The following is a 144179-nucleotide window of genomic DNA, read 5'->3' as shown; positions in this document are numbered from 1 at the left end:
TTAGAGAATGGCTATTGAAGTCCCCTGTGTGTTTTCTTAAAATTTTAATTCCAATATAGTTAACATACAATGTTGTATTAGTTTCAGGTGTACAGTATAGTGATTCAACAATTACATACATCATTCAGTGCTCATCATGATAAGTGTACGTTAATTCCTTCACCTAGTTCACCCCTCACACCCCCCTCCCTGTCGGTTGTCTATAGATAAAAATGTTCTTTGGTTTATCTCTTTTTCTTCTCTGTTCACCTATTTTGTTTCTTAATTTCCACATATGAGTGAAATCAGATGGTGTTTGTATTTCTGACTTGTTTCACTTAGCATTATACCCTCTAGATCCTTTCATGTTGGTGTGAATGTCAAGATTTTAATTTTTTATGGCCGAGTAAGACTTCATTGTATAAAGATACCCTATCTTTTATCCATTTCGTCTTTATCAGTGGACACTTAGGATGCTTCCATATCTTGACTACTAGAAATAATTCTGCAGCAAACATCCAGGTGTGTGTATCTCTACAAATTTGTATTCTTTGGGTAAATACCCAATAGTGAAATTACTGTATCATTTGTTAATTCTGTTAATTAACTTTTTGAGGAACTGCCATACTATTCTCCAGAGCGGCTGCACCCGCTGGCGTCCCCAGGAACAGTGCAGGAGTGCTCCCCTTCCCCCACACCCTCACTAACACTTGTTTCTTGTTTCAGCTTTAGCCATTCTGACGAGTGTGAGGTCTCATTGTAGTTTTGTTTTGCATTTCTCTGATGATCAGTGATGTTGAGCATCTTTTCAGGTTTCTGTTGGCCATCTGGACGTCTTCTGTGGAGAGATGTTTGTTCATGTCTTTTGCCCATTTTTTAGTTGGGTTATTTGTTTTGGGGGTGTTAAGTTGTATCAGCTTTTTATATTTTGGATACTAACCGTTTATTGGATACGTCATTTGCACATATCTTCTCTCATTTTGCAAGTTGTCTTTTAGTTTCGCTGATTGTTTCCTTTGCTGTGCGAAGTTTTTCTCTCCTCTCCTCCCCTTCCCTCCCCTCCTGTCCTTGATGAAGTCCCAGTAGTGTATTGTTTCCCTTGCCTCAGGAGGCGTATCTAGAAAAGTGTTGCTATGACTGATGGCAGAGAAATGACTGCCTGTGCTCTTTTCAAGGATTTTTATGGTTTCAGCTCAGACATCTAAATCTTTAATCCATTTTTAGTTTATTTTTGTGTATGGTGTGAGAAAGTGGTTGAACTTTAATTCTTTTGCATGTTGCTGTCCAGTTTCCCCAACACCATTTGTTGAAAAGACTCTTTTCCCATTGTATATTCTTTCTTCCTTTATTGAAAATTAATTGTGGGTTTATTTCTGGGCTCTCTATTCTGTTCCATTGATCTGTGTGTCTTTTATTTTTTTTGTGCCCATACCATACTGTTTTGATTACTACACCTTTGTAGTGTATTTTTAAATCTGGGATTGTGATAATTCTGGTTTTTTGGTTTTTTTTTTTCTCTCAAGACTGTTTTGGCTATTTGGGATCTTTTGTGGTTCCATATAAATTTTAAGATTCTTTTAGTTTTGTGAAAAATGCTGTTGGTCTTTTGATAGGGATGACGTTATTATCTGTAGATTGTTTTGGGTAGTATGGCATTTTAACAATATTTGTGCTTCCAACTCATGAGCATGGAATATCCTTCCATTTGTTTGTATCCTCTTCATCTCTTTCCTCAACGTTTTGTAGTTTCCTGAATATTGGTCTTGTGCCTCCTTGGTTAAGTTTTTTCCTAGGTATTTTGTTATTTTGGTGCAGTTGTAAATGGGATTGTTTTCTTGATTTCTCTTTCTGCTGTTTCATTATTAGTGTCTAGAAATGCAATGGGTTTCTGTATCTTGATTTTGTATTCTATGACCTTACTGAATTCATTGATCAGTACTAGTAGTTGTGTGTGTGTGTGTGTGTGTGTGTGTGTGTAGAGTCTTGGGTTTTCTGTATATAGTATCATGTCATCTGCAAATAGTGAAAGTTTTACTTCTTCCTTACCAATTTGAATGCCTTTTTTTTCCTTTTTGTTATCGGATTGCTATGACTAGGACTTCCAGTACTATGTTAAATAAAAGTGGTGAGAGCGGACATCCCTATCTTGTTCCTGACCTTAGTGGAAGAGCTCTCAGTTTTTCACCATTGAAAATGATGTTAGGTGTGGGTCCTCTAAACCCACTTTGTTGAGGGTTTCTGTCATGAATCGTTGTTATACTTTGTCAAATGCTTTTTCTGAATCTACTGAAATGATCATATGTTTTTTATCATTTCTCTTGTTAATATGGCATATCACATTGATTGGTTTGCAAATATTGAACCACACTTGCATCCCAGGAATAAATCCCACTTGATTGTGGCGAATGATTTTTTTTTTTTTTTTTTTTTTAAAGATTTTATTTATTTATTTGTAAGAGAGAGAGAGTGAGAGCGAGCACAGGCAGACAGAGTGGAAGGCAGAGGCAGAGGGAGAAGCAGGCTCCCTGCGGAGCAAGGAGCCCGATGTGGGACTCGATCCCAGGACGCTGGGATCATGACCCGAGCCGAAGGCAGCTGCTTAACCAACTGAGCCACCCAGGCGTATTGTTGGATATATTTGGCTAATACTTTGTTGTTCAGTATTCATCAGAGATACTGGCCTATAGTTCTCTTTTTTTGGTAGTGTCTTTATCTGGTATCAGGGTAATGCTGGCCTCATGCAATGAATTTGGAAACTTTCTGGCCTCACTTTTTTTTTTCCTTTCTTAATTTTTTTTTTTGCATTGTTTGAGAAAAGTAGATATTAATTTTCTAACCTTTGGTAGAATTTACCTGTGCATCTACCTTATCCTATACTTTTGTTTGTTGAGGTTTTTTTTTTTTATTACTGATTCAATTTTATTGTTAGTAATTGGTCTGTTCAAATTTTCAGTTTCTTCCTGATTCAGTTTTGAGAGGTTATATGTATCTAGATATTTATATATTTCTTTTAGGTTGTTTAATTTTTCAAAATACTCTTTTGTAATCCTTCCTATTTCTGTGGTGTTATTTGTTATTTCTCCTCTTTCTTTTTTTATATTATTTACTTGAGTCCTCTCTCTCTCTTTCTTCCCTCCCTTCTTCCCTCTTAGATGAGTCTGTCTAAAGGTTTATCAGTTTTGATCTTTTGAAAGTACAGGATGCTGATTTCACTGATCTGTGCTACTATTTTGTTTGTTTTTAATTTTTTAAATTTCCTGGTTGAGTCATTCATATTTTAATAAATTGTTATTTAACTTCCATGAATTTGTCATCTTTCCAGATTTTTTTCTTGTGGTTGACTTCTAGTTTCATAGCATTTTGGTCAGAGAATGTACATGGTATGACTTTGAAATTCTTGAATTTGTTGAGACTTGTGCCCTAATATATGATCTGTTCTGGAGAATGACCCATGTGCATTTGAAAAGAATGTGTATTCTGCTCTGTTAGGATGGAACGTTCTAAACATGTTTGTTAAATCCACCTGGTCCAGTGGATCATTCAAAGCCACTGTTTCCTTGTTGATTTTCTGTTTGGATGGTCTGTCCATTGATGTAAGTGGAGTGTTAAGGTGCCCTACTATTATTATATTACTACTGATTAATTTCTTTATATTTATCATTAGCTTCTTTATGTGTTTGGGTGCTCCTATGTTAGGGGCATAAATATTTATAATTGTTATTTCTTCTTGTTGGATTGTTCCTCTTTCTCTCTTACTACAAGTCTGTTTGTTTTTAAAGTCTATTTTTTCTGATTTAAGTATTCCCTCTCTGGCTTTCTTTTGACATTCATCTGCATTATAAATGTTTCTCCATTTTCTCACTTTCAATCTGTCTTTATATGTCTTTAGGTCTGAACTGAGTGTCTTGGAGGACAGCATATAGATGGGTCTTGTTTTTTTAATCCTATCACCTCGTGTCTTTTTTTTCCCCCTCTTTTCTTTTTTTTTTAATCCCTTTAAAATTATTATTTTTTTAAAAGATTTTATTTATTTACTTGAGAGAGAGACAGTGAGAGAGAGCATGAATGAGGAGAAGGTCAGAGAGAGAAGCAGACTCCCCATGGAGCTGGGAGTCCGATGCGGGACTCGATCCCGGGACTCCAGGATCATGACCTGAGCCGAAGGCAGTCGTCCAACCAACTGAGCCACCCAGGCGTCCCCCTTTAAAATTATTTTTATTAATGTATTAACCTCATGTCTTTTTATTGGAGTGTTTAGTCCATTTACATTCAAAGTAATATATTTTCCAAAAATTCCAGTATAGTTAGTGTACAGTGTTATATTAATTTTAAAATGCTGAATGGGAAAAATCTACAGCAAAATCATTATTGATAGGTATGTACTTATTGCTATTTTCTTAATCATTATGGTTGTTTTATAGTTCTTCTCTGTTCCTTTCTTTTCACTCTCTTTATTCTTTTCATATATATTCCTGGTTACCATTAGGTTTATATGTAACATCCCTGCATATAGCAGTCTATATTAAGGTTGATGATCATTTAAGTGTGAACCCATTATTTACTCATCTCCTCACCCCTTTTTAGGTATATGATGTCATACCCTACATTGTTTTATTTTGTGAATCCCTTGACTGATTTTCACAGAGATACTTATTTTTACTGCTTTGGTACCCTCTACTTTTCTTACTCCTACTTGCAGTTTTTCTTTTCCACTCATTCTCCTTGAACATTTTGTACGGCTGGCTTAGTGATCATTGATTCCTTTAACTTTTGTTCATGGGGGGAAGCTCTTTGTCTTCTATTGTGAATGACAGCCTTGCTGGATAGATTATTCTTGGTTGCATTTTTTTTCCTTCAATCTTTTGAATATATCATGCCACTCTATTCTGGCCTGCAAAGTCCTGCTGAAAAATCAGCTGATACCCTAATGCTGTTTCCCTTGTATGCAAATGTTTTCTCTCTTACTGCTTTTAAAATCCTCTCTTTATCACCACTTTTTTTGACACTTTAATCCCCACATGTCTGGATGTGGAATTTCTTGGATTGATTTTGTTGGGGACTCTCTGTGCTCCTGAATATCTTGTTTCCTTCCCCAGATTTGGGAAGTTTTCACCTATTATTTTTACCTTCCTTTTTTTTTTTTTTTAAATTAACATATAATGTATTATTTGCCCTAGGGGTACAGGTCTGTGAATCATCAGGCTTACACATTTCCTAACACTCACCATAGCACACCTTCCCCAGTGTCCATAATCCAGCCACCCTATCCCTATCCCCTACCCCCAGCAACCCCCAGTTTGTTTCATGAGATTAAGAGTCTCTTAATGGTTTGTCTCCCTCCCAATCCCATCTTGTTTCATTTTTTCCCTCCCTACCCCCCACGAACCCCACCCTGCCTCTCAAATTCCTCATATCAGAGAGATCATATGATCCTTGTCTTTCTCTGATTGATGTATTTCACATAGCATCATTACCCTCTAGTTCCATCCATGTTGTTGCAAATTCAAGATTTTGTTTCTTTTGATGGCTGTATAGTATTCCATTGCGTATATACGCCACATCTTTATCCATTCAACTGTTGTTGGACATCTAGGTTCTATCCATAGTTTGGCTATTATGGACATTGCTGCTATAAACATTCGGATGCACGTGCCCCTTCGGATCACTACATTTGTATCTTTAGGGTAAATACTCAGTAGTGCAATTGTGGGATCATAGGGTAGCTCTATTTTCAACTTTTTGAGGAACCTCCATGCTCTTTTCCAGAGTGGTTGCACCAGCTTGCATTCCCACCAACAGTGTAAGAGGGTTCCCCTTTCTCTGCATCCTTGCCAGCATCTGTCGTTTCCTGACTTGTTAATTTTAGCCATTCTGACTGGTGTGAAGTGATATCTCATTGTGGTTTTGATTGGTATTTCCCCACTGCCGAGTGATGTGGAGCACTTTTTCATGTGTCTGTTGGCCATCTGGATGTCTTCTTTGCAGAAGTGTTTGTTCATGTCCTCTGCCCATTTCTTGATTGGATTATTTGTTCTTTGGGTGTTGAGTTTGCTAAGTTCTTTATAGATTTTGGATACTACCTCTTTATTTGATATGTCATTTGCAAATATCTTCTTCCATTCTGTCAGTTGTCTTTGGTTTTGTTTACTGTTTCCTTTGCTGTGCGAAAGTTTTTGATCTTGATGAAGTCCCACTAGTTAATTTTTGCCCTTGCTTCCCTTGCCTTTGGTGATGTTTCTAGGAAGAAGTTGCTGTGGCTGAGGTCAGAGAGGTTGCTGCCTGTTCTCCTCAAGGATTTTGATGGATTCCTGCCTCACATTGAGGTCTTTCATCCATTTTGAATCTATTTTTGTTTGTGGTGTAAGAAAATGGTCCAGTTTCATTTTTCTGCATGCGGCTGTCCCAATTTTCCCAACACCATTTGTTGAAGAGATTTTTTCCCACTGGATATTCTTTCTTGCTTTGTCAAAGATTAGTTGACCATAGAGTTGAGGGTATATTTCTGGGCTCTCTAAGAATAGAGATTGATCCATTGATCTATGTGTCTGGTGGTTTGCCTTTTTTGTTGTTGTTGTTGTTGTTTTTCCCAGTACTATACTGTCTTGATGATGACAGCTTTGTAATAGAGCTTGAAGTCTGGAATTGTGATGCAACGAACTTTGGCTTTCTTTTTCAACATTCCTCTGGCCATTCAAGGTCTTTTCTGGTTCCATACAAATTTGAGGATTCTTTTTCCATTCCTTTGGGGAAAAAAAAAAAAAAAAAAACTTTTTGGCATTTTGATAGGCATTGCATTGAACATGTAGATTACTCTAGGTAGCATAGACATTTTCACAATATTTGTTCTTCCAATCCATGAGCATGGAACATTTTTCCATTTCTTTGTGTCTTCCTCAGTTTATTTCATGAGTACTTTATAGTTTTCTGAGTACAGATTCTTTGGCCTCTTTGGTTAGGTTAATTCCTAGGTATCTTATGGTTTTGGCTATAATTGTAAATGGGACTGGCTCCTTAATTTTTCTTTCTCCTGTCTTTTTGTTGGTGTAAAGAAATGCCACTGATTTCTGTGCATTGATTTTATATCCTGAACTTTACTGAATTGCTGTACAAGTTCTAGCAGATTTGGAGTGGAGTCTGTTGGGTTTTCCACATAAAGTATATCATCTGCAAAGAGTGATAGTTTGACTTCTTCTTTGCCAATTTGGATGCCTTTAATTTCTTTTTGTTGTCTGATTGCTAAAGCTAGGACTTCTAGTACTATGTTGAATAGCAGTGGTGATAGTAGACATCCTTGCTGTGTTCCTGACCTTAGCAGAAAAGCTCTGTTTTTTACCATTGAGAATGGTATTCGCTCTGGGTTTTTCATAGATGGCTTTGATGATATTGAGGTATGTATGCTCTGTCCCTACACTTTTTAAAGAGTTTGATCAAGAAAGGATGCTGTACTTTGTTATATGCTTTTTCAGCATCTATTGAGGGTATCATATGGTTCTTGTTCTGTCTTTTATTAAGTATTGTATCACATTGATTGATTTGCAGATGTAAACCAACCTTGCAGCCCTGGAATAAATCCCACTTGGTTGTGGTGAATAATCCTTTTTAATGTACTGTTGGATCCTGTTGGCTAGTATTTTGGTGAGAATTTTCACCTTTGTGCTCATCAAGGATATTGGTCTGTAATTCTCTTTTTTGATGGGGTCTTTGGTTTTGGGTTCAAGGTGATGCTGGCCTCAAAAAAATGAGTTTGGAAGTTTTCCTTCCATTTCTGTTTTTTGGAACAGTTTCAGGAGTGTAGGAATTAATTCTTCTTTAAATGTTTGGCAGAATTCCCCTGGGAAGCCGTCTGGCCCGGGGCTCTTGTTTGTTGGGAGATTTTTGATGACTGTTTCAATCTCCTTACTGGTTAGTCTTTCCAGGTTTTCTGTTTCTTCCTCATTCAGTTTTGGTAGTTTATACATCTTTAGGAATGCATCCATTTCTTCCAGATTGTCAAATTTGCTGGTATAGACTTATCCACAGAGATGTGGCAGGCCAGAAAGAACTGGCATGATATATTCAGAGCTCTAAATGAGAAAAATGTGCAGCCAAGAATACTATATCCAGCTAGACTTTCATTGAAAATAGATGGAGAGCTAAAAAGCTTCCAGAAAAAACAAAAACTAAAAGAATTTGTAAACACCAAACCATCCCTACAGGAAATATTGAAAGGGGTCCTCTAAGCAAAGAGAGAGCCTAAAAGTAGTAGACCAGAATGGAACAGAGTCAATATACAGTAACAGTCATCTTATAGGCAATACAATGGCACTAAATTACTATCTTTCAATAGTTACCCTGAATGTAAATGGGTTAAATGCCCCAATCAGAAGACACAGGGTATCAGAATGGATAAAAAAAAAAAAATCCATCAATATGCAGTCTACAAGAAACTCATTTTAGACCTGAAGACACCTCCAGATTTAAAGTGAAGAGGTGGAAAACAATTTACCATGCTAATGGACATCCAAAGAAAGCTGGGATAGCAATCCTTACACCACATAAGTTAGATTTTAAGCCAAAGACTACAATAAGAGTTGAAGAAGGACACTATATCATACTCAAAGGGTCTGTCCAACAGGAAGATCTAACAATTTTAAATATCTATGCCCCTAACAGGGAGCAGCCAACTATATAAACCAATTAATAACAAAATCAAAGAAAAAGTGGAGAGAATTTGCTCAGGCTGGAGACTAGAACAAAGCCCTGGGCTAGATTTAAGGTATATTTTGATCTATTAGAAGAAATTGTATCCCAAAATTTTTTAGGAAAAAAAAAACCCCTATATGTATACAAAAAATAAAGTTAGGTACAATGAAGGAAAAAATATGACTATAATAATGAAGGTTTAAAATGATTATTTTTAAGAAACGTATTGTTAAGATAAACTACTTAAAAAACTTTAAAAGAGGAAAAGTTTAAAAAATTAGAATAAGAAAAAAATAAAATTAAAAGTTTAATTAACTTTGCAAGATTAATGAATCATAGGGATAAAGCCATGAACTCCATGCTTTGCTTTCCCCTCCTCTGGAATTCCACCGTTCTTGATCAGTGAGCTTGGTCTTGGCTGCATGTTCTTGCTGATCTTCTCGAGGAAGGGCCTGTTGTAGTGATTCTCAAATGTCTTTGCCTGAGGCAGAATTGCACCGCCCCTGCCAGGCTTGGGCTAAGTAATCTGCTTGGGTTCACGCTTTTGTTCCCTGAACACTTTCTGGAGAGCTCTGGAGGACGGGAATGAAAATGGCAGCCTCCCAGGAGCTTGGGCCCCACTCCTCAGTGTGTCCTTGGAGAAGAGGGGTCAATCCCTCCTGTCTCCCTGGTCTCTGGCCGCACTCCGAGCTCACCTGGCCTGCGACCAAGTGTTTCTGTCTCTGGCACATGACCCCATTTGGAGTCTCCAAACCCAGCAGATTCCTGCCACACTGCTCTTCCGGTGGAGAAGTGTGGATCTCCCCGGATCTGCCACTTGTGGGGTCCCTGCTCAAAGAGCAGTGGCCCAGCTGTGCTGGGGATCACAGTTTAAAGTAACCCCGAGCTGAGAGCTCACTCCTCAGCTCTGTCTCTGCAGCTGGCTTCCCCGCTCTAATACCTGCGAGCTCTGCTGCACTCAGACACCCCAAACCTTCTGTGACCCCGCGGGACCTGAGGCCACGCATGTCCCCTGCAAGGGCTCCAGCCCCGCTTCACCTCTGGAGTGATGCCCCCCTGGAGCAGACTTCTAAAAGTTCAGATTTTGTGCTCCGCTGCTCTGCTGCTTGTCAGGATCCGGCCCTTCCCCCGCGGTCTGTCTGCCCATCGCTTCAGACTCGCTTCTCCTACGTCCTACCTTCCAGAAAGTGGTCGATGTTCTGTCCCTGGAATTGCTGCTCTTCACTTCGTTCTCATCGCTCTTCCTGACCTTGGCTTTCAAGCTTTTCGTGTAGCCCATTCAGCTCTACCAAGCTCTAGAGATTTTCCAACACCCCATCTAGGTGGAGGCTCCGGGTACCCTCGGCTGCGCCATTCCACCTGCTGCTTCCCCAGAAAAAACGCGGCTGCTGGGCTCACGTCCTGTTACTTCTTCAAGTAACGTCCTGCGCCGTTTTCTCTCTCCTCCCTCTCAGATCCCTGTAGTTCAAATGTTACTACTCTTGCTGGTGTCATTATGTTTTCTAAGTCTGTTTTCACTTACTATTACTATTTTTCTCTCTCTTATTGAGCTTGATTGCTTTCCATTACTCTGTCCTGCAGGTCAGTGATCTGTCCTTCTGTTTCTTCTAGTCTGCTGTTTATCCCTCTGGTGTATTTTTAATTTCAGTTTTTCAGTTCTTCATTTCTGATTTGTTTTTTTTATGTTTTCTCTTTCTTGAGGGTCTCACTGAGGTCCTCCACTCCTTGAAAGTCCAGTGAGTATCTTTATGACTGTTACTTTAAATTCTCTATCAAGCCTATCTATCACTTATCACTGTTTTATTTAGCTCTCTTGCTGTGATTTTGTTCTCTTCTTTCATTTGGGACATATTCCTGTGTCTCCTTATTTAGTCTAATCCTCTATGTCTGTTTCTATGTGTTAGGAAAGGCAGCTGTATTTCCTGCTTTTGAAAGTGCTGGTCCTACGAAGAAGAGGTCCTGTAGTGCCTTGCAGTGCAGTGTCCCCTGCTCACTGAACCTGGTGTTTCAGAAGCTTCGTCTCTGTGTGTTGCGCAAGCCCTACTGTTACGGTTGAGCTAGGTTTGTCTTCAGACCAGTCATCTGCAATGGCTCTCTTTGCCATTGTTGAGGGTAGGGTTTGGTCCTTTGTTGTTACTGGGTCAAACCGGGACTGCCTTGGGCTTGAACTGAGTCAGACCAGGCCGTTGCCAGAGATTCTATAGCACAGAACTGCAGGGCACTCTCCTTGCGTTGCCTCAGAGAAGCTTTTGTTGGTGGGCGGGGCCTGTAGTCAGATCTGGTGTCTGCTCCTAGTCTACTGCTGGGGCCTCAGTTGGACTGCTAAGGATAGTTTTCTTCCCCTCTCTGGGGCAGGAGTCCCTTTGGAGTGGTTCTGGCCCCATTAGGGCTCTTTGCACACTGCCATGCTTGTGGCACCACTCTGGATGGGCTTGGCCAAGGGTGTATTTAAGAAGATAGGTGCACAGGAGGACATGGGGGTAGGACACAGTGCCAGCAAGGTCGATTGGTCTGCTGTGGGAGGATACCTGGAACCAAGGCCTGGCTCTAAGGGGCAGATCCACAGGAGAATATAGGGCAGGGCATGCAGTGTTAGCAAAGTTTGTGCTGGTCTGCTGTGAAGTGAGGCCAGCTGGAAGGGGCTGTGTCCACCAGCGATCACAGGGGTGGGGCACACTGTTAGCAGGTCAGGTAGAGCATGTTGGTGCTGCACTAGTTGTCAGAGGTATCTATGTGTCAAGGCTGGGCAGGGGGTGGTGTAAAATGGTGTTTGCCAGTTCTTCTGTCTTGGAGAAGTATCCCAATGATCTGTGCCCCTATAGCACATGCTCTAAGATGAGTAAACAAATGTCCCCCCTGTAGACCCCAGACATTTTTCAAACTGCTGCTTTTTGCTGTATCTCCACAGGGCTGTTGGTTGTGCTGTCTTTTTAAGGCCAGGGACTCCCATTTTCTGCCACCCTCTAGCTCTTCCAGAGCTGAGCCTGTAATTTTTAAAGTCCCCTAGTGTTAAGCACCACAGATTTTTAAAACTCAGGAAATACAGCCCCTCTGAAGGAAGTTCAGCCCCTCTGAAGTCAAATGTTATGGGATTCAACTTACTCCTGTGCCCAGGTACTTTGTGTGAGGGTCTGTTTCTCTCCTTTCTCTGTACTCATGCCATCTCTTCCTCCTGAGGACAGTCCTGTGCATCTGCCCTTCCCACCTCTTCTTGTGGCCTCTTCTCTACATTTAGTGGTGGAAATTCTGCTCTGCCAGTTTTCAGGTCATTTTCTGAGTTATTTACTCATGTGGGTGTTATCTACTTCTAACTATGGAGCAAGGTGAGCTTAGAGGCCTCCTACTCTGCCATCTTCCCCAGACATCTCCTCTGCCCATTTTTTAATCAGAATATTTTGCAATTGATTTCCTTATATATTTTGGATATTGGCCCCTTATCAGATAGATGGTTTGTAAATATTTTCTCCCATTCTGTGGGTCTCCTTTTAATTTTTGTTGATTTTCTTTTGCTGTGCAGAAATTTTTAATTTGTTGTGGTCCCACTTGTTGATTCTTGCTTTTGTTACTTGTGCTTTCAATGTCATCCAAAAAAGCACTGCCAAGACTGATGTCAAGTATTACTAAAATTTGTATGGAACTACCAAAGACTGTGAATAACAACCAAAGCAATCTTGAGAAAGAAGAACAAAGCTAGAGATATCACAATCCCAGGTTTCAAGATATACTACAAAGGTGTAATAGTCAAAATAATATGGTACCAGCACAAAAGGGCACATAGATCAATGGAACAGAATAGAGAGCCCAGGAATAAACCCATACTTATGCAGTCAATTAATCCATGACAAAGGAGGTAAAAATATACAATTGGGAAAAGGCAGTCTCTTCAGCAAATTGTTCTGGGAAAACCGAACAGCTACAGGCAAAAGAATGAAACTGGACCATTTTCTTACACCACGCACAAAAATAAACTCAAAATGGATCAAAGACCTAAATGTCCTTTCATCTGTTGAAGGGCATCTTGGTTCTTTCCACAGTGTGACAATTGTGGACATTGCTGCTATGAACGTTGGGATGCGTGTGGCCCTTCTTTTGACTCCATCTGTATCTTTGGGGTAAATAAATACCCAGTAGTGCAATGGACTCTGAGAAACAAACTGAGGGTTTTAGAGATTAGCCCAGTGATGGATATTTAGAAGGGCACATATAGCATGGAGCACTGGGGTGTTAAAAGCAAACAGTGATCGTGGAGCACTACTTCAAAAACTAATAATGTACTGTATGGTGACTAACATAACATAATTAAAAAAAAAAAAAAAAAAAGAAAAACCCCTAAATGTGATACCTGAAACCATGAAACTCCTAAAAGAAAACTATAGGCAGTCACTTCTTAGACATCAGCCTTAACAACGTTTTTCTAGATAGTTTTCCTGAGGCAAGAGAAACAAAAGCAAAAGTAAACGTGGGACTACATCAAAATCAAAATAAATAAGAAGGGTTTGCTCAGTTTGCTCAGGAAACAGAGAACAAAAAGGGAACCTACTGGGGCGCCTGGGTGGCTCAGTGGGTTAAGCCGCTGCCTTCGACTCAGGTCATGATCTCAGGGTCCTGGGATCGAGCCCCGCATCGGGCTCTCTGCTCAGCAGGGAACCTGCTTCCTCCTCTCTCTCTCTGCTGCCTCTCTGCCTGCTTATGATCTCTGTCTGTCAAATAAATAAATAAAATCTTAAAAAAAGGGGGGGGAACCTACTGAATGGGCAAAGATATTTGCAAGTGATATACCCTTGTAAGGGGTTGATATAAAAATATATAAAGCACTTACATGACTGAACACCAAAAACAACAACAAATAATGTAGTTCAAATGGGCAGAAGACCTAAACACACATTTTTCCAAAGAAGACATACAGATGGCCACAAACACATGAAAAGATGCTCAACATTACTGATCATCATCAGGGAACTATAAAAACTGCAATGAGATATGATCTCACACCTGTCAGAAAGACTAAAGTAAAAAAGACAAGAAAAAAGAATTGGCGAGGATGTAGAGAAAAGGAACCCTTGTGAACTACTGATGGGAATGTAAGTTGGTACATCCACTGTGGGAGACAGTATGGAGTTTTTCCAAAATTAAAATTAGAACTACCACATGACCCAGTAATTCCATTACTGGGTATTTACCCAAGGAAAACAAAAGCACTATTTTGAAAAGATATACGCACGTCGTGTTTATTGCAGCATTATTAACAATAGATAAGACATGGAAGTAACCCATGTGTCCGTGGACAAATGAATAGATAAAAAGATGTGGTATATATCCATAATGGGATATATGCGGCCATAAAAAATGATGAATTTTGCTGTGTGTGACAATGTGGATGCTAAGTAAATAAGTCAGACTGAGTAAGATAAATACTATATGATTTTACTTGTGTGAAGAACCTGAGAAACAAATGAATAAACAAACAAAGATCAGAAACAGATCCATAAATACAGAGCAAACTGGTGGTTGCCAGAGCAGAGGAGGGGGAGGGCTGAGCAAAATGGGTAAATGGGAGTAGGAGGCTCAGGCTTCCAGTTGCAGAATGAGTGATCACAGGGATGAAAGGTACAGTGTAGGGAATATAGTCAGTGGCACTGTAGTAGTGTATGGTGACAGAGGGCATCTATACTTGAGGTGAGCATATTGTGACGTTTGGAGTTGTCAGATCACTACATTGTACACTTGAAACTAGCATAACATTGTGTGTCAACAGTGGTAAAAATAAAATGACTCTTGGCAATGATTGTATCCCTCTGTTTGCTCTAAGAGTTTCATGGGGACAGGTCTAGTGTCCTTTCATTTCAACTTGAAGAACTTTGAACATTTCTTGTGGGCAGATCTAGTAGTAATGACTTCTCTCAGTTTGCTTGGGACTTCTGAATTTCTTAGTTTTAAAGAACGGTTTTGCCAGATATAAAATTCTCGGTTGGCATTTTTTCTCCTTTTCCTTCTCTTCCTCTTTTCTTCTTTTAAAAATATATATAATCACATTGCCTTGGGTCCTGCAGTTTCTTCTGAGAAATCTGCTAATAACCCTACTTGTGATTCCTTGTATGTGCTGAATAGCTCCGCTGTTGCAGCTTTTGAGATTCTCTTTTTGTGTTTGGCTCTTCACAATACAGCTATAATGTGTCTTGGTGTGTGTCTCTGGGTTTATCCTACTCGAGCTTGCTGAACTCCTTGAATTTGTAGAGCTTTGGTTTTTTCCTCAAATTTCAGAAATTTTCTTCAAATAATCTCTCTGCCCCTTTCTCTCTCTCTTCTTCTGGGATTCCTATAGTGATATATTGATCTTCTTGATGGTGTCTGCTAAGTCCCTTATATTCTAGTCACTTTTCTCCTCCTGCTGCTGCTGCTTCTTCCTTTTTTTTTTTTTTTTTTTGCTCCTCAGCGTCAGTAATTTCAAATGACTGCCTTCAACTTTACTGATTCTTCTGTCTGCTCACGTCTGCAGATGAACCTGTCCAGTAAATTTTTCACTTCATTGTATTTTTCATCTCCAGAATTACTTTTTGGCTCCCTTCTACTATCCATCCCTTTGTTTAGTAGTATTTTGTTCCTATGTTATTTTCCTGATTTCCTTTAGCCTTTATCCAAGTTTCCCTTTATTCCTGAGCATATTTCAGACACTTGTTTTAAAGACATTGTCTAGTAAGTCCAGAACCTGTGTTTCTTCAAGGACAGTTTTTTGAGATTTATTTTGCAGTTTTGAATGTGCCCTTAGTTTCTGTGTATGTTTTGTGATCTTTTGTTGAAAATTGGGCGTAGGGGAAAACAGCTACCTTTCCTCGTCTTTGGCAGACAAACATGAAGGACCTTCAGCAATTAGCAGGGCATGTCCTTAGCCTTGAGATTGGTCTTGCATGAAACTAGCACCTTCTCAAGTTCTTTTTGGACATGCATCTTGCTTCAGCCATATGTATGCAATTTTTCCTTCTAGCTTTTCCAGAATAAATATTAACTTCCCAAAGAATCTCACCAAAGCTTCCTAGGGCCCTAGATGTTCTCTTGTGTTCCTTTGCCTGTAATTCTTGCTCCAGGTGTCCATGGGTCTGCGTTTTTCATGTGCTGTTGTATCCTCCACTGCCCTCAGCGACTTGTGCCAATCTGAGTTCTGAGCTAGGCTGTTCCCTCTCTGAGCTTTGGGTTGGGCAAGACAGAAACCAGTCCTTCAGGTAGCCCACAGATGAGTCCTTCCAACCTGAGGGAGGGAATGGGGAATTGGGTTACCTCCTGTCAACCATACTGTGCACCTGGGAAAAGGTGGGGTGAAGATGAATTTAAAATGCCACATTTCCTACCATTTCAATGTGGCCTTTTCTTCATTGGGCAATTGCTTGGTTGCTATAGAGTTTGGTTTCCAGAACTCCTATAAAATTATATTACTCAGTCTCTAATTGTATTTTTAATGTTTCCTTGGAAGAATGAGGGCCTGGAGCTTCCTGGTCTGCCATCTTGCTAAAACTTCTTTATTTTAGTGATTCTAACTGGTGTATAGTTATCTTTTCTTGTGATTTTAATTTGCATTTCTGTAAAGATTAAAATAATGTTGAACATGTTTTCATATGCTTATGTGCCATAATTATTTCCTGTTGGATGAAATGTCTATTCATATATTTTGCCCATTTTCTGGTTGGCTTGTTTTTCTAATGTTGAGCTTCCAGGATTTTAAATATATTGTAGATAGGAATCTTTTATTGAGTAAATCGTTAGCAAATATATTCTCCCAGCCTGTAGCTTGTCTTCTCTTCCTTTAACAGGGTCTTCCTTTAATGTAGATTTTTTTATTTTGATAAATTCCAATTTATCATTTTTATTCTATTTATTTTTAGCAATGTATCTAAGAATTCTTTGCCTAGTTAGTCCTAGATCCCAAAGATTTTATTCTATATTTTTGGTAATGTTTCATAGTTCTATATTTTACATTTCAATCCATGATCCACTTTGAGTTAATTTTTGTGGAAAGTTTGAGGTTTGGGTTGATTTTTTTTTGTACCTATGAATATCCAGTTAGTCCAGCACCATTTGATGAAAAGACCATCTTTTCTCCATTGAATTGCTTTTTCCCCTTTGCGAAATGTCAGGTTTGTATGTATGGGTCTATTTATGGATTTATTATTCTGTCTCATTGAACTATGTGTGTATCTCTCTGCTAGTGCTGTCCTGTGTTAATTATGTTAGCTGTATAGAAAATTTTTGTTTTATTGTATTATGGTTGTCAGCACACAGTACCATTAGTTTTCGATGTAGTGTTCCATGATTCATTGTTTGCTTATAATTTTTTAATTATAGAGAGTGGTTTCTAACTGTTCTTTTTTTGTTTCAAAATTATTTTAGCTATTGTCATCCCTTTGCCTTTCTACATAGTCAATAAGAAGTTTATCTATGTCTTCAAAATATGTAGCTGGGATTTTAATAGGAATTGTGTAGATCATTCTGGAGAGAACTGATATCTTCACTATGTTGGGCAACCAGAACATTAAAAAAATCTTAATTTATTTCATGAGCATTTTGTAATTAAAAGGATATAGGTGCTTCATGAATTTTGTTACATTTATAATTAAGTATACATTTTAAATTGTATTGTGTTTTAACATTCAATTACAGTTTATTGCTAGGTGGTAGAAATGCAATTGCTTTTCATGTGTTGATCTTATATCCTGTGACATTACTGAATTCATACTAGTTTTAGGAGATTTGGGCCTGGGTTTTGTGTGTGTGTGTGTGTGTGTGTGTGTGTGTGTGTGTCTTTTTAGATTCTTTGTAATTTTCTACATAGGGAATCATCTTCAAATAAAGATACTTTTGTTCTTTTGCAATATCAATGTCTTCTGTTGACTTTTCTTTTTAACTGAGATGAAATTCACATAATGTATAATTAGCAATTTTAAAGTTAATTCTGTGGCATTTAGTACATTCATAATTGTTTTTAACTTCCTGAGGAACCTCCATACTGTTTCCCAGAGTGGCTGCACCAGCTTGCATCCCCACCAACAGTGTAAGAGGGTCCCTTTTCTCCACATCCTCACCAACATTTGCTGTTTCCTGACTTGTTAATTTCAGCCATTCTGACTGGTGTGAGGTGGGATCTCACTGTGGTTTTGTTTGTATTTCCCTCATGCCAACGGATGTGGAACATTTTTTCATGTGTCTGTTGCCCATTTGGATGTATTCTTTGCAGAAATGTCTCGTTATGTCTTTTGCCCATTTCTTGACTGGGTTGTTTTTTGGGTGTTGAGTTTGATAGGTTCTTTATAGATCTTAGATACTAGCCCTTTATCTGAGGGACCTTCTGTCCCTCTCTCTCTCTTTCCTTCTGCTGTGACCCCATTAATTCTAATATTGTTTGGTTTTATGGTATCACTGATTCCTTGAAGTCTCCCCTCACGATCCATTAGATGTTTTCCTCTCTTGTTCTCAGCTTCCTTGCTTTCCATCATTTTGTCTTCTATATCACTCACTCTCTCTTCTGCCTCATTTATCCTAGCCTTTAGAGAATCAATTTTAGACTTCATCCCAGTTAAAGCATTTTTAATTTCAGCCTGATTAGATTTTAGTTCTTTTTTTTTTTTTTTTTTAAGATTTTATTTATTTATTTATTTGACAGAGAGAGAGATCACAAGTAGGCAGAGAGGCAGGCAGAGAGAAAGGGGAAGCAGGCTCCCTGCCGAGCAGAGAGCCTGATGCGGGGCTGGATCCCAGGACCCTGAGATCGTGACCTGAGCCAAAGGCAGAGACTCAACCCACTGAGCCACTCAAGCGCCCCTAGTTCTTTTATTTCTGCACTAAGGGATTTTCTAGTGTCTTTTATGCTTACAAGCCCTGCTAGTGTCTTTATAATCATTTTTCTGAACTCTAGGCCTGACATTTTGCTTATATCCATATTGATTAAATCTGTGGTAATGAGTATTACCTCCAGTCCATCCTTCCTTCCTTCCTTCCTCTCCTCCCTCTAGTCATTTTGTCCAGAGAAGAATAGATAAACAAGAGAACAAAATTAAAAATATCAACCATGACCCCAGCAAAATACAGACTAGACAAATCCAAAAAGACCCAAAACCAAAAAAGAAAAGAGGAAAAAAAAAAAAAAGGAAAAAAAAGAGAGAATATAATCTCACCAGTGAACAAAACAGTATGATACACTTGGTCCTGGGTGTATTTTGGTCTGTCTGTTAGAAGACACTAAATCCCAAAATTGTAAAGAAAGAAAAACTTGGGGACCCCTGGGTGGCTCGGTTGGTTGGACGACTGCCTTCAGCTCAGGTCATGATCCCGGAGTCCCGGGATCAAGTCCCGCATCGGGCTCTCAGCAACATGGGGAGTGTACTTTCTCCTTGCTCATGAAAATAAATAAACTTGAAAGAAAAACTTGTATATATACAAAAATAAAATTGAACACAGTGAAAGGAAACCAAAAATGAAGAATATATCTATAGAATCTAAATGTAAAAATGAAAATTAAATAAGACTTAAAGAGTAGATAAAATAAGAAACTAGTTGAGAAGGAAAAAAAATTTTTGAACTGAAAGACTCACGACCAATGAGAAAGAAACCCTCAAATTCTATATTCTGTTTTCCTCTAGTGCAGGAGTTTTTCAGTTTTGTGTGATCCATACACTTGGTATTAGCCTGATGTTCCTGCTGGTCTTCTTGGGGAAGGGTCTGTTGTACTGATTCTCAGGTATCTGTACCTGGGCGGAGTTGCACTGCCACTTGCCAGGGGGCTGAGCTGAATGTAAGCTGTTTGGGGTTGCTCTATGTGGCTTCTTTTCTTTGAAGGCTTTCCATGTGGCTTTAGAGGATGGGAAAAAAGAATTAAAATGGCCTTGCCCCGATTTCCAGCTTGGGAGCTGAAGGATCATAGCCCTGACTCCTCAGTTCACCCTCAGGGGAAAGCAATCAATCACATTCGTATGTGCCAAACTCTGCAAAACCTTGCAGTGTGCAACCCTGCCCATCTTTCCTGGGGAAGGAGGAGGGTTGCTACAGTTTTGCTTCTTGTTGGGCGCCTGCTTGGAGAGTGGTTGCCCAATCCTGAGTTTGGGAGACCGCTCCCAGGCTTGCTGATTATAACTTGCTTCCCTGCTCCAGTGCTGGGGGGCTCTGCTGCACTCAGGCACCCTAGTTCTTTCTGTGACCCCAGGGATCCTGAGACCACACTGTCCCATCTAAGGTTCTGCCCTGCTTTACCACCTGAGCACCTTTCAGGCAGGACATCCCTCCCTTGAGCAGACTTGTAAAAGTTCCGATTTTGCACTCTGCCGCTGTATCATTATTCGGTAGCCAGCTGACAGAGGCTCCCCCCTCCCCACCCCATGGTTTATCTTCCTCTGTGTCTTCTCAGAGTCACGTTTCTGCACCTCCTACCTTGCAAAAAGTGGTCATTTTTCTATTTGTAGAATTACAGTAACTATTTTCTTAGATCTCAGGTCGAATTCACAGGTGTTCAGGATGATTTGATAGATACCTAGCTGAATTCAAGGGACCAGATGAAACAGGGTCCCTTATTCTTCCTCTATCTTCCCTCTCCTCACAAAGCATCTAATGCCTTTTTTTTTTTTTTTTTAAGTACAGACGTTTTAGAGAATGTGAAGTGGTACCTCATTGTAGATTTGATTTGCATTTCCCTTAATGACTTGTGATGTTGAGGATCTTTTCATACATTTGTTGCCTATTAATAGACCTTTAGAGAAATATCTCTATAAGTCCTTTGGCATTTAAAAATTTTGTTTGTCTTTTGTTGTAAGAGTTCTTTAAATATTCTGGATATTAGTTCCTTATTAGAGATACACATTGCAAGTATTTTCTCCCATTCTGTAGATTGTCTTTTTACTTTCCAGAAAATGTTATTTGATACACAAAAGTTTTAGTTTTGATAAAATTTAAAATTTAGCTCATGCAAGAATCCATTGCCAAATCCAAAGTGAAGAAGATTTACCAATACATTTTAAGAGTTGTATAATTTTAGATCTTATATCAGGTAATTGATCCATTTTTAGGTAATTTTTGTATATGGTATGAGATAGGGGTCTGACTTCATGCTTTAATTATGTGGCTATCCAGTTGTCTCATCATGTGTTAAAGAAACTATTTTTCCTTCCATTGAATGGTTTTGGTCCCTTATCACAAATCAATTGGCCATAGATGTGTTGTTTTATTTCTAGATTTTCAGTTGTATTTCACTGGTCTAAATATCTATTTTTGTGCCAGTACCATGGTATTTTGACTACTCTAACTTTACAGTAGGTTTTGAAATAGGGAATGTAAGTCCTCTAAGTTTGACCAATCTTTCTACCTCCCCCCGCCCAACCTCAAGGCTCAAATTTCATAAGAATTTGAGAATTGGCTTTTCCATTTCTGTGAAATAGGGCATTCAAAACATTTTTAGATTTTTATTTAGTTCCAGTTAACATACAGTGTAATATTCCAAATGTACAGTATAGTGGTTCAGTACTTCCATAGAACACCCTGTGCTTATCACAACACCTGCCCTCCTTAATCCCCATCACCTATTTAACCTAATCCCCCACCGACCTCCCCTCCGGTAACCATCAGTGTGTTCTTCAGAGTTAAGAGCCTGTCTCCTTGTTTGTGTCTTGTCCCCCTACTTTGCTCGTTTGCTTTGTTTCTTAAATTCCACGTATGAGTGAAATCATATGGTATTTGTCTTTCTCTGACTTATTTCACTTAGCATAATATTCTCTAGCGCCATCCATGACATTGCACATGGCAAGATTTCATTCTTTTCCATTGTGTATATATACCACATCTTCTTTATCCATTCGTCAGTCAGTGGACACTTGGACTGTTTCCATAATTTGGCTACTATAGATAATGTTGCTATGAACATTAATGTGCATGTATCCCTTTGAGTTCATATTTTTGTATCCTTTGGATAAATACCTAATAGTGCAGTTACAGGATTTTGGGGGTAGTTCTATTTTAATTTTTGAGGAACCCCTCCATACTGTTTTCCAGAGTGGTTGCACCAGTTTGCATTCCCACCAACACTGCAAGAGGTTTCCTTTTTCTCCTCATCTTTGCCAACACGTATTGCTTCTTGTATTGTTGACTTTAGCCATTCTGACATTCTACATTTCATTGTTGTTTTGATTTGTATTTCCCTGATGATGAGTGATATTGAGTATCTTTTCATGTGTCTGTTGGCATCTGGATATCTTCTTTCTTTTTTTTTTTAAGATTTTATTTTATTGAGAGAGAGAGAGTAGGGAGGTACAGAGGGAGAGAGAGAATGCTAAGCAGGCTCCACACTCAGCACAGAGTCTGATGCAGGGTTCAATCTCATGACCGTGCAATCATGACCTGAGCCAAAATCAAGTATGAGACACTTAACTGACTGAGCCACCCAAGCATCCCATCTGGATATCTTCTATGGAGAAATGTCTGTTCATGTCTTCTGCCCATTTTTAATTAGATTATTTGTTTTTTAGGTATTGATTTTTATAAGCTCCTTACATATTTTGGATACTAAACCTTTATTACATATGTCACTTGCCTATATATATTCCCATTCAGTAGGTTGCCTTTTAGTTTTGTTGATGGTTTCCTTTACTGTGCAGAAGATTTTTTTTTAAAGATTTTTATTTATTTATTTGACAGAGAGAGAGATCACAAGTAGGCAGAGAGGCAGGCAGAGAGAGAGAGAGAGAGAGGGAAGCAGGCTCCCCGCTGAGCAGAGAGCCCGACATGGGACTCGATCCCAGGACCCTGAGATCATGACCTGAGCCGAAGGCAGCGGCTTAACCCACTGAGCCACCCAGGTGCCCCTGTGCAGAAGATTTTTATTTTGATGAAATCCCAGTAGTTTATTTTTGCTTTTATTTCCCTTGCCTTAGGAGACCTGTATAAAGAAGTTGCTACAGCTGGTGTCAAAGAAGTTACTGCCTGTGCTCTATTCTAGGATTTTTATGGTTTCAGGCCTCACATTTTGGTCTTTAATCCATTTTGAGGTTCTTTTTGTGTATGGTATAAGAAAGTGGTCCAGTTTAGTTCTTTTGTCTGTTGCTGTCCAGTTTTGCCAACACCATTTGTTGAAGAGACTATCTTTTTTCCATTGGATGTATTGGATGGTCTTTCCTGCTTTGTCAAAGATTAGTTGATCATATAGTTGTGGGTCCGTTTCTGGGTTTTCTCTTCTGTTCTGTTGATCTATGTGTCTATTTTTTGTGCCATTACTGTCTTTAAAAAAAAAGATTTATTTATTTATTTAGTCATTCATTCATTCTAGAGTGGGATAGAGAGAGTGTGAGTGGGGGAAGGACAGAGGGAGAGAAAGACTCCCTAAGCAGATTCCACACGGAATGCAGAGCCTGACATGGGGCTTGAGCCCATGACCTGAGATCATGACCTGTGCTGAAATCAGGAGTCAGATGCTTGGGGCACCTCGGTGGCTCAGAGGGTTAAGCCTCTGCCTTCAGCTAAGGTCATGGTCTCGGGGTTCTAGGTTCGAGCCCCGCATAGGGCTCTCTGCTCAGCAGCGAGCATGCTTCCTGCTCTTTCTCTGTGCCTGCCTCTTTGCCTACTTGTGATCTCTCTATGTGTTAAATAAATAAAATCTTAAAAAGAAAAGAAAAGAAGAGTCAGATGCTTAACAGACTGAGGTACTCAGGCATCTCAGTACCATACTGTATTGATCATTACCGCTTTGTAATATAACTTGAAATGCAGAATTGTGATACCTCCAAGTTTGCTTTTCTTTTTCAAGGTTGCTTTGGCTATTTGGGGTCTTTTATGATTCCATACAAAATACAGGATTATTTGTTTTAATTCTGTGAAAAATGCTTTTGGTTTTTGGTAGGGATTTCATTAAATCTGTAGATTGCTTTGGGTAGTATAGATATTTTAACAATTTTTTTCTTTCAATCCATGAGCATGGAATTTTTTTAAGGATTTGTTTATTTACTGTAGATATAGAAAGATCATGTGAGTGGGGGATGGAGGGGCAGAGGGAGAGGATGAGAGAGAATCTCAGGAAGACTCCCTGCCTGAGCCTGACAAGGGGCTCCATCTCACAACCCTGCGATCATTACCTGAGCCAAAATCCAGAGTTGGATGCTTAACTGACTGGGTCACCCAGGCGCCTCTGGAATGGCTTTCCATTTCTTCACGTCTTTTTCAATTTCTTTCATCAGCATTTTATAGTTTTCAAAGCTCAGGTCTTTCATTTATTTGGATAGGTGTATTCCCAGATATCTTTTGTGTGTGTATGTGTGTGTGAGTCCTGTTTTGTGTCCTAATATGTGATCTGTCCTGGAGAATATCCCATGTACATTTTAAAATAATATGTATTCTGGAGGCACCTGGGTGGCTCAGTCAGTTAAGCATCTGCCTTCAGCTCAGGTCATGATCCCAGAGTCCCAGGACTGAGTCCCGCATCAGGGCTCCCTGCTCAGCGGGGCGTCTGCTTCTCCCTCTGAGGCTCCTTCATCTCATGCTCTCTCTCTCTCACTCTCTCCCTCTCAAATAAAAAAAAAATCTTTTGAAAAAGAGTGAAACAAAGGATATCTCTACATACTCTGAAGCCACCAAAAGAATATCCATCTATAAATCTCACAACGTAGATGAAATGAACTGCTTCCTTGAAAAACAAACTGCCCAGACCCACCCAGTGTGGAGTAATATAAACAGTTTTGTAACTATTAAGGAAGTCTAATTTGCAATCTAAAAATTCCTTCAGAAGAACTCTATGTTATCTTTACTTTTCCTTTCTTCTGTGATGGGTAGATTTCAGGGATGTAGAACCCTCAGCTGACACACGTCCTCCCACTGTCTCTGATTTCTGTTGTTTCTGATGAGAAGTCAGCTAGTAATTATATTGCTCTCTATGTCATAAGTCCTTTTCCCTTGCTGGTTTCAAGATTTTCCCTGTGCCTTTGGATTTCAACAGTTTAATATGGTGTTATAGGTGTGAGCCATTATGCTTCTTAGGTATGTAAAATAACAATTTTCATTAAATTTGGCAAGGTTTTGGCCATGGTTTCTTCAAATATATACTTGATAATGAAACTGCCAAATATCTGTTTCTTCTCCTAGAGCTCCATTGCATACATTTTGGTGCACTTGGTGTTGTTTCACACTTCTCTGTGGCACTCTTCACTTTTAAAAAAGATTTTATTTATTTTAGAGAGAGAGAGAGAGAGAACACAGCACGGGGAGGGGCAGGTGGAGAGAGAGATGGAGGCTCCCCACTGAGCAGGGAGCCCAGCTCATACCTGGAACCCAGGACCCTGGCATGATGACCTGAGCCAAAGGCTGCCACCCAGGTGCCCTGGCACTGTTCATTAAAAAAAAAAAAATCATTTTCTTTCTGCCTGTTTTATTGGAAGGTTTCCTTTGAGCTGTCTTCAAGTTTATTTATTCTTTCTTTCACCATCACAAATCTTTTCTTTTTTTTTATTTTTAAAAATTATGTATTTTTCAGAGTTCATATCTATTGAAAAGAATGTTTTCTTAATTACAGATACCTTTTCCCCCCAACTATTACAAACAAAATTAAGTATCTTCATTAAATATAAATAAATACGTTTAAAAAATCCATTTTACAAGTAACCTAAAGTTTATGTTTTCCTATCCTGAACAAATTTCTTGGAAGAGTTAGCTTGAAAACTACATGGCAAAGACTGCAGTATACACAACATTCACTTTTAAAGTTTTAGCATTGTTTTAGTTTTCACTACAGGGTTTACTGTAAAGCAAAACAAAACGATTATGAAACTGCCAAATATCAAATGCCGTGTGTCCACTGGTAATCAGTTTTCTATCTGTTGAGTGTGCTAGATCACAGAAAGTTGTTACACGTAGGTGTCAACCAAGAGCCCATACTGGGATACACACTTTACAGTGGGGATGAAAAACTGTGTGACTATCTTACCTAACTCTCTATGTGAAGAGAAAACGCATTACTTGCCCCACTTCTCAAACCTTTCACAACATGCCCTCAATAAATGGCACTGGTGCTTGGGTCTTTATGAAACGACCTGAGAAGAGGGCGAGCGCCACATTTCTCATCAGAGGAATAAGGACAAGTCCGTCCTTGAGAGCTACGGCCCTTTCAGCCCGCGGCAGCCCTGGGCTAGTGCCATGACTCAGATTCACAACTCTCGACCTCCAAACCTGTACCTGCTCCAGCCGCCAGACCACATGTAACCGACCGTTCCCTCACCTTGTTTCTCGAATTGAGCCAAGAGGCAGAATTTCCAAGGGATGACCTGACACTACCTCTGATGGACTGTAACCGGCAATTGCTGCCCTACTCCTGAGCGGTACAGCTCAGCTTGCCTTTTAATGTTCAAACATCTAAAGTGATGGCACAAATATGAGGAGGCCGGTGCGTATGAACGTTTTTTACATCACCATGTAATGTTATCACCTGTCCTCATTCCTTTAGAATAATTCTGACCTCAGTCTTTAACTTTGCTTTGTTAAACAAAATCACATGCGGCGCCTGGGTGGCTCAGTGGGTTACGTCTCTGCCTTCGGCTCAGGTCATGATCTCAGGGTCCGGGGATCGAGCCCCGTGTTGGGCTCCCCACTCAGCGGGGAGCCTGCTTCCCCCTCTCTCTCTGCCTGCCTCTCTGCCTACTTGTGATCTCTCTCTCTCTGTCAAATAAATAAATAAAATCTTTAAAAAAGCAACAACAACAGAATCACAGATTTCAAATCCACCTGGAAAATAAATCAAATATACATAGCAAAAAGTAGGATTGAGCTTCAATTAATGGAGCTTTAACAGAAACCTGGTCAGAGGAATCACTGCCTATAAAAGAACAAACAAGTCATGACAACTACTTATTGAACTCAACTATCAGATCAGTCCCTTTCCCTATTTCATAAAGTATAATTATCAAATACAACACAGCCTTCTTCAGACTTGCTGGTAAAATTTTCATTTCAATTATTGTAATTTTTCATCTCAGAATTTCCACTGTGTTTTTTAAAAATAATTTTTTTCTTAATGATATTCTCTACTTGAATACTGTCATTATTTATTCCTTTAATAATTTAGTTGTCGTTTCCTTTATTTCTTTGAAATATATATATTTAAAATAGTTTTCTTAAAAAATAAAATAGTTTTCTTGTATATCTTTGCCAATTCCGTTGTCTGAGATTAGTCAGAAATAGTTCGATTGACTGCTTTATTTCCTAAGTATGAGTCATACTATTTCTTTACATGTCTCATAATTTTTTTGCATGAAAGTTTACCTTTTAGACAACTGCAGGAACTCTGAATTTTTGTTCTTTCCCGACAATGTATGGCTACTGGTGTCTAGCTCCCACCCCCACTTTTTTTTTTTTTTTTTTTTTTTTTGGTAAGCCTGGATTTCCAGAAGTTGCTTCTGCTTCAGCATATCTTAGTTGTCAGCCAAAGATTAGTCAGAGGTTCTGTTCAAACACCTTGAACCATTAAGGTTCCCACTCATTGGGGATATATCTGTGCATAGTTTGGGGGAATGTATTCAAAGTTCAGGCCATTTGCAAGTCTCCTTTAACTTTTATTTCTCTTGGGCCATCTCACGTCTCCACATGGATGGACACTCTTACGGTCATCCAAGAATGTACAGATGGCTTGAATCCCCTCTGGTGTGAGTCATTATGCATCTTAGGTGCCGGCACATGTTGCAGGCTTCCAGTAAGCCTGGGACATGTGGAGAGCTTATTAAAGTTCTCCTTTTGTATCCTTGTTAAATTTCTGGCTAGTCTTCTGGCCCTTTGCTTTCCTTGGCCAGGACTGAAACTCTCGAGTAGTTGGTTCACTGGTATTCCTCTCCTGCCCCACCTTTTTTTGCCTCCTAGATGCTCGATGCTACTCTTCCTGATAACGTTGTTGGTTGTAGGGGTGTTTGTTCTTGCATTCTGCTCCAAAGAAAGTAAGTCTCCCCTCCCAGTGAACCTTTTGGTTTTCAGGGTTTGGCCCATTATAAAACTGAAACTGACCCAGCTGGGTGAGGGAGTAGGAGCAGTTCCAGTAATAATGCCATATATTTTTCATTCAGTAGTTTTTCATGACTAAATTATTTTTTAAATGATTTTACTTATTTATTTGACAGAGAGAGTGAGAGTGAGCACAAGTAGGCAGAACAGTAGAGTGAGAGGGCTCCATCCCAGGACACTGGGATCATGACCTAAGCCGAAGGCAGTTGCTTAACCAACTGAGCCACCCGGGTGCCCCTTCATGGTTAAATTATAAGTTTGTTGTCTTTTTGTCAACTTTCAGAGTCCTGAAATCATTTTTTGGACAGTTTTTATCCAGCTTTATTGTTTTATTTTTGGAGAAGAAAATCGACTGAGCTCCTAACTTTCCCGTTTGGAATCCCCATATTCTTAAGAACCTCAGTTCTTATTTTTTTTTTAATCATTTTTATTTATTTATTTGACATAGAGAGAGAGATCAGAAGTAGGCGGGGGGGGGGAGGGAAGCAGGCTCCCTGCCAATCAGAGAGCCTGATGTGGGGCTCCATCCCAGGACCCTGAGACCATGACCCCAGCCGAAGGCAGAGGCTTAACCTACACTGAGCCACCCAGGTGCCCCAAGAACCTCCATTCTTAGCACTGTGAAAGATGGTCTTTTGGAGAAAAAATGTTTAAATTCAAACTAGCGTTGTACCAGTCAGTTCTGGAAACATGCTCGAGGGTGGCTCTATGTCGGCTCCAAATAGCTGTCTTGATTAACTGAACATTTTTGTCTTGAAAATGCCAGTTTCCTTTTACATGGATCTGCTGAAATACGCCAGGCCTTTCTCTCATCAACATCGTAAATAAGTCCTTTCCCTTCTCCACACTGTTGAGATGTTAGTTTCACTTGTCCAACATTTTACTAGTCACAAAGTCGTTCCCTCAGTTCCCTCCTTTTACAGGCAGCACCATAGCCCTAGCAAGGCCATTATGAACACTGCTCCTCTGTTTTGGATGCAGAAGATACAGCTCAAACCTCAGGCTTTGGAAGAGCCTGGATGGAATTCAGTTTAAATTCAGAGCCAGCGACTAAGAACTTTGTGATCTCAGGTGAGCTACTTTGCCTTCCTAACATCCAGCATCATGATGACAATATGCTCCTCAAATGCGGTCATGTAGATGATGGAAAATTATGCATGTAACACTCTTAGCATTTTGTTCAATAAGTGGTAGGCATCATTACAGATGAAGAATCAGTCCCAGAGGGATGAGATGATTTATATGAGGTCATATAACAGTTAGAGGCAGAGATTTGTGTGCTTTACACACAAATATTTTGGGCTGGGCAGGTAATCCATTTTACAGAAGAGGTAAAGTGAGGCATGAAGAAGCCACTTGTTCTTTCTATCCTGTAATTCTGGAATGTACCATAACCTCTTGAGACTGAAACTCTGCTGTTTTGCATCCATGTGCACATTTGAAGAATGGTGCCCAAGGAAGAAGCAATGATACGGAAGTGATTTTTTTTAAAAGATTTTATTTATTTATTTGACAGACAGAGATCACAAGTAGGCAGAGAGGCAGGCAGAGAGAGAGAGAGGAGGAAGCAGGCTCCCGACTGAGCAGAGAACCCGATTCAGGGCTCGAACCCAGGCCCCTGGGATCATGACCTGAGCCAAAGGCAGAGGCTTTAACCTACTGATCCACCCAGGCACCCCAATATGGAAGTGATCTTACAAATAAAACCAAGAGTGCATTTTGACCTTGTCACAGATTAGGTGAATTCCCAAGAAAGCCAACTCTGAGGTGGAGACTAGTTTGCGGAACACTTATACTATGCTCTCAAGATCAACATTTTAGAAGAGGGGAAGGAAGCAGGCAGGACTGGGCAGAGACATTCAGTAGGAAGCTTAACAGTAACTACAGCCAGCCACATACATTAGGGTCTGTGGAACTCAGATGGCCTTTCAGTGTTGTCCTGACTTGGGATAGGAGAGTCTGGTTCTAGACTCATATGCTGATAAGTTATTGGACACTGGTGATACACCTAGTGTGAACCAACTCTCTGCAGCCAAGGCCATCTCCTTGGCTGGGACTGAGGGTTGCCTGCCAATTGTGCCTCCAGCAGCTGGGATAATGATTCTTCATTTCTGAAGAGGGATCTAGGTGGCACATTCTCGCATCCACCCCAGACCTGAAGTCAAGAAGAGCAGAGGAAGGTTATGTGTGGGTAGAGACCATGTGCACAGGGTGATCATCCAGTGGCTGTTAAGGTGGCCAGCAGGGCGTCCGAGATGGAATGGCAGCTTTGACCTGATCTCAGGAGATTCACGTGTACCCTGGCCTTTCATTGTATGAGTTGTTCATGAACCGTGGCTAGGAAAGATGATGAATTGGAAGCACCAAGCACCACGAGAGATGGGCGAGCAATGAGGAAGGATTGTTTAAATCCGAACACAGTGTAGTCCAGTCCAGGGTTTCTTTATTCCAGCCACGCAGACAGGTGAGATTTCCAGGGGTGTCTTCTATGGAGAAATTGAAACAGAGAAGTCTGGCTTCCAGGTATGAGGTAGGAGTAATATGCTGGAGTGTTGGGTGAGAATTTGAACATTGAACATGAAATCCTTTATTTTCACAGAACTCCTGTTGCTGGCGAATTCTCAACCCATTCCTATTCCTTAGAGGCAGGGGATTGTAGAAAACACCTGTCCCAGAGAAAAAGATCTCCAAATACTGACATTTGGGTGAACCATAACTAAGAAGATGGCACATTACCTGATCACTTGACAAACGGCAGTTTTCAAAGCATGGTCCATGGACCTCCAAGGGGGCCCCAAGATTCTTTAGAGGCTCCAAAGATTAAGTGATTTTTATATTTTATTATTTTTATAGCATATTTCAGATGCTGTTTGCCTTTATAAATGTGTTAACCTTCACACAGATGGTACAAAGCAATAAATAAAACTATTGGTCCTTTTAGCATGAATTAAGGTAATGGCACTAAACTATACTAGTAGTCATTCTTCACTGCCACACACTGAAAGGTTTTTTTTTTCTAAAAACCCAAGATTTTCCTCAATGAAGTAAACTTATTAATTCTATTAAAGTCTTTTTTTCTAAATGAATTCTATTCAAATATTCTTTTTTTCTAAATTAATTCTATTCAAATCTTTTCCCCCTAAAAACCTAAGATTTCCCTCGATAAAGTAAATTTATTAATTCTATTCAAATCTTGACCCTTGAACACATGACTTTTTAATACTCTATGTGACAAAATGGGAAGTAGCAGAAAGCATTTTTGAGCAGTTATTTCTGTTTGTGACTGATTTTTTTCCCCATGGGAATATTATTTCTTCCTTGAAAGAACTACTGACAGATAAAATATGAATATGCAGATATGGGTATTTGGCAGAAATTTTCTCAAAAATGAATAAGATGAGCCTGTCATTTCTGATGCTATCTGTTGCTAATGATAAAATTTGAGCTTTCAAGTGAAATTTAGAATTACAGAAATTAAATAAGAGAATTGTGGAAGTTTGTATAAGTGTGAGAGTTTAGCACTTTCCCAATATTTAGATATGTTTCTTACTAGATCATTGGGATATTAATGATATTTTTGATATTATGTAATGAAATGTGTTAACATTTGAAAGCCTTGCAAATCTCAGTAAATCAGTATTTTCCAAATAACCAATGAGTGATGTAACAAAATCATGTATGAGTAAAATATCTATTCAGTGTGCAAAAAAAGCTAATGGATTTTTAAATTATTATTGAAGTATAATCGACAAACAGTATTGTATTAGTTTCAGGTGTAAAGCATACTGACTTGACAATTTATATGTTACTCAATCCTTACCATGATCGATGTAGTCACCATTGGTCACCTTACAAGGGTATTACAGCATTATTGTCTATGTTCTCTTTGGTGTACTTTTAATCTCTGTGACTTTTCATCTCTTTATTTTATAATTAGAAATATTATCTCTCAATCCCCTTCATCTATTTGACTTTCCCTGCCCTCCTCTCTTGCAAACACCAGTTTCTTCTCTGCATTTACAAGTTTGTGTATTTGTTCATTTGTTTTGGTTTTTAGATTTCACGTATTAGTGAAATCCTATGGTATTTGTCTTTTTCTGTCTGATTTATTTCACTTAGCATAATACCCTCTAGGTCCATCCATGTTATTGCAAATGGCAACATCTCATTCTTTTTTATGGCTGGGTAATAATCCATTGTACATATGTCACATTTTCTTTACCAATTCACCTACCAATGGACACTGGGTTGCTTCTTTTTCTTGGCTATTGTAAATGAGGTTGCAATAAACATACAGATGCATATATTTTTCAGATCAGTCTCTTCATTTTCTTCAGTAAATACACAGTGGTGGAATTACTAGGTTGTATGACATTTCTATTTTTAATTTTTTGAGAAATTTACATACTGTTTTCCACAGTGGCTGCCTCAGTTTGCATTCCCATCAATAGTACATGTAGGTTCCTTTTCCTCCACATCCTTACCAACACTTGCTGTTTTTTTGTCTTTTTTTATTTTAGCCATTATGACAAGTGTGAGGTGACAGCTCATTGCAGTTTTAGTTTGCATTTCCCTGATGGTGAGTGATGTTGAGCATCTTATCCTGTGTCTGTTGGCCTTCTGTATGTCTTCTCTGGAGAAATGTCACTTTAGATCTTCTGCCCATTTTAAGATTGGATTATTTATGGGTTTTGTTTGTTTGTTTTTGTTGTTGAGTTATATGAACCCCAAAATGCATTTTAGGTATTAACCCCTTTTAGATATATCATTTGCAAATATCTTCTTCTGTTTAGTAGATTGTCTTTTTGATTTGTTGATAGTTTCCTTTTCTGAGCAAAAATGTTTTATTTTGGTGTATTCTCAATAGTTAATTTTGGTTTTGTTTCCCTTGCCTGAGGAGACATATCTGTAAATACGTTGCTAAGGCTGATGTTCAAGAGATTACCATCTATATTTCTATGTCTTGAGTTTCTCCCTGGTATCCTTTCTTTTTTACCCTAAAGGGCTTTTCACATTTTGTATAGGTCTGATGTACTAGAGACAAAATCTTTAAGCCTTTGTCTGATAGCATCTTGTTTTGCCTTCATTTTTATCTTTATTTCTATTTTTTAATATTTTATTTATTCATTTGAGAGAGAGACAAGCGGGCGGTGGGGGACAAAGGGAGAGGGAGAACCAGGCTCCCTGATGAGCTGGGAGCCCAACATGGGGCCCGATCCCAGGTCCTGGAGATCGTGACCTGAGCTGAAGGGAGGTACTTAACCAACTGAGCTACCCAGGAGCCCTTTGCCTTCATTTTTAAAAAAATATTTTCACTGGATATGGAATCATAAGCTGACAGACTCTGTCTTTCATTTTTTTAAAGGTGTGCTTCCATTGTCTTCTGGCTGTCATTGGTTCTGATGAGATGTCAGTCATCTTTCTCCTCACTGTTCCTATACATGCATTGTCTTCTCCCGCCAACCACCCCCCACCTCTGGCTGCTTTCACAATTTTGTTACCTTTTATTTTAGGAGTTTTTTTGTTTTCGGGTCTCATGTCTATGTCTTTAATCCATTTTGAGTTCATTTTTGTGTGTTATGTAAGAAAGTAGTCCAGTTTCATTCTTTGGTGTGCAGCTGTCCAGTTTTCCCAGCACCATTTGTTGAAGAGACTGTCTTTTTTCCTATTGCATATTCTAACCTCTTTTGTCTAGACTAATTGACCATGTAAGTGTGAGTTTATTTCTGGGTTTTCTATTCTATTCCATTGATTTATGTGTCCATTTTTGTGCCAGTAGCACACTGTTTTGATTACTATTAGGTTAATGGATTTTAATGTAAACAATATGAGAATTTATTTGTAGGTATTTAGATTCCACATTGCATTCCTTTAAGAAACTACCAGTTGTTGAATTTCAGCATATTATCAAAGTAGAATACCCATAATTATCTTTAAAAACTATTAAAACAACTCCCACATTCCAACTATATATTGGTATGAGGCTAGATTTTGATCATATAGTTCAACAAAAAAAGTGCTAGTACCACCAACTGAAGAAGTAGATATGAGAATGAACTTGCCTTCTATTAAGTCAGACATTAAAGAGAGATTTGCAAATGTAAAATAATGCCAGTCTTTCACCATTTTTTTGGTTTTGAAAAATAGTTATTTTCCATAAAATTTAATTTAACATGTAATGTGCTTATTACTTTAAATAAGTATTTTAAAATTTTCTTAGTCTTAATTTTTAAATGTGTAAATACTGATAAACTTAACCCATTTAAACAGAAATTCTTTCGTGTCTTTGATAATTTTTAAGTGTCTAAAGGATTCCTGAAACTAAAAAATTTGGACCCATTGCTCTGAAGATTACCATATACATATGTAACTTGTCACTGTCTATCATTAAAATATAATATGTTGCTTCATGGGTGATATAAGAGCTTTATACAGGGTATGTCCAATTGTCACCTTCACATATGCTGTGCTTTTGTTGTCATATATGTTACTTCACTATAGACTAAAATTCCCATGTTATGCTGCTATTTTCACTTGACACAGTTTAGGAATCCATAGACTAGGTGTGCTGCTCAGATCTGCCTTTAAGAAAACACTCCCTGTTCAACTGTGAGAAGTGCAGTTGCTTGAGAGCCTCCGATTACAGATCCTCCAGGACCTGCCTCAGCTTTAGAACTGAGGTCATGGTTCATTAGACAGCCTGCAGCTAATGAATTAGCATGGGGGGCTGGCCAGGACCTCGCCATTCCTGCACAGTACATAGCTTCTCCAGTTCATTTGCTTTGCTGTGGCACTCCCTATGATAGTGGCTAAAGTTTCAAGAGATCCTCCTACCAAATCCTGCTCTCTCTCCTTTCCTTTCTCAGGTGTTGAATTTACATTGTGGTCTGAAGGCTTCCCCTGCCACATTCTGACCCCTCTTCTTATCTTTCAAAGACATCATCCTCAATAAAACTCCTGCATTCCAAACTCTATCTTGTCATTTGCTTTCTGGAAGATCCAACCGACACAATGGTATGTCTTTCAAAAAGGTATTACTCTGGTGTTTTATTTCTCTCTGTAGAATTGGATTTTTCCCTGGTATCCATTCTCTTTAACCCTAAAGGACTTTTCACATTTTTTATAGGTCTGGTGTACTAGAGACAAAATCTTTCAGTCTTTGTCTGATAGTATCTTTATTTTGCCTTCATTTTAGAAGACTATTTTCACTGTATATGGAATTGTAAACTGAAGTCTTTGTCTTTCATCTCTTTAAAGATGTATTTCCATTGTCTTCTGACTGTCATTGCTTCTGGTGAGGTGTGTTAGTCATTCTTCTTCTCACTGTTCCTCTACATATATTGTCTTTTTTTTTTTCTGACTGCTTTCACAATTTTGTTATTGTTTGTTTTTAGCAGTTTGACCTAAATGTGACCATATGTGGACTTCTTTGCATTCATCTTCTTGTGGTTCATAGATCATGTTGGACTTGTGGGTGGCTATATTTTATTAATTTTGTTACATCTTGGCCATGGTATCTTCAAATACTTCATCTGTCCCATTCTTTTTGTTGTACTCCAATAAAATATAGGTTAGAATGATATTGTGTCACATGCTTCAAAGGCTTTATTCCATTCTTAAAAAACAGCTTTATTGAAAAATAATTGACATGTACTAAATGACACATATTTTAAATTTTTATTTAAATTCAATTTAATTAACATATAATGTATTATTAGTTTCAGAGGTAGAATTTAGTGATTCAGCAGTGGATTACAACACCCAGTGCTCATTACATCAAGTGTCTTTCTTTCTTTCTTTTTTTCAAAGATTTCACCCATTTATTTGACAGAGAGAGATCACAAGTAGGCACAGAGGCAGGCAGAGAGAGTGAGAGAGGAGGAAGCAGGCTCCCTGCTGAGCAGAGTGCCCGATGCGGGACTCGATCCCAGGACCCTGAGATCACGACCTGAGCCGAAGGCAGCAGCTTAACCCACTGAGCCACCCAGGGGCCCCATCAAGTGTCTTCTTAATGCCCATCACCCAGTTGCTCCATCACCCACCCCCAGCCACAACCCTTCCAGCAACCTTCAGTTTGTTTCCTAGAGTTAAGAATCTCTTATGGTTGTCTCCCTCTCTGTTTTCATCTTATTTTTCCTTCCCTTCCCCATGTTCATCTGTTTTGTTTCTTAAATTCTCCATGAGTGAAATCATATGATATTTGTCTTTCTCTGACTGGCTTTTTTCACTTAGCATAAATGACACATATTTAAAAAGTACATTTAACATTTGATAAAGTATACATTAAAATTTGATATAAAATTTAAAATTTAGTAAGTTTTGACATATATATGCATACATAAAACCATCACTTCATCATCTCCAAACGTTTCCTCAGCCCCTTTAATTTTAGCCATTCCAGTAGGTGTTTGGTGGTATTTTATTATGGTTTTCATTTGTATTTCCCTAATGACTAATGATGTTGAGCTTCTGATTCATGTACTTATTTGCTATCTGTATATCTTTAGTAGAATTTCTGCTCACACTTTTGCGCATTTCAAGAAATGAGTCATGTGAGACTTTGTTAATTGAGTTTTGAGTGCTCTTTATACATTTGGATATGATTTCTTTTTCAGATATTTGATTTGAAAGTACATTTCTTTTCAAGCCTGTGGTTTCTTTCCCATTCTTCTTAACAAGCTCTTTCAAAGATTTGAAATTTTTAATTTTGATGAAGACATTTTTTATTTTGATGAAGATCAGTTTATTAATTGGTTTTCTTATGGATCATGCTTTTGATGTTGTATCTAAGAAATCTTTGCCTAACCTAAATAACCTTTGTTGAACCTAAAGTCATAAAGATTTTCTCTTGTTTAGTTATAAGGTGTTGTTGTTGTTGTTCCTTAACGTTTTGTTTTGAGATAATTATAGTTGCACATGCAACTAAAAAAATAACACAGAGGAGGGCTGCTTGGGTGGCTCAGTGGGTTAAAGCCTCTGCCTTCAGCTCAGGTCATGATCCCAGGGTCCTGGGATCCAGCCCCACAATGGGCTCTCTGTTTGGCAGGGAGCCTGCTTCCCCCTCTCTCTCTTCTACTTGCCTCTCTGCATACTTGTGATCTCTGTCTTTCAAATAAATAACTAAAAAATCTTAAAAAAAATATAAAGAAATAATACAGATTAGTACAGAGGAATGACATATACTCTTTACCCATTTCCCCCCATGGTAACATCTTACATAATTGCATTACAATGTCACAGCCAAGAAATTGACATCAGTACAACCCATCAGCTTTGTTTAAATTTCATGGTTATTGGGCCCTCATTTGTGTGTGTGTTTGTGCATGTGTGTGTAGTTTTATGTGATTTTATCACAGGTATAGATTCATGTGACTAGCACCACAATCAAAATACATAACAGGGACACCTGGGTAGCTCAGTGGGTTAAGCCTCTGCCTTCAGCTCAGGTCATGATCCCAGGGTCCAGGGATCGAGCCCCACATTGGGCTCTCTGCTCAGCAGGGAGCCTGCTTCCCACCCCGCCACCTGCCTCTCTGTCTACTTGTAATCTGTCAAATAAATAAATATAATCTTAAAAAAAACACAAAGCAGATTCATCATAAGGATCACTGTCCTTTTATAGCCACAGCTACTTTTCTTCTTCCTCCTTCCTCATCCCTGATAACCATTAATGTGATCTCCATTTCTCTAATTTTAACATTTCCACAATGTTATCGAAGTGAAAATTTTAAAATATTAAAAAAATAAATAAAATAATATATTTAATTACTTCAGAGAGAGAGAGAGAGAGAGAGAAAGCACAAGCAGGGGAAGGGGCAAAGGGAGAGAGAGAGGGGAAGCACAGTCCCCACTGAATGTGGAGCCCATCACAGGACTCAATCTCATTGAGACTGAGCTGAAACTGAGAGTTGGATGCTCAACTGACTGAGCTACATTGGTGCCCCTAAGTGAAATTATTTGTATGTTACCATTTGAGGTTGGCTTTTTTTCACTTAGCATAATTCCCTTGAATCCATTCAAGCTGCTGTGCTCCTGTTGATGGCTGAGCAACATTCACTCATTGTTCCTAGTTTTTGGCCATTAGGAATAAAGCTGCTATGAACATTTATGCACATGTTTTTGTGTGAGTGCAAGTTTTTGTTTTTCTGTGATAAATTCTACTGAGCATAATTTCTGGGACATATGGTAGAGACATACTTACCTTTATAAGAAACTGCCATATTCTTTTCCAGAGTAATTGTATCATTTTACATTCCCAATAGCAATGTGTGAGCAATCCAGTTTTTTCACATCCTCACCAGCATTTGGTATTAACACTGCTTTTATTTTGCTCATTTTGATAAGTGTGTAGTCATACCTCATTGTAGTTTGAATTTGTGTTTCCCTAATGGCTAATGATATTGACCATCTTTTCATGTGCTTATATGTCATCTGTATATATTCTCCAGTGAAAATTTTTTTTCATTTTTTTTGACCTTTCCAAAAATTGGGTTAAGTTTTCTACTTTTGAGTTTTGAGATATTCTAGATACAAGTCTTTTGTTGGATTTGTGGTTTGAAATTATTTTCTCCCACCTGATAGTTTGCCTTTTTGTTCTCTTTTACAGAGTGAAAGTTTAAAATTTGTGTTCAATTTATTAATGTTCCTTTTTATGAATCATGCTTTTTATGTCAAGGATAAGAATTCTCAGCCTAATTCTACTTGTCTTAGGTCTCAAAACCTTTTCTCCATTTTTTTTTTTTTTTTTTTTCAGATGTAGAATTTAATGACTCATCACCTACATACAACACCCAGTACTCTCACAAGTGCCCTCCTCAATACCTGTCACTCACCTAGCCCATCCCCCACCCAGCTTCCTTGATCAACCCCCTGTTTGTTCTCCACAGTCAAGAGTTTCCTATGGTTTCCTACCCCCCACCTTTCTCTTTCTCTCTCTCTCTCTCCCTCTTTTGGTAGAAGTTTTTTGCATTACATCTAAGAATGTGATCCATTTTGTGTTAGTTTTTATATAAGGTGTGGGGGTTAGTTTGAGATTCATTCCCTTCCCCCCCCCAGGAATGTCCAGTTGCTCCAGCGCTATTTGCCAAAAAAGCTAATCTTCTAGCGCAATACTTTTGCATCTTTGTCAAAAATCAGTTTGGTGGGCACCTGGGTGGCTCAGTGGGTTAAGCCTTTGCCTTTGGCTTGGGTCATGATCTCAGGGTCCTGGGATCGAGGCCCACTCGGGCTCTCTGCTCAGCAGGGAGCCTGCTTCCCCCTGTCTCTCTGCCTCTCTGCCTACTTGTGATCACTCTCTGTGTCAAATAAATAAAATCTTTAAAAAAATCAGTTGGGTATTGTAAATAGATCTATTTTGGGATCTCTATTCTATTATATGCATCTGACCTGCTGCCAGCATCACACTGTCTTGATTACTGTAACTGTATAGTAAGTTACCACTTTCTTATTCTTCTTTTTAATTATTTTAGCTGTTTAGGTCCTGTGCCTTTCCATTTAACTTTAGAATAAATTCACAAAAACTTGCTGGGGTTTTGGTAGGAATTGCATTGAACCTAACAATCAATTTAGGTAAAATTGACATTTTTATTGTGTTGTTTTCCAGTTCATGGTCACAGTGTATCTGTTCACTTAAAGGAGTGCTTTGATTTTTTATATCAGCATTTTATAATTTTCATCGTACAAATCCTATACCTGTTTAATCAGACTTATATTTAATTCAGTTTCTTTGGAAAAACTGTAAATGGTGTCGTGGTTTTAAATTTGGTTTCCAAATGTTTGTTGTTAGTATATAGAAATGCAATTCATTTTTGTATTTGATTTTGTATACTATTACTGTGCTGAATTCCTGCTGTACATTTTATAGTTTTGGGTTTTCTGATTAGGTCTGTAATCTATTCTGAATTAATATTCAATATGGTAGGAGTTATGGATTGAAGTTCCTTTTTTTTTGTTTTGCATCTAGGTAAATAATTATTCCAGCTCTATTTCTTGAAAAGATTATCCTTTATCCACTGAGTTGCCTTCATATCTTTGTCAAAACCCAGTTTTCTGTATATACGTGGATCTATTTCTGGACTCTCAGCTCTGCTCCATTTACTGTTTGTCTATCTTGTTGTCAACACCATACTGTCTTGATTGCTGTGGCTTTCTAGTAAGTAATGAAATTAGACTTTCTTAGTATTCAAATTACAACTTCGTTCTTTTTTTTTTAAAGTAGTTTAGATTCTTATAGATTTTTGCATTTTCATATGAATTTTAGAATCACCTTGTCAATTCCTAAAAAAAAAATCTTCTGGTATTTTGGTTGGAGTTTTAGTGAATCAGGAGATCAATTTAGGGAGAATTAACATCTTAATAACATTGCATTTTCCTATATGTGGACAAAATATTCTTAAGCCCTCTTAAAATGTCTTTTTTTATTATGTTATGTTAGTCACCATACAGTACATCATTATTTTTGATGTAGTGTTCCATGATTCATTGTTTGTGTATAACACCCAGTGCTTCATGTAGTACATGGAGTCCTTAATACCCATCACCAGGCTAACTCATTCCCCTATGCCCCTCCCCTCTAAAACCCTCAGCTGTTTCTCAGAGTTCATAGTCTCTCCTGGTTTGTCTCCCCCTCTGATTCCCCTGCTTCATTTTCCCCTTCCTTCTCCTAATGTCCTCCATGCTATTCCTTATGTTCCACAAATAAGTGAAACCATATGATAATTGACTTTTCTGATTGACTCATTTCACTCAGTATAATCTCCTCCAGTTTCATCCATATTGATGCAAAAGTTGGGTATTCATCCTTTCTGATGGCTGAGTATATTCCATTGCATATATGGACCACATCTTCTTCTTCTTCCTCTTCCTTCTCCTCCTCCTCCTCCTCTTCTTCTTCTTCTTCTTTAAGATTTTACTTATTTGACAGAGATCAGAAGTAGGTAGAGAGGCAGGCAGAGAGAGAGGAAGGGAAGCAGGCTCCCCACTGAGCAGAGAGCCCGATGCGGGGCTCAATCCCAGGACCCTGGGATCAGGACCTGAGCCGAAGTCAGAGGCTTTAACCCACTGAGACACCCAGGCACCCCTAGACCACATCTTCTTTATCCATTCATCTGTTGAAGGGCATCTCAGCTCTTTACACATTTTGGCTATTGTGGACATTGCTGCTATGAACATTGGGGTGCATGTGACCCTTCTTTTCACTACATCTGTACCTTTGGGATAAATCCCAGTAGTGTAGTTGCCAGGTCATAGGACAGCTCTATTTTTGACTTTTTTTTTCTTTTTTTCCTTTTTTTTATTTATTTGACAGAGAGAAATCACAAGTAGATGGAGAGGCAGGCAGAGAGAGAGAGAGGGAAGCAGGCTCCCTGCCGAGCAGAGAGCCCGATGTGGGACTCGATCCCAGGACCCTGAGATCATGACCTGAGCCGAAGGCAGCGACTTAACCCACTGAGCCACCCAGGTGCCCTATTTTTGACTTTTTGAGGAACCTCCACACTGTTTTCCAAAGTGGCTGTATCAATTTGCATTCCCACTAACAGTGTAAGAGGGTTCCCCTTTCTCCACATCCTCTCCAACATTTGTTGTTTCCTGTCTTGTCAGTTCTTGCCACTCTAACTGGTATAAGGTGATATCTCAATGTGGTTTTGATTTGAATTTCCCTGATGGCCAAAAAAATAAATAAAATATCTTTCTTTTTAGAGAGGGAGGTGGGGGGAGAGGCAAAGGGAGAGGAAGAGAGAATCTTAAGGAGACTGCATGCCCAACACAGGGCTTGATCTCACAACCAAGATCATGACATAGAGCTGAAATCAAGATTGGATGCTTAACTGACTGAGCAACCCAGGTGCCCCTTAAAACGTCTTTTAAAAGCAATGTTTTAGATCTTTCAAATATTTTGTCATATTTATCTATCAGCATTTTGTTTTTGATTATAAATATTGTAATAAAATTTTAATTTCTGGTTATTCTTTATAAAAACGTTCATTAAGGAAACACATTTTTTAAAATCTTTTTTGTAGTTGCTGAACTCGTTAGTTTCCTTGGAACTCTCATTGACTTGTCTACATGGATGGTCATGCCGTTTGTGAACAAAGACATTTTTACTCTTTCCTTTCCATTTTGGGTGCCTTTTATTTATTGTTTTGCACTTATTCCACTGCCCTCCAACTCAGTGTTGAATAGAAGTGGTGAGAATGGACATCCTAGACATCCTAGACATCCTTTTAGGATGTTTTAGGAGACAAAGGTTTTATTCAGTATGAGATCAAATATAGGTTTCATAGGTTGAGAAAGTTTCCTTCTGTTCATAGTTTGCTGACAGCTTTCACACATTATGAATGGATTGGATTTTGTCAGTTAATGTTTCTGTGTCTGTTTAAATGATGTTTTTTCTCTTTCAGCTTATTAAAATATTAATATTTTCCATTGAGTTTCAAATGTTAAGTGAACCGCATTTCTGGGATAAACCACTCGTTTTTGATATATTATTCATTAAAAAAATCTTAACACTGTTTTTTTCTTTTTTTTTTAACACTGTTTTTTTCAATCTTTACTTTTTGTGTTTCAATTTGAATACTTCCTGTTGACTTATCTTGAGTCTCTCTATTCTTTCCTCTGCTGTATCATGCTAGTAAGTCCATTGAAAGATTTTTTTTTTTTTCTTCTCTGATGTATCTTTTATTTCTAGCATTTCTTTTTGGAGAAAAAAAAAAGTTTAGAGCTGTATGTTAAAATTCCCTACTGTTCATGTTGTCCTCTTTCCACTAGATTCCTTAAAATAATCTTCATAGTTATTTGAGTTTTTGTTTGTTCCACTATTGGGGCCAATTCTGGGTCAAGAGTCTTTCCTGTGTTGAAGCTGACAGCTGTCGAGACCACTGCCTCCCATTTCTTAAAAGACCCTGAGTGTCTTAGAGTCCCTTCAGTTCCTCCCACTGTCCCTCAGAGTCCAGCAAACACTGCCTCCCCACTTGGCCGATTCTCTTGGTTCCCTGACCTGTCCCCATTCTGTGGACCACCACTGCCCCCTGCCCCATGTAATGGCCAGAGTTCCTGTGGAGTTCTGTTTTTCTTTCCTTTTTTGCCCCATTTTTCCCCCCAGCAGTCTATGAGTGTCTGTGCCTCAGAGGGAGTCTCTTTTAGCTCTATTCTTCTGTCCCCAGTCTTACCCGAAAGCACTCCGTGAAAGCCCGTGAAACAGCTGTATGGTGTCTGTACACGCCCTTTACTTCTGGGGCAACTGAAGATTCTAAATTGTCAAACTAGCCCCTGTTTGGCCTTCAGAAAGTCTTCCTACACGTATCTCTGGCACCCTCCTCCTCTTCCTGCGGCTCTTGCCGTGGTAGAATAACTGCGGTGCCTTTTCTTTCAAGAGGACTCTGTCACTTTCTGTATTTTAGCTTAGTAGGTTTTTTGGTGACCTCAGCTTTTTGATGGGCTAAACCATCATTTTGTTGTTGTCGTTTCAAATTTTTGTTTAAATTCTAGTTAGTTAACATATAGCATAATATTGGTTTCAGGAGTAGAATTTAGTGACTCATCACTTACATACAACACCCAGCACTCATCACAAGTGCCCTCCTTCATCTCTGTGGCCCTCTAGCCCCTCCCCCACCCACCTCCCTCCATCAAACCTCAGTTTACTCTCTATAATTAAGAGCCTCTATGGTTTGCTTCCCTCTCTCTCTCTCTTTCTTTCTTTTTTTCCCTTTCTATCAGTTTTTTAAACCTATGCTTTTGTAGAGTATCTGATTCTTGTTGTTGTTATTGATCTTAAAGGTAAGATAAATAGTTTCCTCATGACTTTATGTCCTAAACAGAAATGGAAGCTCTTGGTGTCTCCTTAGTCCCAGTCCCCGTTGATGCTGAGGTCCAGGGACATTGTCACCCCATCATCCTGCCATCCTTCCCTTTTGCTTAAGCTGAGGAGGGTCTGGTTGACCTCACTGCAACCCCGCAGGCCCTGACTAATAGCGGCAAGAAAGGCACTGTGGAATGTTGTGGAGGAGTGGCACTGCCCTCTGCCAGAAATGCCTCTGCTTCTCTTCTTGCAAAGTAGGGAATTTAAGTTCTGCTCACAAATCTCTCGGGAAATTCTTCTGGAATAATGGATGTGAATGAGATCTGTAACATGTACATACATATATTACTGCTAATGATAAAGTGCTTTTCCCCTGAAGCTTCAATATCTGTGGCATCCCAGTCTTCTCGCCATTGGTACTTCCATGTTTTGGTTCAGGGCCATCACTTGAAGTTTAGTATCTGATAGGTGTCCTGGATGAACACTTTAGGCATCTGTGCCTAGGCTCCTCCTCCTCCTCCTCCTTCTCCTTCTTCTTCCTCTTCTTTTTTTAAGATTTTATTTATTTATTTGACAGACAGAGATCACAAGTAGGCAGAGAGGCAGGCAGGCAGAGAGGAGGAAGCAGGCTCCCTGCCGAGCAGAGAGCCCGATGCGGGGCTTGATCCCAGGACCCTGGGATCATGACCTGAGTCGAAGGCAGAGGCTTTAACCCACTGAGCCACCCAGGCGCCCCTGCCTAGGCTATTCTTATTACAGATGTGGTCTATGGATTCCTGCTACAACTCTTACCAGCTGTGTGGTGTTCGAGAAATAGTATAACATCCAAAAGCCCCAGTTTCTTTATTTGTAAGAGATAAAAATAGCACATAATTCCAGAGTAATTGTAAGAATTAAATATCATGTTTGTGATGTGTGTTTGTCTCACCAGAACTGACCTGCCCAAGACCGTGTGGTTGGTTTGCATCAGGTCTTGGCTGGAACCCTGTCAGGGATACCTACGGCATTGTTTGGAGTCACTGAGTTCTGTGGTCTCTGAATAGCTTCCCTGGGCTCTCTGCCTTGCCTTGCCCTCATATTCCAAAAGATCATGCTTTTAAGGTCTCTCCCCTGCACCCAGACCTTTGCGTATTCTTTTATGTTTAGCTCACGCCTTCTCTGGCTGTGCCTTGAGCAGTGGGCAAGCTAAGGACAGGCAAAGACAGAGACGGCTGTTGCAGGTTGTGTGGGAGAGAGCATTTCTGGTCGGAAAATAATGGGAGCAGAGGCCATGGGACAGGTAAGCAGGGTAGTGTGTATATGAAGCAGGGCACAGGCTGCTGGGGTGCATGAAAGATGTATATTGTGGAAGGTGCTAGAGTATCATCTACAGCTGGACTGTTTGAACCATAAGCAGATCTAGGACCCCTGGCTCTCATTAGTAGCTGAAGAGGAGTCCACCAAAGTGGTTCGAAAGGAAAAGACATGAGCATCTGCATTTCCTGCTGGACGTCTTTCTCCTGGTTTGCTCCAACCATGTCAGAGGTCACTCAGTCGGAGTAGATTCTAATGTTTCCCTCCCTCTTCATTCCCATTGTGGGTTCTGCAAGACCCAGCCCCATCTACCATCAGAAAGATTATATCTGCACACTTACACTGCTGAGACTGAAGACCCAAGAAAGGCACAGACTGTGACCACAAGGTCTCAGCTTCTCCTGCTTGTCCACATAGATCTCTCTGTGCCTTAGTTTCCTCAACCGTGAATTGGGTTAACAGCACCTACTTTAGGGGGGGTCCTATGTGGATTAAAGGAGATAATGTAAGACAAGTGCATAGCACAGGGTCTGGCATGAAGCCAGCCTCCAGGAAAGACTTCTGCTCTGGGCCTCCCTTGGCCAGTCTTCCCTCTAGCATGTCCCACTCACAGACACTGTGGTCTCCCCTTGTTCAGTATATGGGCATCGCCCGAGAGGTAAGCTGCTCCATTTCTGCCTTCAGGAAATCACAGGTGACCCGTGAGCGGCACAGAACTGAAAAGACTGGCAGTCCAGGTTTCTGGCTCAATCAGGGGTGTGTGGAAGGACAGTCCCTTCCTTCCTCTGTGGCCGTGGTGGGTTTGCTAGGATAGCCATGTGATGCAGAGGTAGACACAGTCTGCATCTAGTGACATCTTGTGACAGCTCTGTGAGTCACTGCGGGAGAACTTGGGCAAACTTCTCCACGTCTCCCCTCCTGTGTCTTCACTGGAGTTGGGCTGAAGGGGGGGGGTGGTCAGAGAGAGAATATAGGAAAAGCACTGCACACTGGCTGGCCCTGCCTGTGCCCAGTGGGGATGGTCTTCTCGCACTTGGATTCCCCGTGAGACTTGACTGAGGGAAGGAACAGTCAGGACAGTCAGAGGCTCCCTGCTGATCTGGGGCCTTGCTGTGATCTGGACCTCTGTGATGGGGAAGGAGTTCTGTGACATCCCCATGCCATGTGTCTATCCATCTTGGGGCAGCTCCTTGGCTCTGTGTGAGAGAGGTTCTACACAGAGTCTAAACCCAGCACTTTCCAGTAGAAATATAATGTGAATCACATGTGTAAGTTCAGGTTTCCTAGTAGTCACATTAAAAAAAGTAAAAAGAAAAGAAGTGGAAATTTTAATGTATTTTATGTAAACCAGTATATCTAAAATATTGTTTCAGTATGTAACCAAGATAAAAGTATTATTAATGAGATACTTTATGTTCTTTTTTCATATACAGTCTTCAAAATCCCATGAGTATTTTCTTGTAAAACAATCTCCATTAGGATTAGCCACATTTCAAGTGCTCAAGAACCATTATGCAGCTAGTGGCTACCATATTGGACAGATTCAGCATCTAAGACCTGGCCTCCAGGAACAGAGCCATGCTGCCACCTGGTGGTTACACCGTCAAATGGCAGCCTGAGCACCCAACGTAGGCGAGGTCCTGCAGGGCACCCAAGAAAAGTTACTGCTTCCCACCCTGGGGTGCCCTCAACCTAGTGTGACAAAAAAGGCGGCAGAAAGAACCAAACTTCAGAGGCTACCCTGGGATTTTGAAAGCCTAAGGATGATATTCAGCCAAAGAGGAGAGAAGGTCCTAGAAACAAGGAGTCATTTCACAGATACGGAGATTAAAGGGAATGACCTGCTTAGGGTCATAAACAGGTTATAAATAAGCAGCTGCCCTGAGGGGAGGAAATCCTCACCAGGACACCAGCGCCTCTCACCTGGGCCAGGAAAATTGCTTTTAAAAATTCTCTTTCTTTCCTTCTTTTCTTTTCTCTAAAATTTTATTTTTCAGTGTTCCAAGATTCATTGTTTCATGCACCAAACCCAGTGTTCCATGCAATAAATGTCCTTCTTAATACCCACCACCAGGCTCACCCAACCCCGTACCAAAACCCTCCAAAACCCTCAATTTGTTTCTCAGAGTCCACAGTCTCTCATGGTTCTTCTCCCCCCTCCGATGTCCCCCAATTCACTTTTCCTCTCCTCCTCCCAGTGTCCTCCATGTTATTTCTTATCCTCCACAAGTAATTGAAACCATACGATAATTGACTTTCTCTGCTTGTTTCACTCAGCATAATCCCCTCCAGTCCCATCCATGTTGATACAAAAGCTGGGTATTCATCCTTCCTGATGGAGGCATAAAACTCCATTGTATATATGAACCACATCTTCCTTATCCATTTGTCTGTTGAAGGGCATCTTGGCTCTTTCCAACTGTGGCCATTGCTTTTATGAACATTGGGGGGCATGTGGCCCTTCTTTTCACTACATCTGTGTCTTTGGGGTAAATACCCAGTAGTGCAATTTGTGGGTCATAGGGAAGCTCTATTTTTAATTTCTTAAGGAATCTCCACACTCTTTTCCAAAGTGGTTGAACCAACTTACCTTCCCACCAACAGTGTAAGAGCGTTCTCCTTTCTTCACATCTTCTCTAACACTTGCTGTTTCTTGTCTTGGTTTGGCCGTTCTAACTGGTGTAAGGTGGTATCTCAATGTGGTTTTGATTTGAATCTCCCTGGTGGCTAATGATGATGAACACTTTTTCATGTGCCTATTAGCCATTTGTATGTCATCTTTGGAGAAGTATCTGCTCATGTCTTTGCCCATTTTTTACTTGATTATCTGTTTTGGGGGTGTTGAGTTTGAAGAGTTCTTTATAGATCTTGGATATCAGCCCTTTGTCTGTAGTGTCATTGGCGAATATCTTCTCCCATTCCATGGTTGCCTCTTTTTTAAAAAAATATTTTATTTATTCATTTGAGAGAGAGACAGTGAGAGAGAGCGCATGAGAGGAGAGAAGGTCAGAGGGAGAAGCAGACTCCCCGTGGAGCTGGGAGCCCGATGTGGGGCTCAATCCTGGGACTCAAGGATCATGACCTGAGCCAAAGGCAGTTGCTTAACCAACTGAGCCACCCAGGCGCCCATTTGCCTCTTTTTTTGCTGTTGTTGATTGTTTCCTTTGCTGTGCAGAAACTTTTTATCTTGATGAAGTCCCAATCTTTCATTTTCGTTTTTGTTTCCTTTGCCTTTGGAGACATGTCTTGGAAGAAGTTGCTGTGGCTGATGTTGAAGAGGTTACTGCCGATGTTCCCCTCTAGGATTTTGATAGATTCCTGCCTCATGTTGAGGTCTTTTATCCATTTCGAGTTTGTCACTGTGTATGGTGTAAGAGAATGGTCGAGTTTCATTCCTCTACATGTGGCTGTCCAATTTTCCCAGCACTATTTACTGAAGAAACTCTTTTTTCCATTGGATATTTTTTCCTGCTTTGTTAAAGTTTATTTGACCATACAGTTGAGGGTCCATATCTGGGCTCTCTACTCTGTTCCACTGGTGTATGTGTCTGTTTTTGTGCCTGTACCATGCTGTCTTGATGATCACAGCTTTGTAGTAAAGCTTGAAATCAAGCAACATGATGCCCCTAGTTTTGTTTTTCTTTTTCAACATTTTCTTAGCAATTCGGGGTCTTTTCTGGTTCCATACAAATTTTAGGATTTGAACTCTAGTTCTAATATCCTACTAATATCCATGTTGATTAGTTCCTGGAGGTCAGTATAGTCTCTTGTTCTTTTTTTTTTTTTTTTCATTTTGTCCAGAGAAGAATAGATGAATGAGAGAACAAAACACTAAAAGGGTAACAGCAACCTTAGAAAAACATACACTAAACAAATCAAAAGAGACCCAAAACTGAGGAGAAAAGAAGAAAAAAATGGAGAATATGATCAGGTTGGTGAAGAGAATACAGCCACACTCTAGATTTTGGGTGTATTTTGGTGTGTTAGAAGAAACTGCCTCCCAAAATTTTATTTTATTTATTTATTTTTATTTTTAAAAAAATTTTTATTTTTTATAAACATATAATATATTTTTATCCCCAGGGGTACAGGTCTGTGAATCGCCAGGTTTACACACTTCACAGCACTCACCAAAGCACATACCCTCCCCGATGTCCATAACCCCACCCCCTTCTCCCAGCCACCCTCCCCGCAACAACCCTCCATTTGTTTTGTGAGATTACGAGTCACTTATGGTTTGTCCCCCTCCCAATCCCATCTGGTTTCATTGATTCTTCTCCTACCCCCTTAATCCCCCTCCATGTTGCATCACCACTTCCTCATATCAGGGAGATCATATGATAGTTGTCTTTCTCTGATTGACTTATTTCGCTAAGCATGATACCCTCTAGTTCCATCCACGTTGTCGCAAATGGCAAGATTTCATTTCTTTTGATGGCTGCATAGTATTCCATTGTGTATATATACCACATCTTCTTGATCCATTCATCTGTGGATGAACATCTAGGTTCTTTCCAGAGTTTGGCTATTGTGGCCATTGCTGCTATAAACATTCAGGTGCACGTGCCCCTTCGGATCACTACGTTTGTATCTTTAGGGTAAATACCCAGTAGTTGCTGGGTCATAGGGTAGTTCTATTTTCAACTTTTTGAGGAACCTCCATGCTGTTTTCCAGAGTGGTTGCACCAGCTTGCGTTCTCACCAACAGTGTAGGAGGGTTCCCATTTCTCCACATCCTCGCCAGCATCTGTCATTTCCTGACTTGTTAATTTTAGCCATTCTGACTGGTGTGGCCTCCCAAAATTTTAAAGAAGGAAAAACATATATATACAAGAATGAGAGTAAATACAATGAAAGTAGTGAAAAGAAGGGACACGTGGACCCCAATGTTCGTAGCGGCAATGTCCACAATAGCCAAACTGTGGAAGGAGCTGGGATGTCCTTCAACAGACAAATGGATAAAGAAGATGTGGTCCACATATTCAATGGAAAATTACTCAGCCATCAGAAAGGATGAATACCCAACTTTAGCATCATCTTGGGTTGGACTGGAGGAGATTATGCTGAGTGAAATAAGTCAAGCACAGAAAGTCAGTTATCATATGGTTTCACTTATTTGTGGAACATAAGAAATAACATGGAGGACATTAAGAGAAGGGAAAAATGAAGGGGGAGAAATTGGAGTGGAAGATGAACCATGAAAGACAATGGACTCTGGAAAACAAACGGAGAGTTTTAGAAGGAAGAGGCTTGGGGGGATGGTTGATCCTGGTGATGGGTATTAAGGAGGGCTGGTATTTAATGGAGCACTAGGTGTTACATGCAAACAATGAATCATGAAACTCTATGTCAAAAACTAATGATTTGGAATGTCTGGAAAAGAGTGATTTCTTGGGGTGTCTTAGTAATGCCATGCCCTGTGATTAAAGTCCATGAAGAAGTACAACAATGCAATCTGGGCAGGACTGGCACGGGCTCAAACCCTTCAGGAATGAAGGTTTGGGTCACCCCATCAGGCAAAGAACCATGACCGGCTGAGATGTTTGCTAAGGGCGAAGGGACTATGGAATACATAGTGGCAAAGGTACTTATCAATGCCAGCTACAACCATGTGAGCAGTAACAGAAATGAGGACTGTAGTTGCCCTGAATGTTCTTTCCTTATTTTGTTATGAACATGTTAGTGTGCTGTGTGGATGCATGTGTGTATGTACACATAATATAGTATACTTTGTTTTTGGCACTTTCTTATCCCCTTACCATGTAATGTAAGATGCATTGACTTTTCATTATAGCATTTAAATATTGGTTTTACATTATGGTATTTAAGTTATAGGATATCAAGGAGAAGAGTGAACATTATTTAAGATCTTTGCATCATCTTCTGGAAAAAGGGTTAATGTCTTCATTTGTATGCAGGATAATTGTATACTGGCAGGAGGTATGACCATATTATTCCATATTTATGCATGACTGAGATAGAAATTTTCTAAATATTGTTATTTTGATAACCCAAAGCTGTTTTGCTACTTCTTGTCCTCTCCAAGTTATACAGTGAAGCCCATGGAACATAGGAAGAAACTCAGTATTGGTTCCTCCCTCATAATCCTCACTTCCTCCACTCCTTCCTGAACTGTAGTTTCCTTCACCACATGGTTCCCCTATCTGTGTTCCCGCTGCCACCAAAATGTCCACTCTCCCTTGGACCATAGTTATAAAATTGCTAGTTATATTCAAAGTCACTGTAATTTCCACTTGCATAATTTCTTCCTACGTCATTATCAAAACCACCTCTGTAGCCCCCACCCAGATCTCCACCATTATATCTTCATTCTTGTCCTTTATAAGCATGCTGCCTCCAAAAATGCCATCTCCAAATCCTCTTCCATGCCCATTATAGCCATCCCTAAATCCATGTCTTCCTTCATACCCATCAGAACCTCCTCTAATCTTGCCTCCTGATCTACTGCCTCTGCATCAATCCTTTGAGGCAAAATGCCTTCCACTGCAAGTCCTAGAACTTTGGATTCTCTGCATTTCTTGTCTGCACAAAGACTTTCTTACTTCTGACCACAGATGATGGTACAGTATTTCCACAGTACAGTTTTATCCACAGGATCATGATCATCAAGATAATAAAACCAATGCCTCTCTTCTTTCCAGACTGCGTATCAGTAATGATCTCAAATGGTATCACATTTTCCATATTACTTGCATAGTTTCTTAGGTGATGTTCCTTAGTATCTTCTTTAGTTCTACCACAAATAGCTTCTTCATGGCTACATGAGCACCAGGTCTTCCAAATTTCTCTTGTACATTTTGCACATTTTGTCTCAACCACTCTCCCATCAATTAAATGAGATCTTGCAGCAATGACAGCACCAAACCTCTGCCATGTATGAAAAAGTTACAAAACCCAATATTCTTGAGCTCTTGCTCAAAGGATTCCTTATTATCACAGTCTGTAAAATTTCCCCATGGCTTGCAGTAGTTCCTCAAACTTTCTTTTGTGGTTTCAAAACTTAAGCCACCTTTAAAGAAGTTCCAGAAATGTCCCTTCTCTTTCTCCATGGCCGACTCGGTCACTTCAGCTGGACTTCATCCAGAGAGATGAGAGAGACGTCTGCCTACGAGCATGAGCAGCTTGTGCTGGTGCTGCTGTCTTGAAGCCCCCTTTTCTTGTCTCTGCTTCGGTGTAATTCATACAAAAGCCTTCCATACCACAAGGTAGTTTTCAAAATCATTTATACATCATCATGTTATATCTTTGATTTCTTTTTACATTTGTTTTGTGAGCTAGCTTTAGCTTCCCACAAATAACTACTTTCTCAAGCAATTCAAACTGATTTGAAACCATTCTCTCCCACTTTTCCTCTCTCTCTTACTACTTCTCCCTCCCTGGTTGCTTTGCTGACTTTCCCTTTAGTTCCTTTCAGCTAAATTGTACCATTATCACACTGATTATTACAGTATTAGGTTAAAATGCTAATAATGCAGGAAATTTTCTCCTGGGTTTTGAGCTCTGCTCTCTTTGTGTTCCACTCTCCAGGAGTCATTCAGCACCTGTTTTAAGGCTTCGTTTTTTTCCAGGAGGACCCATTTAGCCTTCAGTCTGACTCCTTTTTTGGAATTGGACTCTTCTTACTGGAACTATGCTGGCCTTTGGTTTGATTCCTTCTGCAGCAAGGCTGTTCCTGTTGAAACTGTGTTGTTTTGGTATTTTTCTTTATGTTCTAGAGAAAAACCTCTAAGAAATGGGACCTCAGTCACCAAAATACTTTGAGGGTCCCCTGCTACATACATGCATTGGGACTCCAGCTGGTTTTATGTTTAAAAAGACTATAGTCCTTCCTTACGTGCACTGACTTAACCAAGAGTAGTTTATTTTTTTTATTTGAACATAGTTGACAGACTCTGTTATATCAGTTTTAGGTGTACAACATTGTGATTTTAAAAGGTTACACATTTATGCTATATTCACCACAATTGTAACTACCATCTGACACCATACATCACTATTACAATATTATTGACTATATTCCTTATGCTGTATCTTTTATTCCCATGATTTATTCATTCCATAATTGGAAGCCTGTATGTCCAACTCCCCTTCACCCCTTTTAGCAATCAGTTCACCCTCTGTCTCTCTGGAAACCATCAATTTCTTCTCTGTATTTATAATTCTGATTCTGCTTTTTGTTTATTCACTTTTTAAAGATTCCACATATGAGTGAGATCATATGATATTTGTCTTCCTCAGTCTGACTTATTTCTTTTAGCATAATACTCTTTAGGTCCATCCATGTTGTTGTGAACGGCACGATCTCATCTTTTTTATGACTGTGTAATATTCCACTAGTTGTCCGCATGTATGTATGTATACATACCACATCTTCCTCATCCATTTGTCTATTAGTGGACTCTTAGGTCGCTTCCATAACTTGGCTATTGTTGGTAATTCTGCAATAAACATAGAGATGAATATACCTTTTCAAGTTAGTGTTTTAATTTTTGAGGGTGAATAGCCAGTAGTGGAATTATTGGACCATGGAGTATTTCTATTTTTAATTTTTTTATGGAACCTCTATACTGTTTTTCATAGTGGCTATACCAGTATCTATTCCTGTCAATAGTGTATGAGGGTTCCTTTTTCTCCACATCCTTTCCAGTACTTGTTATTTCTTGTTTTTGATTTTAGCATTCTGACAGATGTGAGGTGATATCTCATTATGGTTTTGATTAGCATTTCCCTGATGATTAGGGATGTTGAGCATCTTTTTATGTGTCTTTTGGCCATTTATTTGTCTTCTTTGGAAAAATGTCTATTCAGGACATTTATTTGTTTATTATTTATTTAAGTGGATTGTTTGTTTTTTGGTGTTGGGTTATATAAGTTCTTTATATATTTTGGATATTAACCCATTGTCATATATATCATTTACAAAATATCTTTTCCCATTCACTAGGTTACCTTTTTGTTGGTGGTTTCCTTTGCTATGCAAAACCTTTTTATTTTTATATAGTACCAATAGGTTATTTTGGCTTTTGTTTTCCTTGCCTTGGGAGACATATCTAGAAAGTACAGATTTCCCAGAACTGAAGTAGACAACATCTGACCAGACAGCTTTTCCATAATGTCTGGACCGGGGTAGTACACCTTCTTCTTACTGTTGTTTCTTCTATCTTTTGTAGGAAGACAGTACCCCTTTCTGCTTTATCCAACTCTATCCAACTGAAAGTGGGGGGGGATATCTTCTTATTGTGTGTGTGTGTGTGTGTGTGTGTGTGTGTGTGTGTGTGTTTTTAGAAACAACATTATGATTATGATTATGATCCCAGGACAAGTAAATTTCACTTGTATTCTTCAAAGGGTTAGAAGTTTCAGAATCCACAAAAGTCTTCTTTCTTCTGAACTATTAACTGACTTTGGATCCTTATCCAAATTCATCATCTCTGAATTTACAGGCTTATAAGCCTATAAATAGCATATTTGGTCCCAAACAGTTCTATTTTTTTAAAGATTTTATTTATTTATTTGACAGAGATGACAAGCAGGCAGAGAGAGAGGGGGGAAGCAGGCTCCTTGCTGAGCAGAGAGCCCGATGTGGGGCTTGATCCCAGGACCCTGGGATCATTACCTGAGCCGAAGGCAGAGGCTTTAACCCACTGAGCCACCCAGGTGACCCCAAACAGTTCTTTTGAGATAATAACACTGTTAGAATGTGTTTGAAGTTGCGCTGTTTTTGCAAAAAGTTCAGCTGTTTCATATTTATATCTGCATGGTATCTTCCCAAATGTACTTGGTTAATTCTTTGAGTGCGCTCTTGCAGTATCCACTAAACAGCTTTTGTGGTTGCATTTTTTAAAAAGCTTTTATTTATTTATTTGAGAGAGAGAAAGAGAAAGCATAAGCAGGGACAGCTGCAGGAGAGGGAGAAGCAGACTCTCTGCTGAGTAAGGAGCCCAACGCAGGGTTCAATCCCAGGACCCTGGGATTGTGACCTGAGCAGAAGGCTGAGGCTTAACTGACTGATCCACCTAGGCATTCCACAGTGGTTGCTTTAAGCAGAAACTTCCAGAAGTATACATGATCCCATGTTTGTCTAGTGAAAACCATTCTCCCCTACAATGGAATAAAAGCCAACAGATATTTCCTTTGGCTACTTTCAGACCTTGATTCCTGGTTTAGGACCATTGTACAATTTGGAATTGTTGCGTTACTTCTGTAGTGTATAATTAGGTTTCATATTTTATTGCCTGGGGAAACTTAAAGAAAAACCTTTCATCTAACCAAAAAAGCAATGCTGGCTCAACCTTTCAAGATGATCTTCAACACTTGTGATCTTGAGAAGATACGGACTTCAGGTTAGAGTACCTGAGAGTTCTCCCTCTTCACCTTCCTTGTTACTCAAATGGGGCCGTAATTGTTTTCCACCTGCTATGCCTTTTCCCTCTGACGTAGGCCGTGACAACCAAGAAACATTTTTCCTGGCATCTAGGGACAAAACTACAAACATAAAAAACCTGCCACTTGATCAACAGTGCTTTTGAAGAAAAATCTTGATTGAAAGAGGGAAATGTGAAAATAAAAGAAAACCTCATTTAGAATGGAGCAAAAAAAAAAAGAATGGAGCCAAGAGGCAGGCAGGGGAGCTCTCAATTCCTATCTTTCAGGGACATTGCATACAGACTAGGAAAAGATCCTACTTTACTACATCAGCAGGAGTTAGGTAGTTTTCCTCCTGCTTCCCACACCCCTGCAGCAGCCAAGCCGATGAGAGAGATGGTCACAGCTCAGCCAATGAGAAGCCACTACACTTCCAACTGCTGGTTCTCTCCAATGGACTTTTAGGTTTTTGTTTTTGTTTTAAAGATTTTATTTATTTATTTGACGGACAAAGATCACAAGCAGGCAGAGAGGCAGGCAGAGAGAGAGAGGGGAGCAGGCTCCCCGCTGAGCAGAGAGCCCGACGCGGGGCTTGATTTCCCAAACCTTGAGATCATGACCTGAGCCGAAGGCAGAGTCTTAACCCACTGAGCCACCCAGGCGCCTCATGGACTTTGAGTTTTAGAACAGCCCCTGCCAAGGCCTCTTTTCTTCCTTAAAAGAGCTTCCTTTCATTTGTTCCTGGACTTGATGGTTTTGCTAAAACCTGCTAGTATGGGACTGCAATTCTTCATTTCTCGGTGAACCCGTTTTTGCTGTTAATATGACTGGCAGTGAGTGGTGTGATGTGATGTGATGTGATGTGATGTGGTGTGGTGTGGTGTGATGTGGTGTGGTGTGATGTGGTGTGATGTGATGTGGTGTGATGTGATGTGGTGTGATGTGATGTGATGTGGTGTGATGTGATGTGGTGTGATGTGATGTGATGTGGTGTGATGTGATGTGGTGTGATGTGATGTGGTGTGATGTGATGTGTTGTGTGTGATGTGATGTGGTGTGATGTGATGTGATGTGGTGTGATGTGATGTGGTGTGATGTGATGTGTTGTGATGTGATGTGGTGTGATGTGATGTGGTGTGATGTGATGTGGTGTGATGTGATGTGGTGTGATGTGATGTGTGTGTGTGTGTGTGTGATGTGGTGTGTGATGTGTGTGGTGTGTGATGTGATGTGTGTGTGTGATGTGATGTGTGTGTGATGTGTGATGTGTGATGTGTGTGATGTGTGTGTGATGTGTGTGATGTGTGTGTGATGTGGTGTGATGTGTGTGTGTGTGTGTGTGATGTGTGTGTGTGTGATGTGTGTGTGTGTGTGTGATGTGTGGTGTGTGTGTGATGTGAGTGTGTGATGGTGTGTGATGTGATGTGATGTGTGTGTGTGTGATGTGATGTGTTGTGTGTGTGATGTGATGTGTGTGTGATGTGTGTGTGATGTGATGTGTGTGTGATGTGATGTGTGTGATGTGATGTGATGTGATGTGATGTGTGTGGTGTGTGTGATGTGATGTGGTGTGATGTGTGTGTGTGTGATGTGTGTGTGATGTGATGTGTGTGTGGTGTGTGTGATGTGTGTGGTGTGATGTGATGTGTGTGTGTGATGTGATGTGGTGTGATGTGATGTGTGTGTGTGATGTGATGTGTGTGTGATGTGATGTGATGTGTGTGTGATGTGGTGATGTGTGTGTGATGTGGTGTGATGTGATGTGTTGTGATGTGATGTGGTGTGATGTGATGTGATGTGGTGTGTGATGTGGTGTGATGTGATGTGATGTGTGTGATGTGATGTGGTGTGATGTGATGTGGTGTGATGATATGATGTGGTGTGATGTGATGTGATGTGATGTGATGTGATGTGGTGTGGTGTGATGTGGTGTGGTGTGATGTGGTGTGATGTGATGTGATGTGGTGTGATGATATGTGGTGTGGTGTGATGACTAGGGGGCTCCGCCCGCAGCCTGCAGCCCCGCGCTGGGCTCGAACTCTCGGGCTGAGATCCAGACCTGAGCCGAACTCCAGAGTCCCACCCCTAACTGAGCCGCCCAAGCGCCCCTTGGCAGTTTTATTTCGAAAGTTAACAAGTTTTTCCTCTAATTATTATTTTTTTATGAACTTCAGTATCTTCTTAAAAAGAACAATGCCAGTACGTTTGGCATTGTTTATTTTTTAGGAAGTTCGTTCAGTCTGCAGTGATTTAAGGGTAAACGCGGCTCAATCTGCGGATGGAGGACAATCACACATCCAGGTCGGCATTTCTTTATTATTAAACAAGAAACACAAGGGCCCTATAAATTAAAAGGATGCTCTGCTCACCGACCACCCTTCTCTTGTACGGGAAGGTCTGTTTGATTTTACTGCCCGATTCTTCCCAATTTCCGCAAAAGCCTCAATCAGTGCCTGGAATTGAGGCGCGCAGGGTGTGCCGCGGGCGGCTGCCACACGGGGTCGCCCGCGGCCCAGGCGCGTCGAGAGGCGTCAGCGCAGGCGCGCCGTGCGCCGAGGCACTGTGGGGATCGGAGCTCTTCGCCCGGGGCACTGTGGGTCCCGCGGGCCCGCGCCGCGGGGCAGTCTGGGTAGGGCCGTCGCGTGCCGGCCGGCGTCGCTGGCCCGTGGCGGCCGTCCTGAAGCGCTGGCGGTAAGCGAGTCAGCCGCGCGAGGTGCGGAGCGCCGCGGGAGGGCGGGCGGCCCCCTGGGGGCGGCTGCGGGCGGGAGCTCGGGCGCGCGCAGTGCGCGGGTCTGAGTCCCGGTCCTGTCCCGGAGGGGCGCGCGGGCGGCGGGCGGCGGGGGCGCGTGGGGCGGCGCAGCCCACCGCGGTGATGCCCGTGGCCTTTGGCCCCCTGCGCCCAGGTCTTGGCGGGGAAGATCGGCCTGGGGCGCACGCCCAGCTTTGCCTCGGTGTTGGCGGCCGCGGGGGCAAGAGACTCGCGTCAGCGGCCTCGGCCCCGGACCCCTGAGGGCGCCGGAAGGGTCCCGCGGGGTCCGGGCCGCGGGTGGCGGGCTGCGCCCCGCTGTTGTCTGCGGCCCCTCGGGCAGGCTGGGGCGGCGCAAGTGGACGGGGCCCGCGGGCCACGGCCCTTTCCCGCAGCCCTGGCGCGGCTCGCCCCCGGGATTACGGGACGTGGGAGACGCAGAAGTCGCTGTGAAGCCCGTGGGTTCATCGCTCGGATCAGCGGCTCGAGAGCCCTGCCCTTGCTCCGTCAGTCTGCAGCCCCGAGCGTGCGCCTCTTTGGGCGGTGCCTCCGTCCAGGGGCTGTGCCAGGCTGGCCATTGGAGCCCCCAGCTGTCCCGTGGGGAGAGTTCAAATCCAGGGCGGCCTCTTTCACCGACTCCTCCTGAGCAGGGCCGGAACCGCCCGGAGCTGCTGTGAGTGTGCAAAGAGTTAAAACGTGGGTCTGACACACGCCAGGTGATTGGTAGCGTTCCTGTGTGTTTTCGCGGAGCCCCGTGCGCACGTAGCGGATCAGTACACGGGGATCAGCCGGAATGCGGAGCGGTCTGCGCTAAAACCCGCCCCCTCTCTCCCCGAGCCCGTCCGTCCCTTCCCTGCCTGCTGCTGAAGCTTCTGGAAAGTGGACCCCGCGCGGGCTTGGCAGTTTAGCCTCTCTCCGGGCGGGGAGAGCCTCCTGTCGTGGGGACCGCGTCGGGTGTGGCCAGGCGGGCCCAGGAGCGATCCGCGCTCCCCACCGCATCGGGGGTAATTAATTGCCTGTTAGGGAGGGGAGAATTCCTGAGGGCCTGGCGGTCCATCTCAGCGGGCGCCACTAACTTGTGTTCTTGTGGGGCCACCTTTGCCGTGTGTGTGATATTCCCCGCGGGGCTCAGTGCTGCAGGCGGGTTCCCAAGCAGCCTGGCCTGCGCTTGACGCATTCCTGGGGCACGAGTCTCTGCCTTCATTCAGGAGCTTTTCAGCATCTCCATACATTCCCTCTGCTGTATGCTCAGGGCCTTGGCTGCGCTAGCAAAACAGAGACGGGGAGAGATGCTGTTTTGAGAACAGTAGTCTTGTATTGGCCATCCTGCACATTAGGTGGGAGAATTTTCATTGTGTAGAACGGTAAATGGGGCAGTAGAGGATTAAATAACTTTTACCTTGGAGGTAGCTGTTCTTCACTTCCAAAGTTAACGTTTAAAAAGAAGTGCTCTATTTTTAAAGATTTTATTTTTATTTTTATTTGACAGAACACAAGTAGATGGAGAGGCAGGCAGAGAGAGAGGGAAGCAGGCTCCCTGCTGAGCAGAGAGCCCGATGCGGGGCTCGATCCCAGGACCCTGAGATCATGACCTGAGCTGAAGGCAGCGGCTTAACCCACTGAGCCTCCCAGGCGCCTGAGGTGCTCTATTTTTAAAGACTGTCTCATACCTCTAATGCTGATTAAAAACATTCATTCATTTTCTTCTGATCCTGGTTCTCCGCCCCTGTGGACATTAACAGGAATCAGGCCACCCCATGTTTGCAGTCCACATATTCCCAGCCTTTTAAAGTTTCATCTACTTTCCTTATTTTTTTGGAGTGTGAAGGGAGATGGAATTATTAAATTTAAAATTTATTATGGAAATTTTACAAACAGCCAAAGGTAGCAAGAATATTGAAAGAGCATCTCTGCACCCCTCATTGGCTTCAGCAGTTGTCGCCATTCTGGTCTTCTTCCTTTTTGGTTTTCTCTGATGAAGTATTTTGCACAAATCCCAGATATCATTTTAACTGTGAATACTTCAATATGCAACTCTTATAAATAAGGAGTTTTATAAAAATTTACTAAAGTGTAGCTAACAGTTTTATTACTTTGTGTACAACATATTCACTCAACAACTCAATGCATTACTCATGCTCACCATGATAAGCGTTGTTATTATCTATCATTATACAATGTTATTACAGTATTACTGACTATTCCTTATGCTGTACTTTTCAGCTCTGTGACTTACTCATTTTATAACTGGAAGTTTGTACCTCTTAATTCCCTTTTTCTCTTTTGCCCATATCCCCACCACCTCCCTTCTGGCAACCACCATTTTGTTCTGTTTATGAGTCTGTTTTTTGTGTTTTGGTTTGTTTGTTTTGTTTGTTCTTCATCCATTCATCTATTGATGGACACTCAAGTTACTTCCATGTCTTGGCTATTGTAGATAAAGCTGTAATAAACATAGGGATGCATGTATCTTTTTGAATTAGTGTTTTCATCTTCTTTGTGTAAATACCCAGTCGTAAATTACTGGATCACATGGTAGGTTTATTTTTAAGTTTTCTAGAAAACTCCATACTGTTTTACACAGTGGTTGTACCAGTGTATCTACTTATATCCCCACCAACAGTGTGTGAAGTTTCATTTTTCATCATATCCTTGACAACCCTTGTTATTTCTTGTCTTTTTAATACTAGCCATTCTGAATGGTGTGAGGTGATATTTCATTGTAGTTTTAATATGCATTTCCCTGATGAGTGATGTTGAGCATCTTTTCATGTGTCTGTTGGCCATCTGTATTCTTTGGAATAAGGTCAGTTCAGGTCCTCTTCCAGTTAAATGTTTTTTGGTGTTGAGTTGTATAAGTTCTTTATGTATTTTGGATATTAGCCACTTATTGGATATATCATTTGCAAATTTCTTCTCCCCATTCAGTAAAAGTTGTCTTTTTGTTTTGTTGATGGTTTCCTTTACTGTGCAGAAGCTTTTTATTTTAATGTGGTCCAAATAGTTTGTTATTGCTTTTGTTTTTCTTGCCTGAGGAGGCACATTTATTTATTTTAAGATTTTGTTAGAGAAAGAGAGTGAGAGAGAGCATGTGCGTGTGCACACAACCAGGGAAGAGTGGTAGGCAGAGGGAGAAGAAGGGTCACTGCTGAGCAAAGAGCCCAAGGTGGGACTTGATCCCAGGATCCTGGGATCATGACCTGTGCCAAAGGCAGATGCTTAATCGACTGAGCCACCCAGTCCTCCCTGAGGAGGCATATTTAGGAAAATACTGACAGCTGATGTCAAAAGAAATTACTGACTCTGTTTTCAGTATAGTACAGCATAAAGAATATGAAAATATGTACAGCATAGGAATTTTATGGCTTCAAGTTTCACATTTAGGTGTTTAGATCCATTTTGAGGGCCTTTCTCTTTTTAAAATTTCAATACAATTAACATTAGTGTTATACTAGTTTCAGGTGTATATATAGTAGTTCAGCAATTCTCAGTGTTATTCAGTGCTTATCAGGATAAATGTATTGTTAATCCTCTTCACCTGTTTAACCCATCTCCCTATCCGCTTCTCTGGTAATCATCAGTTTGTTCTCTATAGTTAAGAGTTTGCCTTTTGGTCTCTTTTTTCATTTGTTTGGTTGTTTCTTAAATTCCACATACAAGTGAAATCCTACGGTATAAGTCTTTTTCTGACTGGCTTATTTCACTTAGCGGTATACCCTTTAGATCCATTCATGTTGTAAATGACAATATTTCATTCTTCTTTATGGTCGAGTAATTCCGTGTGTGTGTGTCACATCTTCTTTATTCATCTATTCATCTGTCATTGGATAATTAGGTTGCTTCCACATTTTTGCTTTTGTAAGTAATGCTGCAGTAAACATAGGTGTACATATATCTGTTTAAATTATTGTTTTCATATTCTTTGGGTAAATACCCAATAGTGAAATTACTGCATCATCTGTTCTGTTTTCATTTTATTTCTTTGAGGGATCTCCATATTGTTTCCCACAGTGGCTGCACCAGTTTGCGTTCCCACTAACAGTACAAGAGGGTTCCCTTTTTCTCCACATCCTCCTCAGCACTTGTTGTTTCCTGTATTTTTTGTGTTAGCCATTCTGACAGGTGTGAGGTGGTATTTTGCTGTTGTTGTTTTTGTTTTTAATATTTTATTTATTTACTTGACACACAGAAAAAGAGAGATCAGAAGTAGGCAGGCAGAGAGAAAGGGGGAAGCAGGCTCCCTCCTCAGCGGGGAGCCAGATGTGGGGCTTGATCCCAGGACCCTGAGGTCATGACCCGAGCTGAACGCAGAGGCTTAACCCACTGAGCCACCCAGGCGTCTCTCATTGTGGTTTTGATTTGCATTTCCCTGATGATCCGTGATGTTGAGCATCTTTTCATGTGTTGTCTTCTTTGGAGAAATGTCTGGTCTTGTCTTCTATTCGTAATTGGATTATTTGAGAGGTTTTTGGTAGTGTTGTATAAGTTATATATTTTACCTACTAACCCTTCATTGCCTATGTCCCTTGCCAATATATATTTCCATGCAGTGGATTGTCTTTTAGATTTGTTGGTTGTTTTCTTTGCTGTGCAGAGCTTTTTATTTTTATATAGTCCTAATAGTTTATTTCTGCTTTTGTTTCCTTTGCCTTAGGAGACGGGATCTAGAAAAATGTTGCTATTGCTGATGTCAGAGAAATTACTGCCTGTGCTCTTTTAACAGGATTTTTTTGGGTTTCAGGTCTCGTATTTAGGTTCTTAATCCATTTTGAATTTATTTTTTTGTGTATGGTGGAAGAAGTCGTCCTGTTTCATTCTTTCATATGTAGCTGTTGTCTTCCCAGCACCGTTTGTTGAAGAGACTTTTTCCCATTGGATATTATTTCCTGCTTTGTCGAAGATTAATTGACCATCAGTCAAGGGTTTATTTTTGTGTGTTCTTTTCTGCTGTTCAGATCTATGTGTCTGCCTTTTGTGCCAGTACAGTGCTACTTATTTATTTATTTATTTGACAGAGAGAGAGAGATATCACAAGTAGGTGGAGAGGCAGGTAGAGAGAGAGGAGGAAGCCGGCTCCCTGCTGAGTAGAGAGCCCGATGTGGGGCTTGATCCCAGGACCTTGGGATCATGACCTGAGCCATCCAGGCACCCCTACCGTGCTGTTCTGATTATTACAGCTTTGTAGTAGGCTATTGGTGTTTTTGTAGGGATTGCATTAAATCTGTAAATTCCTTTGGGTAGTATGGACATTTTAACAATAAATGTTCTTCTGAACAATGAGCATGGAATATCTTCCCATTTTTTTGCATCATCTCCAGTTTCTTTCATTAGTGTTTTATGGTTTTCGAAGAACAGGTGTTTTACCCCTTGGTTTAGTTTATTCCTTGGTTTTATTAATTTTTAGGCAATTGTAAATGGGATTGTTTTCTTAATTTCTGTTTCTGCTACTTTGTTATTAGCGTGTAGAAATGCAATGGATTTCTGTATATTGATTTTATATCCTGTGACCATACTGCATTCATTTATCAGTACTATAAGTTTTTTGTTTTTTGTTTTGTTGTTTTGGTGGAGTCTTTAGGGTTTTCTTTATATAGCCTCATGTCATCTGCAAGTTGTGCAAGTTTTACGTCTTCCTTACCAATTTGGGTGCCTATTATTTCTTGTCTGGTGGCTAGGACTTCCAGTATCATGTTGAATAAAAGTGATGAGGATGATCATTTATATTTTTGATCTTAGGGGGAAAGCTTTCAGTTTTTCACCATTAAGTATGATGTTAGCTGTGGGTTTTTCATATATGGCTTTTATTATGTTGAGGTATGTTCCCTCTAAAACTGCATTGATCAAGGTTTTTTATCATGAATGGATGTCATTCTTTGTTAAATGCTTTATTTCCATCTATTGAAATGAACATGGTTTTTGTGCTTTCTCTTATTGATGGGATATATTATGTTGAATGATTTGCAAATACTGAACCATCTTTGCAGCCCAGGAATAAATCCCACTTCATTGTTGTGAATGATTTTTATAAATGTATTGTTGGATTTGGTTTGCTAATAGATTTTTTACAAAGCAGCAGAAATCATGACTGATGATCTGGTATGATAATAGATGCTGTCTAAGAGCCCAGAAAAAGACCCATATAAATATAGTTAACTGATTTTTGTCAAAGAAACAAAGACAGCACAATGAAGCAAATACTGTATTTTATTGAGGGTTTTTGCATCTATGTTCATTAGAAATACTGGTAGTCCCCCCCCCTTTTTTTGTGGTGTCTTTATCTGGTTTTGGTATCAGGGTAATCTTGTACTCATAAATGAATTTGGAAGCTTCCTTCCTCTATTATTTTTTGGAATAGTTTGAGAAGAATACTCTCCTTTATTATTTTATTTTTTTCATATATGAGCTATTTATTGGGTAGAAAATCCAAAAGAGTTGACAAAAGCACTTATGAAAATCATAATTTAGCAAATTTGCAAGACAAAATTTTAATATACAAAATGCAACCCTGCCCTATGCCATCAGTGAACAGTGTAATATGAAATGGAAAACACAATATCATTTACATTAGCCCAATGGAAAAAAAAGAAAAAGGAAAATTGTTAGGTACAAATGTAATAAGATATGTACCAGATCTTCTACATAAAATGCTAAAAAATTGAAATGAATACAGTTATAACCAAATAAATGATTTGGATGTTACATACTCATGGATAGAAAAACTTAATGTTGTGAAGATGTTGGTTCTACTTATTTCAACTTAGAGATTTAATGAAATGCCAAACAAAATGCCACCAAGTTATTTTGTGGATGCCAACAAAGTGATTATAAAACTTATGTGGGAGAAAAAAGACCTAGATAGCCAACACTATATTGAAAAGGAGGAAAGTTGAAAGATGGATGATCTCCAAATTCAAGATTTTTTACAAAGCTGCAGAAATCATGACTGATGGTCTGATGTGACAGTAGATGCTGTCTAAGAGCCCAGAAAAAGACCCATATAAATATAGTTAACTGATTTTTGTCAAAGAAACAAAGACCGCACAATGAAGCAAATACTGTATTTTTTTTCTTTTTTTCTTTTTTCTTTTTTCTTTCTTTTTTTTTTTTTTTTGGTGAGGATTTAAAAAAAAAATTTATGGTGATATGTTAATCACCATTAAATACATCATTAATTTTTGATGTAGTGTTCCATGATTCATTGTTTACATACAGCACCCAGTACTCCATGCACTATGTGCCCTCCTTAATACTGGCCACCAGGTTCACCCATTTCCCCACTCCCTCCCCTCTAAAACTCTCAGTTTGTTTCTTGGAGTCTATAGTCTCTCATGGTTCGTCTCCCCCTCTGATTTTCCCCCTTCACTTTTCCTTTCCTTCTCCTAATGTCCTCCATGTTATTCCTAATGTTCCACAAGTAAGTGAAACCATATGATAATTGACTCTCTCTGCTTGACTGACTTCACTTAGAATAATCTCCTTCAGTTTCGTCCATGTTGATGCAAAAGCTGGGTATACATCCTTTCTGATGGCTGAGTAATATTCCATTGTGTATATGGACCACATCATCTTTATCCATTTGTCTGTTGAAGGGCATCCTCGGCTCTTTCCACGGTTTGGCTATTGTGGACATTGCCACTATGAATATTGGGGTACAGATGGCCCTTCTTCTCACTGCATCTGTGTCTTTGGGGTATATACCCAGTGCAATTGCTGGATCAAGGGTAGCTCTAGTGTTTTTTTTTTTTTTTTAAGATTTTATTTATTCGACAGAGAGAGATCACAGTAGGCAGAGAGGCAGGCAGAGAGAGAGGAGGAAGCAGGCTCCCCACCAAGCAGAGAGCCCGATGCGGGGCTCGATCCCAGGACCCTAGGATCATGACCTGAGCCGAAAGCAGAGGCTTTAACCCACTGAGCCACCCAGGCGCCCCAGGGTAGCTCTAGTTTTAACTTTATGAGGAATCTCCACACTGTTTTCCAAAGTGGCTGCACCAACTTACATTCCCACCAACAGTGTAAGAGGGTTCTCCTTTCTGCACATCCTCTCCAACATTTGTTGTTTCTTGTTAATTTTGGCTGTTCTAACTGGTATAAGTGGGTATCTCAATGTGGGTTTTTTTTTTTTTTTTAAGATTTTATTTGACAGACAGAGATCACAAGTAGGCAGAGAGACAGGCAGAAAGAGAGGGGGAAGCAGGCTCCCTGCTGAGCAAAGAGCCCAATGCAGGGCTCCATCCCAGGACCCTGGGATCATGACCTGAGCCGAAGGCAGAGGCTTAACCCACTGAGCCACCCAGGTGCCCCCTCAATGTGGTTTTGATTTGAATTTCCCTGATGGCTAATGATAATGAACATTTTTTCATGTGTCTGTTAGCCATTTGTATGTCTTCACTGGAGAAGTGTCTGTTCATGTCTTCTCATTTTTTGACTTGATTATCTGTTTTGGGGGTGTTGAGTTTGAGAAGTTCTTTATAGATCTTGGATATGAGCCCTTTGTAGTGCCATTTGCGAATATCTTCTCCCATTCTGTGGGTTGCCTCTTTGTTTTGTTGACTGTTTCCTTTGCTGTGCAAAAGCTTTTTATCTTGATGAAGTCCCAACAGTTCATTTTTGCTTTTGTTTCCCTTGTCTTTGGAGACGCATCTTGAAAGAGGTTGCTGTGGCTGATGTCAAAGAGGTTACTGCCTATTCTCTAGGATTTTGACGGATTCCTGTCTCACGAGGTCTTTCATCCATTTAGAGTTTATCTTTGTGTGTGGTGTAAAAGAGTGGTTGAATTTCATTTTTCTATACATAGCTGTCCAATTTTCCCAGCATCATTTATTGAGGAGACTGTCTTTTTTTTTTTTTACAGAGGATACTTTCTCTTGCTTTATCAAAGATTATTTGACCATAGAATTGAGGGTCCAAATCTGGGCTCTCTACTCTGTTCTGTTGGTCTGTGTGTCTGTTTTTGTGCCAATACCATCCTGTCTTGGTGATCACAGCTTTGTAATATAGCTGGAAATCAGGCAATGTGATGCCCCTAGATTTGTTTCTCTTTTTCAACATTTCTTTGGCGATTGAGGGTCTTTTCTGGTTCCATACATGTTAGGATTGTTTGTTCCAGCACTTTGAAAAATGCTGGTGGCATTTTGATCAGGATGGTGTTGAAAGTATAGATTGCACTGGGCAGCATAGGCATTTTATCAATGTTTATTCTTCCAATCCATGAGCATGGAATGCTTTTCCATCTTTATGTGTCTTCTTCAGTTTCTTTCACGAGTGTTCTGTAGTTTCTCTAGTATAGAACCTTTACCTCTTTGGTTAGGTTTATTCCAAGGTATCATGATTCTTGGTGCTAATGTAAATGGAATCGGTTCTCTGATTTCCCTTTCTACAGTTTCATTGTTAATGTGTAAGGATTTCTGTGCATTGTTTTTATATCCTGCCACATTACTGAATTGCTGTATAAGTTCTAGTAATTTGGGGGTGGAGTCTTGGGTTTTCCACATAATGTATCATGTCATCTGTGAAGAGAAAGAGTTTGACGACTTCTTTGCCAATCTGAATACCTTTTATTTCTTTTTGTTGTCTGATTGCTGTTGTATGACTTCCAGTGCTATATTGAACTATAGTGGCGAGAGTGGGCATCCTTGTCGTGTTCTTGATCTCAATGGGAGAAGGCTGATAGCCTTCCCCACTGAGAATGATATTTGTTGTGGGTTTTTCATAGACAGATTTTATGAAGTTGAGGAATGTTCCCTCTATCCCTATACTCTGAAGAGTTTTAATCAGAAAAACATGCTGTATTTTGTCAAACGCTTTTTCTCCATCAATTGAGAGGACCATATGGTTCTTCTCTGTTCTCTTATTGATTTGTTCTATCACATTTATTTGTGAAAGTTGAACCACACTTGCATCCCAGGGATAAACCCCATCTGGTCATGGTGGATAATCATTTTAATGTACTGTTGGATCCTTTTAGCTGGGATCTTGTTGAGAATCTTGGCATCCATATTCCTCAGGGAAATTGGTCTGAAATTATCCTTTTTGATGGGGTGTTTGCCTGGTTTGGGGGATCAGGGTAATGCTGGCTTCATAGAAAGAGTCTGGAAGTTTTCCTTCTGTTTCCATTTTTTGAAACAGCTTCAGGAGAAGAGGTATTATTTCTTCTTTGAATGTTTGATAGAATTCCCCCAGGGAATCCATCAGGTCCTGGACTCTTGTTTTTTGGGAGGCTTTTTTGTTTTTGTTTTTAAATCACTGCTTCAATCTCATTACTGGTTAATGGTCTTTTCAGGTTGCCAGTTTCTTCCCGTTTCAGTCTTGGAAGTTTATAGGTTTCCAGGAATGCATCCATTTCTTCCAGTTTGCTTAACTTATTGCATACAACTTATTGCATACACGTTGTTGATAATAATTTCTAATTATTGTTTCTGTTCCCTTGGGGTTAGTCATGATCTCTCCCCTTTCATTCGTAATTTCATTAATTTGGGTCCTTTCTCTTTTCTTTTGGATTAGTCTGGCCAGTGGTTTATCAATCTTATTAATTCTTTCAAAGAATTAGCTTCTAGTTTTGTTGATGCATTCTCCTGTACTCTGGTTTCTAACTCACTGATCTCTCCTCCCCTCTTAATTATGTCCCTTCTTGTGCATGGGGCTGACTTAATTTGTTGTTGATTCTCCAGTTCTTTAAGGTGTAAAGAGAGTTTGTGTATTCAGGAATTTTTTTTTTTTTTTTTTTGGAGTGAGGCTTGAGGCTTGGATGGCTATGTATTTCCCCCATGGGACCACCTTTGCCATATTCCATAGGTTTTGGACTGATGTGTCTTCATCTCATTGGTTTCCACGAATTGTTCAAGTTCTTTGATTTCCTGGCTGACCCAAACATTCTTGAGCGGGATGGTCTTTAGCTTCCAAGTGTTTGAATTTCTTCCAAACTTTTTTTTGTGATTGAGTTTCAGTTTCAAAGCACTGTGGTCTGAGAATATTCAGGGAATAATCTGAATCTTTTGGTATTGGTGGAGACCAGATTTGTGACCCCGTATGTGGTCTATTCTGGAGAAAGTTCCATGTGCGCTTGAGAAGAATGACTATTCTATTGTTTTAGGGTGGAATGTTCTGTATATATTTATGAGGTCCATCGGAGTCCAATGTGTCATCCAAAGCTCTTGGGTTGTTTTTTTTTTGTTGTTGATTTTTTGCTTAGGTGATCTGTCTGTCCCTGAGAGTGGCGTGTTAAGATCTCCTACAATTAACGTATTCTTATCAATGTGTTTCTTATTTTGATGAACAGTTGGCTTATGTAGTTGGCTGCTTCCATGTTTGGGGCATAAATATTCACAACTGTTGGATCTTCTTGGTGGATAGACCCTTTAAGAATTATGTAGTGTCTTTCTATATCTCTGACTACAGTCTTTAGCTTAAAATCTAACTTGTCTGATACGAGAATTGCTATCCCAGCTTTCTTTTGAGGCCTGTTGGCATGAAAGATGGTTCTCCATTCCTTCACTTTCAGTCTGGATGTATCTTTAGGTTCAAAATGCATCTCTTGTAGATAGCATATGGATTGGTCCTGTTTTTTAATCCAGTCTCCAGTCCTGTGCTGGTTTATGGGGGCATTTAGGCAGTTCATGTTGAGAGTGATTATTGAAAGATATGTTTTTATTGTCATCATGTTGCTTGTGAAGTCCTTTTTTTCTATAGATTGTCTCTGTAAATTTCTGTTTTTTATCACTCTTGGGGTTTTTCTTCTTGTATAGAACCCCCCTTAATATTTCTTGTAATGTTGGCTTGGTGGTCTCATGATCTTTTAGTCTTTGCTGGTCTTGAAATCTCTATATCTCTCCTTGCCAGAGAATGTATTTTGAATGTCAGCCTTGCCAGATAAATTATTATTGGCTGAATGTTCTTCTCATTTAGTCCCCTGTGTCTTGCCGGCCCTTTCTGGCTTGCCAGGTTTCTGTGGACAGGTCTGACATTATTCTGATGTTTCTCCCACTATCCATAAGAAATCTCTTCCCCCTAGCTTCCCTTAAGACATTTTCTCTGAATTTACGATTCATGAATTTCACAATCACATGTCTGGAGGTCTTTCTACCCTTGTTGATCTTGGGGGTGTCCTCTCTGCGTCGGGGACATGAACACTTGTTCCATTCCCCAGATTAGGGAAATTCGCATCTAGGATTTGCTCAACTATATCTTCTAGTTCTCTCTTCACGCCTTCAGGGATCCCAATAATTCTGACATTGGAATGTTTCATGGCATCATTTCTCTGATTCTGTTCTCATGGCCTCTAAGCGGTTTGTTCCAGGCCTCTTCCTGATCCTTCTTTTCTATCAGTTTGTCTTCTAGATCATTAATTTGACCTTCTGCCTCATTTACCCTAGCTGTTAGAGTATTTAATTAGATTGGATCTATTGATAACATTTTTTAAGTTCTGCCAGATCAGCTCTCACTGTTGCCACTAGTGGTTTTCTCCAACCTAGCCGTTGTCTGGATAATTATTACCCTGAATTCTATTTCGGACATCTCGCTTATGTCCGTATCCAATAGCTCTGTGGCAGAGGTCACAGTCTCTTGAGTTTTTCCTATGTTGGGGTCCTCCTCTTAGTCATTCTTTTGAGGGATGGTTGAGGGAATATACAGAGTCCAAAGTATTGACCAGAATCCAAGCAAAATGTACCTGTTTATAGGGACTTTAGGGTTTCTGGCCTCTTGTTCTTTCAGCCTGTCTTCTGGAGGGAGGGGCCTGCCATGCTGTTAGGCAACCCTGTTAGGGCAGAATTGCCTTGCCCCCTGTGGTGGGGAATGGGCTCAGTGAAAACCAGTTTGGGGGTGGGGGGGCTCTTGTTTTCTGGCGGCTTTCCCTGGTGGGTTTCTGTGTCCCTTCCAAGAGTCAGAGCAGAAGTGACTGTGTCCAAACTTCTGTCTCAGACAGAGAGATCTCAGACTGTTCTCCAGAAAGCCCTCCATGTCACACTGACTCCATTTTTGTCTGTGCTGCTAAAAACAGCAGCACTCCCATCCCTTTCTCTGGGTCCAGGCATATCTCTTCCCTTTGTGCTTTTAAAACCACCAGCCACTCCCAGGTCATATGCACACCCTGGCAGCTCCAGGTTTCAGCCTGGGGGGCGCTGCCCTAAAGTTCTTTCCCAGTGGCTGCCAGTCTGAGTCTGTGCCCAGGCCCCCAGTGCAGGATCTTTTATGCTCCTGTGTTACTTCAGCTTCCCAGTGCCAGTGCTTATGGCAGCTCCCTCCCCCTTCCGTTTATCTTCCAATATCTGTCCACAGAATTGTGGCTCCCCATTTCATACCTCAGAACCTGCTGCCAGAGATACTCTGTTGGTATGGATCCTGATATATCTTCTTACATCTCAGGCTGATTTCATGGGTGTTCAGAGTTGTCTGGCAGATATCCAGGTCAGTTGGTTGAAATAGGGCCCCCTACTCCTCCACCATGTTGTTATTGTTGTTTGAAAATCATACTCTCCTTTAAATGTTTGGTAGAATTCACCTGTGAAGCTGTCTGGTCCTGGACTTTTGTTGATTGGGAGGCTTTTATTAGTGATTAAATTTTTTCACTGATGGTAATCAGTCTGTTTAAGTTTTCTATTTCTTCCTGCTTCAGTTTCAGTAAGCTATATGTTTCTTTCTTTCTTTCTTTCTTTTTTAAAAGATTTTATTTTATTTCACAGACAGATTACAAGGAGAGAGGAAGGGAAGCAGGCTCCCCGCTGAGCAGAGAGCCCGATGTGGGGCTCGATCCCAAGACCCTGGGATCATGACCTGAGCCGAAGGCAGAGGCTTTAACCCACTGAGCCACCCAAGCTATATGTTTCTAGGAATTTGTCTAGTTCTTCTGGGTTGTCCAGTTTGTTGGCAAATGATTTTTCATAATTTTGTATTTCTGTATTGTCAGTTGTGCTTTCTCTCCTCTCTCATTTCTGATTATGTTTGAGTCTGCTCATTTCTTTTTTGACCAGTCTACTTTTTATCAATTTTATTTTTTTCTCCCCAAAGGAACCAGATGCCGATTTCATTGATCTGTCCTATTGAGTTTTTATTTGGTTTGGTTTTGTAGCTTCTGTTTTATTTATTTCTGCTGTAATATTTATTATTTCTTTCCTTCTACTGGCTTTGGGTTTTGTTTGTTCTTTTTCTATCTCCTTTAGGTGTAAGGTTAGGTTATTCATTTGAGATTTTTCTTGTTTCTTGGGGTTGGCCTATACTGCTGTATAATTCCCTCTCAGAACCACCTTTGGGCCATTGTATTTTTCCCATTTGTTTTTTTACTTCCTCTTTGATTTCCTGGTGGACCCATTCATTATTTAGCAGCATGTTATTTAACTCACATATATTTATACTCTTTCCAGATTTTCTTCTTGTGGCTGATTTCTAGTTTCATAGCATTGTGGTCCTAAAAGATGCATGGTATGATTTTGATCTTCTTGAATTTGTTGCAAGTTGTTTTGTGGCCTAACATGTGATCTCTTTTAGAGACAGTTCTATGTGTACTTGTAAAGAATTTTTATTGTTTTAGGATGAAATGTTCTGAATATATCTGTTAGATCCATCAGGCCAAATGTGTCATTCAAAGCCACTGATTCCTTGTTGATTTCTGTTTGGTTGATCTATCTACCAAGGTGGGCTGTTAAGGTCCTGTACTATTATTACTATTATTTCCTTTATGTTTATCATTAGGTGTTTTATGTATTTGGGTGTTCCTGTATTGGGTCACAGATATTTATAATTGTTATATCTTTGTGTTGGATTGTTCCTTTTATGATTATATAGTGTCCTTTTTTGTATCTTGATATATAGTCTGTTTTACAGTCTTTTTGTCCAATTTATATATTGCTACTCTGGCTCTCTTATCACTTCCATTTGCATGATAAGTGCCTTTCCATCTCTTAACTTTCACTCTGCATGTGTCTTTGGGTCTGAAATGAGGCTCTTGTGGACAACATATAGATGGGTTTTGCTTTTTTATCCATAATGCCACCATGGGTCTTTTTTTAAAAAATATTTTATTTATTTATTTGAGAGGCAGAGAGAAACCATGAAAGAGAGAGAGCATGAGAGAAGAGAAGTCAGGGGAGAAGCAGACTTTCTGGTGAGCAGGGAGCCCGATGTGGGACTCGATCCCGGGACTCCAGGATCATGACCCGAGCCGAAGACAGTCGCTTAACCAACTGAGCCACCCAGGCGCCCCTACCATGTGTCTTTTGATTGTTACATTTGGTCCATTTACCTTCAAGGTGTTTAGTACTATGTATGTGTTTATTACTGTTTTGTTACTTCTTTTCCAGTTGTTTTTGTAGTTCTTGTCTGTTCCTTTTTTCTTTTTGTCTCTTACAGTTTGCTGGCTTTCTTTAGAGATAAACTTGGATTACTCTGTTTTTTTGCTTATCTGTTATTGGCTCTTCATTTGTGATTACCATTAGGTTATATATATAATATATATATAGCAGTTTTATTATGTTGATGGTCACTTAAGTTTGAACTGATTCTTTTTTCCTCTCCCTGCCATGTTTTAGATGTATGGTGACATACTTTACATCTTTTTATTTTGTGAATTCCTTGACTAATCTTTTTTAAAGAATTTATTTTTTTTATTTGAGAGAGAGTGTATCACTGTGGGGAGGAGCAGAGGGAGAGGAACAGGCAGATTCTGCATTGAGTGCATAATCATAGTCATAATCTTATGACCCTGAGATTATGAGCTTAGTCCAAATCAAGAGTTGGTCATTCAACTGAGTCACCCAGGCCCCTCTCCCTTGACTGATATTTATAAATATACCTAATTTTACTGCTTTTATGCTTCCTACTTTTCTCAATCATGTTTATGGTCTTTTGTTTCCACTCATAAAGCCCCCTTTAATGTTTCTTGTGGGGCCGGTTTAGTGGTCATGAATTTCTTTAACTTTTGTTTGTCTGGTAAACTCTTTATTGCTCCTTTTATTCTGAATGATAGTCTTGCCAGATTGAATATTCTTAGTTGCACATTTTTTCCTTTTAGCACTTTGAACATATCATGTCACTGTCTCTGGCCTGCAGAGTTTCTGCTGAAAAATCAGCTGATAGCCCGATGGGGTTTCCTTATGTGTAACTGTTTTCTTTTTTCTTGATGCTTTTTTTTTTTAAAGGGTTTATTTATTTATTTGACAGACAGAGATCACAAGTAGGCAGAGAAGCAGGCAGAGAGAGAGGAGGAAGCAGGCTCCCTGCTGATCAGAGAGCCTGATGTGGGGCTCGATCCCAGGACTCTGGGATCATGACCTGATCTGAAGGCAGAGGCTTTAACCCACTGAGCCACCCAGGCGCCCCTCTCTTGATGCTTTTAAAATTCTCTCTTATTCACTTCTTTTTGCTATTTTAATTACTATGTGTTTTAGTGTGGATCTCCTTACGTTTATTTTGTGGGAGACTCTCTGTACCTCCTGGGTCTGGATTTCTTTCATCCCCCAGATTCAGGAAGTTCTCAGCCATTGTTTCTTCAAAGAAATTTATGCTCCCTTTTCTCTTTGCTCTTCTGGGATCCCTATAATGCAAATGTTACTACTCTTGATGGTGTTTCTGAGTTTTCCAAGTCTGTTTTCACTTTTCATTACTATTTTTTCTTCTTCCTATTGAGCTTGCTTTCCATTCCTGTCCTCCAGGTCATTGATATATTCTTCTGCTTGTTCTAGTCTACTATTTATTCTCTCTGGTGTATTTTTAATTTTAGTTATTAAGTTCTTCATCTCTAATTAGTTCTTTTTTATGTTTTCTATGTCTTTGTCAAGGGTCTCACTGAAGTCCTCCACTCCTTTCTCAAGTTCAGTAACTTTATGACCATTACTTTAAATTCTTTCTGAGGCATATTATCACTGCTTTGTTAGCTCTTTTGCTGTGATTTTGTTCTGTTCTTTCGTGTGGGATATATTCCTCTGATTGTTCATTTTGTCTAATTCTGTGTCTGTTTTTGTGTGTTGGGAAAGTCAGCTATGTTTTCTGCTCTTTAAAGTCATGACCTTATCTCTTTTTTAAAGATTTTATTTGTTTGACACACAGAGAGAGAGAGCAAGAGAGAGCACACACAAGCAGGGGGAACAACAGAGGGAGAGGGAGAAGCAAGCTGTCCACTGAGCAGGGGGCCTAATGCAGGGCTCGATCCCAGGATACTGGGATCATGACCTGAGCTGGTCAGACACTGACTGAGGCACTGAGGTACCCCAGCAATTGATTTTTGTATATTAATCTTGTATCTGCAGCTTTGATTTACTCACTTGTTAGTGCCAGAAATTTGTTGATTCTTTGGTATTTTCTAAATAATTAGGTCATTTGCAAAGTTATTATTGCTTCTTCTTACCCAACATGTGTACCTTTTATTTCTTCTTTTGTCTTCTTATATTAACTAGTACTTCCAGTGTGAAATTTGTAGGAGAGGTGAGAGGGGGACATCCTTGCTTTTGTTCCTGTTCTTCAGGGACAGCATCTGCTTTCTCAGCACTAAGCAGTGTATATGAGTGGTGGCTTTTCCACTTTTTTTAAAAGCCTACCCACAGTTACCTGCTGAGGCCGTCAGCACAGCCTGTTCTTAACCTGTGCCTGAAAAAATTAATGTCACTTCTTTACTGGTCTCTGACATCCAAACAGTGTTCATATTTCCTGGATTGCGCAAAACTGCTAAAACACATTGCCTTTGGTTGCTGGGTCTCGAAAGTCCTTTCTATAAGAGCTCTCTCTCCTTTTATGCTGTTAACTTGTTGAAAGCTTCACATTTTGAAAAGATTACACACATGTCAATTCACCCCTCCAGTACTTCACCATTTTTTTTTTAAAGATTTTATTTATTTATTTGAGAGAGAGAGAAAGCACGAGAAGGGGGAAGACAGAAGGAGAAGCAGACTCCCTGCTCAACCCCAAGATTCCAGGATCATGACCTGAGCCAAAGGCAGTCGCTTAACCAACTGAGCCACCCAGGTGCACACTTCACTATTTCTTAATAATGACTTGTTTTCCCCATATGCTGAATATCATGATCACAGCTAACAGTGTTCACAATACAGTTCATTTAAAATTGTCCTTTGTGATCCCCCAAATGCTTTCGGTTCATTTGTGTGAAGCGTATAATCACATCTGAAGAATGATTATCTAGTCTTTTCATTAAGGAAAGTCTCCCCTCTTAATAATTTCTTTGTGACATTGGCTTGTTGAAGTCCTGGGCCATTTGCTGACTGCCCCATCTTAAATCTCAAGTCGCATTTAAAATCTTGGGAACTCAATCTTGGACATATAAATGGGGGGGGGCAGCCAGAATGATGGCACCCACCCTGCCTAACTTACCCCCGGGTCTACATTCTTTGGAGACCTGTAGCACTCCTTCTGTTTGGATTTCCTGGGACTTGTCCTTTGGCTTTAGGGCAGATGTGGATGGTGAGTTTCTGTTTTCCCTATGATAAGTGATTTTGGCTGCCAGTGTGAGTGCTGTCCTATGGGTACTCTGAGGCCCTTTCCTTCTTAATAGAATCCCCACAGTGAGAAAAGTCTTATCTACCTGCAGGGGGCTGAAGGCTTCAATTCTCAACTGGGGATTGGGACAGCCTATTGCTGATCTGGCTCTAGGATCTCCCCCCACCCTTTTCTGGATACTGGTTAAAAATGAGCAGCTCTGATGACCCCTGCAACCTGCCTTCCTTATCTTTACTCACCCCTGCTGAACTGGGAGGCTAATGGAAGGGTACTTCTCCCAAGCGCCCCTTCACCTCTGTTCTCTTTCCTCAGCTCTGCCTTGGAACTTGACTCTTCTCTAGGAAGAGCACTAAGCTGACCAGGAATATGGCCCCAGGGCTTCTGACAACGAGGGATGAGGTGAGTCCTGAAATTTTTTCCTAGCTCTTGCAGGATGGACTCATTGTCTTTGCTTGTTCCGGAGCTGCCCTGGTGGTGTTAGGTCGTATCTAGCCCTGATTTTGGAGGTGTGGCACATCTTACCCAGAGCCTTTTCTCAGACTCCTCTGTTCCATTCATGACTTAGGCATTCACCAAGTAGTGAACTGTAATCAACACAGTTAAAATACAAATACAGGATATTCATGCTTATGTGCCCAGTGATTCCCAAAGCCTAAACAAGTGAAGGAAGGCTTCAGGAAAAAGCTCTTTGCAGAGCTGCCTGAGCTGCCCCTGATGGACTTGGCAAATGGAAGAACTTCCAGTGGGAGTGTGACAGGAAGTCTAGTGCATCTCAGAAACCAGATGACTGGCAGGCTGTCCCTGACCATTTGGAAAAATGGAGTAGCCAGTGGCCTTTGGTCACATCAGTTTTCTCTGTGTAGTGGTGAGGGTGTCTGCTTGTTACATGGGGATACATTTAGTTTGGCTAGTCCTACACTTGATTGATACATATTATCTATCTATCTATCTATCTATCTATAAATTATATATATATATATTTTTTTCTTTTTTTAAAAGATTTTGTTTATTTTACTCGAGAGGGAATGTGAGCAAGAGAAAGCATAGAAGAAGGGGAGAAGCAGACTCTCTGCTGAGCAGAGAGCCCAACACGGGGCTTGTAGGCAGATGTTTAACCAAATGAGCCACCCAGGAGACCCTGTACTTTATATTTAAATGAGTTTTCCACACTTAAAAATTGGAAGATTATATCTGAAGGTCTGGATTGCCAGCTTCCCTGAGAACAGGTCATTCATCACTCTCCAGAATCCACACTCTTGGCAAATGACAAGTAGTTGAACTCAAACAGTGTCACTACAGTGTAGTCATACTCCCTTGCACCCCCTGGCCCCAAGGCCGAGGAGTCTAATTCACTCACTCATTACTGTTCTGGACTCTGAATTCTTTGCCTTCACCTGCTCTGAGCCTGGATGGACAGTTCAGCCAGAATCTGGAAAGCTAGGCTGAAGGTTGTGGGCTTGAACTTAGAGTAAGCTGAATTTTGAAGGATTTTGAGATGGATCTCGCCATGTTGAAATCAAGGATTGGGAAATAAATAGTATAGTTGATCCCTTGAACTATAGTATAGTTGACCCTTGAACTATAGTTGAATAGTATAGTTGATCCTGGATTTGAACTGTGTAGGTTCATTTATATGTGGATTTTTTTCAGTAAATACAGTGCAGTAATATAAATGTATTTATTCTTTTTCATAAGTTTCTTAATAACTTTTTTCTCTAGCTTACTTTATTTTATGAATATAGTATATAATACATATAACACAAAATGTATGCTCACTGTTTATGTTATTAGTGAGGCTTTCAGTTAATTGTAGGCTATTAGTTCAGTTTTGGGGGGAGTCAGAAGTTATACAGAATTTTGAATGTATGGTGGTTTGGCACCCCTCACCCTGTGTTGATCAAAGATCAACTGTAACTGAATAAATACTATGTCTTAAAGGTTTTCTCTAAGATTAGGCAGTATGTGAAATTGGCATAATTGGATAAAATTAACATTTATTAACCACCTAAATAGATAGCAGATGAGATTCTTTTGTCTTGGTTTTATCAATTACACAAAGTACTGTCAGTTGTATTCAGTTTTTCATTGCCTTTTGTATCAGGTATAGAATTTTTTGCAAAAGATCTGAATTTAATCTTAAATACTTGGCTCATACAGTGAATAGTTGCCTATTACTGTACAAGTTAAAAATAAATGATTGGTTATCAGAACCATTGAGAGCTGCTTGCCCCTCAGTTTTCAAATTTTTTTTTAAATTTTTTATAAACATATATTTTTATGCCCAGGGCTACAGGTCTGTGAATCGCCAGGTTTACACACTTCACAGCACTCACCAAAGCACATACCCTCCCCAATGTCCATAACCCCAACCCCCCTCCTCCCAGCAACCCTCAGTTTGTTTTGTGAGATTACAAGTCACTTATGGTTTGTCTCCCTCCCAATCCCATCTTGTTTCATTGGTTCTTCTCCTACCCCCTTAAGCCCCCATGTTGCATCACCACTTCCTCATATCAGGGAGATCATGTGATAGTTGTCTTTCTCTGCTTGACTTATTTCACTAAGCATGATACGCTCTAATTCCATCCATGCTGTCACAAATGGCAAGATTTCTTTTTTTTTTTGATGGCTGCGTAGTATTCCTTTGTGTATATATACCACCTCTTCTTGATCCATTCATCTGTTGATGGACATTTAGGTTCTTTCCATAGTTTGGCTATTGTGGACATTGCTGCTATAAACATTCAGATGCACTTGCCCCTTTGGATCACTAGGTTTGTATCTTTAGGGTAAATACCCAGTAGTGCAATTGCTGGGTCATAGGGCAGTTCTATTTTCAACATTTTGAGGAACCTCCATGCTGTTTACCAGAGTGGCTGCACCAGCTTGCATTCCCACCAACAGTGTAGGAGGGTTCCCCATTCTCCGCATCCTCGCCAGCATCTGTCATTTCCTGACTTGTTGATTTTAGCCATTCTGACTGGTGTGAGGTGGTATCTCATTGTGGTTTTGATTTGTATTTCCCTGATGCCGAGTGATATGCAGCACTTTTTCATGTGTTTGTTGGCCATCTGGATGTCTTCTTTGCAGAAATGTCTGTTCATGTCCTCTGCCCATTTCTTGATTGGATTATTTGTTCTTTGGGTGTTGAGTTTGCTAAGTTCTTTATAGATTTTGGACACTAGTCCTTTATCTGATATGTCGTTTGCAAATATCTTCTCCCATTCTGTCAGTTGTCTTTCGGTTTTGTTAACTGTTTCCTTTGCCGTGCAAAAGCTTTTGATCTTGATGAAATCCCAATAGTTCATTTTTTCCCTTGCTTCCCTTGCCTTTGGTGATGTTCCTAGGAAGATGTTGCTGCGGCTGAGGTCGAAGAGGTTGATGCCTGTGTTCTCCTCAAAGATTTTGATGGATTCCTTTCTCACATTGAGGTCCTTCATCCATTTTGAGTCTATTTTCCTGTGTGGTGTAAGGAAATGGTCCAATTTCATTTTTCTGCATGTGGCTGTCCAATTTTCCCAACACCATTTATTGAAGAGGCTGTCTTTTTTCCATTCAATATTCTTTCCTGCTTTGTCAAAGATTAGTTGACCATAGAGTTGAGGGTCTATTTATGGGCTCTCCATTCTGTTCCATCGATCTGTGTGTCTGTTTGGTGCCAGTACCATGCTGTCTTGATGATGACAGCTTTGTAATAGAGCTTGAAGTCCGGAATTGTGATGCCACCAACTTTGGCTTTCTTTTTCAATATCCCTTTGGCTATTCGAGGTCTTTTCTGTTTCCATATAAATTTTAGCATTATTTGTTCCATTTCTTTGAAAAAGATGGATGGTACTTTGATAGGAATTGCATTAAATGTGTAGATTGCTTTAGGTAGCATAGACATTTTCACAATATTTATTCTTCCAATCCAGGAGCATGGAACATTTTTCCATTTCTTTGTGTCTTCCTCAATTTCTTTCATGAGTACTTTATAATTTTCTGAGTATAGATTCTTAGCCTCTTTGGTTAGGTTTATTCCTAGGTATCTTATGGTTTGGGGTGCAATTGTAAATGGGACTGACTCCTTAATTTCTCTTTCTTCTGTCTTGTTGTTGGTGTAGAGAAATGCAACTGATTTCTGTGCATTGATTTTATATCCTGACACTTTACTGAATTCCTGTACAAGTTCTAGCAGTTTTGGAGTGGAGTCTTTTGGTTTTTCCACATATAGTATCATATCATCTGAGAAGAGAGATAATTTGACTTCTTCTTTGCCGATTTGGATGCCTTTAATTTCCTTTTGTTGTCTGATTGCTGAGGCTAGGACTTCTAGTACTATGTTGAATCGCAGTGGTGATAATGGACATCCCTGCCGTGTTCCTGACCTTAGCGGAAAAGCTTTCAGTTTTTCTCCATTGAGAATGATATTTGCGGTGGGTTTTTCATAGATGGCTTTGATGATATTGAGGTATGTGCCCTCTATCCCTACACTTTGAAGAGTTTTGATCAGGAAGGGATGCTGTACTTTGTCAAATGCTTTTTCAGCATCTATTGAGAGTATCGTATGGTTCTTGTTCTTTCTTTTATTGATGTGTTGTATCACATTGACTGATTTGCGGATGTTGAACCAACCTTGCATCCCTGGAATAAATCCCACTTGGTCGTGGTGAATAATCCTTTGAATGTACTGTTGAATCCTATTGGCTAGTATTTTGGTGAGAATTTTCGCATCTGTGTTCATCAAGGATTTTGGTCTATAGCTCTCTTTTGATGGGATCCTTGTCTGGTTTTGGGATCAAGGTGATGCTGGCCTCATAAAATGAGTTTGGAAGTTTTCCTTCCATTTCTATTTTTTGGAACAGTTTCAGGAGAATAGGAATGAGTTCTTCTTTAAATGTTTGGTAGAATTCCCCTGGGAAGCCGTTTGGCCCTGGGCTTTTGTTTTTTTTGGAGATTTTTAATGACTGTTTCAATCTCCTTACTGGTTATGGGTCTATTCAGGCTTTCTATTTCTTCCTGGTTCAGTTGTGGTAGTTGATATGTTTCTAGGAATGCATCCATTTCTTCCAGATTGTCAAATTTGTTGGCGTAGAGTTGCTCATAGTATGTTCTTATAATAGTTTGTATTTCTTTGGTGTTAGTTGTGATCTCTCCTCTTTCATTCATGATTTTATTTATTTGGGTCCTTTCTCTTTTCTTTTTGATAAGTCTGGCCAGGGGTTTATCAATTTTATTAATTCTTTCAAAGAACCAGTTCCTAGTTTCGTTGATTTGCTCTATTGTTTTTTTGGTTTCTATTTCATTGATTTCTGCTCTGATCTTTATGATTTCTCTTCTCCTGTTGGGCTTAGGGTTTCTTTCTTGTTCTTTCTCCAGCTCCTTTAGGTGTAGGGTTAGGTTGTGTACCTGAGACCTTTCTTGTTTCTTGAGAAAGGCTTGTACCACTATATATTTTCCTCTCAGGTCTGCCTTTGCTGTGTCCTACAGATTTTGAACCGTTGTATTTTCATTATCATGTGTTTCCATTATTTTTTTCAATTCTTCTTTAATTTCCCGGTTGACCCATTCATTCTTTAGAAGAATGCTGTTTAGTCTCCATGTATTTGGGTTCTTTCCAAACTTCCTCTTGTGGTTGAGTTCTAGCTTCAGAGCATTGTGGTCTGAAAATATGCAGGGAATGATCCCAATCTTTTGATACCGGTTGAGTCCTGATTTAGGATCGAGGATGTGATCTATTCTGGAGAATGTTCTATGTGCACTAGAGAAGAATGTGTATTCTGTTGCTTTGGGATGAAATGTTCTGAATATATCTGTGATGTCCATCTGATCCAGTGTGTCGTTTAAGGCCTTTATTCCTTACTGATCTTTTGCTTGGATGATCTGTCCATTTCAGTGAGGGGAGTGTTAATGTCCCCTACTATTATTGTATTATTGTTGATGTGTTTCTTTGATTTTGTTATTAATTGGTTTATATAGTTGGCTGCTCCCACGTTGGGGGCATAGATATTTAAAATTGTTAGATCTTCTTGTTGGACAGACCCTTTGAGTATGATATAGTGTCCTTCCTCATCTCTTATTATAGTCTTTGGCTTAAAATCTAATTGATCTGATATAAGGATTGCCATTCCTGCTTTCTTCTGATGTCCATTAGCATGGTAAATTCTTTTCCATCCCCTCACTTTAAATCTCGAAGTGGTTTCAGGCTTAAAATGAGTTTCTTGGAGGCAACATATAGATGGGTTTTGTTTTTTTTATCCATTCTGATACCCTTTGTCTTTTGATTGGGGCATTTAGCCCATTAACTTTCAGGGTAACTATTGAGAGATAAGAATTTAGTGCCATTGTATTGCCTGTAAGGTGACTGTTACTGTATATTGTCTCTGTTCCTTTCTGATCTACTACTTTCAGGCTCTCTCTTTGCTTCGAGGACCCTTTTCAATATTTCCTGTAGAGCTGGTTTGGTGTTTGCAAATTCTTTCAGTTTTTGTTTGTCCTGGAAGCTTTTAATCTCTCCTTCTATTTTCAATGATAGCCTAGCTGGATATAGTATTCTTGGCTGCATGTTTTCTCGTTTAGTGCTCTGAAAATATCATGCCAGCTCTTTCTGGCCTGCCAGGTCTCTGTGAATAAGTCAGCTGCCAATCTAATATTTTTACCATTGTATGTTACAGACTTCTTTTCCCGGGCTGCTTTCAGGATTTTCTCTTTGTCACTAACACTTGTAAATTTTACTATTAGGTGACGGGGTGTGGGCCTATTCTTACTCATTTTGAGGGTGTTCTCTGAACCTCCTGAATTTTGATGCTCGTCCCCTTTGCCATATTGGGGAAATTCTCCCCAGTAATTCTCTCCAGTATACCTTCTGCTCCCCTCTCTCTTTCTTCTTCTTCTGGAATCCCAATTATTCTAATGTTGTTTAGTCTTATGGTGTCACTTATCTCTCGAATTCTTCCCTCGTGGTCCAGTAGCTGTTTGTCCCTCTTTTGCTCAGCTTCTTTATTCTCTGTCATTTGGTCCTCTATATCACTAATTCTTTCTTCTACCTCATTTATCCTAGCAGTGAGAGCCTCCATTTTTGATTGCACCTCGTTAATAGCTTTTTTGATTACAACTTGGCTAGATTTTAGTTCTTTTATTTCTCCAGAAAGGGCTTTTATATCTCTAATATCTTCCATGCCTTTTTCGAGCCCGGCTATAACCTTGAGAATTGTCACTCTGAACTCTAGATCTGACATATTACCAATATCTGTATTGATTAGGTCCCTAGCCTTCGGTACTGCCTCTTGTTCTTTATTTTGTGGTGAATTTTTCCGCCTTGTCATTTTGTCCAGATAAGAGTATATGAAGGAGCAAGGTGGCAAGGGTGGCAACAACCCCAGGAAAATATGCTTTAACCAAATCAGAAGAGATCCCAAATTGTGAGGGGGGACAAAGGGGATAAAAAGAGGTTCAAAAAGAAAGAAAGAAAAAATAAATAAAAGAAAAAAATAAAAAAAATTAAAGAAAGAATTTAAAAAAAGAAAACGAATAAAGAAAAATATAAAAAGGAAAAGAATATATATTAGATAAACTAGTTAAAAAACGTTAAAAAAGAAAAGGGTAAAAGTTAAAAAAAATTTTAGCAGAAGAAGAGAGAAAAAAATAATGAAAAAGAAAAAAATTAAATTAACTGCAAAACAAATAAAACCACGGGGAGAAAGCCATGAGTTCTGTGCTTTGTTTTCTCCTCCTCTGGAATTCTGCTGTTCTCCTTGGTATTGAAACCGCACTCCTTGGTAGGTGAACTTGGTCTCAGCTGGATTTCTTGTTGATCTTCTGGGGGAGGGCCCGTTGTAGTGATTCTCAAGTGTCTTTGCCCCAGACGGAATTGCACTGCCCTTATCAGGGGCCGGGGTGAGTAATCCGCTCGGGTTTGCTTTCAGAATCTTTTGTTTCCTGAGCCCGGGGCCCCACTCCTCAGTGCGCCCTCAGAGAACGGCGCCCAGTTACTCCTGTCTGACCTCCCCCCTCGCTCCGAGCTCACCGAACCTGCGACCAGTTCAAGGTAACCCCGAGCTGCGAGCTTACTGTCGGCTCTGTCTCTGTAGCCGGCCTTCCCGTTCCAATACCCGCAAGCTCTGTGACACTCAGACACCCCCGATCCTTCTGTGACCCTGGGGGACCTGAGGTCTCGCTGACCCCGCGTGGGCTTTGCCCCGGTTTAGCCTCTGGAGCGATGTCCCTCAGCGGAACAGACTTTTAAAAGTCCTGATTTTGTGCTCTGTTGCTCCACCGCTTTCCGGGAGCCGGCCCCTCCCCCCGGGGTCTATCTTCCTGTCGCTTTGGATTCACTTCTCCGCCGGTCCTACCTTTCAGAAAGTGGTTGTTTTTCTGTTTCCAGAATTGCTGTTCTTCTCTTCGATCTGCCGATGGATTTGCAGGTGTTTGCAATCTTTAGATAAGCTATCTAGCTGATCTCCTGCTAGCTGAAGTAGTCTCAGCCTGCTACTTCTCCGCCATCTTGACTCCTCCCCTCCAGTTTTCAAATATTTTATACCTTTGAGGGAAAAAGTTTATGTAGCACATGCAATTCAGAATGTTACTTAAGAGAGAAAACTTCTGATGTTTCACTTTATCGTTTATGATGTTAATAGAGAAGCATTCTTGGCCAAAATGGAATGTAGCACTTGCTCACTTTTTCCATCCCTACTCTGCCACTTCCTGTGGGATCCTTAGCACACCCTGAATCTCATCCTGTCTGTGACCAGTATCACTCAATATACATTTTTTTCTTTTATTTATATCCTTATGAGAAATTGATGTGAGGGCTTAAGTGTCTGAAATGCTAAGTTTTTTAAGATGAAATTTCCATACCTGGAAGAGTGTCAGGCATGCAAACCTACTTGTTTCAGAAAGGGACCACAGTCCAAACTTTTTTTTTTTTTTTTAAGAGGAGGGGCAGAGGGCAAGAGAGAATCTTAAGTGATTCCATGCCCAGCATGAAGCCCGATGTGGAGCCCAATCCCACAACCCTGACATGACCTGAGCTGAAATCAAGAGTTGGATGCTTAACCAGCTGAGCCACCCAGGCACCCAAAACAATCTTAACTTTTTTTTTTTGGGGGGGGGAAGCATAAAGGGGTTTGTTTTTCTGTTTGAGGCATAGAAATTACATATTTTAGGATTCTTTAAATTGCATTTCCATGTACTTTGGTATGTATCTGATCTGAATTACATAAAATCTTTTGACCTGTATTCTAAATGAATATATTGTTGGCCATATATACACATGGTATTTGGCCATGTCTAAGGAGTTTGGCCTGATAGAAGAAATTGGAATATGCTTTAGGGTTGTGACATAGATCAGGGCTGGACCTACAGGTTGTTAACTAGTAAGAAATTAGCACTCTTTCATTGAATCTTAAGAAATTGTTTTGAATGTCTGCTGTGTGAGGGGGCCTTTAGTCAACAAACAGTGATATCCACAGCACAGTCTCCATTCTTATAAAACTCCTAACTTATTTAGGTGTTTGTCACGGGAGTTAAACATTTAAAAGTTCCTTTATTGAGGTATAATTCACATCCAATAAAATTCACTCTTTCAAAATCTACAGTTTGTAGATTTTAGTATATTCACAAAAGTTGTGCCACCCTCACCACTAATTCCATAATGTTTTCGTAACCCCCAAAGAAAGTGCACACCCATTAGGAGTCACTCCCTTTTCTTCCCTTCCTAACCACTGGCAAGTGCTCATCTATTTTCTTTCTCTATAAATTTGTTTTTTCTGGGTACTTCATATAAATGAAACCATATAATATGTGGTTTTTGTATTTGTTTTCTTTCACTTAGCATAATATTTTCAAGGTCCATTCATGTTGTAGCCCATATCAATAATATTTCTGTTGTTTTTTCATTCATCATTCATCAGTTGATGTACATTTCATTTATTCTTGTCATTGGAAAGTAGGATCTTTGGTCTATGCACATATTTGAGATTTTAATGATAAAATTGATCTAGTGACTACCCCAGTGTCAGATCTTTAAAGGTGAAGAAACCCAAGAATCCATCAAACTCCTAGAGGAGAACATAGGCAGTAATCTCTTCAACATCAGCCACAGCAATTTCTTTCAAGACAAGTTTCTAAAGGCAAGGGAAGGGACTTCATCAAGATAAAAAGCTTCTGCACAGCAAAGGAAATAGTCAACCAAACTAAGAGGCAGCCCACGGAATGAAAGAATATATTTGCAAGTGACATTTCAGATAAAGGGTTGATAGCCAAGATCTATAAAGAACTTCTTAAACTCAACGACCAAAAAAATAAAGAATCCAGTCAAGAAATGGGCAGAAGACATACAAATGGCTAACAGACATGAAAAAATATTCAGCATCACTACCCATCAGGGAAATACAGATCAAAACCACATTGAGATACCACCTTACACCACTTTGGATGGCTAAAATCAACAAAACAGGAAATAACAAATGTTGGTGAGGATGTAGTGAAAGGGGAACCCTCTTACATTGTTAGTGGGAATGCCAGCTTGTACAGCTACTCTGGGAAACAGTATGGAGTTTCCTCAAGAAGTTAACAATAGAGCTACCCTATGACCCAGCAATTGCACTACTAGATATTTATCCCAAAGATACAGATGTAGTGAAAAGAAGGGGCATATGTACCCCAATGTTCATAGCAATAGTCCACAATAGCCAAACTGTGGAAGGAGCTGAGATGTCCTTCAACAGATGAATGGGAAAAGATGTGGTTCATATATATAATGGAATATTACTCGGCCACCAGAAAGGATGAATACCTACTGTTTGCATTGACGTGGGTGGGGCTGGAGGGAATTATGCTTAAATAAGACAACCAGAGAAAGACAATTATAATATGGTGTCACTCATGTGTGGAACATAAGGAGTAGCATGGAGAACCACAGGGGAAGGGAGGGAAAACTGGGAAGAAATCAGAGAGGGAGACAAGTCATGAGCTACTCTTGACTCTGGGGAACAAACTGAGGGTTGTGGAAAGGGAGGTTGGGGGGGAATGGGGTATCTGGGTGATGGGTATTAAGGAGGCAGGTTAAGTTATGATAAGCACTGGGTGTTATACACAACTAATGAATTGTTGGACACTACATCAAAAACTAATTATCGGGGTGCCTGGGTGGCTCAGTGGGTTAAGCCTCTGCCTTTGGCTGAGGTCATGATCTCAGGGTCCTGGGATCAAGCCCCGCATCGGGCTCTCTGCTCAGCAGGGAGCCTGCTTCCCCTCTCACTCTCTGCCTACTTGTGATCTCTCTCTGTCAAACCCCCCCCCCCAAACTAATTACTATATATTGGTTAACTGAACATAAGAAGAAGAAGAAGAAAAAGAAGAAGAAAGAAACATTCACATTTAAATATATGGCTCTTTACAGGTTTTCATTGTCCCATCCCACTGTTTCTCAGTGATTGCAAAATTTAACTTTTTCCAATGTTTGAGAACCTTTTTTTTTCTTAAGATTTATTTATGTGGAGTGGGGAGAGAGCACCCAAGTAGGGCGAGGGACAGTGGGAGAGGGAGACTCTTAAGCAGACTCTCCACTGAGTGCAGAACCTGATGTGAGGCTCGATCCCACAATCCTCAGATTATGATCTGAGCTGAAATCAAGAGTGGGATGCCCAACTGACTGAGCCACCCTGTTGCCCCTTGGTAACCTATGGTGGGAAATTTTGTTCATGAAATCAATTGTAGTGTGACAGTTCTTCACTCCAGAAAATATGCCAAATGAGAAGATATAAGTAATTTAAATTGTATGAGCTACAACTGTGTAGTAGAATATGTTCTTTTGTCTGCTTTCAAAACGATTCGCAGGATACTACAACACCTCTGCTTTCTCTTCTACCACTAACTACCTTTCTCTCCTGCCAGGTGCTTCTCCTTACCTACATCATGGACATTTTTCTTCTCTTCCTCTGTTCATGGCATCTCCTACCTGCACCTCCCTACATACTTCATTTAGATTCTTAGCCCTCTATTCTTTTCTTGACTGTTCTGAATCTTAGCCATCTTTCAAATTTTAATTTTTTTGAGGTATAATTCACAGACCATAATTCAGCCTATGGATGAAATGATTAGATAAGAACTTTAAAGTCTCTTTTAACTATGCTCAATGTGGAAAAGGAAATTGTAGCAAATCAGATAAAATCAACTTTAACACAAAGGGAAAGAAAACCATTTCTGAATGATAAAAGAGTCACTTTAGCAGGAAGACATACCAGTATGTATGCATGTGTCGAATAACAAAGCTTTAAAATACTTGATAGAATTAAAGGAAAAAAGGCAACTGTACTATTACAGGGAATTTAATCCCCAGTGAGCAGTTGATAAGACAAGTAGGTAAAAAGTCAGTAGAGACATATATGATCTAAAGAAAACTAGCAACTACATCATCTTGATCAGTAGTTACAGAACACTACACTGTGCAACTGCAGAATACACATTTTTTTCAAATAGGTTTGGTATGCTCAGCAAGATAGACCTAGTGAATTTGAAGGGATTTGTAGAATACAACTTATATTCTGTAACTCCAATTGAATTAGAAACCAATAATAAGATACCTAAGTAAATCTCAAGTATTTAGAAACTAACCAACACATTTCTTCACATTTCTTCACTGCTCCTTACATCAAAGAAGAAATTGCACTGTGACATCAAAAGGGTGGAGGAAGTGAAATATGTGGCTCTGCGCCTGCCACAAAGCAACTGATGAGCTGCTGAAATCTGCCAGAATTATGTTTTGTCAAACTTGGGAACCTAGTCAAAAGTGGAAAATTTGGTGAAGAAAGAAGCTCCTACTTTGTGGCAGAAGAGTGCGGCAGCGTTTTAAACTGCCCGCCTATTAACTATATCAAATATACACAAAGAGCTAAAGGAAGCCATAAACGTGGAACTAAAAGGAATTGGGCCAACAGTGTTTGAAGAGACAGAATATCAATGAAGAAATTATAAAAAGGAGTCATACAGAACTTCTGGAGCTGCAAAGTACAACTGAAGTGAAAAACTTGTTTTGGGAGTTTAATAGCATATTAGGCAGGCAAAATAGAGTTAGTGAATTTGAAAATACCTAAACTGAGATTATCCACTCTGAGGAGCAGGAAAAAAAAGAACATTGAAAAATGCACAGAACCTAAGAGACCTGTGAGACACCAACAGATGTACTTACATATACATAGTGGGAATTGCAGAGGGAAAGGAGAGGGATAGAAAACTTTAAGAAATATCCAGACACTCCCCAAACTTGCTTTAAAAAACAGCCATAAAGCCATACATCTAAGAAGCTTAGTAAACTCCAAGTAGGATAAACTCAGATCCACACCCAGACATGTAGTCAAAATTATCAAAATCCATACACCAAGATAGGATTTTGAAAGCAGCAAGAAGATATCTGTTACCTACTAGGAAGGGTTTTTCAGTAAGATTAAGAGCTGATTTCTCATTAGAAATCATGGAGACCACCAGTCAGTAGGATAACCTATTGAAGGTCTTGGAAGAAAGACTGTCAACTAAGATTTCTATATCCAGCAAATTATCCTTCAAGAATGAAGGAGAGGGGTGCCTGGGTGCCTCAGTGGGTTAAAGCCTCTGCCTTCAGCTCAGGTCATGCTCTCAGGGTCCTGGGATCAAGCCCCACAGGCTTAGCAGGGAGCCTACTCCCCCCTATCCCCAATGCTGCCTGCCTCTCTGCCTACTTGTGATCTCTGTCAAATAAATAAATCTTAAAAAAAAATGCAGGAGAAATAAGAGGTTTCCAGATTTCAAAACAAAACCAAAAAACCAGAGAGCGCTCATTAACAGTAGGCCTGATCTACAAAAAATGCTTCAGGCAAAATGGAAGGACACAAAACAGTAACTAAACCATTAGAAAGAAAATTTAACACTGGAGCACTCAGCAGGGAGTTTGCTTGAGGTTCGCTCTCTCCCTTTTGCCATCCTTCCACTTACATGCATGCTCTCTCTAAAATAAATCTTAAAAAAACAAAACAAAACAAAGCAAAAACCTTAATGAGGTTTTGCACCAGTCAGATTGGGTTTTACCAGAAATAACAAGTGTCATGCACTGTTGGTGGGAATGAAAGGCGCCATTGTGGAAGACGTCTGGAGACACCTCAAAAACATGAAAAGAGAACCACCATATGATCTGTCACTATGATAGTAGATCTATCCTGGAAGAAAGGAATTGTCAACCCCAAGTTCTATACCAAATGAAAGATATTTCATTTGGTATAGAAATGAAGGGAAAATCAGGACATTTTTCAGATGGAGGAAAACAGAATTTGTCTCTAGGAGCATGGACAGATGCAATTTTAGAAACAAAAAGGAAACAATAAAAGAAGGAAACTTGGAGCATCTGTGTACAGTAAACAGTTAACATAACAGGCTTCAGACTGTTATTCTTAAATCCTGCTTGCAAGATGATCCTTCGGCAAGATCCTTGGGATCTTGCATTTCTGGGAGGTTAGCACCATTCTCAGAATTGGTAAGAATGGTTGACTATAGTTGCATAGTTTGCAAAAACTATGCAAACTGATGGGTTTATGCTGAAAGAGCCTGTGACCAGTCCCTACTAAAAAAGTTGGGCAGTGAGCCTCTAATGAGCTTCCTTATTAGACAGTGTTTAACACATGTTGTCACAGGTCCTTGGTGGTGGAGTTAAGTGGGTCATGTATTACTCCACTGGGAGAGTATTCTTGGATGCTTGTTCCTGATTTCCTTTAGATGTTGGCTTTTGTACCATTTCTCTCTGGTGATTTTGCTTTGTATCCCTTTGTTTGTAGCCATGTGTACAACCATATGATGATTCTTGCAAGTCCTAGTGAACATCAAACCTGGGGGTGGCCTTGGGGACCCCTGACACCATCAGGAAGAAAGCACAGGAAAAATATAGGTAAATATAGGAGGCACTCCTCTTGCACATGAATTTTCTAAACTAATTTTGATGGTTGATGCAAAAATTATTACACAGTCTGATGTGATTCTAAAGATAGAGAGGAAATATTTAAGATTACCAGAAGGGCAAGAGGATGTAATGGGAAGTAAAAGTTTCTGTACTTCCTTAAACTGGAAAATGAAGATACCAGTAGACTGATTAGTTATATGTATATAATGTAGCTCCTAGAATAGCTACTAGAAATGTTATATAAAAAATACACAGCACTGGAGAAATCAAAATAGAATTCTTTAAAAAAAAAAAAAAAGTCCGAGTAACCCAAAAGAAGTCAGTAAAAAGAAAAGCAAAAAGAATAAAATGATCTAAATACACCAGCCAAAAGAGGGACTGGCATAGTAGAGTAAGAAATAGCAGCAATGACAACAACAAACCCTATATTTTGTCTAAATGAAACTTCAAACATTGTAACATAAGCAAGTTAAAAGGATAAAAAAAATCATGCAAACATTAACCAAAGGAAAGCTGGAGTGGGTATATATTAAATCAAGTAAGGCAGACTTCAGAGCAAGGAAAGTTACCAGATACAGGGTGATAAATGGTCAATTCCAGGAAGACCGTGATCCTTAATATGTCTGCATCACATAACAGTTCACCGTATTTGAAGAGAAAACTGAAAGAAGAAATAGACAAATCAACGATTGGGAGACTTTAACACCCTTCTCTCAATGATGGAAATAGTGGACCCCAAATCAGTGAAGAGTTTTTGTCAATAACATCAACCAAGAGAATGTGATCTTTACAGAACACATCACCCAACAATAGTAGAATACATATTCTTTTCAGTTGCCCACAAAAACATACTAAGGTAGACATATCCTGAGCCATAAAACAATACATAAAACACAAGTATTTGTTTATCTTAACAAAAGTAGAGAACTGATTACAGACAAAGTGTGTTTTCTGACAACAGAATCAAACTTGAAATCAGTAAGAGAAAGATGACAGAAAAGCCTCTAAGCACTTACAGAATAAGCTACACACTTCTAAGTTATCCATGCATCAAAAATGAAATTTCAAGAGAAATAAAAATATACATGGAAGAGAATGGAGAAGGAAATACAATATATCAAAGTATCTGGAATACAGCACTGAATATGTATGTTAGAAAAGAGTAAGAGTCTCAAGTCAATAAGCTTCTACCTCAGGAACCTAGAAAAATAAGAGCAAAGTACACTCAGGAAAACAAATAGAAGGAAATAATAATGTTAAAGGCAGAAATCAGCTGCTCTTCTGAAAACAGTAACATTGAAACAACTTCTAGCAAGACTAAGAAGGAAAAAAAAAAGAGTAGACACAAATCACCATATCAAGAATGATACAAAGGGGCGCCTGGGTGGCTCAGTCAGTTAAGCATCTGCCTTTGGCTCAGGTCATGATCTCTGAGTCCCAGGATCTAGTCCCACATTGGGCTACTGGCTCAGCAGGGAGTCTCCCCTAGCCCTCCAAATCTCATGTGCACACGCGTTCTCTCTCTCCCTCTCTCTAATAGATAAAATCTTTTAAAAAAAAGAAAAGAAAGAAACAAAGTTTATCTCTACATACTCTGAAGCCACGAAAAGAATATCGACCCATATACTTCACAACTTAGCTGAAACGAACTGCTTCCATGAAAAACAAACTACCAAAACCCACCCAATATGGAGTAATTTGAACAGCTTTGTAACTATTAAGGAAGTCTAATTTGCAATCTAAAAATTCCTACAGAAGAACTCTACGGGCCCAGATGTTTTTACTGCCAGATCTTTAAAGAACATTTAACACAAGTGCTATATGACTTCTTCCAGAAAATAGAAGCGGAAACACTTAACAGTTCATTCTACGGAGCACATATTACATTGATACCAAAATAATTACATGCTATTACCAAGTACAGTTTACTTTAGGAATGTAAGACTAGTTTCATATTTGAAACTTAGTGTAATCCACCATATTAATAAACTAAAAAGAAAAACCACATGATTGTATCAGTTGATGCAGTAAAGGCATTTATTTGACAGAATTCAACAATAACCATAGTGGGGAAAAAAAATTCTTGTAACAAAAGGAATGCAGGGGAACTCCTCTACTTGAGTAGGGACATCTACCAAAAAATCTATATCTAACTTTTTTTCTTTCCTCAGTGAGGCTTTTCTTGGCCATTTACCTAACCTTTTTTTTTTTTTAATTTGCTGAGGTATACATAATATAAAATTTACTGTTTTAACCAATTTTAAATGTACAGTTCAGTGGTATTAAGTATATTCACACGGTTGTAAAACCATTCCCATTCTCCAGGTCCAGTACTGCTTCATCTTCCCAAACTGAAATTCAGTTCATTAAAAACGGACTCATTCCTCGTTCCTCCCAGCTCTTGGTAGCCTCTTTTTCACTTTGTCGCTAAGTACCTGTGTACCTGCTGTAAGTGAAATCAAACACTTTTTGTCCTGTGACTGGCATATTTCATGTAGCATAATGTTTTCAAGGCTAATCCTTGATGTTGAATGTATCAGAATCTCCTTGCTTTTTAAGGCTGAATATATGCCATTGTATGCATATACCACATTTTATTTATCTGTTGATGGACATTTGAGCTATTGTGAATAATGCCATTAGAGACTTTGGTGTGTAAATATAGAGTGGTAGATAGCTAAGAGTGGAATTGCTGGATCGTAGGGTCCATTGTACATTTACTGTATGAGGAACTGCTGGACTTTTCCACAGAAACCACACCATTTTACATTTCCTACAAGAAATGCACAAAGGTTCCATTGTCTCCCCACACTCTGCCAGAATTTATTCTTTCCCTTTTCTTTGGTAATAGCTATCCCAGTGAGTATGGCATGGTATCTCATTGTGGAACAGTATTCTTTTTTTTTTTTTTTTAAGATTTTATTTATTTATTTGACAGAGAGAAATCACAAGTAGATGGAGAGGCAGGCAGAGAGAGAGAGAGAGGGAAGCAGGCTCTCCGCTGAGCAGAGAGCCCGATGCGGGACTCGATCCCAGGACTCTGAGATCATGACCTGAGCTGAAGGCAGCGGCTTAACCCACTGAGCCACCCAGGCGCCCCGTGGAACAGTATTCTTAATGCTTTTTTACCACTCTTTATTATGCTGTTAGTACTGTAATAAAGCAAGAAGAGGAAAGAAAACGCATATAGATTTATATAAGGGAAGAAATAAATCTGGCCCTATATGCAGATGCCATGCTTGTCTATGTAGAAAATCTCAAGGAATGTAGGAGGAAAAAAAAATCATAGAACTAAGTGAGTTCAGTCATGCTGCAGGATTTAAGGTAAACAGTAAACTGTACTTCTATATCCTATCAATGAAAGTGTCACTGAAATTAAAAATATAACAGCATTAGAAGTTTTTAGGTATCAATCTAACAAAACATACATGAATTTGTATGCTGAAAACCACAAAATGCTGATGAAAGAAATTAAAGAACATCTCAGTAAATGGAGAGACATACCATATTCATGGATTTGAAGAATCAATGTAGTAAAGATGTTAGGTCTCCTCAAATTAATATAAAGGCTCATGAAAATCTTGTCAAAATTCCAACAAGGTTTTTGTTTTGTTTTGTAGATACAGATCAAGATTCTAACATTTATATGGAAAGGATATGTCTTAGAATAGCTAAAATAACCTTTAAAATGAAGAATAAGGTGGGAGGCATGAGGCTAGCTGATTTCAAGACTTAAACTATAGCCAATCAAAGCTGTGTTTTTGACAGCATCATAGACATAAGATCAAAAGAAGAAAGGAGAGGACCCCTAACTAGACCTATGAGCAATGTGAGAAGAAGGTTAATAATAGTCTTGAACACATGGCACTAAGAGTTTGGGTTAAAAGCGGGATCTGTGAAACTCACCGGGGTGCCCCACACCAGCATTCTTTCTGATTTGGCCCTGGTTAGTGGCTTAGGTTGACTAGTGCATGTGGCTGGCTTCTGGGTGAGCAGGAATGTGTTTGTGTTACAGGCATTAATGGCCTTCAGGGATGTGGCTGTGGCCTTCACCCAGAAGGAGTGGAAGTTACTGAGTCCTGCTCAGAGGACCCTATACCGGGATGTAATGCTGGAGAACTACAGTCACTTGGTATCACTGGGTAAGGACAGCTTGTCTCAGGTCTCAGACTGCCTGTGGACATCTTAAGATTTTATGTACCAGCTGCCATGCTTTTGACTCAGAAAGGAAAATAGTATTTTCCCTGTACCCCCAGAGAATGTCTGGGGGTATACGGTCTAACACTGAATTGCCAGGCCTCTTCCAAGGCTGGGCCCCTCCTCCACAGTGATTTTCCTTCAGATCTGGGAATCCCAGTATTCACTTAACCACAGTGTACTGCCTTTAGATCCAGAATTCCCCCCCTCCCTTTACTCATCCTTTCTCAGTGCTCAGAGAGCCTTTGCACACCTCCCCGTGCTTCCCTGGCTCCTTTTGGGTTATTGCATTTGCTTGTTGACTGAGTTCTGCCATAGCCTCTTAAGCCTCTAACCTAGGGTCACCTTGGTTTCTTTCCCTGTGAGTAGGAATTGCCTTTTCCAAACCCAGACTCATCACACAGCTGGAACAAGGGGAGGAGCCCTGGAGAGAGGAGAGCGAATGTCTTCTGGACCTTCGTCCAGGTGAGTGGGAAGCAGGGGGCAGACGAGGAGACCGGGCAGTGAGGCTCTCAGCAGATCCGGAAGGAGGAGGGCACCTGGATTTCTGGGGAGCGCTCTTCTTCGGGCCCCGTGCCCTGCCGGCCTGCTCACCCAGAGGGGGCTGCCCTGGCATCCTCTTTCCCCCCAGGCAGTCTCATTCCCTCATGTGGCATCTCTTTCCCAGCACCTTTTCTAGTTCGCTGATCTCCGCGTTCTTGGCTTTTGTTGGTTGACTCTGCATAGCGTTTGGCCTCTGACACGGAGTCTTCTGCCCCTGGGAGACACTGCTGTTTCTGTTCTTAACCTGGTAACTTCTTAGTGCATCAGTTCCACTCCATAAATCCCCATAACCTTGTTTCTTTTATGATGGATTATTTAAGATTACACCAGGGTGTATAGAATTGTATGATGAGTTCCTGTGTGCCTTCCCTGTGGTCTCAGAGACAGACGTTACAGACCAGAAAACAGTCCCTGCCCCTTCCCTGGTTTGTCTTGCTCTCCACCCACCCTGAGAATCCATTTTCCACATGAGCATTCTCATGTGCCTTGACCCTTTTTACCCCATCTGATGGGTCCTTCAGCCATATAGTGTTTGCATGTTCATAAATGTCTCTACACATAGTATTGCAATGTACACATCCTTCTGGAACATGCCTTTTTACTGTCTTTATGTGAGAATCATGTTAAAATGTGATTTAGTTTATACTTTTAAAAACTGTTACATTGATTCCATTATAATGAATATTTCTATTTTAATGCTGTTGAATTATCAGTTCCCTTCTTTTGAACATGTATTTCCAATATTTGGCTATTAAATAATGCTATATATTCTTGTTATTTCCGTGGAAACAAGGGGAAGAGTTTCTCCAGGTGTGTATCTAGGAGCATAGCAGCTGGTTCTTAGGCATGGGTAGCCTGGAGGTTCTTGTTACACATCCTCACCAGGACTAGGTATTGTCAGACCTCATTTTCCAGTCATCTCTTCCTTTTGCAGTGAAACCTTAGAGGGGCTTTGCTTTTTCAGGGAGCAGGAGTATCTTTTCCTATGTTGTTGGAGCAGGAGTACCTTTTCCTATGTTTGGTGATTTGTCTGCTCAGAGAGTTTTCCTGCTTTTCATTTGGGCTGTTTCTGTTATGATTATATGAATCCCATATAAATTCAGGGAACATTCAGGTCTTTAATGCAGTGGGAATTAATTTTATGTGAATGTCTGGAGGTAAGAATAATTTTTTTTTTTAGCTGACTTAGCTTTTTTATTCTTTTAATAGTCCTGGCATTTTATTTTGCTTCTAAATACAACCATATATCTGGACTTGTATTTCATAGCGAACTCAGTGCTTTTTTTAAGGAGAACTAACTATTATATAAGCTATAATTTTGGCATAACAAAAATATGTTATAAGGTGTTACAGTATAATAGTTAAGAGATGATTATGAGGTATATTATCAAAATATATTAGACACACATATTTATGTATTTGAGAGAAAAAGCAAGTGAGCATGAGCAGGGGTGAAGGGGGGCAGAGAGAGAAGCAGACTCCCCGCTGAGCAGGGAGCCCAACACAGGGCTTGATCCCAGGACGCCGGGATCATGACCTGAGCCAAAGGTAGTTGCTTAACTGACTGAGCCACCTGGGGGCCCCTAGACTACACATATTTAAAGCACAAATTTATTGTTTTGACATATGTATGTAACTATGAAAACATTGCCACAATCCAAATGCCAAGCATACCTGTCACCCCAAAGTTTCCTTGTGCCTTATAATCCGTGTCTCCTTTCCCTGCCTGTCTTACCCTCTGTTCCTCCTCCTCCCCGTACCCGGCTGACCACTGATCTGCTTTCTATCATTTTACATGTGTTCACATTTTCTAGAATTAATATAAATTGAGTAATTCAGAATATATACCAGATTCTTTCACTCAACAGTTATTTTGTTTTTTTTTATTTTTTTAAAAATATTTTATTTATTTATTTGACAGAGAGAAATCACAAGTAGACAGAGAGGCAGGCAGAGAGAGAGAGGGAAGCAGGCTCCCTGCTGAGCAGAGAGCCCGACGTGGGACTCGATCCCAGGACCCCGAGATCATGACCCGAGCCGAAGGCAATGGCTTAACCCACTGAGCCACCCAGGCACCCTCAACAGTTATTTTGAAGTTCATCCATAATGTTGTGTGAATTATAGTTCACTTCTTACTGCTGAATAGTGTTCCATTATATAATATCACTATTTATTTATTCATTTATTTATAACATCTTAATTATTTTTCAGTTTTTCTCACAATTTATTTAACCATTCACCTATTGAAAAACATTTGAGTAGTCTCCAGTTTTGATGAATACAAGTAAAATAAGTGTGAACATTCATTCCAAGTCTTTCATTTCTTTCGGATAAATACCTGGGACTGGAAAGGCTGGGTTGTAGGATACAGTATCTATTTAGTTTTTTACAGAACTAAAAAACTGTTTTCCAGAGGGGCTCTACCATTCACATTCCCCCTAGCAGGGTATGAGGGGTCCAGATGCTCCACATCTTTGTCAACTTCGTGTTATTATTTTAATTTTGGGCTTTCACAGAGCTGTGTAGTGGCATTTGTGTTTTACTTGACGCTTACCTAGTGACTGATGATGTTGAGAAGCTTCTCGTGCTTATTTGCCATCTGTATATATATCTCTTGTGAAATGTCTTCTCAAATCTTTTGCCCATTTAAAAACTTGGTTTCTTTTGGCACCCCAATAATCAGATATTTAACGAAGCCTTAACTGAGCCACCCAGGAGTCCCTGGACTCTTCTCTAGCACCCCTCCCCCCCCCCGCCCATCCTTTCGTGTCTCTATTGATGCCAATACCAAATAATCTTGATTAATGTAGTCTTATAAGTTTGGAACTCAGACAGTATAATTCTCCAACATTTTCTCCCTTTCCATTTTGTCTTAATTATTCTAGATTCTTTGCATTACCATCTGGATTTCAGAATCAGCAATTTTCACCAAAAATCCTGCTGTGATTTTGATTTGTATTGAGTTAAATCTACCTCATTTTACAAATAACTTAATTTACATGTGATTAATATTTTATCACCCTATATGTGAATACAGTATATGTCCCCATTTTTAGTGGGACTTAATTTTTGTGAGCCTTGTTTTATAATTTTTAGTACACAGGTCCTATATATCTCTTGTCAGATTTGTTCCTCTGTAGTTCATATTTTCGATACTATTAATTAACCTATGTTAAAACTCAGTTTTTAGGGACACCTGGGTGGCTCAGTGGGTTAAGCCTCTGCCTTCGGCTCAGGTATTGATCCCAGGGTCCTGGGATCGAGTCCCGCATCGGGCTCTCTGCTCAGCAGGAAGCCTGCTTCCCCCTCTCTCTCTGCCTGCCTCTCTGCCTGCTTGTGAACTCTGTCTCTCAAGTAAATAAATAAAATCTTAAGGAAAAAAAAAACTTTTTAATTGTTGAAAGTACAGAGAAATACAATTAACCCACAGATAATGATCTTATATCTAGTAAATTTGCAAAACTTACTTTTTAGCCCTCGTAGCTTTTTTGGTAAATCCTATAGCATTTTCTACATAGATGATCATATTATTTGTGAATAAGTTTTACTTCTTTACATTCTTTACATGTAAAGAAGTAAAATGTGCCTCATTGCACAGGCGAGACCATCCAGTGCAATGATGAATTTAAATAGTGAGCCTGGACACCCTTTCCTTGTTCCTGATCTTTTGGAGAATGCTTTCTCCTAAGTGTAAGTTTTATAGCTGCCCTTTATGAGCACAGAAAATTTCTATTCCTGGTTTGCGGAGAGTTTTTATTGGGAATGGATGTTGGATTTTGTGCAATGTTTTTTGGGCACTGTTTGAGGTGATCATATATGTGTTTTTTTAGTCTTTCAATTTTTAAAGTTTTTAATTTTAGTTAACGTACAGTATTACGTTAGTTTCAGGTGTACAATGTAGTGATTCAGCAATTCCCTACAACACCCTGTATTCATCTCAGTAAGTGCAGACATTTTTTCAATGGTTCAAATTTTATTTAAATTCTAGCAAGTTAACATGAGTGTTAATATTGTTTTCATCACTAACATAGAACACCAAGTGCTCATCACAAGTGCCCTCCTCAATCCCCACCACCCATTGAGCCCATTTCCCACCCTCTTCCCCTCTAGCAACCCTCAGCTTGTTCTCTATAATCAAGAGTCTCCTGTGGTTTGCTTCCCTTTTTTTTCCCCTTCCTCTCCTATGTCTGTCTATTTTGATTCTCAGATTCCATATATGGAGTGACAGTTTTTTCTTATTAAACCAGCCTTTTGTTTTTAACACAATGCACTGACCTTATTCAGATTTCACCAGTTGTTTGTTTGTTTTTTTAAGATTTTATTTATTTGACAGAGATCACAGTAGGCAGAGAGGCAGGCAGAGAGAGAGAGGGAAGCAGGCTCCCTGCTCAGAAGAGAGCCCGATGCAGGGCTTGATTCCAGGGCCCCAAGGTCACGACCCGAGCTGAAGGCAGAGGCTTAACCCACTGAGCCACACAGGCGCTCAGATTTCACCAGTTTTATCTTCACTTTTGTGTATGTGTGTGGGGGATGTATGTTTCTTTAGTTCTGTGAAATTTTATTGCATGTACTTTCCTGTAACTGTCACTATATTCAGAGGTACAGAACAGCTGCGACACCCGGCTGCCTTGTGCTGCTCTTGTGTAGTCACAGTCAACCCCCCCACCCCCACCATCTCTCTCTTGCAACCACTAATCTGTTTTCCATCTCTGTAATTTTTGTCACTTCAAGAATGTTCGTAAAAGAAGTCTACACTTGGGATTGCCTTTTCAGTGTAGTTCTCTTGAGATCGATCCAAACTAAGCCTGTACCAATACTTCATTACTTTTCCTGCTGAGCAGTATTCCATAGTAGGAATGGACTCCGTTTGTTAAACCATTCAGCGGCTATTAAAGATGAAGGTGCTTTGAACATTTCTATACAGGTTTGTGTGTGAACATGGGTCTGATTTCTGGGATGAATGCTCAAGAGTTCAGTTGCTGAGTCATATGGTAAGTGTTTAGTTTTATTTAAAGAAAAAAAAGAAGTGCAATACTCATGGGCACACCATTTCAGTCCCCACTAGCAGTGTCTTGAGTAATCATTCCTCCCCCTTCCTGCCTGCATCTGGTGTCAGCACTACTCTTTATTTTGCCCATTCTGACAGATTTCTAGCAATATCTCCTTGGTTAGTACTGTGATACATTTAGTGTCAGCAGTTTCTCTCAGGGAGAGCTGGATAGCTGAGCCTATCTGAGTAAGAGCTCTGGATCAAGGCTTTACTCTTCTTGGAAAAGAGACTGGTATTTTCCCCACGGGTAGGTAAAGAGCATATAAGGCTGTGGTCATAGGTGGCTATGGCTGTCATTTTGTGAAGTCTTTCTGGCATGTCCTTGCATCTCTGTTCATTCTCCTTAGACACCCTTTATTCCTCAAGAGCGGGTGACAGGTGTGACGTGTCTTAAGATCTGATGTGACCACTCATTGAACCTGGCAAAGACAGTCTAACAAGTGAGAGGAATGGGACAGTCTCCTGGGTTGGCTCATGTGGGTGGCTGGCAGGCAGGGACCCAGGGACTCAGGTCTCAGATGTCCACCTAAGCATCTTCAGACACTACATTTTAAGAGGCATTCCCTAGCAGCTCATCTCAGCTAGTCAGGGCCGTGAAAGGTGGTTAACCCCAGGAGCAATGGGCAGATGCGTATCATTGCCTAGAGTACTGTATTTCTTGTATTTAAGTAGGATTTACTTACAGGAAATGTGAAATTTTGCATGAGTTGTACATGTCTACAACCCAAACTTTATAAAAAAACAGATTACTACCATCCCATATAGCTCCCTTCTGGCCGATCCCAGTAAACCCCCACCCTATCCCTCAGAGGTGTCACTGGTCTTGATTTTACCATAAATTAATTTTTCCCACTGTACAGTTTTTCATGAATGGAATCATAATACTCTTTACTGTAGGCTTCTTCCAGTACAGAGTTTCTGAGCTTCATCCACGCTGTTTCATACATCAGTATTCTGTTCCCTTTTAAAGCTCAGTGGCATCCCGTCAGATAAATATACAACTGTTTATCCGTTCCCCTTGGTAGATACCTTAATGGATTCTAGTCCTTAGTTATTGTGAAAAAGCAGTTATTAGTATTCTTATGCTAGGTATTTTGTTTTGGAAACCCATGTTTTCATTTCCTTTGGATAAATACCTAGAGTAAGGTTGGGTATTTTAGTTTCCTAGCATTGCTGTAACATATTACAACAAACTGAGAGACTTCAAAGAAATCTGTTCTCACAGTTCAGAAGCTGTAAGTTCAAAAATCAACCTCTTGGCCGGGTAGATTTATTCTGGAGGTTTTGAGGGAGATCTGTTCCTCACCTGTCTCCAGTTTCTGGTGGTTGCTGGCGATCCTTATCATTTCTTGGCTTGTTGCTGTGTCACTCCAATCTGTGCCTTTGTGATCACACAGCCTTTTTCCTTCTATGTATCTCTGTCTCTTTGTAAGGATGCATTTGTTGAATTAAGACTCACCCTAACTTGGTATGACTTCATCTTAACTTGATCATATCTGTGAAGACCTGATATCAAAGTAAGTCCACATTCACGTGTTCATATAGACGTGAATTTTGGTGGGATACCATTCAACCTAATACACTGGGTCACATGGCTACAGTATATGCAGTTTTATGAGTATCCATTTCCCAAAGTGGCTGTACCATTTTTCACTTCTATGAACATATGAGAAGAGAATTCCCATTGTCTCGCATCCTCCAGACAGTTTTCGTTGTATCTGTGATGGGTGTGTAGTGCTATCTCATGGGGGCTTTAATTTCTATTTCACTAATGGTTAAATGTTAAGCACTTTATGCTTTTTGATCATTCAAATATATATCATATACTTTACTTTGTAAAGTATCCATTCAGATCTTCTTCTAGTTGCCAGTTTAATTACATTTTTTTAAATTGTTGAGCTCTGGGAGTTCTTTATTAATTCTGGACACCAGTCCTTTGCCATATGTACATTTTGCAAAAATTTTCTTAGACTGAAGCTTTTCTGTTCTTTCTTTAACAGTTACTTTTGATTGGCAGATGTTTGGAGGAAGTCTGATTTTTCTTTTAAATTTTTATTGTCATGAAGATAATCTGAATTTTCTAAATGCTATACAGTTTTAGCTTTTACATTTAAGTTTATGGTCCATCTTGAAGTAACTTTTGTGTATGGTGTGAGGCAGGGATCAAGGTTTTTCTCATTCATATGGATATCATTTGTTGAAAAGACTTACCTTCCCCTCCTTAAACTGTTTTGTTGAAAATCCAATGACTGGATAAGTGTGGGTCTGTTTTACACTTTCAGTTATATTTCTTCCATTAACAGGCCTGTCCTTAACCACACTGTCTATATTACTGTAGGACCATCAGAAGTCTTGAAGTCAGGGGCGCCTGGGTGGCTCAGTGGGTTAAGCCGCTGCCTTCAGCTCAGGACATGATCTCAGGGTCCTGGGATCGAGTCCCACATCGGGCTCTCTGCTCAGCAGAGGGCCTGCTTCCCTTCCTCTCTCTCTGCCTGCCTCTCTGCCTACTTGTGATCTCTGTCAAATAAATAAATAAAATCTTTGGGGAAAAAAAAAAGTCTTGAAGTCAGGTAGTATATCTCCTCCCTAAGTCAGGTAGTGTAAGCTTTTCTTTCTTTCTTTCTTATTTATTTATTTATTCATATTTATTTATTTATTTGACAGACAGAGATCACAAGTAGGCAGAGAGGCCGGCAAAGAGAGGGGGGAAGCAGGCTCCCTGTTGAGTAGAGAGCCCAACACGGGGCTTGATGCCAGGACCCCAGGATCCTGGGATCATGACCCGAGCTGAAGTCAGAGGCTTAACCCACTGAGCCACCTAGGTGCCCCAAGTCTTTCTTTTTAAAGATTGTTTTGGGGGCACCTGGGTGGCTCAGTGGGTTAAGCCTCTGACTTCGGCTCATGTCATGATCTCAGAGTCTTGGGATCAAGTCCCACATCGGGCTCCCTGCTCAGCAGAGAGCATGCTTCCCCCCCCCCCCACCCCGCCCCAGCTTGCCTCTCTGCCTACTTGTGATCTCTGTCTGTCAAATAAATAAATAAAATCTTGACTTATTTCGCTAAGCATGATACGCTCTAGTCCACAGACCTGTACCCCTGGGGATAAAAATATATGTTTATAAAAATAAAAAAATTAAAACCTAAAAAAAAAAAAAAAAAAAAAATAAATAAATAAATAAATAAAATCTTTTTTTTTTTTTTTAAGATTGCTTTGGGTAGTGTAGGTTCTCTGTATTTACACTTAAATTTTAGGATCACCTTCTCAAAAAAAAGGGGGGGGAATGGAAAGAGGGGAAAGGAGGGAGGGAGGAAGGGGGTGAAGGAAAGAAGGAGAAAGAACGAAGCCCTGGAGAGTCTTTACTATTAAATTTTTAGTGTACCTATAGATCCCTTAAATCTTATGAAGTCTTATAACCCACTCTATAGATCTTTCAAAATTCTATTCTAGCAAAATAAAAATGTGTGTACTAACAAAGGGCATTTCTAGCCTGAAGTGCTTATATTAGAAGAGAAGAAACCTCTAGGATCAGTGACTTAAGCTTTTTACTTAAGAAGTCATGGAGATGACTGGAGGCATATTATGAAAGTTGTCCGATTTCCAGGGATTAATTATGATTAATGTTGAAAATCTCCCTTTTACTTGTGGACCAATGTCTCAGAATTCTGAAACTTTTTAAAAAACAGTGAATGCCTGGCATGCATTCTTTCAAGGGCCAATGTCTAAGACCATTCACTTAGCCCACAGCTATATTTTTCATTCCTTGACTGTAGCTGCAGAAGGAAATTTTTCTTTAAGGAACCATTAGGCATTGATTTTTCTCTTTCCTGTGTAAAGTTTTTAGTTCATTTACAATTACTAAAGTATTTACTGGTCTTAAAAGTCAACTAGCATAAGAGCAGTTGGAGATTTTAACAGTTTAGAAACTGCTTAACTTTCTTTTACATCCGTAAAAAATTTGTGATTAACTATATTCTGTTGGTACAATTTTATTTTTTATGCTTATTTTTTAGAGAGGGAGAGAGAGAGAAAAAAAGATAGGGGTGGGAGAGGGGCAGGCCTGATGCAGGGCTTGATCTCAAAACCCTGAAATCATGACCTGAGTTGGCCACTTAACCAACTGAGTCACCCAGGCACCCCTGTAAAATTTTATTTTTCTTTTATTCCACAACTTCTGCATGTTTCAGCGCATGTTAAATTTTAGATTCCCAAAGTGAACACTGTAATTCTAAATAACTTTCAGTTAAAATTTTCCACATTACTAGATAGACACAAAAGTTGTGATGGGGCGCCTGGGTGGCTCACAGGGTTAATTAAGCCTCTGCCCTCAGCTCAGGTCATGATCTCAGGGTCCTGGGATTGAGTCCCATATAGGGCTCTCTGCTCAGCAGGGAGCCTGATTCCCCCCTCTCTCTGCCTGCCTCTCTGCCTACTTGAGATTTCTGTCAAATAAATAAAATCTTTAAAAAAAAAAAAAGTTGTGATGAATGAAGCTATGGTTTCCATAGTATGATGCTAACTGTATTTAAATCAGCCACCATATTTAATAGGGAAGACACACAGAAGTGCTTCCTCCACACTGGAAGGCTTGCTTATACCCTCCACAGTGGGGGTACAAGCAATCCAAGGAGAAAGCAGACAGAACACTCTGGTTAGTTACTCCGTCCCTTTCTCATGGGGAAGAAAATCACTAAAGAAATCTGTGGTAAGTCACAAATTTATTTAAATTCCATTTAGTTAGGGGCACCTGGGTGGCTCAGTGGGTTAAAGCCTCTGCCTTAAGCTCGGGTCATGATCCCAGCGTCCTGGGATCGAGCCCCACATCGGGCTTTCTGCTCAGCAGGGAGCCTGCTTCCTCCTCTCTCTCTGCCTGCCTCTCTGCTTACTTGTGGTCTCTGTCTGTCAAATAAATAAATAAAATCTTTAAAAAAAAAATTCCATTTAGTTAGCATAGTGTTATATTAGTTTCAGGTGTACAATCAGGTGATTAAGTAATTTCATATATCACCCTGTGCTCATCACAGGTGCCCTCCTTAATCCCCATCACCAATTTAACACCATCCCCCACTCACCTGCCCTGTGCTCACTGTCAGTTTGTTCTCTGTAGTTAAGAGTCTGTTTCTTGGTTTCTCTTTTTCTCCTTTGCTCATTTGTTTTATCAAATTCCACAAATGAGTGACATCACGTTGGTATTTGTCTTGTTCTGCCATATTTCACTTGGCATTATACTCTAGCTCCATCTGTGTCATTGCAAATGAAGACTATCCCATTGTCTGTATGTATGTGTGTATACACATATAATATCATATATATATACATATAACACCATATATAAAATATGTGTGTGTGTATAGATATATAACATAATGTACACACACACATAATCATCTTCCCTATCCATTCATCTATCAATGAATACCTGGGCTGTTTCCATAATTTTGCTGTTGTCAAGAATGCTGCTATATAAATGTTGAAGTACATGTATCCCTCTGAATCAGTATTTTTTTAATTCTTTGGGTAAATACCTATTGGTGCAATTGCATATGGTATTTCTATATTTCAATTTTGAGGGGCTTCCATGCTGTTTTCCACAGTGGCCGCACCGGTTTGCGTTCCCGCCAAACAGCGCCAGAGGGTTGTTTCCTTTTTCTCTCCATCCCCGCCAATGCCTGTTGCTTCTTGGGTTTTGATTTTAGCCACTCTGACAGGTGTGAGGTGACACCTCATCCTGGTTTTGATTTGCACTTCCCTGATTATCAGTGATGCTGAGCATCTTTGCAGGTCTTTTGGCCATCTGGATTTCTTCTTTGGATTAGTGTCTATTCATGTCTTCTGCCCATTTTTAATTGGATTGTTTTTTGGATTTTGAATTTTGTAAGTTCTTTATTTTTTTTTTTTAATTTTTTATTTTTGATAAACATATATTTTTATCCCCAGGGGTACAGGTCTGTGAATCACCAGGTTTACACACTTCACAGCACTCACCAAATCACATACCCTCCCCAATGTCCATAATCCCACCCCCTTCTCCCAAACCCCCTGCCCCCGGCAACCCTCAGTTTGTTTTGTGAGATTAAGAGTCACTTATGGTTTGTCTCCCTCCCAATCCCATCTTGTTTCATTTATTCTTCTACCCACTTAAGCCTCCATGTTGTATCACCACTTCCTCATATCAGGGAGATCATATGATAGTTGTCTTTCACTGCTTGACTTATTTCGCTAAGCATGATACGCTCTAGTTCCATCCACGTTGTTGCAAATGGCAAGATTTCATTTCTTTTGATGGCTGCATAGTATTCTATTGTGTATATATACCACATCTTCTTGATCCATTCATCTGTTGATGGACATCTAGGTTCTTTCCATAGTTTGGCTATTGTGGACATTGCTGCTATAAACATTCGGGTGCATGTGCCCCTTTGGATCACTACATTTGTATCTTTAGGGTAAATACCCAATAGTGCAATTGCTGGGTCATAGGGCAGTTCTATTTTCAACATTTTGAGGAACCTCCATGCTGTTTTCCAGAGTGGCTGCACCAGCTTGCATTCCCACCAACAGTGTAGGAGGGTTCCCCTTTCTCCGCATCCTCGCCAGCATCTGTCATTTCCTGACTTGTTGATTTTAGCCATTCTGACTGGTGTGAGGTGATATCTCATTGTGGTTTTGATTTGTATTTCCCTGATGCCGAGTGATATGGAGCACTTTTTCATGTGTCTGTTCGCCATCTGGATGTCTTCTTTGCAGAAATGTCTGTTCATGTCCTCTGCCCATTTCTTGATTGGATTATTTATTCTTTGGGTGTTGAGTTTGCTAAGTTCTTTATAGATTCTGGACACTAGTCCTTTATCTGATATGTCATTTGCAAATATCTTCTCCCATTCTGTCAGTTGTCTTTTGATTTTGTTAACTGTTTCCTTTGCTGTGCAAAAGCTTTTGATCTTGATGAAATCCCAGTAGTTCATTTTTTCCCTTGCTTCCCTTGCCTTTTGCGTTGTTCCTAGGAAGATGTTGCTGCGGCAGAGGTCGAAGAGGTTGCTGCCCCGTGTTCTCCTCAAGGATTTTGATGGATTCCTTTCGTACATTGAGGTCCTTCATCCATTTTGAGTCTATTTTTGTGTGTGGTGTAAGGGAATGGTCCAATTTCATTTTTCTGCATGTGGCTGTCCAATTTTCCCAGCACCATTTATTGAAAAGGCTGTCTTTTTTCCATTGGACATTCTTTCCTGCTTTGTCGAAGATTAGTTGACCATAGATTTGATGGTCTATTTCTGGGCTCTCTATTCTGTTCCATTGATCTATGTGTCTGTTTTTGTGCCAGTACCATGCTGTCTTGATGATGACAGCTTTGTAATAGAGCCTGAAGTCCGGAATTGTGATGCCACCAACGTTGGCTTTCTTTTTCAATATCCCTTTGGCTATTCGAGGTCTTTTCTGGTTCCATATAAATTTTAGCATTATTTGTTCCATTTCTTTGAAAAAGATGGATGGTACTTTGATAGGAATTGCATTAAATGTGTAGATTGCTTTAGGTAGCATAGACATTTTCACAATATTTATTCTTCCAATCCAGGAGCATGGAACATTTTTCCATTTCTTTGTGTCTTCCTCAATTTCTTTCATGAGTACTTTATAGTTTTCTGAGTATAGATTCTGTGTCTCTTTGGTTAGGTTTATTCCTAGGTATCTTATGGTTTTGGATGTAATTGTAAATGGGATTGACTCCTTAATATCTCTTTCTTCTGTCTTGCTGTTGGTGTAGAGAAATGCAACTGATTTCTGTGCATTGATTTTATATCCTGACACTTTACTGAATTCTTTCTTTATATATTTTGGATACCAACCCTTTATTGCATAGGTCACTTGCCAATATATATACCCATTCAGTAGGTTGCCTTTTAGTTTTTCTTATTGTTTCCTTTGCTGTGCAGAAGCTTTTTATTTTGATGTTGTCCCAATAATTTATTTTTTGTGTCCCTTGCTTCAGGAGACATATCTAGAAAAAATGTTGCTACAGCTGATGTCAGAGACGTCACTGCCTGTATGGTCTTTTAGGTTTTTTTATTTAATGGTTTGGGGTTTCACATTTAGGTCTTTAATCCATTCTGGGTTTATTTTTATGAATGGTGTAAGAAGGTCATCTAGTTTCATTCTTTTGCATGTAGCTGACCAGTTTTCCCCACTGTTTGTTAAGAGAATAGTCTCTTTGTATAGTCTTCCCTGCTTTATCAAAGATTAACTGGCCATATAACTGTGGGTTTATTTCTGGGTTCTGTGTTCAATTTCATTGATCTATGTGTCTGTTTCTGTGCCAGTACCACACTGTTTTGATTACCACAACTTTTGTAATATAATTTATATATATTACATATATATATGTGCATATAATATGTATACATATATATATACGTGTGTGTGTGTGTGTATGTATAATAAAACTTCAAGTCTGGAATTGTGATAACTCCAACTTTTTCTTTTGCAAAACTGCTTTGTCAGTTTGGGGTCTCTTGTGGTGCCATATAAATTTTAGGATTATTCTAGTTCTGTGAAAAATGCTGTTGGTATTTGATAGGGATTGCCTTAAATGTATAGACATCTTAACAATATTTGTTCTTTTTTTTTTAAATAAATTTTATTAAGAAAGTAGTTTGAGGGATTTTTTTCCTTTATGTCATTTAAAAATGATAATATGTTTCTATAAATTTGACTAAAATATAAGAATTTTATTTTTTGTTTTTTTTAAAGTTTTTATTTAAATTCCAGTTAGCTAACATACAGTGTAATATTAGCTTCAGGTGTTCAGTACAGTGATTCACCACTTCCATACAAAACCCACTGTTCATCACAAGTGCATTCCTTAATCCCCATTACCAATTTAACCCACACCACCTCCCCCTTCCTTCATGGCAACCATCAGTTTGTTCTCCATGGTTAAGAGTCTGTTTCTTGGGGGTGCCTGGGTGGCTCAGTGGGTTAAAGCCTCTGCCTTCGGCTGAGGTCATGATCTCAGGGTCCTGGGATCGAGTCCCGCATCGGGCTCTCTGCTCAGCGGGGAGCCTGCTTCCTCCTCTCTCTCTGCCTGCCTCTGCCTACTTGTGATCTCTATCTGTCAAATAAATAAAATCTTAAGAAGTCTGTTTCTTGGCTTGTGCCTCTCACTCTTTTTTTCTTTTCCTTTTATTTGTTTTGTCTCCTAAATCCCACATATGAGTGAAATCATGGTATTTGCCTTTCTCTGACTTACTTTACTTAGCCTATTATCCTCTACTCCATCCACATTGTCACAAATGGCAAGATATCATTCCTTTTCATGGTTGAGTAATATCCCATTGTGTGTGTGTGTGTATACCAAAATTTTCTTATCCATTCATCAATCAGTGGACATGGGCTGTTTCCATAATTTGGATATTGTAGATAATGTTGCTGTAAACATAAGGGGGCATGTTTCCCTTTGAATTAGTATGTTTTCATTTTTTTAAAGATTTTTATTTAGTTGAAAGAGAGAGACCACACAAGCAGGGAGGGGCAGAGCAGGAGGGAGAAAGAATCTGACATACACTCCGCACTGAGCATGGAACCCAACATGGGGCTCGATCCCATGACCATGAGATCATCACCTGAGCTGAAGCCAAGACTCCGATGTTTAACCAACTGAACCACCCAGGTGCTCCTGTATCTTTATTCTTTGGGTAAATATCCGGTAGTGCACTTACTGGGTCATAGAGTAGTTCTATTTTTAACTTTTTGAGGAAACTCCATACTATTTTCCAGAGTGGCTGCAACAGATTTCATTCCCATCAACAGTGAAAGAGGTTTTCTTTTTTCCACATCCTGCCCAACACCTGCTATTTCTTGTGTTGTTGACTTTAACCATTCTAACACATGTGTGGTGATATCTCATTGTAATTTTGATTTGCTTTTCCCTGATGACCAGTGATGTTGAGTATCTTTTCATGTGTCCATTGGTCATTTGTATCTCTTCTTTAGAATAATGTCTATTCATGTCTTCTGCTCATTTTTAAGTTGGATTATTCATTTTTGGGGTGTTGAGTTTTAAAAGTTCTTTATATATTTTGGATACTAACCCTTTATCATATATATGTAAATATCTCCTTATGTTCATAGTTCAGTAATCCTTAGAATGACAATCCTTCTATGGAAAATATCATTTTAAAATTCCTCTACCTAAAATAATATTTGTTCTTCTGATCTAGGAGCACAGAAATGTTTTCTGATTTCCTTGTATTGTTTTCATTATCTTTCATTGGTATTTTAAAGTTTTCACAGTACAGGCCTTTCATCTCTTTGGTTAGGTTTATTTCTAGATATCTTATTATTTTGGGAGCAATTATAAATGGAATTTTCTTAATTTCTCTTTCTGCTGCCTTATTATTGGCATATAGGAACGCAACAGATTTCTCCACACTGATATTGTATCCTGCAACTTTACTGAATTTGTTTATCGTTCTAGTAGCTTACTAGTAGAGTCCTTAAGATTTTCTGTTAACCAATTTGGATTCCTTTTATTTCTCTATATTGTCTACTTGCTGTGGCAATTAGAGTGGACATCCTTGTCTTATTCCCAGTCTTAGGGGGAAAGCAGTCCCAGGACTCTGGGATCATGACCTGAGCCAAAGAGAGATGCTTAACTGAGCCACCCAGGTACCCCAAGGTTAATTATTCTTTAAATCTTGGGTAGGGGGTACCCAAGAGGCTAAGTTGGCTAAGCAGGCCACCCAGGCACCCCAAGGTTAATTATTCTTTAAATCTTGGTAGAGGGGTACCCAAGAGGCTGAGTTGGCTAAGCATCTTCCTTCAGCTCAGGTCTTGATCTCAGGGTCCTGGGATCAAGCCCCACATAAGGGTCCCTGCTCAGCAGGGAGTATGCTTCCCCTCTCCCTCTGTGCTCTCTGTCTCAAATAATCTTTTCTCTTTATTAAAGATTTTATTTATTTATTTGACAGAGATCACAAGTAGGCAGAGAGAGAGGAGGAAGCAGGCTCCCCTCAGAGCAGAGAGCCCAATTTGGGGCTCCATCCCAGGGCCCTGGGATCATGACCTGAGGGAGGGCAGAGGCTTTAATCCACTGCACCATCCTGGTGCCACTAAATTAAATAATTTAAAAATCTTTGGTAGAATTCACCAGTGAAGCTGTCTGATCCTGGACTCTTGTTTGTTGGAAGTTTTTTGGTTACTGATTCAATCTTGCTGCTAATTGGCTAAGTATTTATCCATTTCTTCTATATTGTCTAATTTGTTGGCATATCCTTTTTCATAATATTCTCTTAACAACTGTATTTCTGTGATGTTGGTTGTTATTTCTCATGTTTCATTTCTAATTTTGAGTTTGTTTTGTTTTTTGATGAGTCTGACAAGGGTTTGTCAATTTTCTTGATGTTTTCAAGGAACCAGCTCCTGGTTTCATTGTTCTGTGTGTGTGTATGTTTTGTTTTTTTGTTTCTCTATTGTTTACTTCTGTTCTTTTATTTCCTTCCCTCTGCTGGTTTTGGGTGGCATTTTGTTCTTTTTCTAGCTCTAGTAAGGTTAGGTTGTTTGAGATTTTTCTTACTACTTCAAGTAGGCCTGTATCGCATATACTTCCCTCTTACAACAGTTTTTGCTGCATTCCCAAAGGTTTTGGACCATTGTGTTTTCATTTGTTTCCATGTACTTTTTGATTTATTCTTTGATTTCTCAGTTGACCCACTCATTGTTTAGTAGCATGTTATTTAACCTCATGTATTTATGGTCTTTCCAGATTTTTTCTTATGGTGGATTTCTAGTTTCATAGTGTTATGGTCAGAAAAGATGCATGGTATGCATCAGTCTTTAATTTCTTGAGGCTTGTTTTGTGGCCTAATATGTGATCTGTTCTGGAGAATGTTCCATGTGCACTTGAAAAGAATGTGTATTCTGCTTTAGAATGGAGTGTTCTGAATATATCTGTTAAATCCCTCTGTTCCCATGTGCCAATGAAAGCCACTCTTGTTGCTTTTGTTTGATCTGTCCATTGATGTAAATGGTGTGTTTAAGTCCCCTATGATTATTGTATTACTATCAAATAGTTCCTTTATGTTTGCTCCTAACCGTATTACATATTATAGTGCTGCCATGTTGGGGTACATAACCGTTTATAATTGTTCTATCCTCTTGTTGGACTGCCTCCTTTATTATTATATAGTATTCTTCTTTGTCTCTTTTTATAGACTTTTATAATCTATTTTGTCTGACATAAGTACTGCTACCCTACCCCAGCTTTCTTTTGACGTCCATTTGCATGATCTCCTTCCCCTCACTTTCAATCTTCATGTGTCTTTCTGATTTTTTTTTTTAAGATTTTATTTGTTTAACAGAGATCACAAGTAGGCAGAGAGGTGGGGGGAGCAGGCTCCCTGCCGAGCAGAAGGCCTGATGCAGGGCTTGATCCCAGGACCCTGGGCTCATGACCTGAGCCAAAGGCAGAGGTTTTAACACACTGAGACACTCAGGCACCCCTGATTCTTCTTTTTTTTCACGGTTTGTTGGTTTTCTTTAGCAATGTAGTTAGATTCTTTGTTTTATCTATTACTGTTTTTTTGATTCGTGTTTACCATAGCATGTTCTGCACACAGCAGTCTATTTTAAGCTGATGGTCACTCAGCGTCGCCTTCATTCTTTACTCCTCCCCTCCCCCCATGTTTTAGGTATATGGTGTCCTAGTTTACATCTTTTTATTTTATGAATCCCTTGACCGACTCTTACAGAAATACTTTCACTGCTTCTGTTTTTGGCTTTTCACTCTTATTATCTTTCCATTCCACGGAACGTGTTCCCTTCTACAGCTGGTTTAGTGGTTGTAGACTACTGTAGTTTTTGTCTGCGAAACTCTCTCACCTATTCTAAATGATGGCTTTGCCGGATATAAAGTATTCTTGGCTGCATATGTTTCCCTTTCAGCACTTTGAATATATCATGCCACTCTCTTCTGGCCTGCAAAGTCTGCTAGCCTTATGGGGTTTCCCTGTGTATGTAGGTCGTTTTTTTTTTGAAGCGGCCTTATAATTCTTTAGTACCGTGTCTTGTCATTTTAATTACTTATGTGTCTTGATGTTAATTTTGATTTTGTTGGGGGATCTCTGTGCCTCCTGAATCTGAATTTCTTTTTCCCTTCCCAGATTTGGGAAATTCTTAGCTGTAATTTCTTCTCCTCCCCGCTTTGTCATCTTCTGGGATCCCTATATAGATGCAAATGTTACTATGTTTTTGTTTTTAAGATTTTATTTATTTGACAGAGATCACAAGTAAGTAGCAGGCAGAGAGAGAGAGAGGAGGTAGCAGGCTCTCCACTGAGCATTGAGCCCAATGTGGGGCTCAATCCCAGGACCTTGGGATCATGACCTGAGCTGAAGGCAGAGGCTTAACCCACTAAGCCACTCATGCGCCCAAATGTTACTATGCTTGATGGAGTCACTGAGGTCCCTAGTCTGTTCTCTGTGCAGTGTTTCTCATCTGCTTAGTCGGACTGCTTTATATTACTCCATCTCCAGGTCACGGATACATCTTCTCCTTCCTGTAGCCTAGTTATTCCATCCGCTGCATTTCTAGTTTCACTTATTGAGTTCTCATCTCTGATATGTTATCTCTGTGTGAAGGGTCTCACTGGTCTCTTTTTTCTTGAGTCCACTAAGTATCTTTATAATCATTACTTCAAATTGTCTTTCAGGCTACTACTTCTGTTTTACTTAGCTCTCCTGCTGTGTTTCTGTCATGGTCTTTCCTTTGGGACATAGTCCTCAGCCTCATTTTGTCTAACTCTGTTTCAGCTGTATCTCCTCTAAAAAGTAGTGGTTCTATGAAGAAGAGGTCCTGTAGTGCCCATGCAGTGTTCCCTGTTCACCAGGACCTGGGGCTTCAGAAGTATCTCCTATGTGTGTTGCCTGCATCTTGCTATTGTCTGAGTAGCTTTTCCTTTCTGTCTTCTGCACTGACTCTGCCTGTTGTAGGCTGTGCTTGCTATCTATGGTGTGAGGGAGACCTAGGCAGATCGGCTCTGAAGGAGAGTGACTATAGGAGGGCTCAGTAGTAGGGTGATGGTGTTAACAAAATCTTCATTGAGTCGCTAGGCCAGATTCCCCAAAGGGTGGTAATTGGCCAGGGACACGGCGTATAGTAGCAGCCGTGGCCAACAATGGACGTTTGGCAGCTGGGGGCCTATGGTGCCTGGACATGGCAATGCACAGTGGCAGCAGAATTTGCACTGGGCCACTAGTCCTAGGCCAGTCCCCCACAAAATGCAGCAGCTTGGTGTGTGCAGCCACAGGGCAGGGCATGCATGAACTGCTAATCCTAATCCAGATTCCTTTGAAGATATGCAGTGGCCACAGAAGCACAGCACACAGGACGTTAACAGAATGTTTGCTAAGCCCAGGCCTGAGGCCGGCAGGCTTGGCACGGGCAATCCTCAGGAGAATACATGGGTGCGGTACGCTGCTAGCAGGTGAGGTTAGGTAGCCTGTGTCCCCGCAGCCCTCCTCCCCACAGGTTGCCCTCGCTTTATGCTGGGGAACGGGGGAGGAGAATGGCACCTGTCCGCCTCTTTGGTCCCAGAAAGCCCCCCCGCCGCCACCCCCCTCACTCTGAAATCAGTTTGAACAGATCTCTCTCTTGTGCAAGCTTTCACTTCTATGTTGCCTCTCCTTGGGCTTCTGGCACTTTAGGGTTAGGCCCTGGCTATCCCTGGCCTAGCACTGAAGTGGCTGACTTTTAAACTCTGGGCTCCAAATCCAGCGCTTATACAAACTCACTGAATTCAGCCTCTCTGGTTTTCAAGGCCAGACATTCTGGGGATTTGCTTGCTCTCTGTGGGCTCCATGCTGCTTTCTCCTTTCCATGACCACAGCTTCATCCTTCAGGCAGCTTCCAGCCACTGTTTCTGTCCTTCATAACCTCTCAAAGGTGAGTCGCGGAGTTCTGCCAGTCTTCAGGTCCTTCTCGTTTACAGACTCGGTATGAGTGACAGCAGTTGTAACCGTGGGACCGGGTGAGCTCAGGGTCCTCTCACTCTGCCATCTTGCACTGCTGCCCCCGAGTCACATGGTTTCTCAGTGGAAGCATATATTTGTGGATAATGTTCGCATCAGCTTTGATGACTCACTGGCTTGGAGAACCATATTGGAGGGGAAATGTGTAACTCTAATGGCGGCAGTTTGTAGTGGGGAGACTGCCTTGATGCTTTCTCGCTGGGCTGGTGTTTGGAGCTGGCTCATCATGTGTGTCTTCTGTGTTGCGATAAGGAATGTGGCAGCGAGGGATGGAATGTAGGTGGGCAGAGGAAGCCTTGGTTGTGGGAACAGCGAGGAATGAACGTTGGGTCAGTGGAAGCCACCATTCACAAGGCACCTGTGGTGATTCTGACCAACATTTTCTCTCCAGCAGAACCAGGGACCGAATGCCAGCCATATGGCCATTCCTGCCCGCTGACCTTTTCCAGCACACAGTTCCTCGAACAGTATGTGCTGTGCGGCCACCTTCCTCCGATCGTCCGCAGCTCACACGCAGGGAGCCCCATCCCAACGGAAGCTCGGGCCTGCTCAAGTGAACAAGCAGACAATGGAGACACAGAAGGGAGACTTCACCTGAGTGGGGTTTCCAGGGTGCTCTTCAGACCCTCTCAGGGCCAGCCGGCAGACTGGGTGGAAGGCAACAGAGCAGGGCATCCTGAGGAGGCAGGCCTCTCAGCATCTGAAGCAGCCACATGTGGAAAATACAGACTGGGGTTTGATACCAAATCTAACTTCTTGAGCCTCCAAAAGCACCATGTATGCCCTGACTGTGGCAGAAGCTTCTGTCAGAAGTCAGACCTCACCAAGCACCAGAGGACACACTCAGGGGAGAAGCCTTACAGCTGCAGGGAGTGTGGGCGAGGTTTCGGCCGCAAATCCTCCCTCACCATCCACCAGAGGAAACACTCAGGGGAGAAGCCTTACGTGTGCCGGGAGTGTGGGCGCCACTTCAGGTACACATCCTCACTCACCAACCACAAAAGGATACACTCCGGGGAGAGGCCCTTCGAATGTCAGGAATGCGGGCGAGGCTTTCGCCAAAAGATCGCCCTCATCCTGCATCAGAGGACACACTTGGAGGAGAAGCCCTTTGTGTGTCCTGAATGTGGCAGAGGCTTCTGCCAGAAGGCGTCGCTCCTCCAACACCGCAGCTCGCATTCGGGCGAAAGGCCCTTCTTGTGCCTCGAGTGTGGGCGAGGCTTCAGGCAGCAGGCGCTGCTCCTCAGTCACCAAGTCACACACTCAGGGGAGAAGCCTTATGTCTGTGCTGAGTGTGGCCACAGCTTTCGCCAGAAGGTCACCCTTGTCAGACACCAGAGGACGCACACGGGGGAGAAGCCTTACCTGTGTCTGGAGTGTGGGCGTGGCTTTAGTCAGAAGGTGTCCCTCCTGGGACACCAGAGGACGCACACAGGGGAGAGGCCTTACCTTTGCCCAGAGTGTGGCCGTGGCTTTGGTCAGAAGGTCACCCTCATCAGACACCAGAGGACTCACACAGGGGAGAAGCCTTACCTGTGCCCAGAGTGTGGTCGCACCTTTGGCTTCAAGTCACTCCTTACCAGACACCAGAGGACGCACTTAGAGGAGGCAGCTGATGTGTACGGAGTATGTGAGCAAGGACTTGGCCAGAAGTCCCACTTCACCTCTGACCCGAGGTCACACTCGGGGAAGCCATGTGTGTGCAGTGAGTGTGGACGAGGCTTCGGCTTCAGGTCGGCCCTCATCAGACACCAGCGCACTCACTCGGGAGAGAAGCCGTATGTGTGTAGAGAGTGTGGCCGAGGCTTTAGCCAGAAGTCTCACCTTCACAGACACAGGAGGACCAAGTCTGGCCACCGCCTCCCACCTCCAGGGCTGCTCTCCTGACCTTCCCTTCCCTTAGGAGTGGCAGAAAACACCAGGAAATGTTCCTCAAATGCAGTGGAGGAAAAAAACGTGTTCTTTCAGTGATTGGAAGATACCTGATTTATGGTTTATTTTCCATGCTAGCCATGTTTTAATTTGCTAGGGCGGCCATAACAAAACACCACAAACTTGTTGGCTAAAGAACAACTCTCTCACAGTTCTTGGGACTGAAATCCAAGATCAGAGGATGCACTTTGGTTTCCACTGAAGCCTCGCTCCTCAGCTGGCAGATGCCTGCATCCTTACAGTGTCCTCTCCTGGCCTTTGTACGTGCGCTTCTTCTACGAACCACAGCCTTACTGGGTTAGGGCCCCCTCTATCACCAAATAAGGTCACACTTAGGGTTCTGGCTTCAACATATGAATTTGGAACATTTCAGCCCATAGGTCAGCCTCCTGAACCCCCAAAACTCATGTTCTTAACAGCTCCCAAAGTGTTGACCAATTCCAGTAATGAGTCTGTCCAAAATCTCATGTAAATCAAATGTGGGTGAGGCAAGGGGTACATTTCATCCTGAGGCAATGTTCCTCTCCAGCCGTGAACCGGACAAGTTACCACAGATGGAGAACTGCATTTCCTTAACACAAGGGGAAACAAGATTGATGGGTCCTAAGCAGGTCTGTGACCAGCAAGCAAACTCTATTAGGTTTTAAGGCTTGAGAATAATGGCTGGTAGGATACTTCGCCCTCTAGTCCTGCTGGGGTGGCGGCAGCAGTGCGCAGCGCCCTGATGCCATGAAGGCATTCACCCTCCAGGTCCACCATGGGAATGGCAGACCAGCTGCTTTCTTTCACCGTTGGGGTCACCATTTCCTCCTCTTGGTGGGTAGCACCACAGAAGTCTCACAGCTGGCCTTTGCTCTGTCCTGTCTGTACCATTCTTAGTTCAACTGAGCATCAAATGACTGTCCATTGGTGTTCTCTCCAGAGCAGGCTTTCTCATTTTCACAATATGGATAGGCTAAGAATTCTCTAAATCTTCAAGTTGTGGCTTCTGTTTGCTAAACAGTTCCTTCAGTTTACCTCCCTCCTCATGTATTTCTATGAGGAGCAATGAGAAACAGGTATACCTTTCAACACCTGCTTAGAAATATCCTCAGCCAAGCCACATAAGATTTCAACCCTCCACTGAACACTGGAACACAATCCATCGATATTCTTTGGTGCTTTATAATCAGGATTCCCTTTAGTTTCTAGTAATGTTCCACATTTCTGTCTGAGGCCCCAGCAGAATCCCTTCTAATTCCTCTGTTCCTACCATAGCCTTCTTGAAGCAACTCTGGCTTTCTCCAGCAAGCACATCAAAACACTTCCTCTATCCATGACCAGTTCCCAACCCCCCTCCATAGTTTTTCACGTTTAGAACAGCACACCACTCAGTACCAAAGCTGTATTCTTTTGCCAGGGCTGCCGTAACAAAACCAGAGACTGGAATTCCAAGACAACTTTGACCTACCGAACCTTGCCAACTGGCTGGCAGGTGGTGCCTTCTTGTGTGGCTGTTCCCTCGCATGTGTGCCAGAGAGCACGTGAGCTCTGGTGTCCCTTACTCCACCCCTACAACATCATTTAACTTTCGGTACTTCCTTAGGTCCTGTACTCAAATACTGTCACATTAGGAAAGGGCTTCAGCATGGACTTTTGGGGGAAAATTCCATTCATAACACCTGCCCTCCGGACACCCCCCAAATTCCTGCCTGGCCCTCGACCCCTGCCATAAATCTGATCTTTCCTTTCCCAGGAGTGTGAAGCTAGCAGGAAGCACTGGGAAGTGCTGCACTTCCCTGAAGTGGAACGCAAGCAGCATGCTGGTTCTCTCAGGGGCCAGGGGTATGTGTGTGTTTGGTGGGGGTAGAGGGGTTGGGGGGGAACTGGGCATACCTGCTTTCTAAGCCCTCCTCCACACCCAGGTCTGTTTAATAAACTGCTTCCGTATAAAGCTAAACCCTGATCAAACACCTCATTCAGCTATCAAGAATCCCATGGTCCTGAACCTCAGGAGACATGGAAGGTCACATTTGCTTGTTCTGGACTCTGACCCTGTGTGTGGGGAGGGCCGTCATTATTACCCTTTCTTAGGTCCTCCAACAGTGCCATTGAGGCACCCCCTCTTCCTGCACCCCCAGTCCTGCATCCTGTTAGCCACACCCATGTACCAGTCCTGCAGCCTGAGGACTTGGGGCCTTTCTTCCATGATCCTGCCTAGTCCTCCAGTCAGGGACTAAAGGAGCCAGAGCACCTGTCTTTATATCCAGCCCAAGGTATTGTCCCTTTAGCCTGCCTCTTGCTCTTGAATCCCCAGAGCCTGACAAGTGCCCAGCCCAGGACAGGCCTTGTCCCTTTGCTTTGGGCACAGAATGGTCCCCACAAAGTCCTTTTTCCCAGGCCCAGAGGCTTTACTGGCTTAAAATCCAGAGGCAATAAAAGATACACAAAAAATAAAAACCCCCAAATTTTACATGTCAAAAAATTAGTAGTATCAAAAGACAAATGTCTGGAAGGAAAATCTATCAACATATTTCATAAAGGATTAATATCTCCTTTTTCTAAGAACTCCCAAAAATCAAAAGACCAGAAATGCCACAGAAAGTGGGCAAAAGACACGATCACTATTAAGTATACAAATAAGCACAGTCTGCTGCTTACAGCAGAATGCCAAAGGCCAACTGGTAACTACATTTTTTTTTCCCTAGTAACATTTTATTACTATGGTGTTTTTCTCAAAGCTAAGAAATTGGTACAGCACTGTTAGGAACTATTCAGTTTTCCACTATTATCTTTTTTATGATCTAGGATCCCATACTGCATTTGTTCTCATGTCTCTCTAGTCTCCTCCAATCTGGGATAGTTCCTCTGTCAGTCTTTGTCATCCATGAACTTGACTCTAGAGTTGGTCAGATATTTTACAGAACCTCAGTTTGGAATTGTCTGATATTTTCTCATTATTATATTTGCATTATCGACTTTCTGGGATACCACAGAAGTGAAGAATCCTTACTATATCATATCAAAGGGTAATAATACCAACAAGGTTTATTCCAAGTAATGTAACCTTGATCACTTGGTAAAAGTGGTGGCTGCCATGACTTTCTACTGTAGACTTCCCATTTTTCTCCTTCCATGCTCCATTCATTAGAAGTAATCAGTAAGTCCAGTCCCTACTCCAAGAGAAGGGAATTAAGCTCTAGCTCCCAGAGAATGCACCTTATGATTTGTGCTGCTTGCATCCACCACCCCACAGAACAAAGTGGTCCAGTGTGTTCTGGCTCCCAAACTAGCAAAAGACACCCCGGGTAGGTCCATTCCTCGCTGGATGGAACAAAAGTCCTGCTGACAAGACCAGGTGAGCCCAGCAGCACCAGCAGGTGGAAATGATTATTTTCTCACAGGGTTGAGAACTCTGCCTCACCTAGACCCAATACAGCCAGGGAGGGTCGGTCCTGCCACATAAACACCTGTTCCAGGAAGTACTCTTTGGCTCCAGAGACCTGAGATTGCCAACTAGATGCAAGACACTTAGGAAGGTGGCACCAGCAAGGACATTCCTGCTAAACTGCCCAGCCCAAGCTCCATCTCCCTTCCTGGTAGACAACAGGTCACCAAGAGGCACTGGACATGGGGATCCTGACACGTTAGCAGCTCAGCCTGTGAAGCTTTTGCTTCCCTTTTTGGCCAGAGCATCCCTTCCCCATCTGGAGACACCAGGCATCCTGTTTTGGGGCAACTCTTTCCACACTCCCAACACCAGCAGGAGAAAGTGGAAGAAACAGTGGTACCAAATAAGCCAAGTAGACCTAAATAGCATTGCAAGAGCTCTGAAAGTTACACTGTCATTGGATCAAACAGAACCCACAAAATAGGCTCTGATTTGGGAACAAACCTTAAAAATAGACTGTCTGCTAGAGTCAACAGTTTAAGTAAGACCCAGAGTCTCTTAACAGCTAAATGTGCAAAATGCAATAGAAAGTTACTCATCATAATAAGAACCAGGATATCACAACATAAAATTTATGAGAAAAGACAATCAACTGACACCAGCACTGAGATAAGTATGATATTGGAACTGCCAAGGATTTTATTTTATTTTTTTAAGATTTTATTTATTTGACAGAGATCACAAGTAGGCAGAGAGAGAGAGAGAGGAGGAAGCAGGCTCCCTGCTGAGCAGAGAGCCTGATGTGGGGCTTGATCCCAGCACCCTGGGATCATGACCTGAGCTGAAGGCAGAGGCTTTAACCCACTGAGCCACCCAGGCACCCCAGAACTGACAAGGATTTTTAAAGCAGCCAGCATAAAAGTGCTTCAAACAATCACAAGTTCTCTTGAAACAAATGAAAAAAGTACAAGATCTCAAGAACAAAAAACAAAAAACCAGAAGTTACACCAAAGTTCAACTGGAAATTGTAGAAGTAAAAAAAAAAAAATTAAAAGCTTATTGGATGGGCTTAATGGTAGAGTTGATATGCCAGAAAATGGAACTGGAGAACAGAGGGTAGATTAATAGAATTTAGTAAATCCGAAAAATGGAGAAAGAAGACTGAAAAAAAAAATCTTTGGGACAAGAACAAAAAACCTACCTTTTATGTTGAGTCCCAGAAAACAAGAAAGGAAGTGGGACTGAGAAAACATTTGAAGAAATATTTCGAAGAAATGACCAGAAACATACTGTATTTGGCAAGAAACAGAAATGTGCATATCAAGAAGCCAAGTGAACACCAAATTCAAAGATGTCCACACTAAGACATTATTAAAATTCTGAAATCTAAAGACAAAAACAAATCTTGAAAGCAGCCCCAGAGATACGTCTCATTACCCACAGGGGGACACCAATTCAAATGGCAGCAGATTTCTCATGAAATTATGGAGGTCACAAGAAGGTGGCACAACATTTTTCTTCCAAGTGCTGAAAGAAGACTATTAACTGCAGACTGAGTATCCACCAAAACCATCCTTCAAAAATGAAGGCAGAATTAACAAACACATTTCCAGATGAAAGAGAACTGTAAGAATTTGTTGCTAGCTTTAAAAAATGGCTAGTTGACTTTTAAAAATGGCTAAAAGGAAGTTCTTCATACAGAGAAAATAATAAAGAATGGAGCATCCGGAAGAAAGAAAAAAACATGAAAAGAGCATAAATATGACACATAAAACAGGCCATCCTTCTACCGCAAGCTTTTAAAATTAGATGTGATGATTGAAGCAAAAGTTATAGTATCGCCTGATGCTCTAGACAATGATGTTTAAGAGTGGGAAAAGGGCCCTGAATAAAAATAACATTTTCACACTTCACTCCAAGTAGTAATATATTGATAGACTGTGATAAGGACTTAGGTGTATTGCAATACCCAGAGCAACCACTAAGAAAACTATACAAAGAGATACACTAAAAAACAAAGAATTAATCCAAAGAGAATCTTAACAATCAATCCACAGAAGAGAGAAATAGAAAAATTAGACTTAGAGGAAACAAATTTAAATTTGTTAATAAAATGACTAACTTAAGCCCTAACAGATCAACAATTAATTACCTTAAGACTGGTTCTAATTACACCAACCAGAAGACAAAGATTGTGAGGGTGGACTTTAAAAAAAACAACTCCCCAACTATACAACTATACACTATTCATCAAATTCAATGACAAAGGTAGACTGAAAGTACAAAGTGTGGGAAAATATACACCATGCAATCATTAATTTGTAAAGAGTTAAGTTCCCACATTAATATCAAATACAACAGACTTCACAGCAAAAAAATTACCAGAGACAAAGAGGAATTATTTCCTCCTATATTATTATTATATAATAATACAGGAATCAGTGCACCTGGATGATTTAACAATCCTAAATGTGAATGAACCAAATAACAATATGCATGAGGCAAAAACACAGAGCTCAAAGAGATTTTGAGAAAATTCATTATTATTGTTGAGGACCTCAACACTGCTCTCAGCAACTGAGAACTACAGAACAAAAATCAACAAGGATGTATAGTAGACCCGAACACCATAATCAAGCACCAGGATCTGACACATGTATCACTCCATCCAAAAACAACAGAATATGTTTGTTTTTCAAATCAGCAGCGAAATACTCACCAAGACCATATCCTGGTCCATAAAACATACCTCAACAAATTTAAAAGAATTAGTAAAGAGTATATTCTTTAATTAAATCAAATCAGACATCAAAAAACAGAGACAACAGGGACACTTAGACTCTGAAATTTAACAGAGTACTAAACAATGGGTCAAATAGGAAGTTGTTTCAGAGTTAATAATTAAAAAATATATTGCACTGAATGAAAATGAAATAAAACATATCAGCCTGTGGGGTGCCACTAATGCCATGAAGAGGAAACTGATAGCACTAAATACATCATACATACAAAAATGTTTCAAATCAGTAACGGAAATTTATACTTAAAGAAACTTGAAAAGTAGAACAAACCCAAAAGAAGCAAATGGATAGAAATAATAAAGTGTAAAGACCAATGTAGTTCATACAGAAAAATAGTTAAATCAAAAATAGTTAAAGAAATAAAATCCTGGTTCTCTATGAAGTAAAAGAAACTTGACTAACTTCTTGTAAGAATGACACAAATTAGAGCAAAATTACAGATTATCAAAATCAGGAATGAAATGGGGTATCACTACAGATCTTGTAGCCATCAAAATGGTAATAAGGAGTGCTATGAACAATTTTACTATGGTCATGAATTCTGTATCTCTGAAGAAGTGCACCAATTCCTTAAAAACCACATCCCCAAATTCTAGATCAAATACATAATCTGAGTGTTTACATAACCACTATAAAAATGAATTCATAATATTCCTTTTATACATGGTTGGGTTCTATTTGCTAATTTTGAGGATTTTTACATGCGTTTTCATGAGAGATACTGGTCTGTCATTTTATACTTTTACATGTTTTTGCTCTGGTTATTAGGGAGTACTGGCCTCATAAAATAAGTTCAGAAATGTTCCTTCCTCTTTTCTGGGAGAGACTGTATAACATTGGTATTAATAATCCTTCTTCAAATGTTTGGTAAAATACTCCAGTGAAACCATCTGGGCCTGGAGATTTCTTTTCTAGGAACTTTTAAGATCTACTACTGCTCTTGTACTGAGTAACTTTTCAGGCTAATAAGTACTTCAAAAATTGTGCATAAACCCAAAACTCAACCATAAATAAATAAATAAATAAATAAATAAATAATGCTTAGGCCTCATAAGCACCACATTTCCAATAAAGTGCAGTCCTTTACTGTATCTCCCAGGACTAGAGCTGAAAGCCACAAGGGAAATTTGTGTGGTGGTGTGTTTTAGGCAATCAGAACAAAGATAAAATGGCCTTTCCTTCAACTGTGGTGCTGCTTCTGTTCCATATGGGAACAACAACAAAAACCTCCCATCATCTTATTTTTTTTCAATGGTAGAAAGATGGGACACAATTTTTTTTCTATTAAATCCACATAATATGGTTGGCCCAGCTGAGCACAGAATGAAGGGTCTATCTTTTCCGTCTGTGCAGGAGGATTCTGGTTTCCTCAGCGAACCACTACTTACTCACTCTTGGGTCTCCTGGAAGGGACAGGGTTTTGCAATCAGCACCATCCCCTCTCGGGTCTCCTGGCTCCATTCCAGAAGGAACCAGACTGAAATGTGATGAGAACTCTCAGAATAATCAGTCCAAGAAGAGAAGAGGCAGCACAAATGGACAGGACTCAGGAAATCAGCAGCCCCGTTTTCTGCATACATGCCTGAAAGCCAAGCTTGTAACTCATTTATTCTGTCCATACAACAGATATTTGTCATCCTTGAAACTGGTAATAATATCTACCATTTGGTTTTTTTGTTTTTGTTGTTGTTTTAGAAATAAGTGACACAACATGTAGAATGTTCAGGGTACGAGATAATCAAATATTAGAAACTCTGCATTCCCAACTTCAGCTCTTCTAGAACAACTTCTAAAGTAAAAACATTAGGGGTTTTTACCCCCTTTCATAAAACATCAAGATCCCTGAAATAAGACACTCTGTACTAACATATATGCCCACTCCCCAACACAGGGATTCTAGAAAATCATACAATTTTAATACATAGCTTGCCTTGAAAAAATGGAAATAATCAAAAGATGAACAAAACACAAAACAAAAATCTGGGGGCTGATGTTAGCATTTTCTTAGACCAAAATACAATAAAATTACAAATAAGAAAAACCATAAGAAAAAGCCTCTTATATTTAGAAAACCAAAAACAAAATTCTATTAATTCACGTGTTAAGAAATGAAGTCATAGAAACCTATGTTTGTAACTGAATAATACTGAACTCAATATATATCATAAATAGAGAACAATTAAAATGTTAAAGGAAAATCAATAGCCAAGATGCCATTATTTGACACTAATATTGGATGTAAATGAGCATTTCACTCAGAAAGTTGGAGAAAAAACAGGTAAATGCTCAAGGAAAAAGAAAAAAACAAGAAAGTGTTTAGTAGCAGAAACTAAATGAAACAGGAAGAAAAAAAACTTAAGTGTATTCAGGTTTTCCAGAAAAACAGAACCAATAGATGGGGGTGGTGTGTGTGTGTGTGTTTATTAAGGAATTGGGTCAAATGATAAAGAGGCTGACAGGTCTGAATCTGCAGGACAAGCCAGCAGGCTGAGAACCCAGTGAAAAGTATGTTTGGAGCACAAATAAACAACAAAATATAGAGATAGACTCAGACACAAAGAACCAACTCATTCTCAGAGGGGAGAATAGGTTAAAAAAAAAAAAAGGTAGCAAGCATCCTTACGGCATAATTTCTTATCTGGAAAACCTCCATTTTTATTTTTATGGCCTTGAACTCACTGGATGAGGCTTAACCACACTTTTAAAAGTCATCTCTACTTAGAGTCTACCAGTGGTAGGTGCTAATTACACCAATGAAATACCTTTACAGAAGTATCTAGATTTGTGTTTGATTAAATAAGTAGGTACTATAGTCTAGCCAACTTAACACATAGAATTATCCATCAGAGCCCACCTTTGTCAGCTTGACACATACATACATGTCCTTAAACCATACTTAATCTCCAAATAAAGTAACAACAAAGTTACTTCTGCCTAAAGTGATACAACTCTGTAGGGAAGTGGCAGTTCATTTTTGGTCCTACAGAGTTCACTGGACATGTAGGTGTAGTTGGTTTATGTCTACATTCTTCCACTACCCATTCTGTATTCTCTTTGCCCTCAGTAAGCCCCTCAACTCATGGTTCTTTGCCAGATGAAGTGTCTCAAATTTTCATTTCTTTTTTTAAAATTTTATTTATTTATTTGACAGAGAGAGATCACAGTAGGCAGAGAGGCAGGCAGAGAGAGAGGGGGAAGCAGGCTCCCCGCCAAGCAGAGAGCCTGATGCGGGACTCGATCCCAGGACCCCGAGATCATGACGTGAGCCGAAGGCAGAGGCCTAACCCACTGAGCCACCCAGACGCCCTCAAACTTTCACTTCTGAATGCGCCATTAGTGGTTCTACCTGAATTTTAATTTTCCATTTACTTTTTAATTCTTTTTTTTTAACAGATTTTTATTTATTTGATGGAGAGAGAGAGAGAGATCACAAGTAGGCAGAGAGGCAGGCAGAGAGAGAGGGCTGAAGCAGGCTTCCTGCTGAGCCGAGAGCCTGGTGTGGGGCTTGATTCCAGGACCCTGAGATCATGACCTTAAGCCAAAGGCAGAGGCTTAACCACTGAGCCACCCAGGCGCCCCTTCCACTGATTTTAATCCCAGGACCTGAGTGATGTCCTAGGGTATTTCCTGTGTTGTAAACACTCTCTTCCTTAACTCCACTGTGTAGTGGCAGCCCAGTTTCTCCCAAATAATTAGGACCAGTCATCCCAGCCACTACAGTGACCTTTTTTTGCCTATTGAGAGGCATGAGGATCTGAAAGTGGCTAGGGGGAGAAGGAGTCTCAATTTCCAGGTCAATAGAATTACTGCTGTCTCCTGGTGGAAGCAAAATTTTTGCTAGAGGATCTCGATGGCTTATAGTGAGTAGAGCTGCTCCCTTTTCCACCCCTTGATTCCTTCCTGACTGTGGGGAAAACACTACATACTGAAGGCAGATTTAGAGCATATACCACTGCTTGGAGTATACTGCACAAGCCATGCAAAGTGCTGCCACCTAGGCTGGCACTGGAAATGAATTTGCAAAAGGCCAATTCACTTAAGGCAACTATTCAGGATTGTGGGGAAATGATAAGACCAATGAATTTCATGTGTTAACCCATTCACACTCATTTGCTGTCAAATGAGTTCTTTGACCAGAACCAATGCTGTATGGAATACCATGAGGTTAGGTAAGACATTCTGTAAATTCACATATGATAGTTTTGGTGAAAGCAATGCCTGCAGTGAAGACAAAACCCAATCTAATAGACTAAGCGTCTATTCTAGTAGAAACAAAGCTCCAATTCCTCCATGACGGGAGACAGGTTTTGCAGTCCTTTGTATTCCACAGGACTATGTTACTGCTTTGTCTGAGTAACTCTATGGGCTCTCAGGGAACTGAAACCTACTTCTCATGAATATGGCACCATACCTAGGCTCTGATAAGGAGGGCTGACAAAACAGTATAGAGAACTTGCCAATATGCCACTTGAGGTCCTGATGGCTTCAAATATCAAAGCACATAATACTGGATTTTATTCAAAGAAATTATGGCTAAAAACTTCCCAATTCTAGGGAAGGAAATGGACAACCAAATCCAGTAAGCTTAACAGAATCAAGTTAGAGGAATCCAAAGAAGTTCACACCAAGAAGCATTATAATCACACTGTCAAAAGCTGAAGACAAAGAATTATAAAAGCAACAAGAAAATAATGACTTCATGTATAGGGTCCCCCGTAAGATTTTGAGCAGATTTCTCAGTGGAAACCTTGCAGGCCAGACGGTAGTAGGACAATATGTTCAATGTACTAAAAGAAAAAACCTGGGCGCCTGGGTAGCTCAGTGGGTTAAGCCACTGCCTTCGGCTCAGGTCATGATCTCAGGGTCCTGGGATCGAGTCCCACATCGGGCTTTCTGCTCAGCGGGGAGCCTGCTCCTCCTCTCTCTCTCTCTGCCTGCCTCTCTGCCTACTTGTGATCTCTGTCAAATAAATAAATAAAAAATCTTTAAAAAAAAAAAAAAAAAAAGAAAAAACCTGACAACCCAGAACACTGTATGTGGCAAAACTATCCTTCAAAAGGAAAGGAGAGAGAAGCATTTTCCCAAATAAACAAAAGCTGAAGTTGTTCATTCACCACTAGACGTTTCTTACAAGAAATGCTAAAGGGAATTCTTCAAGTTGAAATGAAAGCATATGAAACAGCAACAGGAGAGCAAATGAAATATACTCCCTTGTCAAGATAAATATGCAGAAAAAAACAGACTACTGAAAATATTGTAATGGTGAGAAAATAAATTCTAATGTAGAATAGATAAAAATATATAAATATGTTAAGCAATTCACAGCATAAATAAAAAGATTGTAAATTTTGACATCAATAACATGAACTATATAGGAAGAGAAGTAAAGGTGTAAAGCTGTTCTATACAAGTCCTTTCTATCACAGCTAAACCTAGAGGTTAAGATGGTAGAGTGGAGGAACCCTGAGCTTGCTTTGTCCCTCAAACACAGCTAGATCAACAGGCAACTATTCTGAAAAAATAGGAATACAACCAGGATTAAGAAAACAACCAGCACAACTGGAGGGAGATAACAGGAAAGATGAGGCTCAAGGAGTGGTGAGAGAAAAACTGCAGGACAGCGAAGGAGAGGGAACTTTTTGTGGAGAAAATCAGGGAGAGGAGGAGAGTGAAGCATGTAGGACGTGCACAATGAGCCATAGTGAGGGGGTCATCTGGGTCCCCGAGGAGAAGCTCCCCTTCCTGGAGTACATTTGGAAGAGTGTAATGTGCTTCTCCAAAAACAAAAGGTCGTCTGGGAGCCACCGAGTGGAGTTTAATATCAGGGAAAGAGGTGCGCAGACATCCAACACCCGAGCTGCAGCTTTTCGCTATGAGCCCAACAGATTCAAGCCACCATTTGCACACCAAGTGGCTGCTTTTCTGGGACAGAACTGAATAGAGAGCAATGACATACAGACTGCAGATAACCTGGCTGCAGCGTTTCACCGTGTGCCACAAAAGACTCAAGATGCTGTGCGACTGCTCTTCTGGGACAGAACAGAGTAGGGGACTGAGGCGCATGGCAGATAACCTGGTTGCAGCTTTTTGCTGTGCATCATAATAGACAGTAGCCACCATGTGCACACTGTGCAACCACTTTTCTGGGACAGGATGGTGCTGGGTGTGTTGCAAGCCTCTCCAGAGGAAGAGGGGAGTGGATCAATACTTTCCAGGCACTTTAAAATTTGGAGTTTTGAATCCTAGCCACTGGCTAGAGATGAAATGCAGCAGATCCATGGCTCCAGATATGCTGATGGTCCAGGCACAGACAGGTTAAGGGCAGACATCTGACAAAAGCCAGGACATAAGAGACTATTTGTTTTTCTCTGAGGGCCTCGAATTGCCCTCCCAGGGACAAGAAGGTGGGGGTAACATCATCTTCTTCCTTCACCACCTCTCCTTCTACCTGCCCACCAGCACCAACTTCTAGGGGAGGCTGGACTCGCTTACCCCAAGCCCCCCCTCCCCTGGCAGGGTCATCTTTATAAGGGCAAGACTGTTTGTGAGCCAGCCCAGAAGAACTCTCCCTCAGAAGACCAACACAGGCCCCTGGCATGTACCAAGTGTACTGATGAAAGAGTGCTACAAAGCGTCAGCTTCAATTTTAGTGGAAATAGGAGCAGGCTTTCATTCTTTCTTTTTCTTAAATTTTTCATTTTTAAAAAATCTTTTCTTTTATATAAATATTTTTTCTTTTTTCCTCTTTTTTTTGGGTATCAGGCTTATAATTTCTTGTTCACTTCTTGATTTGTTTCCTTCTGTTATTATTTGAACAGGCTTTTGATTTTTCTTCTTTCTTTACTCATTCACCTTCTTTCTTATTCTTTAGAATCAGGCTTATAGTTTTTTTTCTTTGCTTTTTTGTTCCTTTCTCTTTTCCCTTGTCTTGGATCATGCTTTTTTCTTTTTTCTTTCCCAAGCTTAACAAATAAAGCAAACCTAGTTAAAGGTCTAAACACTCCCCAGGGAAGGAGGAACTCTGCAGAGGATGGACCAGTGGGAAAGAGTAGCCAAAATCCATCAGCCAACTGTTTCTGGCACCAGAAACAGTTCCTGAAGTGCCAGGCCCTGGACAGTGTATGATATATATATCTATATTATATATTTCTATCTACATTATATAATATATATTTTAATATAGCATAAGCTTTCATAACATGCAAAATATGGAAACTTAGCCAAAATTGACAGGAAGGAGGAGTTCTCCCCAAGACAAAGGTCAGAAAGCTATCACAGCCACGGACTTTCTCAAAGCAGGTATAAGCAATATATCTGGGAAAAAACTTAGATCAACAGTTAAAAGACTACGAACTAGACTCGAAAAAAGCATAGAAGACAGCAGAGAAACACTTGCTGCAGAGATAAATGACCTAAAAACTACTCAGGCTGAAGTAAAAGCTGCTATAACTGAGATGTAAAGCAAACTGGTTATAATTACTACAAAGACTGGAGAAGCAGAGGAGGTGACAGATGATATAGAAGAAAAAACTAGGGGAAATAATGAAGCTGAAAAGAGGAGGGAAATAAAACTCTTAGGTCCCTAAGGTAGACTTAGGGAACTCAGCAATTCCATAAACCAAAACGGTATCTGTATCATAGGAGTCCCAGAAGAGGAAGAGTGGGAAAAGGGGCAGAAGGTTTACTTGAACAAATTATAGCTGAGAACTTCCCTAATCCAGGGAAGGAAATAAGCATTCAAATCCAAGAGGCACAGAGAACTCCCTCAAAGTCAACAAAACGGGCTAACACCATGACATATTGTAGTGAAACTTGCAAAATGCAGTGTATTTCAGAGAATCATGAAAGCAGCTTAGGAGAAAAAAAAATTCTTAACCTACAAGCACAGGCACAAAAGGCTGGAAGGAGATCTGTCCTCAGACACCTGGCAGGTCAGAAAGGACTGGCACAATATATTCACCATGCTAAGTGGGAAAAATCTATAGCCATCAATACTGTATCTATAAGGCTGTCATTCACAACAGAAGGAGAGATAAGAGTTTCCAGGAAAAAAAAAAAAACTAAAGGAATTTGTGAACACTAAACTAGCCCTGCTAGAATATTAAAAGGCACCCTTTGAGCAGCGAGAGAGATGAAAAATAACAAAGACTAGAAAGGAATGGAGACAATCTACAGGACACTAAATTCATACAGTGGCACTAAATTCATATCTTTCATTAATCACTCTGAATGTTAATGGACTAACTGACCTAATCGAAAGTACCAGAATGGATTAAAAGAAAAAAAGACCCATAGGTAATTTGCCAATGAGAGACTCACTTTAGATACTTAAGACACCTCCAGATTGAAAGTGAGGGGGTGGAGAAACATTAATCATTTCAATGGATATCAAAAGAAAGCTGGAGTGCTCATCCTTATATCAGACAAATTAGATTTTAAACTAAAGACTGGATAAGAGATGAAAAAGGACACTATATCATATTAAAAGGGTCTATCCCTTTTAATAAGACCTAACAATTGTATATACTTAAGCCCCTCACTTGGGAGCAGCCTAATGTGTAAACTACTAATAATAAAATTAAAGAAACTCATTGATGATAATAACACAATAATAATAGGGGACTTTAATATCCCACTCACAGTAATGGACAGGTCATCGAAGCAGATCAATAAGGGAACAAAGGTTTTGAATGACACACTGGACGAGATGGACTTCACAGACATATAGAGGGCATTTCATGTTAAAACACCAGAATACACATTCTTCTTGAGTGCACATGGAACATTCTCCAGAATAGATCACACACTATGTCACAAATAAGGTCTCAGTACAAAAAGACTGAGATTATACCGTGCATATTTTGAGGCCACAATTCATTAAGTTTTGAAGTCAACCACAAGAAAAAATTTGGAAGGACCACAACTACATGGAGGTTAAAGAGTACCCTACTAAATGAATGGGTCAATCAGGAAATTAAAGAATAATTTAAAAACATACTATGGAAAATATTGTGTTGGTTCCTCAAAAAATTAAAAATAGGTTTTCCACATTATCCCTTAATTCTACTTCCCATTGTATATCCCAAATTATCCCTTAATTCTACTTCCCATTGTATACCACAAATAACTCAAATTAGAGAGTTCAAGAATCACTTGTTCACTCATGTTCACAGCAGAAATTACTTGCTACAGCCAAAAGGCAGAAGAAACCCAAATGCCCACTGATAGATGAATTGATAAATAAAATATGGTATGCACATAGAAAGAATTAATATTCTTTAAAAAACAGTGTCATATTTAATTCTAATATTCAAAAAATAAAAATACTACATGTATTAACCTTGAAGCATTAGATTAAGTAAAGTAAGCCTGTTGCAAAAGGACATATACTATTATTATTCCACTTAATATAAAGTACATAGAATAATTAAAGTCATAGAAACAAAAAATAGGATAAATTCGGTGATCACAGCATCTTGGGATCGAGTCCCACATCGGGCTCCTTACTCAATGGGGAGCCTGCTTCTCCCTCTGCCTCTGCCTGCCACTCTGTCTGACTGTGCTCACTCTCTCCCTGACAAATAAGTAAATAAATAATATTAAATTTTAAAAAATAGGATAAATTCATAGAGACAAAAACCAGGCAAAATTGGGGGTGGAGAAAATGTGGAATTACTGTTTAATAATTACAGATTTTCAGTTTTGTAAGAAAAAGTTCTGTGGATGATGGTGGTAATAGTATTTAATGCCACTGACTTGGCTTTTTTTTTTTTAACATTTTATTTATTTATTTATTTGAGGGAGAATGAGTGAGAGAGAGCATGAGAGAGGAGAAGGTCAGAGGGAGAAGCAGACTCCCTAAGGAGCTGGGAGCCCAATGCGGGACCCGATCCTGGAAGTCCGCCATCATGACCGGAGCCGAAGGCAGTTGCTCAACCAACTGAGCCACCCAGGCGCCCTGACTTGTGCTTTTAAAAACAGTTAAAATGGTAAGTTTTGTGTGTATTTTTACCAGAATTTTTCAAGACATATACACATAAAGAAAAACTAAACAAGTTCATCACTAGTAGGTCTGCTCAACACGAAATGTTATAAAAGATAAACAGAATTGGCAATCCTTTACCTAGATGGACCAAGCAAAAGAGACAAGGCTCAAATTAATAAATTCAGATATGAATGTGGAGACATTATCTTTCCATAAAGAAAAAGAATCATAGGAGAGTCCTATGAACAGTTTTATGCCAATAAGCTGTATAACCTAGATGAAATCAACATCTTCCTAGAAACAGAATACTAAAACTGACTCAAAGAAATAAAAATCTGAACAGACCTACATCAAGTAAAGGGATGCAATCTGTAGTAAAAAACAAAACAAAACAAAAACACCCCCCCCCAAAACCCAATGAAGAAAAGCTCAAAACTAAACGGCTTTACTAATAATTCTAGCAAACATTTAAAGAATTATCACCAATCATCAAACCCTTCCAAAAAATACAAGAGGGAACATTCCATAATATCAATATTACACTGGCATCAAAGCCACATAAAGATACCACAAGAAACAAATATTATTCCCCTATCCCTCATAAACAGATGCAAATATAAAGACAGTCTCTTCAATAAATGGTGCTGGGGAAAACTGGACAGCTATATGTAGAAGAATGAAACTCGACCATTCTCTTACACCATACACAAAGATAAACTCAAAATGGATAAAAGACCTCAACGTGAGACAGGAATCCATCAGACGCCTAGAGGAGAACATAGGCAGTAATCTCTTTGATATCAGCCACAGCAACTTCTTTCAAGATATGTCTCCAAAGGCAAAGGAAACAAAAGTGAATGAACTTTTGGGACTTCATAAAAATCAAAAGCTTCTGCACAGCAAAGGAAACCATCAAAAAAACAAAGAGGCAAGCCACGGAATGGGAGAAGATATTTGAAAATGACAGTACAGACAAAATGTTGATATCCAGGATCTATAATGAACTCCTCAAACTCAACACACATGAAACAGGCAAACATATTAAAAAAATGGGCAGAAGATATGAACAGACACTTCTCCAATCAAGACATACAAATGGCTATCAGACTCATCATCACTAGCCCTCAGGGAGATTCAAATTAAAACCACATTGAGATATCACCTTATACCAGTTAGAATGGCCAAAATTAACAAAACAGGAAACAACATGTGTTGGAGAGGATGTGGAGAAAGGGGAGCCCTCTTCCACTGTTGGTGGGAATGCAAGTTGGTGCAGCCTCTTTGGAGAACAGGGTGGAGATTCCTCAAGAAATTTAAAATAGAACTTCCCTATGACCCTGCAATTGCACTCCTGGGTATTTACCCCGAAGATACAGATGTGGTGAAAAGAAGGGCCATCTGTACCCCAATGTTTATAGCAGCAATGGCCACAGTCACCAAACTATGGAAAGAACCAAGATGCCCTACAACGGACGAAGGGATACGGAAGATGTGGTCCATATACACTATGGAGTATTATGCCTCCATCAGAAAGGATGAATACCCAACTTTTGTAGCAACATGGACGGGACCGGAAGAGATAATGCTGAGTGAAATAAGTCAAGCAGAGAGAGTCAATTATCATATGGTTTCACTTATTTGTGAAGCATAACAAATATCATGGAGGACAGGGGTGTTAGAGAGGAGAAGGGTGAAGCCCACATGGGGTCAGCATGGCCCCAGGTCCCATGGGGTCACAGAAGGATTGGGGGTGTCTAAGTGTCATAGAGCTCATAAGTATTAGAGTGGGGAAGCCAGCTACAGAGACAGAGCCAAGGAGTGAGCTCTCAGCTCAGGGTTACCTTGAACCATAATCCATGGCACAGGCCACTGCTCTGTGGGTGGGGTCCTCACAAGATCCAGGGAGACACCCCCTGGAAGAGCTCAGGGATCTGTGTGGTTCAGAGACTCCAGGCAGAGCTGTGTACCAGAGACAGAGATGCTTGGTCACAGGCTGGGTGAGCTCGGAGCGTGGCTGGAGGCCAGGGAGAGGGGAGCAATTGAGCAATTTCTCTGACGATGCACAGGAGGAGCTCTCATCTCCTCCGGGCCAGAAGTTGAGAGGCCGCCATTTTCATTCCCATCCTCCAGACCTCTACGGAAAGCGTTCAGGGAACAAAAGCTCCCCAAAGCTAACCCAAGCTGATTACTTAGCCTGGCCCCTGGTAAGGGCAGTGCAATTCCACCTCGGGCAAAGATACTTGAGAATCACTACAACAGGACCCTCCCCCAGAAGATCAACGAGAAATCCAGACAAGACCAAGTTCACTTACCAAGGAGAACAGCGGAATTCCAAAGGAGAAGAAAGCAAAGCATGGAATTCATGGCTTTCTCCACATGATTATTTAGTCTTGCAGTTATTTATTTCTTCTAGATTTTTTTTAACTTTTACCCTTCTTCTTTTAACGTTTTTTTAACTAGTTTATCTTAACAATAACCTTTCATTAAAAAAAAAACTTTTTTGAACCTTCATTATCATAGTCATATTTTATCCTTCATTGTATCTAACTCTATTTTGTGTATACACATAGGGTTCTTCTAAAAAATTTGGGGTACAACTTCTTCTAATAGACCAAAATATACTCTAAATCTAGCTCCTGGCTTGTTCCAATCTCCAGCCCGAGCAAATTCTTTCCACTTTCTGTTTCTTTATTCTCCCAACCAACTTACTTTATCAACTCCTTTTTTAGAAATTAAAAAAATTTTTTAAGCTTTATATGAATATTCCATCCCTTCATGGTGCTTACCCTTATATATGTTTTTCATTCTTTAAAATTTTGGAAGGTAGTTTCTTCTAAGAGACCAAAATACTCCCCAAATTAAGTGGGTGACCCTCTTCTAGTCACTAGTCTAATATATATATATATATTTTTTCTTTTTTATATTTTTTATTTGTTTTCCTTTTTAAATTCTTTTTTCCTGAACTTCTTTCTCCCCCACACCCCAACGATTTGGGGTCTTTTCTGATTTGGCTGAAGCACATTTTCCTGGGGTCTTTGCCACCCTTTTAGTATTTTATTTACTCCTTCATATATTCTTATCTGGACAAAATGACAAGGCGGAAAAACTCACCATAAAAAAAAATAGAACAAGAAGCAGTACCGAAGGCTAGGGACCTAATCAATATGGACATTGGTAATATGTCAGATCTAGAGTTCAGAATGACGATTCTCAAGGTTCTTGTCAGGCTCGAAAAAGGCATGGAAGATATTAGAGAAACGCTCTCTGAAGAAATAAAGCACTTTCTAGAGAAATAAAATAACTAAAATCTAACCAAGTTGAAATTTAAAAAGCTATTAATAAGGTGCAATTAAAAAAAAGGAGGCTCTTACTGCTAGGATAAATGAGGCAGAAGAAAGAATTAGTAATATAGAAGACCAAATGACAGAGAATAAAGAAGCTGAGCAAAAGAGACTCGGACAAATACTGGACCACAAGGGGAGAATTTGAGAGATGAGTGACACCATAAGACAATACAACATTAGAATAATTGGAATTCCAGAAGAAGAAGAAAGAGAGAAGGGAGCAGAAGGTATATTGGAGAGAATTATTGGAGAGAATTTCCCTAATATGGCAAAGGGAACAAACATCAAAATCCAGGAGGTGCAAAGAATCCCCCTCAAAATCAGTGAGAAAAGGTCCACACCCCGTCACCTAATAGTAAAATTTACAAGTCTTAGTGACAAAGAAAATCCTGACAGCAGCCCAGGAAAAGAAGTCTGTAACATACAGTGGTAAAAATATTAGACTGGCAGCAGACTTATCCACAGAGACCTGGAAGGCCAGAAAGAACTGACATGATATATTTAGAGCACTAAACAAGAAAAACGTGCAGCCAAGAATACAATATCCAGCTAGGCATTCACTGAAAATAGAAGGAGAGATAAAAATCTTCCAGAACAAACAAAAAACTGAAAGAATTTGCAAACACCAAACCAGCTCTACAGGAAGTATTAAAAGGGATTCTCTAAGCAAAGAGAGATCCTAAAAGTAGTAGATCAGAAAGGAACAGAGACAATATACAGTAACAGTCACCTAACAGGCAATACATTCATCTCTCTCAATAGTTACCGTGAATGTAAATGGGGCTAAATGCCCCAATGAAAAGACACTGGGTATCAGAATGGATAAAAAAAAGAAAACCCATCAATATGCTGCCTGCAAGAAACTCATTTTAGACATAAAGATACCTCCAGATTTAAAGTGAGGGGGTGGAAAACAATTTACCATGCTAATGGACATCAAAAGAAAGCTGAGGTGGAAATCCTTATATCAGATCAATTAGATTTTAAGCCAAAGACTATAATAAGAGATGAGGAAGGACACTACTGTATCATACTCAAAGGGTAGGTCCAGCAAGAAGATCTAACAATTTTAAATATCTATACCCCTAACATGGGAGCAGCCAACTATATAAACCAATTAATACCAAAATCAAAGAAACACATCGACAATAATACAATAATAATATGGAACTTTAACCCTCCCCTCACTGAAATGGACAGATCATCCAAGCAAAAGATCAACAAGGAAATGAAGGCCTTAAATGACACACTGGACCAGATGGACATCACAGATATATTCAGAACATTCCATCCCAAAGCAACAGAATACACATTCTTCTCTAGTGCACCTGGAACATTCTACAGGATAGACCACATCCTGGGTCATAAATCAGGTCTCAATCAGTATCAAAAGATTGGGATCATTCCCTGCATATTTTCAGAGCACAGTGCTCTGAAGCTAGAAATCAATCACAAGAGGAAATTTGAAAAGAACTGAAATACAGGGAGACTAAACAGCACCCTTCTAAAGCACGAATGGGTCAACCAGGAACATAAAGAAGAATTGAAAAAATTCGTGGAAACAAATGATAATGAAAACACAACGGTTCAAAATCTGTGGGACACAGCAAAGGCAGTCCTGGGAGGAAAATATATAGCGATACAAGCCTTTCTCAAGAAACAAGAAAGGTCTCAAATGTAGAACATAACCCTATACCCAAAGCAGCTGGAGAAAGAACAACAAAGAAAGCCTAAACCCACCAGGAGAAGAGAAGTCATAAAGGTAAGAGCAGAAATCAATAAAATAGAAACCAAAAAGCCCAACAGAACGAATCAACAAAACTAGGAGCTAGTTCTTTGAAAGAATTAATATGATTGATAAACCCCTGGCCAGTCTTATCAGGAAGAAAAGATAAAGGACCCAAATAAATAAAATCATGAATGAAGGAGGAGAGATCACAACCAACACCAAAGAAATACAAACAATTATAAGAACATATCATAAGCAACTCTACGCCAACAAAGTTGACAATCTGGAAGAAGTGGATGCATTCCTAGAGACATATAAACTACCACAACTGAACCAGGAAGAAATAGAAAACCTGAACAGACCCATAACCAGCAAGGAGATTCAGTCATCAAAAATCTCCAAACAAAAGCCCAGGGCCAGATGGCTTCCCAGGGGAATTCTACCAAACATATGAAGAAGACTTAATTCCTATACTCCTGAAACTGTTCCAAAAAATAGAAATGGAAGGAAATCTTCCAAACTCATTTTATGAGGCCAGCATCACCTTGATCCTGAAACCAGACGAGGATCCCATCACAAAAGAGAACTACAGACCAATATCCTTGATGAACACAGATGCGAAAATCCTCACCAAAATACTAGGCAATAGGATCCAACAGTACATTCAAAGGATTAGTCATCACGACCAAGTGGGATTTATTCCAGGGATGCAAGGTTGATTCAACATCCACAAATCAATCAATGTGATACAATACATTAATAAAAGAAAGAACAAGAACCATGTGATACTCTCAATAGATGCTGAAAAAGCATTTGACAAAGTACAGCATCTCTTCCTGATCAAAACTCTTCAAAGTGTAGGGATAAAGGGCACATACCTCAATATTATCAGAGCCATCTATGAAAAACCCACGGCAAATATCATTCTCAATGGAGAAAAACTGAGAGCTTTTCTTCTAAGGTCAGGAACACGGCAGGGATGTCCATTATCACCACTGCTATTCAACATAATACTAGAAGTCCTAGCCTCAGCAATCAGACAACAAAAAGAATTTAAAGGCATCCAAATAGGCAAAGAAAAAGTCAAACTGTCACTCTTTGCAGATGATATGATACTTTATGTGGAAAACCCAAAAGACTCCACTCCGAAACTGCTAGAACTTCTACAGGAACTCAGTAAAGTGTCAGGATATAAAATCAATGCACAGAAATCAGTGGCATCTCTTTACACCAACAACAAGACAGAAGAAAGAGAAATTAAGGAGTCAGTCCCATTTACAATTGCACCCCAAATCACAAGATACCTAGGAATAAACCTAGCCAAAGAGACAATCTATACTCAGAAAACTATAAAGTACTCATGAAAGAAATTGAGGAAGACACAAAGAAATGGAAAAAATGTTCCATGCTCCTGGACTGGAAGAACAAATATTGTGAAAATGTCTATGCTACCTAAAGAAATCTACACATGTAATGCAATCCCTGTCAAAATCCCATCCATTTTTTTTCCCCAAAGAAATGGAACAAATAATCCTAAAATGTATATGGAACCTGAGAAGACCTCAAATAGCCAAAGGAATATTCAAAAAGAAAGCCAAAGTTGGTGGCACAATTCCGGACTTCACGCTCTATTACAAAGCTGTCATCATCAAGACAGTACGGTACCGGCATAAAAACAGACACATAGATCAATGGAACAGAGTAGAAAGCCCAGAAATAGACCCTCAACTCTATGGTCAACTAATCTTCGACAGGCAGGAAAGAATGTCCAGTGGAAAAAAGACAGCCTCTTCAACAAATGGTGTTAGGAAAATTGGACAGCTACATGCAGAAAAATGAAATTGGACCACTTCCTTACACCACACAGGAAAATAGACTCAAAATGGATGACGGACCTCAATGTGAGAAAGAAATCCATCAAAATCCTTGAGGAGAACACAGGCAGCAACCTCTTTGACCTCAGGTGCAGCAACTTCTTCCTAGGAACATCACCAAAGGCAAGGAAAGCAAGGGCAAAAATTAACTATTGGGACTTCATCAAGATCAAAAGCTTTTGCACAGCAAAGGCAACAGTTAACAAAACCAAGAGACAACTGACAGAATGGGAGAAGATATTTGCAAATGACATATTAGATAAAGGGCTAGTATCCAAAATCTATAAAGAACTTAGCAAACTCAACACCCAAAGAACAAATAATCTAATCAATAAATGGGCAGAGGTCATGAACAGACATTTCTGCAAATAAGACATCCAGATGGGCAACAGACACATGAAAAAGTGCTCCACATCACTTGGCAGCAGGGAAATACAAATCAAAACCACAATGAGATACCACATCACACCAGTCAGAATGGCTAAAATTAACAAGTCAGGAAATGACAGATGCTGGCGAGGATGCGGAGAAAGGGGAACCCTCCTACACTCTTGGTGGGAATGCAAGCTGGTGCAACCACTCTGGAAAACAGCATGGAGGTTCCTCAAAAAGTTGAAAATAGAGCTACCCTATGACCCAGCAACTGCACTACTGGGTATTTACCCTAAAGATACAAACGTAGTGATCCGAAGGGGCACGTGCACCCGAATGTTTATAGCAGCCATGTCCTCAATTGCCAAACTATGGAAGGAACCTAGATGTCCATCAACAGATGAATGGATAAGGAAGACGTGGTATATATATACCATGGTATACTATGCAGCCATCAAAAGAAATGAAATCTTGCCATTTGCGCCGACATGGATGGAACTAGAGGGTATTATGATTAGCGAAATAAGTCAATCGGAGAAAGACAACTATCATATGATCTCCCGGATATGAGGAAGTGGAGATGCAATGTGGGGGGTTTGGAGGGTAGGAAAAGAATAAATGAAACAAGATGGGATTGGGAGGGAGACAAAACATAAGAGATTCTGACTCTCACAAAACAGAGGGTTGCTGGGGGGAAGGCGGCTGGGAGAGGGTGGTGGGGTTATGGACATTAGGGAGGGTATGTACTATGGTGAGTGCTGTGAAGTGTGTAAACCTGGTGATTCACAGACCTGTACCCCTGGGGCTAATAACACATTATATGTTTATAAAATTTTTTTTTAAAAATTAGACGCTAGATTTTCCCATTAAAAAAATACTTGGCAAAGTTATCATTCATAATTAAAGAGATCAAAATCTTCCAAGACAAACAAAAGTAAAAGGAATTCATTGCCATTAAACTTGCCTTACAAGATATTTTAAAGGGCCTTGAAGTAGGAAAGAAAATGCCATAATTAGACTATCATGATAGGAAAAACTTCATTAGTAAAAGAAAACACACAGTAAAGATAGGCAATCACTTATAAAGCTGGTGTGATTTATAAGTGATTATAATCACTTCTAAAGCTTATACATCACTTATAAAGCTGCTGTGAAGGTTTAAATACAAAAATTGTGAAATCAATTACATATTGAATCACAAATTGGGGCACCTGGGTGGCTCAGTGGGTTAAAGCCTCTGCCTTTGGCTCAGGTCATGATCCCAGGGTCCTGGGAACAAGCCCCACATTGGGCTCTCTGCTCAGTGGGGAGACTGTTTCCTGTCCTCTCCCTCTGCCTGCCTCTCTGCCTACTTGTATCTTTGTCAAATAAATAAATAAAATCTTTTTAAAAAATCACAAATTAAAAAACGTAAAATATGACATCATTTACATAAAATGAGGAGAAAATAAAAATGCAGTTATTTTAGAGTATGTTCAAACTTAAGTGACCATCAACCCAATATGGATTGCTGTATTCTTAAGATGTTCTATATGAACCCCAAAGTAACCACAAACCAAAAACCTAGACACCCAGAAAGAATAAGCCAAACATAATACTAAAGAAAGTCATCAATTACAAGGAAAGAGCAAAAGAAGGAACAGAGAAGAGCTACAAAAACAACCAGAAAAGAGTTAACAAAATGGCAGTTTAAGTACATACCTATCAATAACTACTTTGAACTGAAATTATCTAAATGCTCAATCAAGAGACAAATGAGGGTGGAATGAATTAAAAACAGGAAGGAAAGAAAAAAAAAAAAAAAGTCTGATGCACCATTATGCTTGCCTATAAAAGACTCACTTCAGACCTTAAGACACATACAGACTGAAAGCTCAGGAAAAGCAGCAACAACAGAACATTTATCACGACAAAAAAAGAAAAAAAAAAAAAAGCTAGATAGCAGTACTTATATTAAACAAAACAGACTTTATTTCTTTAAAAACACTTTTGAAAAAAGGATTTTACTTATTTATTTGAGAGAGAGAGAGAATGAGAAGGGGTGGGGTCAGAGGGAGAAGGAGACCCCACCAAGCAGGGAGCCCAATGCAGGACTTGATCCCAGGACTCCAGGATCATGACCCGAGCCAGAGGCAGTCACTCAACCCACTGAGCCACCCAGGCGCCCCAACAAAACAGACAATAAAACAAAGACTCTAACAAGAGACAAAGAAGGGTATCACATATAATGAGAAAGGGATCACACCAACAAGAGAATAAACCAATTGTAAATATCTATGCACCCAAGACTGCAACACTTAAATATATGAAGCAAATATTAAAGAGAGAAACTGCTGGTAATACAATACTATTAGGTGACTTAACACCCCACTTAACACTAATGGATAGATCATCCATGTGGAAAAACCAAGAAAACAGTGTCTCTGCATGACGTAATAGGCCAGATTGGACATAAAACATATACATAGAACATTTCCTCCAAAAAAAACAACAGAATACACGTTCAAGTGCGCAAGGAACATTCTCCAGAAGAGACCACTTGTTAGGCCACAAAACAAGCCCTGATAAATTTGAGACTGGAAGCATACCATGCTTCCTTTCCAACCACAACAATATAAAACTAGAAACAAATTACAAGGAAAAAAGCTGGAAAAAAACCCCAAACATATGGAGGATAAACAATCTGCTACTATACAGCCATTGAGTCAGTGAAGCAATCAAATAAACTTTAAAAATTCATGGATGGGTTAGA

The 144179-nt window shown here is 40.1% G+C and overlaps 1 protein-coding gene across 8 annotated transcripts; it reads left to right on the top strand.

Moving 5' to 3' along the window:
• Window positions 1–57691: 57691 nt before the first annotated feature.
• On the top strand, window positions 57692–119891 carry ZNF169 (zinc finger protein 169). Of its 8 annotated transcripts, none has more exons than XM_045064955.1 (5): window positions 57734–57823; window positions 76626–76712; window positions 95228–95354; window positions 95779–95874; window positions 116415–119891. In XM_045064955.1, exons 2-5 carry the CDS (start codon window positions 76680–76682, stop codon window positions 117905–117907), a joined length of 1749 nt encoding a protein of 582 aa, XP_044920890.1. In that variant the 5' UTR covers window positions 57734–57823; window positions 76626–76679; the 3' UTR covers window positions 117908–119891. The 8 variants fall into 8 exon arrangements, with proteins under 8 accessions (XP_044920892.1, XP_044920890.1, XP_044920888.1 ...); XM_045064953.1 differs by having other exon boundaries at window positions 116412–119891; XM_045064954.1 differs by having other exon boundaries at window positions 57742–57845; window positions 116412–119891.
• The last annotated feature ends 24288 nt before the right edge of the window (window positions 119892–144179 follow it).

This window comes from Mustela putorius, unplaced genomic scaffold, assembly GCF_011764305.1.
Source record: "Mustela putorius furo isolate JIRA1106 unplaced genomic scaffold, ASM1176430v1.1 tig00003854_pilon_pilon_pilon, whole genome shotgun sequence".
Taxonomy (NCBI): domain Eukaryota; kingdom Metazoa; phylum Chordata; class Mammalia; order Carnivora; family Mustelidae; genus Mustela; species Mustela putorius.
This window is presented reverse-complemented; position numbering and strand designations above follow the sequence as displayed.

Excerpts from the sequence above, each read along its gene's own strand:
- ZNF169 (XM_013063353.2), top strand. Across the intron at positions 91,201-95,227 it reads AAAGCACAGGAAAAATATAG|GCATTAATGGCCTTCAGGGA; the intron begins GTAAATATAGGA and ends TTTGTGTTACAG. Across the intron at positions 95,355-95,800 it reads CAGTCACTTGGTATCACTGG|ACTCATCACACAGCTGGAAC; the intron begins GTAAGGACAGCT and ends TTCCAAACCCAG.